Source organism: Hakea prostrata, chromosome 6, assembly GCF_041222555.1.
Source record: "Hakea prostrata isolate BN-2017 chromosome 6, UWA_Hpros_2, whole genome shotgun sequence".
Lineage (NCBI taxonomy): Eukaryota > Viridiplantae > Streptophyta > Magnoliopsida > Proteales > Proteaceae > Hakea > Hakea prostrata.
Genome location: NC_142605.1, coordinates 40469006 through 40585488, shown reverse-complemented (window position 1 = coordinate 40585488; position 116483 = coordinate 40469006). Strand labels below are relative to the sequence as shown.

General features: G+C 37.3%; 10 protein-coding genes across 16 annotated transcripts; 6 read left to right on the top strand and 4 right to left on the bottom strand.

Annotated features, from left to right (window-relative positions):
* Positions 1-5754: 5754 nt before the first annotated feature.
* LOC149014140 (uncharacterized) lies at positions 5755-11505 on the top strand. Its single transcript, XM_089159336.1, has 4 exons — positions 5755-6284; positions 6379-6854; positions 8267-8394; positions 10810-11505. The coding sequence occupies exons 2-4, from the start codon at positions 6464-6466 to the stop codon at positions 11275-11277; spliced, it is 987 nt and encodes a 328-aa protein (XP_089015462.1). The 5' UTR covers positions 5755-6284; positions 6379-6463; the 3' UTR covers positions 11278-11505.
* Positions 11506-18064: 6559 nt separating this feature from the next.
* On the top strand, positions 18065-26015 carry LOC149014139 (uncharacterized). 3 transcript variants are annotated; one of them, XM_089159029.1, is made up of 9 exons: positions 18065-18455; positions 19668-19809; positions 20224-20388; positions 20504-20609; positions 21729-21911; positions 22320-22479; positions 24177-24499; positions 24699-24788; positions 24872-26015. In XM_089159029.1, exons 2-9 carry the CDS (start codon positions 19795-19797, stop codon positions 24913-24915), a joined length of 1086 nt encoding a protein of 361 aa, XP_089015155.1. In that variant the 5' UTR covers positions 18065-18455; positions 19668-19794; the 3' UTR covers positions 24916-26015. The 3 variants fall into 3 exon arrangements, with proteins under 3 accessions (XP_089015155.1, XP_089015152.1, XP_089015154.1); XM_089159026.1 differs by having other exon boundaries at positions 24864-26012; XM_089159028.1 differs by lacking the exon at positions 18065-18455 and adding an exon at positions 18479-19458 and having other exon boundaries at positions 24864-26012.
* A 926-nt stretch (positions 26016-26941) lies between these two features.
* Positions 26942-40403, bottom strand: LOC149014138 (Protein phosphatase 2C family protein). 2 transcript variants are annotated; one of them, XM_089158177.1, is made up of 10 exons: positions 39971-40403; positions 39502-39800; positions 37839-37966; positions 37182-37280; positions 36338-36496; positions 35402-35488; positions 34520-34611; positions 28462-28536; positions 27448-27605; positions 26942-27340 (listed from the first exon to the last, which is right to left on the bottom strand). In XM_089158177.1, the coding sequence occupies exons 2-9, from the start codon at positions 39741-39743 to the stop codon at positions 27468-27470; spliced, it is 1020 nt and encodes a 339-aa protein (XP_089014303.1). In that variant the 5' UTR covers positions 39744-39800; positions 39971-40403; the 3' UTR covers positions 26942-27340; positions 27448-27467. The 2 variants fall into 2 exon arrangements, with proteins under 2 accessions (XP_089014303.1, XP_089014302.1); XM_089158176.1 differs by having other exon boundaries at positions 26942-27605; positions 39971-40402.
* Positions 40404-44654: 4251 nt separating this feature from the next.
* On the top strand, positions 44655-57666 carry LOC149014137 (cyclic nucleotide-gated ion channel 1-like). Of its 4 annotated transcripts, none has more exons than XM_089157852.1 (9): positions 44655-45007; positions 48066-48229; positions 48482-48625; positions 50478-51105; positions 52364-52576; positions 52771-53042; positions 54266-54377; positions 55366-55602; positions 56296-57666. In XM_089157852.1, the coding sequence occupies exons 3-9, from the start codon at positions 48597-48599 to the stop codon at positions 56992-56994; spliced, it is 2190 nt and encodes a 729-aa protein (XP_089013978.1). In that variant the 5' UTR covers positions 44655-45007; positions 48066-48229; positions 48482-48596; the 3' UTR covers positions 56995-57666. The 4 variants fall into 4 exon arrangements, with proteins under 4 accessions (XP_089013978.1, XP_089013981.1, XP_089013977.1 ...); XM_089157855.1 differs by having other exon boundaries at positions 48027-48229; positions 54266-54308; XM_089157851.1 differs by having other exon boundaries at positions 48027-48229.
* Positions 57666-78737, bottom strand: LOC149014136 (pyruvate kinase family protein). Its single transcript, XM_089157776.1, is given in 8 exon segments — positions 57666-58125; positions 59424-60500; positions 60502-60978; positions 60980-61063; positions 61572-61952; positions 61954-62009; positions 62167-62228; positions 78581-78737. Coding segments are annotated over 8 exon segments (2448 nt in total). The 3' UTR covers positions 57666-57971.
* On the top strand, positions 78626-82531 carry LOC149014135 (endoglucanase 6-like). The gene is made up of 9 exons (XM_089158708.1): positions 78626-79099; positions 79280-79492; positions 79758-79958; positions 80185-80274; positions 80362-80526; positions 80615-80899; positions 80996-81344; positions 81429-81482; positions 81566-82531. The coding sequence occupies exons 1-9, from the start codon at positions 78878-78880 to the stop codon at positions 81865-81867; spliced, it is 1881 nt and encodes a 626-aa protein (XP_089014834.1). The 5' UTR covers positions 78626-78877; the 3' UTR covers positions 81868-82531.
* Positions 82532-84272: 1741 nt separating this feature from the next.
* Positions 84273-90055, top strand: LOC149014134 (Leucine-rich repeat (LRR) family protein). The gene is given in 7 exon segments (XM_089157822.1): positions 84273-84658; positions 85313-85467; positions 86390-86607; positions 87643-88258; positions 88376-88720; positions 88723-88899; positions 89000-90055. Coding segments are annotated over 7 exon segments (1800 nt in total). The 5' UTR covers positions 84273-84482; the 3' UTR covers positions 89113-90055.
* Positions 90056-90070: 15 nt separating this feature from the next.
* LOC149014133 (long chain acyl-CoA synthetase 4-like) lies at positions 90071-101558 on the bottom strand. The gene is made up of 19 exons (XM_089157821.1): positions 101170-101558; positions 99600-99663; positions 99414-99503; positions 98017-98073; positions 97679-97727; positions 97398-97474; positions 97021-97060; positions 96848-96942; positions 96288-96455; positions 95956-96066; positions 95774-95861; positions 95566-95632; positions 94177-94252; positions 93928-94045; positions 92189-92434; positions 91936-92075; positions 91564-91746; positions 91329-91448; positions 90071-90692 (listed from the first exon to the last, which is right to left on the bottom strand). The coding sequence occupies exons 1-19, from the start codon at positions 101319-101321 to the stop codon at positions 90657-90659; spliced, it is 1977 nt and encodes a 658-aa protein (XP_089013947.1). The 5' UTR covers positions 101322-101558; the 3' UTR covers positions 90071-90656.
* Positions 101559-107026: 5468 nt separating this feature from the next.
* LOC149014132 (uncharacterized) lies at positions 107027-110580 on the top strand. The gene is given in 4 exon segments (XM_089160035.1): positions 107027-107268; positions 107270-107682; positions 107883-108498; positions 110141-110580. Coding segments are annotated over 4 exon segments (1386 nt in total). The 5' UTR covers positions 107027-107058; the 3' UTR covers positions 110288-110580.
* A 1320-nt stretch (positions 110581-111900) lies between these two features.
* Positions 111901-115239, bottom strand: LOC149014131 (putative RING-H2 finger protein ATL21A). Its single transcript, XM_089159191.1, has 2 exons — positions 114193-115239; positions 111901-112626 (listed from the first exon to the last, which is right to left on the bottom strand). The coding sequence occupies exons 1-2, from the start codon at positions 114914-114916 to the stop codon at positions 112205-112207; spliced, it is 1146 nt and encodes a 381-aa protein (XP_089015317.1). The 5' UTR covers positions 114917-115239; the 3' UTR covers positions 111901-112204.
* Between the last annotated feature and the right edge of the window lie 1244 nt (positions 115240-116483).

Genomic DNA, 116483 nt, shown 5'->3' with positions numbered 1-116483 from the left:
TTACTCATGCATTTAAGGACATTTAATAAATTATTATATATTATTCATGCAATTAATAATATTTAATAAATTATTTATATAATAATTAGAAAACAAAGAAGAAAAAAAAGTGAAAATGCATACCTAGTCCATCAACATTCAACACGAGATATGAAAAACCCATGCAGAGGGACGATCAAATCTCTATTTTTGAGATAAACTCAAAAACCCTAAAATGAAATCTTGTTTGTCAAGTAAAGTAGAAGCAGATCTGCTCATGTGAACTCTTTAAATAATTAATGAGAATTTTCCAATTCCTTATTACAAGATTTCCTTTTTATTTTCTGTGAATTTAAGTAAATCTTTTTTTCTTTTTTTTGGGAAAGTGAATTAAAACACCCACGTTCAGATGATGTGTAACACAGGATTTCCAAATATACTCGTAGGGCCACTCGGTTTGATGACTCAGAAAATCCAGAGAGAATAATTAAAGAGTAAAAATAAAATGAAAAACAGAAAAACAACAAAAGGCTATTTTCGTCTTTGGAGTTTGGAGCTGTAGGTTGGGTCGGTTAAGCTTCTTTTCTGAAGGGGAAAATAACCGTTTTCAAGGTTTACGAGCATGAGAGGTAGCGAGTTTCTCCATTGAACTGCAGAAGAGTTTGAAAACAGAGAACATAGAAAACATTCAAGCCACGGTAATGGCGGATTAAGAATGCCTTACAATGGCTGGATTTTCACTTCGCCAGCGAAATCGTTTCCAGTTGAGAGAAATGAGAGAGAGAGAGAAAAACAATATTTTTCCAAGTCGTTTAAATCTTAACGTTTATCTCAGGAAAATCAACAACATGCATTCAGAAACAATTGCAGAGACTAGAATAAAAATGGACAGATTGACGAAGTTAACCAAATGAAATAAGCAAGAGATCGATTAGAATGAAGGAATTAATCAATTCTCATGCGTTAGAACTTTAAAATCACATTGAATGGAACAGCTAGCAGATTATCAATAAAGAAACAAAACTATAAAACAAAGATTTAGAAAGATGTGCGAAGAAGTTACCGATTTGATCGTTAACACAGCGGCTTCACTCTACAGTGCCTCAGACTTGTCCGCCGAGAAGCCTGAGAACGAGAATAAGCTCGGAAAACTGGAACAGAACCAAGGTGCGAGAGAGAAAGAAAGAGAAAAAAAGATATGAAGAAATGAGGCAGAGAGAAAGAGAAAAGAACCGTAAAACAGACAAAGAAGGCTATTTATAGGTAGGAAGGAAGAAAAAGAGAAGAGAGAGAGAGAGAGAGAGAGAGAGAGAGAAGGTTATGGAAAATGGAAATTTTTATTTTTGGTAACGGGCATGGAAATTTGAAATCTTCCCAATTCTGATTCACGAGATACCTGTTAAAAAAAAATACGAAAAACACTCTTCCCTCTCTTGGCAAAGACTAGGGCTGATATGATATCTTTACATAAGTCCAATGGCTTATTCATAATTTCAACCTGGTCCAACACGTTTGACTTTTGTGAAATAAAATAATTAATTAAAAAAGTTAGATGTGTTCTTGTAAGAAGAATTCAGATCCTCTCCGTCCAAGCGAACTGTCTTTGTCTTCTCATGCCTCTATTTCCACAAAAAGGTATACGAAGATACTCAAATTTGGACCATTGGGTAAAGAAGATCCGCGCATGGTAAGAATATAGTAGGAAACATCCAATGGATGTTTTTCTTATAACATCTTTTACGGTTGTCGTGTTTTTTGCATGATGGCGACAAACTCTTATGCATGAATTTTAATATTAAAAAGTCTTAAAGTCAATCCTTTCATCTATACACATCTTCCTCAACCCTCCCCCCTAAGCTCATGAGCTACTGTTTTTTATGGCTAGGTTGATCAATAAAAACGAATGATATAGTTTGTTTGAGATGCAGGGAAGGTGTAATTTATATACTAAACTTACCCATATAGACTTTAGAACGACGTGTAAAAACCGAAAACTACTAAAGTGATAATACATATGCAATAAAATGACAAATTTGCCTCGAATATATAGTTTGAGAGTTGGTTATACCGTTATAGTAAATTGGTGGCAATATTGTGGTTTCTTAATATTTGTTATACAAAAAAACCTTCTTCTTTTTTCATATTAGTACAAGAAGATTTTTCTTCTTGAACTAGGAAGAAGTTCAAATAGTTTATACAATTTGCATAGTAGTAGTAATGAATATCAAATTTTTTTAGTTGTTGGATTGGTCTCTTTTTTCTCCCGGGTCAAGGGATGTCGGAAATTACATGTCTTCTTCATTTTTCTTTTTCTTTTTTTTTTTCCTCTTTTTTTTTTTGAAGCAATATATATAATATATATGTGAGGACTTTCATTCATGATTTGATTTGGTGTTTATTTTGACATATTTAACTGCTACATTAGTAAATTATTATTATTTCTATTTATCCTTTATAAGTAAATGAAATCAATAAATTATGGTCACTATAAATATATTATTATATTCGCAAACTGAAAAAAGAGAATAAATAATATCTGACCTCTTGAAAGGCTCATGATTAACCAAAGATGATAAGCAAAAGCATATAGAAGTGCATGCTGCATACAATTAGTGTAAATTATTTTCAATGACCGATAAATGATTAATTCATGAAAAGATAATTTATTGCAGTCGTACTAATTCATTTTATGTTAGATTCGTCATACAATCATAATTAATAGTTCAATGATCTCAAACATTGTAATATCGTATTAATGAAATTCATTTACATTGCAATAATAGATTTCTTCGACTTGCCTTTTTCTTTTTAAAGGAAAACTTCCTTATTCTATCAAATCAATTATAGTATCAAGGAAGCACATTCTTGGCCAATAGAATCATGGAGATAAGAAAGGCACCTGATTGTATCACATTGGAACTTACTAAATTTATTTTTTTTTGGGGTTAAAACTTACTAAAAATATTTTAAAAGAAAAATAGTATAAAAAAGGTAATATATTTAACTTATATAATCAAAGAGTAGCTAGAATATATAATAATATAATAAATAAATGATTACGTCAAGCATCAAGGTTGGATGTCCTTTAATGACATATGTTGCATGACATATGTTGCGCTCATAGGAATCAAGGTTGAATGTCTCTTAATGATATATGTTGCATTCATGCTGGTGTTGCAGCTTCAAGCATGTACAGAAACAAAAACAAGCAATAATCATTTACATGCTAGCCATCTTAAATTAGAAAAGATTTTCACTTCTAGTTCTAAAATTGCTTTAGAATAAGATATGAAATATGAAAATATGTACGCTCCTTCGTACAACCTAACATGCACAAAATCTAATCATAGTTTAGTAAGAGGAAAGGGAGGTGAATTTTTTTTCTTCCTCCAACTGCTTATGTTCTTTATTGTATCGTGTAAATATTAACATTTTCATCAGAAAATTACCAACATACATGAAGAGAGGACTCAGAGGTAAAAAAGATTACAGGAATTTCTTTATTGGAATAATGGATTATCAAAAGAACCCAAGCTTATGAAATTATATTCAAAGGAATCAATTTTTTTTTTTTTTTTGGTAATAAAAGGAATCAATTATCATGCATTAGAAGTTGAGAGATGTTAATAATAAAGTAGCATTCGATCAAATCTGTTTACTATTACCACAATAGAATAGTGTATTCTTTTCTTTTTTTTTTATAAAACAATAGTGTAATACCATATGAAAAAATAAATAAATAAATAAAGAAGAAAATAAATGATATCCAATCCCATATCAAAAGGAGAACCAATGAACCTTTTCAGATCTAAGATATCTTGCATAATATAATATAAATTCATCTCAAATTATTTTGTTTAACCTGAACTCATCTCAGTTTTGGTTTAACCAAAAAATAAACCTCAAAATATGGGATGGCATTAGAATTTCATGACACAATTCTTATTTTATTTTAAAATTGGATAATATTTTGGCATCACTTAGGCTGCATTTGTTTGCTGGAATAAAGGTGGTGTGGCATCTCCCGCAGGAAATGACAAACATCCTTAGAGAGGATTGCCAGAGTGTGCTCTAGGATGTTGTTTTGGTTGCCCCGGTAACCCAAAAAAAAAAAAAAAAATTTCAAAAATGTTAAAGAAACAAAAATTTTCATTAAATCTTAAAAGTGTAATTTGTTTGGTTGCTTGATGTGAAAAACTAGAAACAAACAAGCTTTTTAGTGAGGTGGCATGCTAATTTTTTTCACCCGATACATTTTCGAAACCCCACAAAATATGTAGAATTTTGTAAAAAAGTGTGAAAAAACAAAAAGTATGACCACATCAAAGATATTTCCACAAGATCATTTCCTTTCCTTGGAAAATATTTTTGGTAAAAAATGTGCTTTATATAGTGTTAGATAATAATTTAGTAAAATTTACAACCTATAATAGTTATGACCATTTTTATCGTTCTGCAAAATATCACATAGACGATTAAGTAAAGCATCAGCAGAAAAAACAATTTCAGAATCACTGGAAATATATCCGGCTAAGAAGTCCGTAGCAACATGCACTTCCTTCAAATGGTGTATAAAAACACAACTAGAGAAACCATCCTGAAAGTTCCAAATCCCTTCCAGAAGGTCACAAACACGCCAAAGGGCTAATCTTGGATGAAGATTTTGTAAGATTGCTTGCATCAAATCACTATGAATTTCAGCATTTGGGAAGCCTCGGATAAGAGCAGCATGTAGTTCGGTATGGATTGCTAAAAGTTCCATTCGAATGATATTTGATGATGCACAGCCACCCGCCACAGCAAAAAGCACTTCACCAGCGGAGTCACGACCAATGGTGCCATACCCACCACGTTCCCCTTTCCTTGGAAATTGCTTGGGTGACTATCAAGCCGAGATTTCAAACCTACAGATCCAAAATCTCGGTTGAAATTGAATCTTGATCGTTGAATTTCAATGGTCAAAGATCGATATTTCGATTCGACGGCCCATTGTGTGGGGCTTGATGGTCCTGCGCATTTAATGCACAACAGTGCAGCACCCAAACAAGATCCCATTTTCTTCTCTCTCATCCCCATTACACATGGGGTTCACATTTTTTTTTCCCAGCCCACCTTTGCAAACAAAGGTAGCCTTATTCTTTGGACATAGAGATATTGAAATTTTCCATCTTCCCACTGGTCACTCTTGATGTTGTGCAAGTTGTCGTCTGATATGGTGATACCTTTCCCTGCAATAGGTCTACCGTTTTTCGGTAGAAAATGGATTTATTGAAGGGGGCAAGACTGACAAATAGCATCCCGACTACAAAGATCCAGGAGCCATGTAATGGAATTCGATCAAATCATCCTACTTGCCAAGGATGAGGCCTTCCTAGCTAGAGCATCTACTCCAGTATTAACAGCTCTAGAGATGGATTCAATGACAAAAGAATCCGAACCATTAAGGAACACTCTAATATCCTCTAATATTGGAGACACAAGGAAAAAATCCAAATATGGAGGATTACTAATGATTTGCACTAGCTCTTCACAGTCCACTTCTATGCAAATGTTGGACAAGCCCATGCACACTAAGTGCTCCAAGCCCATCTTGATGCCCAGGAATCGCCTTCCAAAATTGATTGGAGCAAACCCATATCATCCGCCCCAAATGATCTCCATGGATCACACCAACCGTTTTACTTTACATAAAAAATTTAAAAGTCGAGCTTTAGTGGAGCCAACCCTGGGTCCCACCCTAATTGTGCGATTGAAAATATTCAGATTTCAGAGAACACATTGTTTTTCCGGACGGAAAACTGATCCGGACTCGTTAACTTGAGTAGTAAGTCGCAAACTTGCCGTTTTTTCTCTTGCAACGCGAAACAATTTGCTTTGACGACGTGCGACCCTCCACTGTCGAGTCTCCAATCCCTGCTTAGATCACATTGAAGTGTTCGATCTCTGTGGGTATTACAAGTTATCAGCTTGACGATTTGATCACAGTTCAGTGCCGGTTCAACTGTGTGTTTTGATCAAGAAAACCCTAGATTTGCAGTCGGTTACGAGTGTTCCAAAGTTTTATTGCGGCAAATCTTCGCGGTGATCAAATTCGTTGTAATATGAGTGAAGAATCTGCAACTGTCTCGATTTTTTTACTCATGGATAGATTGGATCTCTGGTCTCAGCTGAATATCGCGACCGGAATCAACGCTTTCATTTATTGAAAGGATTGAAATCTTAAAGAAATGGCGCGAATTGGCATAATTCCACTAGGTTTCTTATTTTTCTTCGTCATTGTTAATTGCTTTCTTGCTGAAACAGAGGTTAGTAACCGTTTTCCTTCTCCTCCCTTGGTTCGTAGGGTCAAATTTATCTAGATAGACTTGGTTCCTAATCGATTGTAGCTTCTGGACTTAGGTAAATACAACAACTTCGAGTACTGGTGTTGATCCGAAGAGTTCCGTGCCCTCCAACAGTACAGAAAGCTTGGTTCCGGCAAAAAATGGATCCGATTCCGTCGTTGATTCTACGAAAACTGGTCAAGAGAAGAAGGGTGAAGAACAGGATGGAGAATTGCAAGGGAAAAACAAGAACAATCATACGATTGGCGATTCGACAAAGCAGCAGGACTCGAAAGAGGGCCCTAAAATGGGAAAAGAAGAGGATGGTTCTAAGCAAGGAATCTCAAGTAAAGGGGCATGATAAGAAAGCGAGACCGAGTGGACAGCCACAGAACATACCAATCTTGCCTAAAGGCGAAAGCACCGAAGGAGGTGCAGTTCCCTCAAAGCCATCAAGGAAGGAAGGTTTTCGGGGTGAAGAATGTGATTCATCGAATCGCTGCACTGATGCAAAGAAACAATTAGTTGCATGTTTAAGAGTTCCTGGAGATGGTATCCAGTTGCATAACTTAAGTTCAAAACTTTCCACGTTCCTTCTAATTTAGCTGTCAGTACTTCTCTTCCATTGGTTTGCTTTGAGATCACTACATATAATGGACATATGCATAAAGAGTTAGTCAACTGATTCTCTGTACCCCAAGCACTCTCTTTCTGTTAACTTTCATGAGGGCTTGGTTTTGAGAAGCTTAGAGCTTCTGCTTCTACAGTTTTGCTTGTTTGGCATCGTTTTTCCGGTGTTAGAGAAGGGTCATTTTGATCAGCTGGTAAAAGGAATGTCTATCCATGTGTAGAGTTAGCAGAAGTCTTATTTTAAGAAGTTAAACTACATTACCATTAGGCTAGACTAGTATGATACTCATTTGTGTTTGTATATGGCCATTGTGATATTCACCTTTGTCTATATGCAACAGTGGATGGTTAAGCTTGAAACACACTGGGCGCATATTTGAGTATTAGCACCCTTGGTGCGGGTTACAGGATTTCAAGGAATTAACTATGCGGTGGATTACCTTTTCTGGTTAGGATGCTGCATGGTTCTTACATACAAATGTGTGTTTTTTGGTTATAAATTTACCTAAGCCCAATAAGTGCGACACTTCGGGACCTCCATGTGGTTTGGGTTCTTTTTGGCAGATCAATAAGTGTTAGTACTTCAAAGACTACAACCAATGAAAGTGCATTAATTTGAAAGTTTTTTCTGTCATACAGATGAAAAACCAAAACAGACTCTGGCTAGTAACCTTATCTATGAAAGCACTGCCATCTTGCAATGGTTGTCTAGCATGCATGCATACCTGGTTGTTTGAACATACCATTTTGGGGGTGTCATGCTAGTCCTTTTCAAAAGTTTCTTGCTGATTCACTTTAGAAAATTTTTAATTCTGTAGGTGAATTTTTAGAACTAAAACAATTGGACAGTGACAAAAGCATGTCCGTGATTATGCATAACCTTTTTAACCCTAGTCTTTTGGTCATAAAAACACCAAAGGAGGAAAAAATAACATTTTCCCTGGCTATTTCTGGAAAGCATGTAAACTGCTAGAAACAACGGAAGAATTTTTACTTTCAATGAAACATCTTCCTAGTAATATGTTTATGGTGAACAAAAACATGCAATATTGTTATTCATATTGAGAAATTATATCTGTCTGAATAAACCTGTATGTGCTTAAGAGGAAAATTCATACTAATTTATGGAGGACTTGGACTCATTTCATACCCATAATGCAAACATTTTGATTCTTGTATTCTATATGTTATTTCACGTTCAGGTTAAACTATTTGGCTCCCCCATGTTCATTATGATATTTTCTACTATTGGGATGTTCCATTTGGTGACTAGCACCATCTTTATGATGGGTTGCACTAAAATTTTGTATTAACTGGTGGTTTTTGTTTTTCAGACTCTCCAGATCTTTCCCTTTTGATACAGAACAAGGGAAAGGACCTACTTGATGTAAAGATTTCTGCTGCTGACTTTGTTCAACTGGAGAAAACTGCTGTTCAGCTCCAAGGGAATCAAAACAGCAAGGTACCAATGCAAAATTAAAACTCTTCCCATCTAATTTGGGGACTACGCAGTTTTGGTTTGCCATTGAATTCTGTTCAAGGTCATGTTGGTTGTTAACAATATGCCAGCTTTAATATTGTCGTTCCTTTAATTCATCTGATCAATCATGGAAACAAAGCAGTAAGTCATTTACAAAATAAAATACAAAAAGAAATTTTGACTCTATATATCTTTATGAAGCTTATTGACATTCATTACCATAGTTGTCATGACGATGAGGCAATGCAAGGCAGTTTAGGCTTGTTGAAGCGATGAGTCGACAAGGCTCCCTCCAAGGTGCTTTTGAGGCGGTTGAATTAAGTGAAATTTTTAGTATCCATCTCATTCACTCTAATTCATTATAAATCTATCATATCTTATATAATAAAAAAATTAATATTAGCCTACCTCAAGTCATCCAACATACTACAAACCATACATAGTAAGTCCTAAATAAAACATTACGGGGATAAAGGAAGAGAAAGAAGTTGCCTGTCGCTGGCCGCTGCTTGCCAGAGTGTCGTCGCGGGAATGGAAGAGAAGAAGAGAGGAAGAGAGAGAGAGATTAGGGATTAGAGTGAGAGTGAGAGTGAGAGTGTGAGACTCGAGTCAAGAACTTATTCTCTTTTGATTTTGTTTTTTTATTTATTTTTATTTTAACATTTGATGACATGTAGCATCATTATAAATATGCATATAGGTTCAAACAATAGATACTTTACAATTGGAATCTAATAAGTAATTCAATATATGCCTTCGATTAGGCATATTTCATGTGATTTAAAAAAGAAAAGAAAAAAAAAAAAGCAAACGCCTATAAGGCGTCCGAGGCGCTTGAGGCGACGCCTCATACCCCAAGGCAGTCGCCTTATTGCCTGAAAATAAGGCGACACCAATTTGAGGAGCTCTGAAGGTGCTTGGACACCTAGGCGACACCTTAACAACTATGTTCATTACAAATACATATTCCAGACTGAACCAATTCAAGGCCAAGTTGGTGCCTTTTCTGGTTGCTAGATGTGTTGCTGTGTCTTAATATGTGATGGTCTATGTTCAAGTGATTGCTTCAAACCAAGGTCTTTGTGGTGCAGAACATATTAAAAAGAGGGCATGCCTAGTGCAGAAGTCTCCAGTAATGGGTCTGGAAGGGTTTTGTGACTTGAACCCATGACCACTTAGGCCAATGAACTACATTACTGTTGAGCCAAGGTCCTGAACATAATGAGTCCAGTGTTATGAAATTACAGGATCAACATTTGAATTCATGATGCCTTTGCATTTAGGGTATTTTTCATTCTTTCTTTCATTTTCTTTGTGTCAGACATACATACAGTAGTTTCTTGTATTCTTTATATGTAACTGAACTTACATGCTTTGTATGCATGGGTGTGGAAAGCCAGGATGGTCATTCATAATTGAATTGTAGGTTATTAGCTAAATTGACCGGATATGTGAAGTTGATTCTGTTCTCCTTTTTTGATTTTTACTCTTATTATTAATTTTTTTTTTCCTTATGTTTTTTTGTCTGGGGAGGGGAGTAGGGTGTCAGAATTGTTGGTCCATTTCCTCCACTCTGGTTAAGCAACAAAGTGTAACTGTGAAAAGCCATTCTTTTGAAAAAAAAAAGAAAGAAAAAAAAAACTCAACTTGCAGCTGGAGTTGTGAATCATTTGTGGGCACTGCTTGTTTCGGATGTTGAGTCTCTCATTTCCCTGCACCGGAATTTATCAAGGAAGCCTAGGTCCTGTTAGAGCCAGGCTGGCCTTCCTTTCTTTCATCATATCTTAGTGTGGAGATGTTTTGTAATCATACACTTACAGTCAGGTTATTTTCTATTCTTTTGTAAGTGTTCTCCTGAGTTGCCTTTGGTTATCGTCCTTGTTCGTAATATGCATATGTTGTATACTTGCTGCCTTAATGATTAGACTAATCTAATCTAACAGCATGGAACCCTTGGTTCTATGGTGCACAGTGCACTCCTTGTTTGCCTGTTCCCATTTTATGTTAAGAGGAAATAATCAACCCTTGTACATTCACAGGATGTGGTCTCTGGCTTGGAATGGAGCAGTTGTATGTTATCTGGTATCATTTGTTCTGTGTAAAAGTGACTTATATCTGTCTGAAGAGCTAATAGCACTGCATATTTGTGGCTGAGTAATTGTCCTTAACATGGCGCTAGACTGTCTTTTGGAATATATTATTTATTTGGGTAGCCAGTTGAAGTTTGGCCAACCAATTTGCATTCCCTCTCAAACCCTAGAGACACCTAGAATAACAGGCTGGATTAGTAAAACTGTAGGTGCATGCATAAGAACACGCCTGGTTTCTCATTTTTCTGGTCAACCCACCCATAATTATTAACGGAAGAGAAAACTGTTTCAATGTTGTAAATTCCAGGTGAAAGTTGTCATAGCGGATGGAATTAATGACACATCAATCACTTTAACAGCTGGGAGTGGTGACTGCATCCTCAACTTTAGAGACTTGGCCTCTCATAATTTGGTGACAAAAATTGATCATTCCTTCATCTCCAAATACGCTAGACTTCTTACACAGGCACCTTCCGTGGTATACATATCATTTGCTGTATTACTTCTACTACTAGCTTCAGCTTGTGTGTTTATCAGATTCCGTCGTAGGCATCTCCCTAGTGAAGGTCCTAAGTACCAAAAGCTGGAGACTGAGCTCCCAATTTCAGGTGGGGGAAGGACTGTCCCAGAAGAAACTGATGGATGGGATAACAGTTGGGATGACAATTGGGATGATGAGGAGGCAACCATCACAGCATCAAAACCTGTCACGCCAAGCGTTTCATCCAAAGGTCTTGCTTCAAGACGGTTGAACAAAGAAGGGAGGATTGATTGATCCACACTGGGTTGGATACACTAATAGAAACAGTTCAAAGAAGAGAGAAACCAATTTTTTTCTCCCAGTCGGCTTTCAACTCTGCATCAGTTCATTAGTTTTGGGGGATGATACTTCCTACTTAGTCAATGCTTGTCTATGAAATTATTTATCCAGAAACACAAATGGATGGAGCAGAGAGAAAGAAAAATGTAGAACATTCTTACAAATTAAAATTCGTTTTTCACAGGAGAACATGCGTGATGAGGCAGGTGCAATTGATCTTTTGACTAGTTGTAATGGTGTTTAGGGAGCATTTTTTTTTTTGTCTATGTATGGCATCTTGGGTATACGTTTGTTTCATTGTAAAGTTTGTATGGATTCTCTTTGGCTGCAGGGATTTAAAGGAAAAGGAAGGGAAAACTTACAAACATAAAAATTGAACTTTGTAATAATTACAAATTTACAGTATATGTTTTTATAGATTAAATTGAATGTTTTGTCATGTATGGTTATTGTTCAAATGAAATTCTTTGGATGTTATGTGGGTTACTTGAATGATTTGTCATGCATTGTTATTGTAGTAACGAATTTTGATTTCTTTCATAGAAGATGTATGCGAAAGAAAGTCAAAATTTAATAATGAATCGTAAAACGATTTGGGGTTAGTCGCATGAACTCTGCGGAGAAACATTGTTTTGTTTCATTGTCACAATATCGTGCATGCTTGTTCACGGTGTTGTCCATTGAAATTATGTTTGAATTCCAAGAAAATAAGAGAGAACCTTAAAAAAAAAATTAAGAAGAGGGATAAACACATAAATCAATTATAGTTTGCTTCATGCATGCATGGAATGCAGTTGGTATCATCACCGAGTTTTCCTAAACTTTCTTAGGAAGGTAAAATTAAATTAAATATGAAATACTCTTAATTTTTTTTAAATGGAGAATGGAAACCTTTATCACTGAAACATAATATATGCATGAGCACCGAAGCATTAACACCGTTGAAATCGAAGTGAATCTACTCATTATAGCCTAAACACGCCTAGCCTGAACCTTAATGCACTACGTTTGGCTGAAGCAGCAAAACCAGAACGGTTTTGGGCTGGTTTGGACCAGCCCATGTGCAGCCCGCTAGCCCAAACCAAATGGTTCAAACCAGCCCTAAACCGAACTGTAACCCGTTGTAACCCTTTAAGACTTACTCTTTAGACTTCTAATTTATTTTGGATAAAGTTATAACCCATCATAACATTTTGGTTTGGACCAGCCTACTAGCCGGAACCGAATGGTCCAAACCAGCCCGAAACTGAACCACAACCCATTAAGACTTTTTGTAACCCGTTAAGACTTACTCTTTAGACATTCTCTTAGGGTCTGTTTGGTTACATGAGTTTGTAGATTTCAAATCTAGAGATTTTAAATCTGCATAGTCATAATTCTTAAAATTAACTGTTTGGGTTATTCGGAATCGTGGATTTATCATTTCATCCTGAAAATTATTTAGTCGATTTGATTTTTATGAATGCGAAAATGTTTAGCACTTTTATAGTCGGGGTGGATTTTACTCCATACCCAAAAATCTACAGATTCACGTTTTTAGTGTAAAAAGATGAATCTTTATATTTCATGAATCCAGGGATTTTCACAACCAAACGGTTATAAATCTCACATTCATGAATCCATAGACCTGAAATCTCTGGATTCATGTAACCAAATAGGCCCTCGTGAAGTTGTATGTGGTTAATAAAATAGAGCACTTTTGAGAAATTAATCCATGTACAAACCCCCAATTGAACTCAAACTATAAAAAAGGCTAATTTATTTAGTCTGCTTCTAGTTGCAAAATTCAAGCCGTAATGGACAAACAACTAACCAAATATTAATTGATTTTTTTTTTTATAGGAAAAAGAAAAATTGCATTTATGTTACGGTTGATAACAGTTACAGATACTGTGAATTGTTCTATTACAGTTATCCTATAAGGTGGTTGCCATACTGGCATACCCCTCAAAAAACATCTGGAGCACTGGGTTTGGGAAAAGTTTATATTCCGACATTTTTGTCGATGTTGCTAACTCTATCAGAATTGGTAGTTCCTGAAGAGTCCATGTTTGTCTTGAAGGCCAGAATTGGTAGTTCCTGAAGAGTCCATGTTTGTCTTGAAGGCCAGGTAGTAGATCTGCTTAATTGAAGTTGATCAACAGTTTTGATCCTAGATTTAATGTTCTGTTGATGAACTTATAGATTGCTTCTAAATTACACCCACACTCTTGTAAGTCAAATATCTGTTATCTCCAAGCAACATGGAAATTCACTTGGAATGTTATCTAAAATGGAAAACCAATATTTTGACTGGTTCAAGATTAAGAGAGGTGAAACAGAAGCAAAATTATGACGTATTTTATTTCTTGCATACCATAAACAGTTGGCCCAAACCATTAGTTCACCTGGGTCCAAATTGTTAGCTCAAACAGTTAGTCAACTCGAACCCAAACCGCTGAATTAAAACCATTATTTTGCAAATGGGTTATGTTTGGATTGGATTTTTTCAGCTCGAAACTGTTAAACCTGCCCAAAAACCACCTCAAACCGCATTGTTGAGATCACCCCATCAAAATGTACGTCTGTATCTTAAATATTTCAACTATCTTTACAAAAATTCCATTAAAAACTTCCTTTTCTTTTTAAATTTGATTTTGATTTCCCACCAACTTTCACCCCTAACCTGCAATCATGCAAACCTTCTTTCCAGTCTTTGGGTTATGAATTCTTTGGTGTATGACAAAATCCTTTGTCGGTTTGAAAATGGAATGGGAAAGAACTTCTAATTCCCTCACGGATCACTAAAGAGTGAGTAAAATCTACAAGTCGCTTCAAAAATACTATTCTGGGTTAGGTAGATGTCCATTGATTAATATGATTAAAAGTTCAGACAAGCAAAATCCAAAGCATCTCCTTTGAATAAATGACATTTTGACACCTCCCCTGGACCTAAATCCATTAATCCAAAACCTGCGTGCCGCACTTGGTTTTCTTTTGTTCGAATTACCAGTAGATTTCTGGTAATACAATTCAAGATGCCATTCATCCGAAAAAGAGATAAAAAATTAGTCGATGCAAGAACAGTTAGAAATCGATATTAGGAGATACAGATTTGTTCCACATTACTGGCCTGGATTAAAAGAACCAGATTCCAATCCCCACCGCAACTAACGGTCAAAACTTGCGTAATGGGCGAATTCCGTTAGGTAATGAAGAAGAATGCATTAACGTCACCTGCGGGAATTTTCAAATTCGTTCTTTCCCCAAACGACACCAAGTTTGTCTCGCGGGAACCCACTGATGAACGGGTGTTAAGAGGCCACGATTTCAAGCTTTCTCTCGGACACGTGTTTCAACTTCTGTTGGGAGAGGACAGAGCAAGGTTTAAAGTATCTCACAATACTTATGATAATAGCCGATACGTATCCATATTTGACCCAACCAATATGATACATCTTGATACGTCTATCTATTGAATTACACTGAAATACATTAGTGAGAGCGATACAATACTCAATACATGACGATATGTCTCTTAAAATCACATGATCGATATGATAAACCTGGGCATAGAGTAGTTCAATCTAAACCACAAACAATGTAGGGCCCAAAAGTAAAAAAATAATGAAACATTAAAAATATATATATATATATATCATCCTAATTATGTGGCCCTTAGGGGAGACAATTCGGAATCGAGCATGATAATGGTAATTTGTTCTGAGCCTCATTGAGTTATATGATTCAAAATTTCGATCCTAAGAGCGGATTAAAATCAGCTCAAGCGAACCGATCCAATTATCTTATAGGATTTTATTATTATTATTATTATTATTTTCATGCAAGTAGAACATTTGTTTGAGGCCCATAAGGCAATGATTCACTTTGGTCCGTTGCTTCAATCTCGATCATTGAAATTCAAAAGTCGAGATTGAAATCTCATGATTAATTTCGGATATCATGAGGCCTCCCACCTTCAATCTTATTTCCTTTCCATTCCAAGGGCACACATTCTTTGTGATTGGGTTGATTATGAGTATATGACAACAAAATTACACATTTTATCCACTACGGTTCTGACGTCCTGTTGTTTCTTGCAGTTCACCCTTAGATTAATGACAAGTGGATTATGCTGATCTAACACACAATAATTTTTAATCCCTTAACCATTTTTTCTCTCATCGACTTTTTGAAAACCCAAGTTTCTGCTGGCTTCCTTGTTAGCTCCGACGTTTGTTCCCTGCAACACCTTCGGAAATACACAAAGCCAACATTGAGACCCCATTTCCATCGTCTTCAACCCAAAAAAGAAAAGCCCTTCTGCTTTTTTCGTGGCAACCCACACAAAAGATTTTACCGTATTGATTCCACCCATTTTTTTCTGTTGTTGATCTCAATCCACAGAACCCTTGTTCATTTGGATCCAGAAATTTATAGTTACAACGAATTTCGTCTAAATCATTACACCATAAAATCAGAACCCCTGTTCATTTGGACCCGAGATGAAATAATTTGGTTATCTTCCTCTTGTCAGTTCTCTGGTAAGTGAAAAAACAAATGGAAAAACATGAAATTTATTTTCCACTTCAAGAGTTTAGTTGAGAGAGGATTGAGTGATCCATGAGTTGGAAGAAACCGAACTGATGAGAAACAAATCCCGTTGGAGTTGTTTTCTGGGGAGGAGAAGATTGGAGACATGCTAGGGAGAGCTGATTCCGTCAACGGCGTTGGTGACAAAACCGTCATGTTCCGTACGAGTATGAGACATGCCCTTGCCGGAGGTGAAGCCAAGGAAAGATGGTGCCCTTGTTGGAGGCGAAGCCAAGGAGAGACGGTGCCCTTACCGGAGCCAAAGCCAAGGAGAGACGGAAGTTAGGTTTTGAACTTTTGAGAGAAGATGATGGGTTAAATGGGTTAGGGTTAAATGAGAAATAAATAAAAAAAAACATTATAATAGATGATAAATTATTAATCATTAGATCAGCATAATACACTTGTGATTAATCTAAGGATGAATTGCAGGAAACAGCAGCATCAGAACCGGAGCGGATAAAATCCTCGTCCCCCCTCTACAACATGAATTTGGATTATTTATTTAAAGGTGTTTTCTCAATAGTGTCTTTTTTTTTTAGATTTAATGTTCATTTTTTTTTTTCCGGTACAAAGACGGGGCTAAACAACCCAAAGGAACAAACAGAGAACTTAACTTAAACAAGACTCTCTATCCACATGAGAATCCTTCTAACCCATCGGGTCGGGGAGCCCATGGATATAAGGGAAAGTTGCCCCTAGCATCCAATCGCGCTTTGTTGCTTCTCCCGATGACACCTCTCCTTCCTTCGCCGAGGGTTTTTTTTCCTCAATGAGGCGACAATATTCCCTTGTGCTGCCTCGGGTCGGGGGCCGCCCTTAGTCGTTCGCCGCGCCCCCAACTCCGCCCCTAGGCCTTCGTGTCGCTTTTTTTGCTTCAGGGTCGACACGGGCTTCCTTGCCTTCCCTTGCGCCCCTCTTGTCCCACCCCCCCCCCTTGTTCTTCTTTCTATTGGGCTCCACTTGCACTTTATCCGGTCCCTATGGGGCTTTCCACACTCCAAACTTTTGTTCTTCTTGTTTGGCGCATTGATGGCACATTGCCGCGCCCCCGTTCTCACATGTCCTCGTCACTTCAACTCGCACTTGGTCGAACAAACTCCTCTTCATGTATATCACTATTTCTCCAATTCCAAAGAGAATAGGTAGCCAGCGACCAGTTGTCCAACTCCCCATTTTTTGGACATGGACCACAAAGATTAATGGAGAACCATTCTTCCCCCACACTCGCATGTTGCTTTTCCTTGCCCCAACGCTCCTTCCCTTTGCAGGTGCTTTCGCACATGAGACAATCTCCGGTCCGCTCTACAGCTACATGTCATGCTCCATTAGTTTCATTATCATCTTGCGTGCTTATTCAATTCTCACTCGCCCCAATGAAGGGCGTCGTGGGGACCCTCAAGCCCCATCCGTCTTCCAAATATTCTCATCAGGGGCCTTGATTCACCCTACCACCTCCCCGTGTCTCGCCGAGCTACGGAGTTCCCACATTCGTCCGGCTCCATGGCTCTCTCCTCCCCCAGGGGGTCTCATCTCATTTTTCCAAACATCGCATGGGGGAGATTCATGTGCGTCTCTTCTCCACTCGCCATTTCCATCAACATATTGCTCACCGTCTCTTTCCTCATGCTTGGGTTAAGGTTACCATTTACAAGGGAACCCAACGTAACCCCTGGAATCAACTTATGCGCACCTTAACTACATTTTTAGGAATTACCAAAAAAAAAAACTACATTTTGAGTAGAACTTTTACATAATTAATATAGGCGGGGCGATTCAACCTTTGACCTCCTATGTGGAAGCGTTGATCTTTTACCAACTAAGCCAGACCTCGGAGTTAGAAACTTTGACTAGAAAAGATATTTTGAATAAGATAAATCCAATGAATATGTTTGAATTAGAACATTAGATGTAAGTCATTTAACACATTTTTTTGGGAATGAAATACATATAACACCTTACTACCAAAAAAAAATACATATAACACCTTACCACACACCTCCTAGTGAGCCGAGTAGCCGAAGCCGTTGTATAAGCCGGTAGAAGCTGGACCGGAGTCCAAAGTCCCCCACTTACCATAAATGGAAAGGCAATTAAATTTATACAATTTATTTATGATTTATAAATAAAATAAAGGAAAACATTTGACCATTTGCGCGGAAAAGGAAAGGGAAAATCTTATACAGAACAAAGGCATTAGTATTAACCTCAGTTCTCTCTATATAAGGTACAGAATCGTCAATTTTCTCTCATTGCATTACATTGTCGTCTTCTCTGAACAAGCTCAGGAGTTGTAATGTCGCTGAATTCCAATGGCGGAAAAGTAGAACAATTCAACGGCGGAAAAGTAGAACAGCCATGGAGCGTGCCGTTTAAGTTTTTAACTCTTCGAGTTTCATTTTTTGTCTTTCTGCGAATTCGAGTCTCTAGATTGAAGAGCTTGAATTCTGCTGTATATTTGACGAATCGGGAGTTCTTACGAGCTAGGGCTTCAAAACTTGTCGACATAAAGTGTTTTACTGTTGTTTAGTACTCCGGAGACTTTGAGAAGCTCCTTGAAGGTAACTACTTCGCAGATCTAGTGTTGCTTGGCTACTCCTGTTCCTTGAAAGTTCGATTTTCGTCTTTTCTGTGGTAGTTTGTAGTCTGTTTCAATTTTACTTTTCTTTCTCCTTTTCGGGATTGAATTTCTGGAAGCAATGAACTCTCACTGATTTGTGCGAACTCTGGAGTTCGTATGACCTTGAGCACTTTGAGGTTCTGTATCTCGCAAATTAGAATTTTATAGTTTTTGTTGCTTTGTTACTTGACAAGCAACTTTTCCGCCTCCAACACTATCAGGAGTCAGGTACTTCCTTGTGCTGTGCAATTACTTCATGTACACACTTGATACGTTTGATTTATAATTTTGTAACTGGTATCCTGTTTCCGTTGCTGATCTTGAAGTCATTCGCGGTTGATGCAGATTGTATGATTGTTTTACCACTCATCCCTCGTTCGATGTGTTAGGAGATTATCCCTTTATGTTTGGGGGAAAAAAGAACAATTGTTTTTTGTTTTAGAACCTGATCTCATTTCCGTCCGTGTTTCTTGTATGTGGAACAGATCTCTTGTACATGACTACTAGCAGGAATGCAGGGTTAAATCCTCCGGAATATCCCCGTTATTTAATAGTATATCCATTTGGCAGGGTTAAAGCTTTTGAAATATCTCGGTTATATAATATTTCATCCACTGACGTTTCTTTATCATGATTTGCTTTTGTCGCCTCATAAATATTGTTCTTTTGGTTTTATGGATATACTAGTCACTATGACATAGGATGGAGGTTTTCTGGCTAAACAGCCTTTGTGTGTTTTGTAGGAATCTGCTGAGTTTCTCTATTTCTTGGAGAATATAGTAAGAAGAGCTCACGCAGCACTCACAGAATCCTGCACCGAAAACTATCAAAATTTGGCATGCACATAGCTCCAAAAATTTTCAAATGGTCACATTGAACTGTTCACTTTCTCCAGTCTTGGTCCCAATCAATCTCCAAGGACAAATTTGAATCTAAAATAACTAGTGAGGGAAAATAACTTCTTTTCACATGGTATTTCCTAGTGTAGGTCTGTACCATACCTAGAAAGTTGAATCTCTAAATTTTTAGAAGTCCTCAGTACAAATTTATACTTTTTGGATTTATTCAAGCTTCTACATCTCTGGCGAAATATCATAGTTCAAGAAGTCTCCTATCTTCCATATGAGTTGCTAAAATTCTGTCTCCTTTGCAGGTGAAATTGCAGAAATTTTTGACAATATGAGACTTGATTGATAAGTATGTTCTGATCTTGGTAACAACAGTGGCATCAAGATATCTCAACTGATTGTAGAGAATGCTGTCAGCATTTACTGAATGACATGAAGACCATACAGGTAGTAGTTATACATATTTTTACCATGATCTTTTTGGACCAATTAATTTATTCAGCTTTTAAGTCTCTTCTGTTTCTAAACCTTTGCTTGTTAATATTTGAGTTACATGTACAAGGAATAATGCCATATATTCTCAATGAGTGAACTAGCTTCCAGTCCAAATTATATTGGATGCTGATATATAGTTTTAACAATTTTTAAAATTTTTTCAGTCTTGCTAGCTGTAAGCTTTTGCTGCAACAAATAACCTAAATGCTGTCTAATGTTAAAACTAGCTGAAAATTGTAAAATAGAAAAGAAGATGCAAAATTTGAACCTTTGGTTCTTTTGTGACTCGTCTTTTCTCCCTTCTATCTTTTCCCTCTGAACTTTCTTACTTAAGCTCCACACCATAAGTGACGAGAACTTTCACAGGTTTCAGAGAGCACACCAGAAGTACAATCCTCACCGCAAGCATCACATGAGTCACACAGTGATCAACAGAATAACAAAACATCTGAGGCTCCTAAAGCAGAATCAAATTCAATATCCCTTTCTAGCAATGACAGCAGGAAGGTTTCACGTCAACATATTGAATTTGTAAGACAACTTATTCTTATCTCTGTTACTGAATTGTATGCTTGATTGCTGTTAATTTAAAATGGAATTCAACTGGACAATTCCTGCAATAATTCAATTCCTAAATGTTTGGCAGGTCCAGAATTTGATAGAACGGTGCTTACAATTGTATATGAATAGAGATGAGGTGGTTAAAACCCTCTTGCATCGAGCAAAAATAGAGCCGGGATTTACAAACCTGGGTAACTTGGAGTTTTTTCCTAGTCAACTCAACTCAGCTAAGCCTTTTCACTACTAAATGGGGTTGGCTGAGTCACAATAAATTACCATTTCTATATAATGGAGTGGAGACAAATGTATGTAGAATAATCGACATTCATATAGAAATTTATTTCAAAAAAAATGGGGACAATTAAATAATAAAACTACAGAAATTCATCGACTCACTATGTCAACCAGAAGTGAAGTTTTCCTCTTCTAGTTTGCCCATCATTGTTGTTCTCAATGGAAATGCTTTCCAAGGCAAAGCAACAAGCTGTTCTACTTGGTGAGCAAGCTTTAGCTGGCCTAATCTATTACAATTGTCAACTGACCTTCTTAGCTGCAGATAGCTTTACAGACTAAAAGAAATGTCCTTTGCTCTTTTTGGGTGGTCGGGAGGAGGGTGGGACGGGGGAGTAAGTTGAAAGTTGGAATGGCTGAAAATACTTAAGGGTAAATGGCAATTGGAATGGCCACATGTGTCTGAGGTGCTGTGCTGTACATAGAACCCTCAGTATCAAATGCATGTCGGATGGCATCACCTTCTGTGGTTATAGGGTATGAGATGCTGTTCTTCAATAGTAGCAAAGTTGATTTCTTCAACTTGATAAGGCACTCAAGGAAAGCACCATGTGGTGAAGAAATTCTTCCTCTAGTTACTTTTATTTATTAGAAATCAAATGTTGGCTGCGATACCAAGCTTATCACTTGGCCATATGATGTGATTATTAGTTAAGGTGCATCACAAGACTGGTGCATCACAAGACTGTCACAAGGAAGGTGCCAATTGCAGCTAGTAAGGGTCTTGGGTGGTTGTAGCAAGGCCTTGGGATCAAAGCCACCTTTTCATTGGGGGATAGATAGGGGAGGAGTATAGGGATATGAAGCTGATATTTTCCCAAGCCAGACCCCTCCCCCAACCCTCCTAGAAAAAAAGGGCGCAGAAAGTCCAATGTAGCCATATTTTCTTTATTCAGGTAATATACCCTTGAGAGAAGTTAATACTTTTTACGAGCTAAGGATTCAACTTGTTGTTGCACCTCTTCAATCTCAAGACCTTGTATTGATCTCTCTCTCCCCTATCCCTGGTGTTATTTCAGTGTGGCAGAAATTGGAAGAAGAAAATGCTGACTTTTTCAGGGCCTATTACATTAGGCTAAAGCTGAAGAAACAGATCATCTTGTTCAATCATTTACTTGATCATCAGTACCATCTCATGAAGAATCATGTACCTCCTAAAGTTCCATTGGCTCCAATACATAATGGGATTTACCCTATGTCTGGTATGTCATCATTTAATAGTTTCCATTACATTGAAAAGCAGTACTCCCCAAGGGTACTAAGACAGCTTAGCAGCAAACTATTTTCTGAATTACTGGACCATTATAATTATTAAATTTGCTAAATTGTGTCTGAATTATTCCAAAAAGAAAAAACTGGACCTGAAACTGAGAACCATAAGGTGCTTAGTGAATTGTTTTATGGAGTGACTTTTATAGGTTATGAAAACCTGATTTTTATATTGTGATTATGTGATGCAAACTTAGGCATTGGGCCCCTTCAATCTTCTGGTTTTCTAATTTTAGGTACTCTTACCCTGTATGGAATCCCTATGGTAGTCCAACTTCTAAATTTATGAAGTTTACTATATTTTATCATTTTTATTAAATGCCAGTTTGTTTGCAGTGCAGTTAACAACTTACCTATGGGGTATCCAGTTCTACAGCAGCCTGCTATTACAGGAACAGCCCAACCTCATATTGATTCAATTGAGCTATCCAGCTGTGGTGTGGTAAATGGAATTCCTGCCCCAGGAAATCATAATCTTGTTCGAATGAATTCTGGGAACAAGTGAGAAGTCATTTACAACTCCACTTCATTTGATTTTTTCTTCTAAGTAACTTCATTCTGTCTACCTAACTCTTGCCTTATCTATAATGCTGGGAATGAAATATGGTTTTTAGACTCAGACATGGGCTAATGCTGCTAGAATGGGCAAAGGTCCAAACTATGATTCAGGAATTATTGGGTTATGCAACATTTCTCCTACAAAGATTTCCGAAGTTAACTCAAATTAGTATAAATAACAACACTTACCTAAGTTCTACCAAAAAAAAAAACTTACACCTACCTAAGGTGGAATCGAAATTAATTAAAGTTATGCGAACATGTTACTTACGTATATAGTCACATTTATCCGACAATACTGTCCTTCCAATTTTAGCTGTTCCAAAAACTGACAGTTTCACACATTTAAGTATTGGATTATTGAAACCTTGAACAAATGAATCTATGCCTTTAGCCCTTTATTACTACAGGCAATTTTAAAGACGATTCAACAGAAGTGATATAAACAATAGAAGGACAATACTGAAATAAAAAGCAAGAGGTATTATCTTTTGGTTAGGATGGTCTAAACTTTGATGTAAAAATAATTTATTGTAGTGTTGTGGATTAAATGAATTTTGTGGGCAGGCGTGTGTTTCTGCATGCTTTTGGGTACGAAATTCATGAAGTTAATTGAGTTGCTTTGGATATCATGTTTTATTTATGCACAATTTAAGGTCTTTTCATTTTTATCTTATTTTATTATTGTTATTATTCTTTAGATAGTCAGGGGAGGGGAGATGGTAAAGGTTAGGATGTTCGAACTCAAGAACTCCCGGTGAGCATGGGCTTTAGGGGCACCACCATTCACTAACTGCAACAGGCAGTTCTTGTTTAGGATCATCATTATCATAATTCATAACTAATCCTATAAACACCAAGGAAAGTGATCAAATTATTTGAATCAAGGTTGGGGTAGTAATTTTTTAAATTCAAACCCAGAACATGGCATAAGATCAGTGATTTATTTACTTCTGTTTCAAATATTTTCTTTATCTTGTTTTATACTGAATGAACTATAGTCGGGGTAAATGAATGAAAATGTATTCTTTACTGAATTAATAATTCTGGTATGAGCATGTCAGATTTCATGCCTGATTGCAGAATTTTACTACTCAAAAAAATTATAGTTTTGACGCACCCTTGCTGACACAGCTTTTTGCAGGGAACCACCTAGTTCCCTAGTTTTGTATGCTTTGATTGATAATACAGGATCCTGGTTATCAGATCTTATATGATGTTTTTGGTGTAAACCAAAAATAAACAGAACAAGCAACTAAATTCAGTTCTTTGCTATGTTTTTAATTAAAAATTGGGGAAAACCCTTGTTTATTGCACACTGAAAATAGCCCCTGTTCCACTGGGTAGTGTTTGACATGAGAATTAATATATATTTTCACTTGGACAGTTTTAACATTTTATCCTTGTGTATTGCACCACTAGTTGGTGTTTAGCAAGTAAAAATGGCATGTCATCAAGGAGTCCTATATCCAGTAATACTATGAGGGGTGAGGAATGTTTGATAGGACTACAAGGAATGAGATAAAAAGATATTTGACTTGCCATCACCAGAACATTCTGAATAGTGCATTGCTCGTCTATTCTAGTCATTTGTTTGCCCATCTATAGCTTTACTGATGGAACTTTCCTTTGCTTGGAAGTACGGTGGTGGAGAACAGTGCAGCTGAAATCACCCCTGTTACCCCTACCAGTAACGGCATGTTATCCATGTCAGAGATGGCTGTGAGTCCTCCAGTTGCATCCGGTAGTCAATTTCCTTTTGTCCCATCAGAGATATCAGGGATGGGTATTGAGTCATCAGCAATGGACACAGGGTTTACATCCGATGTCACAAATTCAGTAGAGTTACAACTAGGACCAGATGGCGAAGCTGGAAATTCTAGGGATTTTCTTCAATCATTGGCTCAGATTTCTTGGAATTTCAGTCTTTCAGATCTTACAGCAGATTTGTCCAACTTGGGAGGTAATCTTGCAGACTTCTATTTGCATTAGACCAAATACTTGAACGTTTTGGCTTTTAGTGATGAGGTATTGATAAATGGTAGGAAAACACAGTGACTGAAAGAAAAATGTAAATGTGGTGCTGGCCTTTCCGACCACAAAACCCACACCCACTTTTCGTTTTTTTCTTTTGGAATGTCTGATATTTGTATTTTTCATAGATCTTGAGGACCTGGATAACTTTCCCGGCTCCCCTTTATTGCCATCGGATGCAGATATGTTGCTTGATTGTTCAGAGCAAGGTGATATAGGTAATGATATCTTGCTAAATTCTGCGAGTCCTTTTGTGTCAAACCAACCTGATCTAATAGCTACCTTCTTTTCAGTTGAGCAGTTCTTCGTCGATCCTGCCCCTGGGCCATGCTCTCAGTCAGATGAAGAGAAAACTTAAAAGGCTGCTTCAAAGTGATGTTCAGGTCCTCTAAATCAGAGAGTTCAATTCCGGGTCAAGAAGTTAAACTGGTAACCTTGTGATATCTTCTTTCTGGTATGCTTTGTTAACTATGCATATTCATGACTATTGATCAAATTCGCGGCGTGGTTGTCTGCTTTTGGTTTATCAGCTTTCCGTGGGAAATCTGATCACTGTTATAAACATAACTATTTTTTATTGGAAGAGATCGGAGAAGTTAGTTAACAACCAGAAGTTGCTTTCATACTAATTGTTAATTATTATCGACCAATATATGTTTCTTTGATTAATCCTATAACCAGGGTTTCAAAAATTGATGAATTGGACTAGAAACCTGCTGATTCATATTGAAATCGATGATACCAATACTGTTCCCGATTTGGGCCATTTGACACTACTGGTTCCAGTAAGTGAACTTCAGAATCATTTCTGGAATTTTCCTGGTTGTTTTTTAGGCCCATTCAGACCCAACACTAGTCTGAATCAGCATTGAATGTTTTCGTCACTTTCTCCTAGTGTAGAGCCCTGCTTGTAACCTACATATCGTTCTAGGAGAAAGTGACGGAAACATCGTTCCGCTGAAGATGGTTTCTAGTTTCTACATTGTGTGAACAGTCCCCTGAGGTAGGTGGGCAATCCTGTTCAATTATTAACCATAAAAGCCTTCTATTTGTAGTTTTTTTCCAATTTCCTAAAGAAATTGCAGTTGTTAATAGTTATTTGGACTCTTCTCTCTCTCTCTCTCTACATGCGACAGAAACAAATCACCCACTTGGAGGACCACCGAAGTTTCCTTTCTTCTTTTAAACCTTTTGTTTGCACGGCGGAAGTCGATCTTAAGGCGCAGAGATTTTGGTGCCACCACGATCGACTGTGACTGTACTGCTGGCGTTTTCAAGAAAACGGTGCGTCCTCTTAATCCTCTCTCGAGTCTCGACCACAACTTCTTAATTTATTTCGTCGGGACTTCTTATATTTTCTTTTTACCAAAAGAGAAGCTCTCTTTTTTTTCTCTTTTTCCCCTTTTGCTTTATGACCCTAAAATTTGAAGTATAAACCTTTTATTTTGCTTTGTTAGCCACCCCAGAAAATTTCGTTCTTCCCCCTTCTCTCTCTCTCTCTCTCCCCCTCTCGTGAACTTTCTAGTCTCCCACTGTCTCTGAAATATTCGCGTTTGTATCGTTTTCCTATTGGAGGAGCCAATTTGACTCATTGTGGCACTTCCGAAGTGATACCAACCCCAGTGTAATGCGCCCGGATTCGGAATATTCAACCATATGCATTTTCGCCATGTAGTTTCACCTGAGCCCAATCTCGTACTCGTACAGATCCTACCCTATCTGATAGTGAGGTGCCGATTTCCGTGCATGATTTCGAACCCCTGGTGTGCAAGATTCCATATCATCTCAAATTAAAAAAAAAAATTCTGGTAGGCCCCACATTGTATTGAATTTCTTGCACGGTACGGATGAATTTTTCCCCCCCTCGGCAGATACCACTTTGATGAAACAAACGACACCCATTTTTATAAATTGTTCTTTATAAACCAACATGATTCTTCGAGAAATAAAATTAAAATCACTTTTTAAAGTGAAAAAATATTGAGGTAAAAATTAATACCAAATTATATAAAAGAAAAACTAGAATGCTATAATGAATCCATTTCGAACCTTCGTACCGATTTTAAAAGGGACCAATACCTGACCCGATACTCGGCTTGGTTGAATGGAATCCACCCGATACCAACCCCCACCCTGGGCGCCCTCTCTCCCGCCCAAACAAAGGTTAGGTAAGAAACAAAGAAACTCCATTAGTATGATGGTTAAAAACCTCATCTCCCAGTGTAAAAGTGCAGATTGAAACCCTACCCTATTGGCGGCACATATATATATATATATATATATATATATATATAATACTCTCCCCTCCCCATAATATAGAAAGCTCCTTCTCCCACACCCCCCAATAACCAAAAGAAAAAAACTAGTCAGTTATGAAGTATAGCGTAGAGGTTGACAATTCCTTTATTGGATCATTGGCATGGGGGGACGGGATGGGATGCAGCCCCTACATTATATTTTTTTGTCCTCCGTGGAAATCGAAAATAACTCCAGCTTGGTTAAATACAGTTGAAGAATCAACATCGGTTCAGCCAATTCTCTTCCTCTTCCAAGAACGAGGGTACGGTATGCTTAGCCTTTTTTATTGTGGTCCAATTTTCATCAATCCTGACTAATTCAGGCCAGGACCAGATGGTCCAGATCCCATTCCAAGTCAAAAACACCACCACACTGCAAGACCATGGAACAAGTAACAAGATGGCCGCCTTCCAATATGCTGCCGAAGATATAGACGGACACTGAATAAACAGGTCCTAGTAACAAACCGTACCTGTAGTTGTGAAATACTGGCATGTACTATGAACATGGAAAAAATTTCATCTACAATTATCAAATGCAGTAACTAAGATTTAGAATCAAGTCAGTTATTCCCTATACCCTCATTGTTTGGAGAAACCTTATTCTGCATTATCATGGTTGAACCTCACCACAATGCAGGTGATGTTGTCCGCGCTGCCACGATTATAGGCAGTCTCTGTCAACCTCTTCGCTGCCGTCTCTGGTTCTTCCTCGGCTCTTGCAAGGGAAAGAGCATCCTGACATGGATATTTTAAGATTCAAAATGAGTGAACGGTGATACTAATGGATCCACACAATTGACTTCCTACCATAGCCCCTCCCCCCCCCCCCTTTCTATTCAATACAAGGGAACAGAATGCTTACCCTTATCACCCCCACCCCACCCCACCCCACCCACCCCCAAAAAAAAATAATTCAATTGGAGTATTATTTAAAGAAACACGTAGATCAACCTGTATTCCTAGAACAACCAATTGGAGCATCAAGCCGAAAAGCAAACTAAACCCTTAGCACACAAACAAATCAGATATGCAATTCCAACTCGAGTTTGCGCATGTTGACTTATGACATAACCTCTTCTTACTCTGTTTTCCTTTCCCGAAGGAAGCTATATGAAACTTAGATGCAATGTCATGATGAATCCCGCAGCTTTTATTAGAGTGCATCTCGACTCTAGATCACCTCCCCTTGCTAGAAGCAAGACACAATCGTGTGGGGCCCACATCTAAGTATTATTTACATAATTCAAAGGTGGGGGCCTAAGTGGGTCCCACATCAGCCCCACGGTTGTCGACTTGTCGTGAAAAAGCGTGGGGGAAGCAGCTGGGGAGGTGATCCGGACTCATGCATCTTAGGTCCCCATACAAGGAAAAGTCTCTTATGCCCGTGAGCTGATGTGAAGGGAATCCACTGCATACATAGATGGTTCTCACTTCTCGCATGTAAACCTCAGTTTATCTCCTTTCACGATGATATTCAATCTCGGGAATATGCTATTATGCTAATAATTACAGCTAAGAATTGTCAAGATGCGACCTAAATAAATCAGACAACAATCAACGATTTGACATCCAAGATGAGAGGAAAGCTGACCTCATTTGGCACTACATCCCAAAGTCCATCACTGGCCAGCACCAGGCATTCAACTTCATCACCAATTTCTTGTTCCTGAAAAAGTAGGAAATCAACCTTTAAGTTAAAGACCTCCATATATAGTTGGGGAGTGGTACAATTTCCGTATTACTGTATGGTTCCGGTACGGTATTGAAGATGCCTACCTGAAACCGAAACTGTATCATACCGCATAACATCTACTTTTGTGAAACCATTTCTGTACCACTATGATATGAAAATGGTAGTCCAAACAATATGTATACAATATTGCATAGTATTGAACGGCAGAAAATTATATGAAAACGGTTTTACTACTAATTAGTGCAAATAATACAAAATAAAACATCAAATCCCTCATTTATATACTTATTACTTTATTCTAATTAAACCTAAGGATAAACATATTTCTATATATAGAACCCTAAATGATATATAGCAGTGGTATTGAACCAGAAACGTTTTCATACTGTACCGTGCCCAATACTGTTTTAACACTCCAGTGAGATACGGTTTTATGCAGCGGATTATGGTACCAAATTGACACCCTTATAATATAGGTTTGGCAAAACAGCCTAGATCTCAAAACCCAAATTTAAATCGAAAATCAATCAAAGATAGAAAAAATTATTTAGGTCCATCTGTTCCAACAGGGAAACAATAAACAGAAACTTAAGAATATACTGTGTTACACCCCACTCCTATCAGGGACTATCCAAGGCAACTGTTTCTCCCCGTAAGCACCCCTCAGATGCTTCTTTGTACCACATGTCAATATATAGTTTGGTTCATACATTTTGCAGATGGATTTGTCCTTGTCCCCCTTATAACTTCCGAAGTTTCAGGACACATATTCAATGCTGGTCAGAACTGTCACATCAATAACTTGCAGGTGAAAATTCACTATATAGAGGGTCACGCAGTAGATAACAACGAAATTTGACGAGTATATAGAGCCTGTGGTCTATACATATGGTTGAATTGGCTACATTAGCCATCTAGACAGCAGAACCTAGAGCTTCCACCTAAATTCTGGGTGACTGCACCCAATAGCAGAGGAGTTCCCCCAAAATATTGACAATCAAATTGTGGGGGCTAAAATTAATAAATAAATAAATAAATCTGGAAAATTAAGTTGGACAGGCTAGGAAATCTACTTGATCTCCAGATTAGAGGTTCTGGTTTAAAACCCAGGTCTAAATTAGCTTGAGAACAGTACTTGGGTACTAAAAAGATGGGGCTGATCCACTTGATGGTCAGATCTCCCTTAATAGCCAGTATCAATATTAACAGAACCAAGCCCAAAGAGGGGTGTGCTGCCAGGACAAATTTGGATGGATCCTGTGTGTGTTTGATGTGATTTGATTCTCAGCAATATCAGCATATCAAGCACATGAGGCAGGGGATAATCCAGCTCAAAACTTGCACTAAACAATCGAATGAGGCTTGGATAGAAAGTAGAAGCAATACCTACCATTTATCTGAAATGGAGAACTCTGATTGATGAAAAAGTTACCAATGTCATCCCACCCCACCATAAGCACATGAGGACCATAATCTTACTGTTCCCAGGGTGTCGGACACCTCACTGAATCTCACAGCAATCATCCATCAAAGAAGACAAGATGGTTCCCTGGCCATAATAACTATTCAATCTCCAAATAGAAAATTGATAATAAGTGTAACTGTAAAGCCACAATAGGAATGGAAAATAAAAGGTCAAAGAGGACTCCCCCATAGTGGCAGGAGTCCTTATCACAACTGAACTTTAAAATAAAACCAACAGGAAATTAAAAAGTAAATCATCTAGCAAGGAGCCAGCCTTGATTGCAGTTGGAGGTCCTAGCTGCCATCAGTTTTAAACAGTCTACTAGGATCTGTTTGCACAAACTGATTAAAAAGGGCTTTTAAGGCCTGTGGTATTAGGTCTTAAAGTCCCTGCATCAATCCATGCATACAAACAGCACTAGGAACCTTACAATCTATCATTTCGTGGGTCATATCATATTAATATCCTACATAACAAAAATAAGCTGATCAGAATGAGGTAAGTATCTAATCCATCCCTATCCAACCTGAACCTGTCCAAGGAAATCTACAAATCCAGAATAATAACAGCAAACAGATAACAGTGCGGCAGAATAATACCCTCATATGGATCAGGCTGTGCCCTCACTCAATATCCATCAGTAGCAAATGTATGTCAGTGTTCCTCAAAACATACAAATTAAAATTACTTGCAACAGCATGAAGAAAAGCCAAGTGAAAAGCTTTAATCAACCCAGGAGACAGACAATCTTTACTCAATGAGACAACATTGAACAAATCCAATATCCACATTAACTCAAGCTGGGAAGACTGTCAAAATATACTGAAAAACATAACATCCACGAATCCTATTAGCTCATAAATGAATCCCACATGTAAAAAGGCAAATCAATTAAGTGCAGTCCCCAACTAGGGAGATCCCCGGTGGGATTCTTTCCTTCCCGTGTTGGCATCCGCCAAGGTTGCCCCCTTTCTCCTTACCTCTTCTCCCTTGCCTTAGAGGTCCTTTCCCACATCCTCTAGTCCAAAAGTGATCAGCTCCTCATCTCCCCCATTCCCAAGTGCGGGTCCCTTAACCTCACCCATCTTGCTTTTGTTGACGATCTTATGATTTTCTCTAAAGCGGATCACCTATCCATCTCCTCCATCCTCTCAGCTCTCTCGCAATTTGAAGCCCTCTCTGGGCTTCGAGTCAATCTCGATAAGTCCACCATCTTTCTATCTGGTGTCCCTGATCAGCTTCATGCCTCTCTCCTCATCCGGTATGTGCTTCAATCTTCTAATCTCTATTGGTGCAGGATTTTCTCGATCCCCAAATCTACCATCTGTGCCATGGAGTCTTTATTCTGTGCCTTCCTTTGGAAAGGGCATGAAGCCTCATGCTTCATCCACCCAGTCAGTTGGTCCTCCATCTGCCGCCCTACCTTTGAAGGAGGCCTGGGAATCCGCCGGATCTCTGATGTTAATGTTGCATGCCTCCTCAAATTTATTTGGAAGATTGCCACTAAGCATGATTCTATTTGGGTTAGGTGGATCTATTCTTTCCATCTCCATTCTGATTCCCTCTGGACTATCCCTATGCCCTCCAACCCTTCTTGGGTCGGAAGGAAAATTCTCTTGTTGCATTCCTACTCCATCTCCGTTATCTCTACTTCCATCTCCTCTGGTTCCACCACCTCCTTCTGGCTTGATCCGTGGCATCCAATGGGCATTCTCTATAACCTCTTTGGTCCCCACACTGTTTATGGCACCCGTATCCCCAAATCCACCCCCTGTCTACCTTCATATCTAATGGGACCTGAGTCCCTACCCCCCTCCCCATTCTCACACAGACTTGGGAATCCCTCCCCCACTCCCTCTCTCTAACTCCTCTAGAGACCTCACTGTTTGGCTCCCCTTCCCCTCCAAAACCTTCTCCACCTCTTTTGCCTGGAACCTCCTCAAGCCCCATAACCCTAAACCCCCTGGTTTGGTTCAAAGGCTTATTTCCCACCACTCCCTTACTCTCTGGAGAGCCCTTAACCTTGCCCTCCCCACCCAATCCTTCCTTATTGACTGTCATATGCCTGCCAACCCAAATTGCATCCTATGTTCGAACAGTGTGGAGAACCTTGAACACCATTTCTTTTCTAGCCCCTTCTCCAGATCTATCTGGGGAAAAGCCGTAGCTTCCATTTGGCCCCGTTCGAGGCGATCCTATGGGTTCTTTCAAGATTGGTCTTGGATTTTGAGAAACTATTTAGGTACTTCCATTTGCGATCAGATTGGCAAAGCTAGTGTATTGTGCCTTGATCCACCACCTATGGTGGGAGCATAATCTTCGGAGATGGACATCCAAATCCCACTCTATAGATAGAATTTGGAACGCCATCTATTTTGATGTTTCTTCTAGATTGTTAGCTGTTTCCCCATCCCTTGTGGATGATACTCTAAGGAACAGACTTATTGTTGTCTCCTAGGTCTTAATTCTTCTTTTAGGCCTTATGCTTAAAGGCCTTGTTCTCTTGTTTCTTTTCGTTTAATATATTTTTTATTCATCCAAAAAACTAGGGAGATCCACCAAGAGAGCAGCTGGCATCAGGATCACATAAAATAAGAACCAGATTAGGAGAAAACTGAAAAACTCAACCAGAATAATTTTAGCTTATTGTTCTATCTGCAAAATATTATCTAAATCAAATGGATAGCTTTAAGTTACGGAAATTTTCTTATTTAAGGAACTGAAATTTCAAAAATACAGTAAGATTGACGGAATTTCAAAATTCAAACAGCAGCTTATAATTGATTTGATTTAATGAAATAACAACAGAAAAAACTCTTAAAAAAGTCCTCAACTAAAATTTCAAATCAATTAAGAGAATTGCAATGCTAAGAAACCAGCTTGAAATAGGATTAAACTGAAAGAAGAATCTCAAGCAAATTAACAGAGATATCCCAACAATGGTGTTCTAAAAACATATTTGAAAAGTTAGATCCAACTTCAGAGTTTTGAGGGAAACAGATATGCAGGACTCTAATTTGATTAAAACTAAATATATTTCAGAACCTATAATATTCAACAGGTCAGAAGAATCAAGAAGAAAATAACAGTATTATGCACAGGTCAGAGAAAATTATCTAACCTGTTAATTGATTAAAAGGAAAGAAAGATATGAATCAGGAAATCCATTGATCCCCAGTGTGCTAACGAGTGAGTTGTTATTCCACCCTAGCTTAGAATCCCACCAAGGATTTACTGCATTTCACAGTAAAACAGAGCTCTGAATCTCACAGACCCAAATGGCTCAAGCTAATATTTCATTCATTCAATAGCCTCTCAAAAACTTGTATAGAACACTCAAGCCAACAGCTTCCCTTAGGGGAAGATATAGCGACGGCACGACTTGTTGATCAAATATTTTATGGGAGGACCCTGGTGCAATGGTAAGGTTGCTGCATTGTAACCAATTTATCACACATTCATGTCTTTGGAAACAACCTCTCCTCAATGCAGGCTTTAAGGCTGCATACGTTTTACCCCCCAGAGCCCACAGTGCTGGGAGCCTCATGCACTAGGTACACCCCCTTTTAACTAACTAATTTGCTAATACTATAAAAATTAATTTACAAGTGCCATAAGAGGGATCAAGTTAAATATAAAAACCACAGCACAGTATAATACATTCACAGATTCCAGTTCCTATGAAGATGGGAGTTTTTCACTTGGGGCCTATAGTTTTGGTTTTGGTAGTGCAGACCCAAGTTTGCTATCATCCTTAAATAAGTTGATTACTTGTCTAATCAGAACTTTCAAACACAATCTGCGGAATTGGTTGTGGATGTTATATTTCCCACCAATCCCTAAGTTGGACCATGAGAGATCAAGGAGAGAGAAGACTGAGGGATGTTAGGGATAACAGGAGCAAAACAGATGTATATCCTCATGCCCCTTTCCTCTTTCTTCTTTTTCTTATTCCACCACCTTCTTCTTTCTCCACTCACTCTGTTTTCTCTTTGTGCACCCAAGTTTCTCCCCACCTCTCATCCCACATCCTCTTAATTTTCTTCTTCTCTACTCACAAAAAAAAAAAAATTGGGAGGGAAATTGCCGAGTCTGGTTTAAGTTAGCAACACACATCAGGGTTGCTGGCAATGCAAAATAATCTCAGAAACAATAATAAATATTAGGAACGGCCTCAAATAACAAGAAACTTTTAAAAAGAAAGAAATTTATATAGAATTACATTCAAATAAAAATTAACTCAAGAACAGTATAAATTTTCTGATGGAATTTTCCTAACATGTCAATGAAGAAGAAAGCTATTGAGCCTTTTAAAACTTAAGCATCCTTAATCAAGTAACCAGTTCACGTTAAAGAGTCAACTTGGTAGTCAAGTAGATAAATGTCCATGTTTTAGTACACTGACTCAAAAATCTGGTGCAGGGGGAGGGGAGAGAGGTTTGTAGAAATGCTGCTGATCCCTACACCAAATTTAAGTTTAACATTATATACCTGAATGTCAGGTTCTGCTACAACATATTGTTTCAGCAAGCGATTGCCAAATGCACGGGACATTGCCAAGACACCCCCAACCCTCCAAGTACCTGAAAGGCAACAGGAACAAAACAATCAACTTTCCTTGTTAACCAAGAGACTTCATTTATGGTTAATCAGTGTTACCAAATGATGGATAAAGGCTATCAAAGCCAGTGGTCCTACTAGCAAGGCCTAGTACTTCCTTTCCTAGAATTGTCCACCTTCCTTTTAATTTTAGTGGCATACCTCCAAGAGAAAGGTCAATAAGGAAGAAGCCTTCAGGAACATAGCTCACACAACTATGCAAACTAAAGGCATCACTGCAAGATGTTTCTTTCTGTGAACCTAGGATTACTGCCTTCCATTCCCCCCCCCCCCCCAAAAAAAAAAAAAAAAAGAAGAAAAAGAAAGAAAAGGACAAAAAAGAAATAAATGTTGCTCCATGTTAGTGAACATCAGCTTTACCAGCTTACAGTAAGGAAATAAAATTATAACTTGACGCCATAACATGGTTAAGAGATATGCAAATAACGATTTTCCTGTACTCTTTTTTTACAAAATTTTTTTCTTCGATGGGGGTTGGGATATGAATGAAGGAGTAGGCATGTTGCACCAAGACCTGATCTCTATCAAGAACATGCGTATGTTGAGGAAGAGAAAAACAGAAATGGGTGTTTAGCAATATCTACATGGTCCAATACTTGGCATATAACCACAACCAAAAGAAGAAACCATCAAACTGCCGGGCCAACATTAGATGTGCATCTGTTCTATTGCATGTTGTTTTGCTGGTGTACATTGCCAAATGAGTAGTACAACCTCAAAAATCCTATAATATCAAGACAGTAGGAACCTTACCTGCCCACATTACAGTCCCCCCAGCATTTTCAATTCTCTTCCTCTCATCACTTCTGTTTGGTTTGTGATCTTCAGACAGGGGTATTGCTGTTGAGCAGAAAAATGAAGAACCATCTTCAGGGAACAAATCTAAATTAAAAAAAAATAATTTCACTGCATAAGAGATCCCAAGAAGGCTAAGTAATCCAAATTTATTGATGGAAACTTCAGGAGATGAAATGGAAGAAATATGCACATCCAGAAGGATATGCCTTCAATTTTAGACTAATTAACTGGAAATCCGTTTTGAGTATGGGGAAAAAAATAAAGCATCCTTTAATTGTCAACCGTACACTGCAAATTTATCAAATAAAACCCCATTGGACATATCCTAGCATCCAATAGTAGGAAAGAAAACTAGCCAGTCTATAATGTTGAAGTCTTTAACTCCTAAAGAACGACTCATTTCCATAAAATTATTAGAAGCCAGTGAAATTCCGTCATTATTCGTGCTCAAATTTTTTTACATGTTTTGAAAGCTCAAACTTTAGAGGTCGCATTTATGAAACTAACAAAGGGGACTATTACTTACAACTCATCTCAGCCCACTTTTTATGGGGCAACGCTCATATACAATTCTTAGTTATCTTCTGAAGTTACAAACATTCAGGAACACTGATCCTCAAACCAGCATCAGCTATTCCACAACCATTACCCTGACATGGTACACACTGAAAAAGAATGAAAGGCAAAAGATGCCAAGTGTATGATTATCTAGAACTGCCCTTCAACAACGATTACAACCTCTTGTATGCACCATATCGTCGTTTAAATATAGCGTCTAACAATACATGGACATCTACCCACATAAAAATTTTGGTAACATCAAAATCGGGAAACCACTTTCCAGCCCATCAGCAGCAACCAAATGGACTATAAAATACGTGTAAAGAATACCTTTGCCTGCTTTTGATATTACTGCCCGCGAATCCCCAACATTTGCTACATATAGAAGATTACCAACCAAAACAGCTGTTGAAGCAGTAGAACCATCATCACGGTAAGTATTGCTTTCAGCATCCAGGAAGTCCACGTCAGTCCTTTGATAAGTTTCACCTGCAAGATTACCCGATGTTACCAAAACAAAATAAAACAATATCTTGCTTTGAAGTTAGGAAACCGACCAGACATTGCACAATCCAACAATAATTGCCATAATGTGTTTAATCAACCCTGTATAAGATTGTCGTATTTGGGCTACATCTTCATGGATCACAGTGGAACTGAAATTTCAAAATATCAATCATGCACAGTTGTCTAGCCATGGTACTGGAACAAGAGTAGAAGTCTTACCCTCTCAGGCAGAGGAGATTCAGTCCACATAGAACAAAACTCTGTATTTTCCCTAGACGTTGGCCCCATGGCCCATGACTTCTATTCGAGTGGTCCTTGTTTAATCCTCTAGGGAAACGAAATTATCATAGTTTATTGAATGGCCAGCAAACTTAGACCCACAAAGCTAGCCAACTCTGTGAAATGAGGTTGCTTTTCACTGTATCACTTAATGAATGAGAGCTTTTTCCTTCCTTTCCCCCTCCCCCCCAGGAATTGTTAACACAGAAGAGTGAAATGAAAAAATTACAAGATAAGATACTGTTTTCCTGTCAAGTTTCAAATGTTCCAATGCAACAGTTACATCTTTAATTAATTCTAAATATACACAAACGTGTATTATATGCATAAATATATATAGAAATAAGAGATAATGCATTAAGTATAGAGTTGAAAAACTTGAACGTACTAATGGCCAACTTGGTATCCGTCAAAAATTTTGGATGCTTCAAGAGATTCTCAAATAAGTTTTCCTTCAAATATTCAGCTGCACGAGAACCACCATGACCTGTTGCAGCAAATTATGATCATTAAAATCTGAAATCCTACCCTTCAGGAGAAAGCAGAAAAGGGATACAACACTAATTTAAAAGGGAAAGAAAGATTCAAGAATTGGCTGCATGACTTCATCCTATAGCATTTGGCTTTAGCATTTAAATAAAATAATAGTAGGTAGTTAACATGAAACCATAATATCAAAAGTCGTCATCATGTGCACCAAAATTCAAGCTTATCCGGGGAACCCTTCCTCCCTCTTTTCCTTTTTAGGAGTTGGATGAGGTAGCTGGAGAAGGGTTTCTGTATACAAGAACTACAATGGCATCAGAAACTGAAGATGTTGATCAGACTATTGAACTCTATAAAATGTTGATTTCTTGAAGATTAGGGTGCGACCCCTTAAAGCACGGATTTTGAGGTCATTTTGTTCTCCTTTGCTCTTTTTTCCAGTAGAGGGATTGGAGGCCATGACCTCCATTAAGTTTATATCCTACAGAGTATAATAAGACCATATCATACATGAAACTATAAATTGACCAAAATCTATTGGTAAGAAAGAAAATCCAACCATCAAATATTCCGAAGAGACAAACTGCTTGACCATCAATCTTTGACATTTTAACATCATAGAAGTCCTCCATGCTGGCCCTCTTTCCCCTAAAACTTGCATAGCCATAGCTAAGTCTTCCATCTTCACTGAAAACCAGCCAAAAATGCATAAGCCAACATTATAGTCATCTTCCCGACAGCAACTTTTTATTCATGAAAAAAGAATCAAGTAGGACTGATTCTGCCATGTTTATTGGTAGTATCACTTCCAATTAGCCATCCAAAAGAGAAAAGAAATCAATCCAGATTGCATAATCAAATGGACTACAACATCAAAACATTGAACAACTGAAAATGATAGGGTAAAAGTTAAGGAAGAAAGAACAAGAGATGGTTCCTCAGCAGCCATGCAGCCTTGTCCCCCCCCCCCCCGAGTGGGGGGGGGGGTTCTCTTTTTAATTCAATGTGGTGATTTTTTCTGACAGTATTACACATGAAGAAGGTCATAGATTTCCAGCTACCTACCACTCCAAAAATATGAAAATTCCTAAGTATGTTATCCCAAATTATCCAAAACAAGCTTAACCAGAGCAATGACATGAATACATCGATGTGTAGCTCAGGCATTTCTTCAACTTCTAGCATTAACCTCCTAAGGTTAGGTCCAGTATGAGCCCAGGATCAATAAGAACCTGATGTCATAGAAAACCCTAACAAAGTTAATGACCTTTGGCCAGATCCATTTTAAGAGAGGGTGGAACATAAAAAAGCCTCTTGAGAGTTTATGCTGACATTACAGCAACATATTTATAGTAGTTGAAAAATAAACACCGGTACATATTGTAAGTGAACACTGCACATCAGAATCTACAACAAAGATTAAGCCACCTACTCAACAGGAAAACATGTTAACCTCTTGTGGAAAATTTATCAAGACCCAGTGCAGATAACAAATTTAAGGCATGAACAACAATATGAACTCACAAAATATAGTATTTATGAATCCTTAAAATCTTTTAAGAATAATAATCTCATTAAACGTTAAAGCCCAATTATTTGTATCAATATTTAGGTGACCGATTGTTTCACCATGCCGACGAAATCCAGCTGTTAATTCAGAAGCAGACCATTTATTTGACTGATTCAACAACCTTTCAATTGCAACCAAAAAATCAACAGACACTTGTTATAGAGTGACAGCAAACTGTATTTTCCTTAATGATATTGTAGAGCATAGTTTCTATTAGGCATGATAAAGATGATTTTTTCATCTTTATCTCTAATAGTTTCCTTAGGTCACACGCCAGCTGAGTGAAAGAAACTCTCAATAAACTAAACTAGCAAAATCAAAAGCAACGTTAAGAAACTTCTGGACCAATTCACATATCAATGCTCTTCACTCTTTACTTAGTAAAATTCCTTAGCATAAAAAACGTTGACCTGTCTATTTTATAATTCTAGTTTTTAGTCATATGCCCCACCCAATAAAGGCATAAACTTTTAACCGGGAGAATGACTCACATATGATTAAACATACACTAAGAAAAGGACGGCAAACTGTCTATGATCAAACTACCACATCTGCATATCAAAATTCCTTTCCAACAACCGAATAAATCACTAACATAACTTACCAAAATAATGAATGCACAAAAACAACAACAATAATAATCGCAGAGTACCTTCGCCATCCTCCACTAGCATAGCCATTATCTTCCATGTCTTTCTCGGGTAAGAAGTCGACAACGGTTCCCCGTCCAGCACTTGGACCTTCATCAACCATCATCGTCTTGACTGCCCTGAATCTGCAACTCAATGGATACCGCGAACAAAATCTATCCCTCAATGGTACTCTTCCCTTGCAAAAAGCCCCGATATGTCCAGCATGAACGACTATGTTCCTCAAGCTAGCGTTCCATACCATCTAAACAAACAATCCTGGCCTAAATGCCAGAAATTTGAGATCACTGGATCAAATAAACTGCACACAGAAAACAAACAAACAAAAAAACCAATCAAATGCAAGCCACATAGTTCTATGCATTAAAAATAACAGGCCCGCCATATCACAAAGCAAGCTAGAAAGATCGATGGATCATCCTTCGAAGTTCGAAGCTTATGGCCTCTTAAACAGAGAAGAATTCAACTTACGTGAAGATCTGCTTGACTCCACTCGCGTCCAATTTAACAATTGAATCAGATCGCCAACACAAAGAGAAGACAGTGTCTATACAGTTATAGATCTCTCCCTGAAATCCTCGTTTCTACTGGATGAAATGTCGTAGTAATTGAAATAAACATATAATTTTCACTTGTGATTCGAGCATCCGATAGGAGTGTAGCAGATCTCATTTGCTATCTCCCGTTAGAATCAGCCATTGTCTCTTCTGGATTGAGAAAGAGCAACTTGAATCGGATCAAGGCATTCTGAAACCCTAAAGAGAGCTTCGAACGTCACTCCACTGTGAGTAATATTTATCGTCAGGGGAGATATACACACATAGAAACGAACGAACGAACGAGCGAGCAAGAGGAACGCCTGGCTATTGTGGGCTGGCACGAAAAAGGAACAGCAACGTGGCAATCCTCATGCACCCCGTTTGAGATTTTGAATTATTACATCTCTCCATATTTTCATAGACACACTTCGAAATCGGATGAAAGATCGGTCCTGACTCTTAATCAATACCGATCGGAATCGGAATCACCTGGGTCCGCATGTTTCGAATCGGTAGCGAACCGCTTCCAATTCCAACAGAGTTGTCCTGTTTTTCAGCTGTCCAATTTACCGATTCTGCTTGAAACGGAGTCAAAATCCACTTTTAGGTTTATGTTTAAGAAAAAATTTCCCAATTAATAAAACTAGTTAAAATTAACTTTAGATACAAAAAACTAAAGATTTTTAATCTCTTTAAACATTTTTATCCTTAAAATTATTCATACGGACACATTAAAAACTCATGAAAGTTATCATTAAAAAAATAAATAGATAGAGAGATTGGGTCTAAGAAGACAGATGGTTGCCCAATATGTTTGTTAGTCTTAGGGAATAAAATGTCCAAAGGGGATAAAGATTCCCTGTTTTAGTTAATTTTGTAAATCTAAGGTTTTTTCAAATAGTATTGTTAATTGAAACGGTTTTTTTCCCTTTCTTCTTTTTTTTTTTTTTTTTTTCCTTTTTGTATTTTTTTTTTTGTACAGTATGAAGTTATTAAATTTAAATCCACGAGTTTGTGTACACCCTAAATTATCAAACAAAAGACATCAACATAAAAACTCAAGAGGCCAAGAATCACTCTAGAAATTAGATTGAGTTGTTGCTGCTTCGTTAGCCAATGGATCAGCCATCCAATTCCCTTTTTGCAAAGTATGGTTGAAAGAAATGAATTCAATTGATTCTGTTAAACTTTTGTTGTCTTGAATAAGTGTTCTAATTTTCCTACAAAGTTCTCGATATGGATGTTTTTAGAAGATTAGGGTTGTCCAAATTATCTCCTTCGACCATCAGATTTGACAGACCCAATTCCACTGCTCGTAAGAGAGTTCTTTCAAGCGCCAAAGCTTCTGCTACTGTTGATAATTGTTGCCCACAACCTTCGTTAAAACAGAAAAACATCCTACCAAGATTATCTCTAATGATTCCTCCATAACCTACATGAGTAGAAACATCATCTGCTAATTGACATGATCCATCTATATTGATCTTGATACATCTTTCTTGTGGTGGTTCCCATCACACTTTCTTTCTTTCCTTGTAAAATGATGATTCAACCATCGTACCTTCTAAAAACTCTTTTGTTATTGTCTTGCTTGACTTGGTGATTCCCCATAGACTTTGTCAATAACGATTTGTATCACCTTATTGCAATTAATTCATATATTCTATAGATTGTTCAAAAGAGATGCAAGGATTTCCATTCCTCTTTGTTGTTGGCATTATGTATAATTGTATAATTGAGTTGTATCACTTACTCCTTCAGTTAATTGAAACATTGAGGGATTACTTTTGTAAAGGAAAATATAAAAGTAGTTAATCATGTATGGTTTTTTAAATAAATACGTATATATGTAGCTCTCTGAAGGTGATTTTACGTACATATGTAGTTCTCTGAATGTGTCCATAGGAGCCTATAAATAGAGGTTAAGCCCTAGAACAAAGTCCTCACTCGGTTTTGGTGAAAAAACAGAAATTCAAATTCTAGAGTTAGAAAAAATTCCATTTTGTTTTTCTTCATTTATGTGATGTGTATTACCTTCGTATCTCCTTTGTAAGTAGACTCTGTTGGAGTGTTGCCTTCATATCTAGGAGTTGTTGTATGTTGGAGGTGAGAACGTTAAGGTCAAACCCAGTATGCATAAAAGGGGGCGTTCAAATACCTTAAGGAAAAGTACTGTATGTACACCTCAACTCACCCTGTTCGAGTTCATGCTGATTTTCCTTCATTTCTTCTACTACATTCGGATAAGTGATTATGACATAAAGTATACTTTATATATTCCTTTCTCCTTGATTCTGTTATTGGTCTGTCTATATTGAGCCTCTGGTCTTCTGGTTCTAACAAAAAGAAACGGTGCTATACTGTAATTGCTTTTTGAATGATGGGAAAAGTGGAATTGGGTTTGTAGCTAGGGACTAATGTGGAGCAGTGATACATGCAACATCAATCCCAATGGAATTTGATGAGTGTTATGTGGTGAAACATTGGCTGTTAGGGAAGCAATATTATGGGCTTTGGGAGAATGGATTTTCCAAGATACTAGTGTATACGGACTCTATGATTTTGGTTTCAGCTATTGAAGATGATTAGTCAGAAATGTTGTTGGCAATGGAGATAGTAGCATATGATATCCAGGTCTTAGTTTCAGACTTTGTGAATTGTAAGGTTAATTTTATCCGTAAAGAGGGGAATATGTTTGCCCACTCTCTAACTAGGAAGGCCATGTCCATTTCTAGTAGAACAGCTTGGCTGTATTCCACTCCTTGGATCACTGAGCTTCATGCTTAGGATCCGTTATGTTTCACTAGTTCTTTTTAATGAAATTTGGTTTAAAATAAAATAAAATAAAATAAAGTATTTAATAATTTTAAATGGTTGACCAACATACAAGTCAAGGTCCATTATCCAAACATTGGTGTTGATATTTATTAGGTTGCGTACTGCCTAGTGTCCACTTCAAGAATGCATGGCATTTTTTTTCCTCCCATAAAAGTCGAATTACATTGAGAGAAAAATAAATAATTTGAATTTTTTCTTCTACATTGTTACTTAATGCAAAAGTTTATATAAAATTCAGTAAGTCTATATCTTAGCTGTTCTATTGGGCCTGTAGCAATTCTTTTTATTTTCATTAGCAACATTTCTGGCCATTCACTTGCTAGAATTGAACTCTGCTGTCTGGCCGTTAAGTGAGCCAAATGATCTGCCAATGCATTCAGGGTTAGAGTTAAGATTTAAAATATTGAAGAGCCTAAGTACCAATATTTCACACATAATACAATAATTTTTCTACACATTATCTTTGTCATTAACAATTTTCTCCAATCAAGAGTCCAAGTACTAATATTTTGCACATGTAAAGAGGGTTTCAGGAAATAAATGGAGAATTTCAAAAATTGAGAGATGTCAGATGATTTTCACCATAAAGGAGTCTAGAGGGGATTTCAAAGGTTGAAAAGTAAAAACTTAAATTTTAAAAATTTGGGAGGACCTTAGCCCTAATGTAACTCCGCCATTGAATACATTTGTCTCTATGACGGCGTGAAATTTTCCTTTCAATCCATATATGTTGAATGCTTGGCATGTTGATGGACTTTGAATTTGAAAAACAAAAAATTGTATTTTTCATAAATAATTAAAAAAATTGAAAATCAGGAGTACCTTTCAAATAGACCTATAAATGAATAGTTGAATTCCACCTTCAAATTTGCATTCGTATTTGTTTTAGGGTGTATGTAAATATTTGTATCCGTCCAGTAGTAATTGGGTTCTGATTCGGATAATTGTATATCGGATCAGATAATATTTATTTGGATACAGTAAATTATTCAACATTTTTGTCTCTGAAAATGGATGATAATCGGATTAACCGGTAACAAGATAATAAAAAATCAGAAATTATCTGGATTATAGTAAAGTATTAAACATTATTTTCTCTTAAAAATGGTTGATAATCGGATTCAAAAATAGGTAATTAGAAATAAAAAAAATAACAATCACCAATCAATAATCGGATAATTTATTGGATTAAATTATTATCCGGTGAAGCTTTGGATTCGAATTCGGATGTCTTTTCTCAATTTTCACTAGTTTCGAATTTGACTATGGATAAGGGTTAAGTTAATTTCGGATGCCTTTTCTAATTTTTCACTAGATTCGAATTTAACTATGGATTAGGGTTTTGGTAATTAGATTCGGATAAGGTGTATCGGAACTGAATCCGATTCATTTAATGGTCTATTTGAAGTGTGTTATAAGAATATGTTCACCGGTGGCCAATGGAAGGATAGTGCAGTGGTTGAGAACTCACCTCTCAGTGGAGAGATTGTGGGTTCAATCCTTACCGGCGGCATATGTAATTACCCCAACCCCAATTTCCCTATATATAAAAAGCGCCTTTGTTGCAAAAAAAAATATGTTCACCGGTCAACATCGAGTGTCATGGCTGGGTTTTGACTTTTAAATCTCTCGACCGTTGGAAAAGTTCCGCGAAACAGAGTGTGGGCCCAAAGTCAGAACATCCTCGCGGCACTTTTTTTTTTTTTTTTTTTGTAAGCCTCGGGCACTTTCAGTTTCACTGGTCTCCTTGTGGGTACGGATCAGATAAGAGGATTACACACTTTCTTTACGCTTCTCTAATTATCTACTGAGGGCCAGGGATCCACTTCATCTCGGTCTTTCACAAGTGTCGAAAGAATTTTCCCTCCATGATGCTGACTCCACCTTTCTCACCCTTTCACGAAGAAAACGTCACTGGGAAGCTGTAGAGGTTTTGCTGTCATGGAAATCTCGAGGAAACTTCCCCTGTTATGAATCCATCAATCATGAAAATGCTTTTTCAGAGGTCCCAAATCTTGCTTTAGTTTTGTTGAGTTTGTTACAGTCTATATATCCATTTTAAAGAGGACTTCAAAGTTAAAAGACCCTGAAGAAGCACTTGTTTTTCTCACACCCTTTGATGGCTGAACTGGTGAGTTCCATGTTTTCTTCGTTTACGTTGTTGATGCTTGATTCTGTTCTGGCAATCTCTTTATTTATTGCTTTGGTATGTATTTCTGCCAATAGATTGATCTGTTACCGGTGAGCGATATGTTTGAATTTCAGGTTTTTAGGATCAAACGTTCGTTATTTTTGAAAACCCTAAGTAAACGGTTGCAGTTCAAATTTTTAGTAACTTGTAACGAAATCATTTACTATGTTGTATTCATTTTTTCAGTGAAGTACAAATTTTTGACAGATTTTTTCATTTCCCCTGTTCACAGTTCACGTACCACTTTTCCATCTTTTCTATAATTAGAAATATGATTTAGATTTAAGTGTTGTGGTCGGGCATACTTTTGGAAAATCTGTCAGCTTCTCAAGTTAAGGTGGTGATCATGAACATTGTATCGTCCTGTTCTCTGTTCTAAGTCTATTTCTGTGTGGGAGTTGGATAGTGCGTCAATGTTGCATGTTTCAGAAGAGCAAAAAATGAGGTGGCACCCAGAAATTACTAACTACACCTAAGAAGAAATTTTAGTATATCTTGACATTTTCAAGTGGTGTTCCTGCTGAGTTTTCTTTTTTCAAAGCAACTAAAAATAATAGACTTCTGTTCAAGTTGTCAAATGGGTTATGTATGTGACTTGAATTCTTGTACAAGACTTTGAAGATTGATCCACACCAACATATTATGGTGGGCTACCCAAATGCTCCATTTTGTGAGGGTTTTGTGATGGAAAGAGAGGGCCTAGGTACAAACCTACTTGATGGGTTTACCCATTTACCCAATTGATCTCTCTCTCTCTCTCTCTCTCTCTCTCTCTCTCTCTCTCTCCTCTTATATATATATATATATATATATATATATATAGCTTATGTCCCCTTATGGAGTTGTGAGATTTGGAGATTTTCGGCTTAGGGTTTTGCGTAAGAGTTATTTGTAATGCTGTTTTGGCGATTAGTTTTTTTTTTTTGGGGTGAATAAATAAATATATTAAAAACAACAATGCACTTACAACACCGCAGACAAAGAAAAAAGGCTAAAAACACTAACAAACAACAAAGTAGGGCCAATAAAAAGAGGGCCGAACATGGCCGAAGCAACTAATTTGCGGATTTCTTCTTTTTCTTCCTTTTCTTAGAGGACTTGAGGTCCACCAAGAAGTCGTCTCCAAACGGGTTATGCTCTTTAGCGGGGTGATTGTTCCTTCGACACTCAGCACGGTCACGGACATGCGATGGGGGGAGAGAGGGGAGGATCCGAATCGAGATCAGTCGGGATCAAGCTACAGGCTTGAGAGGTGATAGTGCAAGCAGTTTTTGGGGAGTGGGCTTGGAAATTCCGAGAAGGGGAGATGGACGAGATCTGATCGAAGTTAGAATTGGGCTGATTAGGCCCATGGGCCAAGGGGTCCAGAGAGGAGAGAAGAGGCAACTTTTGAAGAGATTCAGGAAAGAAGGACTTTGGGCCCATGGGGTAAGGGGCCCAACAATGAGGATTGAGAGGGGGTTTTGGCGATTAGTTGAGAGACCTCCTTTCATAATCTTCTTCCTACTTAGTGAAAGTTCTTCGTTGTCCATCGACATAGCATATTGTGTTGGTGGGTGAACCATGACAAATCTTTGTGTTGCTTCTAATTTCATTTTTGTTTGTGATTTCTTGGTGTTCGTTCTAATAAGTTAATTAGATATGCAATGTTCCATAAGAAAATTTCTAGTATGTTTTGGGAAGTAAACCCCAAGCACAAACTTCAGTTGAAGTTGTCATATGGATTAAACAAGTTTTTATTGAGTCTTGGCATCACACAAGTGGGATTCCTGCAGTAGCATGAAGTTTTCGTTATGCAACTCTCTAGCACACTCTCTTCAGTTTGTCACACATTTAACCAAGTGTCTCTCCTTTTTCTTTTTCTCTTTAATCTATGCAACCTGCCATTATGACCTTAGGAATGACTTGCTTCACAGTAAAATGCTACCTCTTGTTGGTCTTGTAGTGTTTGTTTAAGAGAAAGGGTTGGCAATCTGATGACCACCTCACCCAGCGAATGCTCAATGAGGCACAGGAAGGGGCGAAATACAGTTTCATTCACAGGGACTTCAAATGTCATGGAAGAGAGGGCGAGAGATACCCACACCACCATGTGGGGATTGTATTCCATCTATATAATTACAAATTACAAAAACATATGATCAACCTTAGCCTGCCTTGCGAAGCATCAGCAAGGCTATATACATTTGCCCCTTCCAAACCCTGCGAAAGCAGGAGCCTCATACGTTTGGTAGCTCATTTAAATGATTATTCTGGTGGGATGTGTCAGTGCCTGTCTAATTCAATGAGTTGATTGCCACTCATGCATATGTATGTTTTGCAAAGGCATGAAGGTTCACAAGCACTAAACACTATTCTTTGGGAAAGATCTTGAGTGCACTTTACCTTTTCTATGGGATCTGATGATCAAATCTTAATGGGGATTTCATTTCCACTTTGGAAGAATTAAGAGCAAAACTGATGATTTTGATTTTGAGATGGAGCATGGCAGAAATGTTCTTAGTTGGAAAATTCAGCCATATGGAAAACAGGGAAGCAATCAGTTTTCATTGCATGGGCCTTGAGGCTTTGAGTTAATTTCTGGGAGTGTAAGAGATGAGTGTTATTCTACTTTCAATTTTTTTTTTTTTTTTTTTGGGTATCAACTTAAGACAATTAGTTGGTATTATGGAGCTTTTTGTTCTTCTGAAAAATCTAGTATTAATAGGCAATTAGGGAAGTTTAGTTGTGTATAATACTACTTCTTGGAAGTAGATCCTGCTTCTTTTTAAATCACATTGTTCCCAAGTTTTTGCGTATTGAATTCTTCTAGAAAGATTCTTGCTGTCAAGGAATGGTGCTTTCCTTTTTTTTGTTGGGGGGGGGGGGACACCGCCCTTTCTTTCTTTATTTATTTTTTACTTTTTTTTGGGTGGTGCTGGGGCTGATACTTGGAATGGTTTATAATAAAATTCTGCAGCCCATAACCTAACCCACCTCTCCTGGTTTTAATAAAAAGAGGTGAAAGCATCCCAAGGAAGTGGCCTTACTAGCTGAGCAAGATATAATATGTGATTCAAGGCTTGAAATTTGGGCGACTGACATACTGTTTCCAAGACTTCATCCCCATGAGGTTTGTTTATCATTCGGCAGCATCAACAGCCACAGCCATTACCCACTAAGGTTAGGCCTTCGAACCCAATCCTATTTTGGTAGTTTGATAATTAATTGAAACAAGTGGAACTACCAATGTCACTTTCCATTGATGCATTCATGTCAACATCATATGATTTGATCCATTGCATTCATTTGCTACCAAATCAAATGCCTGCAGTTCTTGTTTTATTGATTTTAAGGCTTATATCTTTTGCTTAACTTCTTCGTGTCACAACTTGTTGATGATGGAGATTCTAATTTACAGTCGGCCTTTTCCAGGATTTGTATCACAACTTTTGGCTGGTTATCTACAGCAAGGAAAATGACTCCTACTTTCATTTTGTAAACTTATGATTGAGAGTTTGTTCCAATTTATTCCAAGTAAGCTGAAGCTATGAATAACCGTCCACAGAAATTTGTGAGGTTGGTCAACCTGAGTCTTTGCATCTATTCATGCTTTATCATTTCTGTTAAAATATTTCCTGCTTTAAATTACTTTTCCTGTCCTTGGCTTGTAATTTTCCTCTTACATAGCTTTGATTATATTGTCTCAATCAAGGTTGATGATTTTGATCGGGGTTTCAAGCCAATCAAAACATTACCAAAACAATGGGGTATTTTAAAATGTGCCACCAGAACCAATGGTCTTGTATGAGCATAGGTCACTGAACTATCAAAGTGATCGAAATATATTACCAAAGCAATAGGGTATTCTAAGCATTTAAGCATTAGGGTTAGAAAACCTCACGTAACTCCTGAATTGTAGGATGTATATGACCCAAAACAGCCTCTAATATTTAAATAAGCACAAAAGAGACAAGGCAGACATGGACAAAACTCTGGCCAAGTAAGGCTTACAAGGAAATGGAGTAAAACTTTAAAGTTTGAACCAAAACCTACAGTCTGATTTGAGCATATTAGGATATTACTAAAATTGCAACTTACTGAAAAGTTGGAACCATATTTAGAAAATTATTGTAACAGCAACTATTAGATAGAACAGCAAGATTATCAAGTTAAAAACCAAAATAGAAAGTGAGTGAATGGATTTAATAACTAGAGAATCAACATGAAAAGTGAATATAGGAAATAGAAACTACCAAAATAGAATTAGAAACTAGATAACAGTGGTCAAAATTTGTACATTAAGAAGCAGAGCCAAAAGAGAAACTAGAGAAAAAAAATGAGAAAGTCATGTAAACTTAGCAAGTTTTGTGCAAAAACAGTAACTAATAGGAAACCTAGAAACAAGGCTAAGAATGGTGCTGCCTCAAAGTTCAAAATATGGCAGTATACTGCTATCAGTTATAGGAATCAATTGGAGAAAAGAGGAAAGGAAAAGATAAGATAGATGAATGATATGAACTAGGCTTTCCATGTGGAACTTGTCTACCATCTCACCCGTCCACTTAGTATCCTACCAAGGGCTTCATTACATCCCACAAGAGAGGAGTTCCAAATTTCATAGACATCAGCAAGCATAAACTTACAAATCTTTCAAATTGTTGGTGATCTGTATGATCCCTACTCCTTATTTATAATTTTAAGCAACAAAGAAAACCCGTGTATATGGTCCAGAGAATCCCTTGAAACTTAGGTCCTTCACAAAATAGAAACTAGCTTCTTATTCCTGCATGAGACTTGAATACCTATTTTTGGGCTTATAGATTGGCCAAAACAACAGTAAACCCTGAAACCCATATAGCTTGTTGGTCACTAAAAACTAAATATACTATTTCATTCTTTGTCCAATTTGATGGCCTGGTATGCTGCTAGCCTTCTGAAACTTCTCAAAAGTATTTGAACTGAAATATTAGAAATGAATTACTTTTACTTAACCTGCCACTGGAAAACAGAAATGGAATATCTTGATGTTGCAAAAATTTGTTTGGACTTTGTATTTTTTCCATAGCATTTTCATATTGTGCAAATGCTTGAGACTTAGCTATTTGTCCATCTCTACTCTCTATTATTCAGCAGTAATCAAGAGTACGATTATTAGTGTGCTCTTTAGAACTGCTAGGGATTTATGATGCTTACCAGTTGTGAGGAAACATTAATGTCTCATGAAACTTGACCATCCAATCAGTGCTGTAGATCAAGTGGCAACCTAGGAGTTGTTGACAGGGGGTAGGAATAAATTCTTCTTGTGTTTCTAATGTTTTGGATATTTTCTTTGTGAGGGGTTAGTTTAATGATAAGCAGTCTTCTCACCAAAATAAAGTCATAGTCCTGTTTTCCAAGACTGTATTTTTTACTGACTCTGTTTATTCAGGTTTCAGGATGGGAGTCCAGAGATATCTCCAAGCTCTGAGAGGCAATATTCCACTAAAGATCTACTGTATTCAAGAGAAATTAAAATGGCACTAGGCTCAGTTTCAGAAAGGATTCAAAGAGGAATTAAAATGGCACTAGGCTCAGTTTCAGAAAGGATTCAAAGAGGATTTATAAGAACTTCCGGAGGGATTAAGAATATGAAGAAATTATTTAAGGTCCAGCCTCTAGATGATCCATGGGCAAAATACTCTGGGTCCGAGAAGAAAATTCTTGACCCAGAGGGGTCATTTCTTCAGAAATGGAACAAAATATTTCTTTTGTCATGTGTGATTGCAGTGTCATTGGATCCATTTTTCTTTTATGTCCCAGTGGTTGATGGTCATAATAAATGTCTTGGTTTGGACAAGAAGTTGCAGATAACTACCAGTGTTGTTCGTTCTTTCACTGATATTTTTTACATACTTCACATCATCTTTCAATTCCGTACTGGTTTTACTGCTCCTACCTATACTTCTAGAGTATTTGGAAGAGGAGGTGTTTTGGTTGAAGATCCATTGGCCATAGCAAAACGCTATTTGTCATCGTATTTTCTAATTGACATTCTTGCAGTTCTTCCACTACCACAGGTACATAGTCATTCTAGCAGTCAACATAAGATACTGTAGAGCATTTTTTTTTTTGGCAAAGTCATTTAGATATTGTTTGAACTTACTGCTGTTCTCGTTCCATCAGACTGAAATGATAAACCAGACTGCTTAATCACTAGCTTAGGCAGTGCGGGCAACTTTCATTTCCTACATCATTTTGAGGCTCTTGATTTCTGTTTTACAATTCTCTGTCTTATTCAGTTAAATGTTCTTTCCCCTCTCTCTCTTGGACCCAACAACTGAAAGGATTAAAGTCTCATCTCTCTAAAGCTGTTTCATTGTTTGCTTTTACTTCAACGAATATGTATTAAGTTTGTCAATAGTTGGGATGAATTCTTTGTGGATTTTATTCTTATTGTTCACAATTTGATAGCATTATAATCACATTCTTTCTTAATCAATTTCTTTGCAATATTCCACTTTGCTGTTGTGCATATATCACAGACACTCATGCGTGTGTGGAAACTCTTTTTGGAATGTCTTTCATTAGGATCCAGAGAGATGGAAACCTCACATTGAGGTTATGTTTAAAACTATTTTTACAATTAAGGTGGGAATAATTTCTTTCAATTTGAAAATTGACTTACTTTTAGTGATTCTTTCTTCTGGCTGTGTTGTAGAAAGCTTTTATTTTTAGTTCTAAATTAAAATGAGAGACAACAATTCTTTGAGTTTGAGACTTGTTGAGATCATACTAACAAATAAAATTTTTCATAGAGGAAACTTACAAAGGCTGTTTTTCCAGAAATGGTGTGGCCTAGGGTACTGATACCATCCCTACCAAGGAGAAACTTACTCCATATTTTTGGTTTAGTCCTTTTTCTCGTGCTCACATGCCCAACTGCAGTTCTGTTTCATGTACGGCAATGTAAAGATAAAATAGCAAAGAAATAGAATGCAAGTATTTGGTATTATAACTGACACTTGATATTGCATAATTGTATATGTTTATCTTACTGGAAAATGGACCTTTATATTAGCTTAATCTCATTCACAAGTTTGTGGTGAAGGTTTTTACAGAGAAAACAAGAGGAATTGTGCTGTATGGATGCTGCTGTTGTTAAGTTTGAATTTGTCTCCTGTTGTCTTTCTATTCGGACATCTAATTTCTATAAGTTGAGTTTTATATAAAGAAAATCTTCTCTGAGCTATTTTTTCTTTAATTGTTACTGTGGTATGTTCTTGTAGGAGTTGGTGTCACTCATGGGACTGAGGATTGTTTGTCTAATCTGTGCAGGTAGTAATTTTGACTGTCATCCCCAAATTGAAGGGCTCAAAATCTTTAAATACAAAGAACCTGTTGACGTTTGTTGTTCTCTTCCAGTATGTGCCAAGGCTTCTACGAATCTATCCATTATACAAAGAAGTTACTAGAACTTCAGGCATACTTACTGAGACTGCTTGGGGTGGAGCTGCTCTTAATCTTTTTCTTTACATGCTTGCAAGCCATGTAAGTTAACTTGCTCTACATCCTTCTTTTTGTAGTGTTCTTCAACATTTTTCTTTTCCTTGATGGATATTGGCCTTTCCGATTGTTTTAACTATCCAACCATCTAGCTTTTGTGTGATATCTTATCAGGTTTTGATGGTTCACTCTTTTTTCGTAGAATCCTTCTAATCTTTACGTAATTGAATGACAATCAGATACTTGGGGCCTCTTGGTACTTGTTTTCAATTGAACGAGAATATACATGCTGGAGAGATGCTTGTCAGAAGCACCCTGGATGTGATAATATGCACTGTGATGGTGGTAGCATTGACAAGTCATTTCTAGATATTGCTTGTAACCAAACAGATCAGGATCCGCCCTTTAATTTTGGAATATTCCTTGATGCTCTTGAGTCTGGTGTGGTGAATTCAAAAAATTTCCCACAGAAGTTCTTTTACTGCTTTTGGTGGGGCCTGCGCAATCTGAGGTTCGTGTGACACATTTTTTTGTTTTCTCATACCTGTTCTTTGTTTTTAACCAGGGAATAAGGACACTGAACGTGGGAAAGAAAAAACTAAACAATCTGCTGGCGAAAAACTAAGCATGGGATGCAACCCATTCATTGTTGTGCTGCTGGGCAGCAACCCTGGTGGCTTCTGCTAGCCTTAGCCTTTACTTGAGATGGGACTACTCGTGCATCATAGCCTTTCCCTTACTATAAAGAACTTATAAGTCATATAATTATAATTAACTAGCAGTAAGTACATAAGCTATATGGAGTCTTTAAAAGATCCATGACATTTAGTGAACTTTGTAGAATTTGCCAGCTTTTTATCATACAATATGTTAGACTGGTTTTGATAGTAGTCATTGGCATTTGGATGATATTAGGCATTGGGAGGGGGGGGTGGAATCGCCAACAAGGGGTGCCTGAATGCCGGGTCATCATCTAGTGAATGCCTGGCAATTATGCAGGTCTGTGTGCCAGTCCCCTAGGTGTGAATCTCAACTCAAATTGTGCAGGATATGGGTTAAAAACTTTAAATGATGTACAAAGAATTAACGAAAAGGTCACTAATTTAGTGTACTTGGTGTGACTGCAGATTTTTCAACCTGTGAAATGGGGTGGGAGTCCGTTGTAAAACAACCCCTTTAATGTCGAACATGGCATACAAATAAAAACAAGTGAAATTTGCAAGCTTACTAATGGTCATGAATAGTTAACTTTTGCAATTATATGACTAGAGTCACTAGACAATGGTAAAGATAAGTTTCTTCTGGTGCTTGCATTGGTGTGTTGGCCTGCACTGAGGTGACATCTCATTTCCACAACCACCACGACAGCTACTGCCATCCTCTCATGATGTTTTTCTTGACTGATGCTGAATCAATCAAACATGTTTTCTTTATTTTTGGGTGTGATTGAAAGGTAAAATATGGAGGCATTAGGAATCAATTTAGAACAATTCTGTACTAGTTTGGTTGAAATGATTAGATCTTTTTTATTTTCTTGTTGGGTCCATTTCTCCTGGTATTGTGTTTTGAGATTAGCCTATTTAATAACATGGACCCTCCTTATTGTCCTGTCCAGTGGCTTATTCTTTTTAGTTAACAATGATATATTTTAGTTTTCCGGATGTCTTCAATGCTTGTAGCTGCACTAACATTTTGGAGCTTATATGTGATCTTTTGTGCCTGTATTGTTTACAGTTCTCTTGGGCAAAACCTGGAAACAAGTACCTTTGTTTGGGAGGTAGTATTTGCAGTCTTTATTTCCATCTTCGGCTTGGTTCTCTTTGCTTTTCTCATAGGCAATATGCAGGTTACTACATAACTCTTCTTCTTTCAATCTACACTATTTAGCCAGCTTAAAAAAGCCAACATGTTGCATATTAGCAACTTGAGTTTAGGATATATCAGCATATTTTGTTGTTACTTCTAAGATACGATTGGGATAATTAGAGATAAGAGATATATTGTGAAACATAAGACGATGAATTCCTGGCATCCCATGTATGAAATGTTACCCAGTTAAATGCTGCAACTGGTTGACCTGTTTGATTGCTTTTGTCAAAAGATAGACTACACCAAAAGTTTTTAGAAAACTGTTAAGTTGTTGGTTTCCCTTTTTTCAGTTTGCCATCAAACATGTAAGGATAATAATCATGTCAAATTTCCAATCTTCTAGTTGTTTTCCAGTTTTCATTAACCTAGCTATTAATTTGTTGCTAGCAAGAAACAATGTCTTCCCAACTATTGTAATTCCATTCCCAGAAGATAGGATTACATAGTCAACATGGAATAGCAATGCCATTTTTTGCCCCAAAACTAGGATCACTTTCTTGGGAGATTTTGCAGTCATGGCTATTGCTTTAGTTTTGCTTGCATGGCTGATCCTTGGAATTGGTAGATAATTCACATTGATACAGAAGAGAGCTATGTAGTGAGGAAGTAAATCCTTGGAAGAGTTAGCATTGATGAGCCTTATCATTTGAAAGAGTGTGCTGTTCAGATTGGCCTCTTGAAATGAGATTACATTTTTATATATATAATTCCATTTCGAATCATAATGCATTCCAAGATGGTTCATTGACAATTCTTCCAATAAAATCGTTTGTCTGTATAGTTACCATCTCATCAAGTTGTGGTTGTAGACAATGAAATTTCATAGTAGTGAGTGTTGGAATGCTCTGAAATCCAGTATTTCATTTTGCATGACCGTGATTGTGATTAAGGACCTCCAATGTTCTTGTAGTAGTGCCATTCACCCTCTCCTGTTGAGTAGAATTAATATTGTTATGCTATTACAGACATTTCTGCAGTCCTCTATTGTTAGACTAGAAGAGATGAGACTGAAAAGGCGAGATGCAGAACAATGGATGTCCCACCGTTTGCTACCCGATGGCCTGAGGGAACGGATCAGGCGGTATGAACAGTACAGGTGGCAAGAAACAAGAGGTGTTGATGAAGAGAATCTCCTCCGTAACCTTCCCAAGGACCTCAGAAGAGATATAAAAAACCATCTCTGCTTGACTTTAATCAAGGGAGTGAGTATCTTTAATGCATTTTATTCTTTGAACTTTTGTTGTGAATTATTCATTCAAAATCTAACACCCGTCCATTATCTTTTTTATTTTTACTCCCATTCGGATTGTGATTTTGAAGCCTGTGCTGACAGGCTGAAGGCCATCATTCTCAATACATTATTTTTTAGAGTTTTTTCTTGATATTCCACTAAAGATCTCTGAAGAAATTTAGTTGTTGATTATGTCCTTTTGGTTCTTTAGTTAATGTTGTCACAGATTAAAGGATAAAAAAGAAAAAGAAACTCATATCCAGACTAAATATGTATCTTACTTCTTCCTAACTAGTAGTGTTTTCTTGTCATCAAAAAGGTAAAATTTACTGTAAACGATATTGCACTCTAGACTGGGAATATTGAAGTCCTATAAGCTTTCAAAAGGCAAATTTACTGAGCTTTTGAGGGGTGCTTGTAAATGTGATAAGTTAGATTGGGCTTTAGTAATTGTAAATGGAGGATATCAGCTACTACTCACCTCTGTTAATTAGGTAACAAAAAAAAAAATCAATGTCTTATCGAGCCAATATCTAAAAGTCTGAGCAATGATTATCCCATTCTCTTCAGGAACATAACCAGTTCAGTTTCTCTAGTGACTTGAGGCATTCAAATCGAAAATTCATATGCTCTTATTTAGTCCTTAATCCTTCTTCCTCCTCAGGTGCCAATGTTTGAAAAAATGGATGAACAGTTGTTGGATGCATTGTGTGATCGCCTCAAACCAGCACTTTATACAGAGGAAAGTTACATTATCCGGGAGGGGGATCCAGTTGATGAAATGCTCTTCATCATGAGAGGGAGGCTATTGAGTGTGACAACAAATGGCGGAAGGACTGGTTTTTTCAACTCTGACCATCTGAGGGGTGGGGACTTCTGTGGAGAAGAGCTGCTGACATGGGCATTGGATCCCCACTCATCTTCCAACCTCCCCATCTCAACCAGAACAGTGAAGGCCCTGAGAGAGGTTGAAGCCTTTGCTCTCAAGGCAGAGGACTTGAAGTTTGTAGCTTCCCAGTTCCGGAGGCTTCACAGCAAGGAGCTTCGTCACACTTTCAGGTTCTTCTCACCACAGTGGAGGACATGGGCAGCCTGTATCATACAAGCAGCTTGGCACCGGTACTGTAAGAAAAAAGTAGAAGAATCTCTACATGAGGAAGAAGATAGGCTCCAGGATGCATTGGCCAAGGAGGGAGGGAGCACACCGAGCCTCGGTGCCACCATTTATGCTTCACAGTTTGCTGCTAATGTATTACGTGCTATAAGGCGCAATGGCTCACACATAACAAGAGTCCCAGAGAGATTACCACCCTTGTCGCTTCAGAAACCTACAGAGCCTGATTTTACTGTGGAAGATAGCTAGTGAGGAAAGGAAAGGTACTTAAACCTTGGCATGCTATATTTTTGTGTTTAACAAGCCTGAATGATCTGTCTAATGTAATGTATAGCCTGAATACAGGATCTCTTGTATTGTAAATACAATTAGATTGAGAACAAGCTTCTTCGTTTTCTTTTTTGCATGTCTGTAAGCTATAAGTATATTTGCTGTTTACTGTTGAATATACAAGTCAGATGACCATGAAAGCTTTTATATCTATGATGCTTAATGCTTATTGCTAGTCTCTCTCCCACTCTCACTTGTGTCCATACCGCCAGAACATGTCTTACTTTTTAATGGGTGGGAAGGAGGTTCTGAGTCGTAATTTTCCCGAATGGTGCCACAGCTCTAGTTTGGTGTTTGATATCAGGCCAAGCTCCGGCAATCCTTATGTCATGCCCTTCCTCTTCTTTATCAGCAATCACTGGGTTGTCTGGGCTCCTTACATGTTCGGCAACGTTCAATGGTTCTCTGGTGATTCTTAGTATAGTTAGGATCTGCTTCACCGTCCATTAGCCAACAAGATAAGGTTGTCTTGGCAGCCCTAAGCTTCAGTAACGTGATGTAGTGTTTAAGATTCAGAGCAGGACCATTAACATCTCCATACAGGAATTGAGAGGCCCAGGAGGGGTTCTTTATTAAAATTCATATGCTAAAGTTGCAGGCGAACAAGACTTACCATTGGCATGTATAAACATTTCTTTATGTATTATACATATACAAACACTGAGCTTTAGTCTAGTGTGTAACTTAAAAGAGAGAGAGAGAGAGAGAGAGAGAGAGAGAGAAAAAAAAAATTTGAGCTTTTATCTATTGTACCAAGAAACAATTGTATCTACGGCTAGCAATGTTAAAGAAACATCAAAACATGAGAAATCAGCCCTAACAAGCTAACAACATGTGCTATTGTCCAATTAAGAAACTGAATATTGTACATAATGAACAGATCTCATCTAATTGAGCTAATTAAAGAAAACCTGTTCAAAGAGGAGGCTTGATAAGACAAGAGCCTTCAGTTTTGCTTTCACTTTTTTGGAACTGCTGTGCAGAATAGAATCCAACGTTGAAACTGCTTCAGAGATATGTTTGCCTTTGTTCAACATGATGCAGCTAGCCCTGCCAAGCCAAAGCAGGAATACCAATTAAATCCAGTCCAGATCAAGCATGTTTGACTTGTGAGGCTGACCAAAAACAAGAATAGTTATTCAATGGAAGACTTGACAAAAGATGTCACATACAAGTGCATAATGAGGAAAATCATATGCCTTCTTCTACATAGTCCACAACATAACAGAGAAGAAACAATCAGATGAGATGAATATCAAGTTATTGATGCTTTATTTCCAGTTCCTTTTGAGTACAAGTTGAAGTATTGCAATTTTTTATCTTTGAAATCTAAGAGAACTTGCTATTTAGTTCAACTTAAAATGTGGCTAGAAGGTAAATAACCATTCTATGCAGACTTTGGACCAGATAGTAATGGGGGACAGAATGAGTAGAGAGAAGGATAAACAAGAAAGGAGGAAGAAGGAGAAATCTGAGAAGAATCAAGCTTGAAGAAGGAGAAGAAAAGAGGAAAAGAAGAGAGAGAGAGACACAGAGAGGGGGGGCTGCTGCAAACGCACAAAGCTAAAGCTTCAATTCATATATTTTCATTCCATTCCTCAATAAGCTGATTACAAGTGTTTAAATAACAAAACAAACATACTTGATATGAAAACAACTATAATATGACTCTTGGTAATTTAAAACTAACAAAAGACTGATCCTACTAGGACTCTTAGGAATTTAAAACTAACTAAAACTTATCCTAGATATCCTACCCAAATAAAAACTTTGATTACATGATTATCCCAATATAAATAACAAAATTCTAAATTATCTCTAGAACTCCCACAAAAACAGTTCTTATTTTATCTCCTTGCAAGCTGGAGTTTGGGCCCACCAAATTTGAATCTATTTCCATGCAAGCTGGACTTGGGGCCCACCAAATATGAAATTATCATCTAGGTTACTGTTCATACTACTGTAGCGTGAACAATAACTTCTGGTTGTGCTGCATCAGATAGACTTGCATATGTCCATCATTGAAGAGTTGGATTTTGAAACAGTGAGGACATTAATACTGATGAACATCAACATCCAAGCAAACTCTTGAGATTACGCAGCAAGGCTCCAGGGTAATATAGCTATCCCCCTTGTCTCCACCAAATGATGGTAAATTTGTGGAAGTTCATGGTTCTAACGAAGCTGATGTCGAAAAAAATTGGAATTCAGTCAAGAGAATCTGAAGCAATGCAATACATGGAATGCTAACAAAGCCATACCAAAGTTGACAATGCTTAGCCTATTTTTCTACATTTTAATTCTAAGCACACATCATGAAGGCTGAAACAAATCTACGTTCGGCATACCTTCTGCCAGTGGCTGCATCTGTAATCTCAGCTCTACTAGGCACGCCTGATTTGACAAGTGACTCAAGAACCTGGGTTGCCCAAATGACTGGTACATGGGCGGCGCTGCAAATTGACAGAATCTCTTCTTGGATGTCTGCCAAACTTTCCCATCCACACTCCACCGCAAGATCTCCTCTGGCAATCATAACCCCCAAGGGATTTGGAGATTGCATTGCCTGCAGTAACAGGAGAGGTAACTTCTCAAACCCAGTTTGAGTCTCAATCTTCAGCACAATTCCGAAGTTGGGAAGCTTCCGTTTTTCCAGTTATTTCTGAATAATTACAACATCATGGACATCTTGAATGAATGAGATCCCCACAATGTCTGCATGCGCAGCAATGAAGTCAAGGTCCATAAGATCTTTTGAAGTAAGGCCTTCAAAATGGATATCACTCTCAGGGATGTTGATAGATTTTCCTGAACCAAGCTTTGAACCTTTCAGACTAGCATGAATGATTGAGACAATAATCTCTGAAGTACTAGTTCCTCGGATTACTCCCCAGATCTTCCCATCATCAAATGCAATGGGCTCTCCAGGTTTGACAGAATCAAAAAGAAGGCTACAGGAACAAGTTATCCTTGCAGCAACATTTGTAGACAGAACTGAGTCATCCTGTCCAGTGAAGCATGTATCTCGAGATATGCTTAGCAAATCTCCCACTCTCAACTTGATAAATTGCTGTGTGGCAGGTATGCCCTCTACATATCCACCTCCAAGCCTGCCCTTCCTCCTCTTGATACAGAATTTTGTGCCAGATTCAACATATGCAATCCTTGAACACTCGGCCATGCAACCAATGCCAGCAAAGATTGGAATCTTCTGTGAAATTTTTAGCATTCTTTGCTTTCCCCTGGCATCAGTGAATCTCAGAATATCATCCACCTTAAGACTACTAAGAAATTCTTGGTCATTTATGGACAGAACAGCATCAATGCTTAAGTATGCAGGAGCAGGCCCTGATTCTGCATGAGACAACCAGACTTGAGCAGGCAAAATTACATTCCCTCTCACATCCCTTTTTGGCGATATTTTCAACACAGGGACCAGTATTCATATGATCACTGCGGAGTTTTGGTCCAGCCAGATCCATGAGTATCCTACATGGTTTCTCAAGCATCTGGGAGCTTCTTTTAACCCTTCTAATGATATTTCCCCAGACACTAATGTCTCCATGTGCACAGTTGATACGGAAAATGGTGGTCCCTGCCTTAAGGAGGTCACATATAAGTCTTTCATTTCCAATGGCTTCTCCGCCAACTGTTACCATAATGTGGGTGGTTTTTGCATCTTGAAGTTGACCCAGCAATGAATCTCTATGGGTGGCAGCCTTCTTCCTCATTGCACTCATACTGAACTGTGGCTTTTTTCTCCAGCCTGAATCCAACATAGTATGATTGTTCTCTCTCTCATAGTCGTTGCTGTTCATCAGGTTAGCGTTAAGGTTTTCCAACATTTCGATCCCAGCAAAAATACTAGCTTGAACATTTGCATTCATGCTTTCCAGACTCAGAGGAAAGGTCTTCCTTAAATTTCTCAACATCCAGGCATTTTAAAGCCAGAGAGTGTATTAAGTTTGTAGCACTAGCCAAATAAGTTCTGTGAAAACACACCAAACAGAAGTTAGGAATTCCGTCACAAGATTAACAAGTATCAGAAACACATGAATTATCTTCTGTCCCTTACATGTTCATACCATTTACATGGTCCAGCACGAAACTCATGGGACAGAACATGGATGTGGTTGCAAGCAAAGGTTGGCAACTAATTATAGCAGCTATATCCTCATCTATTATTGAGTTACAAGGAACAATTTCTAAGATCTATGAAATAAGAAAAAGAACTATAAAACAAGAGTCTATAGGACAAAGTGTAAAACAAAGTCAACCGACTTGTTTGTAATTAATTTTCTTACCTTGTAGATTTAGGCAATTTCCCCCAAGTTAAAATCCAGAAATACAATTTCTTATTTAGGATTTTATACACTACTGTGAGTTGAATAGTTGGCCATTGGAATTACCAGCTATTACAGGATCCCAGACCACTGATCATCTGTTTCTTTATATCTTTCTGGCAATACAATTGGAACTGTTACTGGATCACATACCTGTGACACAGTTTCACCCAAGAAGAATTCCATTGTTCCATGGCCAACAAATGCAAGCGAATGGTCTTTAACTTGTCAAGAAGATTAACTTGGTTTACTGGATGCTCAAGGATGCCTTGAGTGAGGTTCGAGCTTAAGTGTGGGTCTGATGCAACAGCTACCATATCTGCATCCTCAGGGCTCTTATTCTTTCCAGAGGCTAGCAAGACCGATTGAACCACTTCATCATCAGCTTTAGATTTTGAATACCCTTTTCCATGTTCAAAATTATTGTTTTGAACTGTGAAAACCTTAGGGCATGTGCTCTGGTATTCCTTTTGTTTTGCAATTATCTTAATTAGGTGATGCCCAAATACTGAGCTTGAAAAGTGTTAACTCCACAAGCCTCATGTTTTGCTTGTGAAATGTAAGAACTGGGTGATAGCAGTCATGGAGTGCCTGCAGATCAAAATGATAAAACAAAGGCATTAATTGTTTCCTCCAAAATCGAGAAAAATAGAAGGAAAAAGGGAATATCTAACTGATGCTAAGTAAAGAAATAAAGCGATGCATTTTAAACAAAATTAATTAAGTGGAGAAGAAAAAGAAACCTTACATGCGTTGGAAGTGTAGAGTGATCAATACTAACGTGGACAGAGGGTGAATGCATTATCTTTTCTATTCAGCCCTGTAAGGTTAAAACCTGCACAACACCAAAAGAACCTAGGGATGGCAGAGAGGTGGGGAAGGCATTAATTTTAATGATTTAGTGAAATAAGAGTTATAGAGAGGGAACAATCTGAAAATATGATAAAAGTATCGTCTGATGCAATAAGAGAGGCCTAATTTGTGAATGCTAAAAAGAATCTGTAAGAGCTCAACATCCTTCAGGAGATTACATCAACAATAAAGCAGTGGGGGATCTCATTAGGAAGTTGTAAGTTTTCATCTTCAACGCAGCACATGAAGCAAGGTTTAAGTGGGTGTCAAGCTGTTTCCTAATAGTCACCCAACAAAGGTGAAACAGCTTATGGCTTATTGAAGATGCTGTTGCAGAAGCAAGCACAGAAATAGAGCGTGTAGAAGCTAATGGATAGGTTTTGTGCCACCCAACTCTTATACATAACAGAATAAATTTGGAAAGCACAAAAGTGATTACCTTGGGGGAAGGGCATTCCTTAGGCACAGATATTAAGAGTTACAACAACTACATTGCAGTAGATGCTATATGAATGCGTGTTTGCCTCATTACTGAGTGCCAAGTTCAATCACTCTTCTACTGTAAATTACCATCCCTAACACCATAAACCATCAGTTCAAAAGAAGACCTTGGAGTTATTACACTAACACTTCAGAATGCAACTATAGAAAAGTAACAATTTGTAAATAGGGGGCAGTGGACTTATTAAGCAAAGGTGGTTTTTGTTATTGCTGCAATTTGGGATTCAATATCGTGGTGTAATGTTAAATGATAAATTGTTGGAGACTTTGACACATTGTCTTTATCTCCAACAAAGTGTCCAACATAAATCATAAGCTTCCGTTTTGAACCTGAAGAAGCTTGAATCTATCTATGTACAAGAATTACCAAGAACTTCAGTAGGTTTTCTATTAACATGCAAAATGTAATGCCACGCCTATTCAGATGCAACACCATTTGCTTCAGCACCCAGCAAGTTTCTTTTCTTTCGCATTTACAGAGCAAACAACAGGTAAATTACGCCTTTCACAGAACAAGATTTTCAATCTTTAATTTCAACCACAACGATTGCTTTGCTACCTATTAAAATATTATTTTTTTCTTTTTTCAAAAATTATACAACGCATCTGTTGCATGGATTAAAAAAATTAGATTATGCATATCCAAATCCGTATGATGAGTTATTCTAAAACGAAAAACGTGAAAATGTTAGAAAGATGACGATCAATGCGAAAAACACAAATGAGCTTAGAATCGAAACTTGCTTGATTGATTTATTGATTATTACAAGCTAAAATCTCCATCGTGTCTCGGTTTTAAGCGAACATCTGGCGAAAGGTTCATTCGTTTACCTCTTGAAAGTCTTGCGATGAGGAAGGTGGATAGAACACACTAGCAGAAGCGTTTCTGAGTTCTCTTTTTGACGTTGCTGCGCTCTTCGCTACGAGCTCGCAAGGGACAGGGGACTGAGGGAGAAAGCCACGAAAATCCGTGATTTCCCAATCTAGTCGGGATGTAAATATAAAGCGAAGTGTGGGGAGCGCGTGCCTGATTCTCTTTTTTGTCTTGAAATGTGACTACGTGGCAGATATACCTTCAAATCTTTTGCCTTTTTTAACCAAGATTAAAAAAAATCTTATCAGGAGAAAAATAAAAAGATTAAACGTCAACCCGCGTGATAATCGAATAAAGGTTTAAGTGCGCTGGTTTTGCTGAACTCTTTTTATAACCCATGCCCCAAAACCAAGTCAGCCCAACCCAGCTCGAGGAAGGAATCCCCAAATCAACTCAAGTTTGCATAGCTAAGGCCCAGCCCAAGAAGTCCCGAATTCAGGTGGAGGCAAAGGTTCTTGGGAGCTCCTCAGTGTTTTTCGCGGCTTGAGCCTTCAACCAAGATAAGTTCTCTTCTATTTCTCTTTTGGGGTGTTTGGAAATTAAAAGCGAAGAGTAGAGTTATATACTTTTGAGCTGGGAGAGAAAAATAAGAATTTCCATTGGAAATGTGTCCTTGATTTGTTGACAGGAACTGGCAAGTTGAGTGTGAAACCAACAAACACACCAATGGATTACAAGTGTAAGGTAACTAAATGATGATTCTCCTTGCGGTAGGTGTTTCAATGTTGGTTGGTTGCTTCTTTGCCTTGCGCCGCCTTGTTGTGGCTTGCAATTATGCATAACCCTACCAAATGGCACATGGAATTGGTCAATCACATACTACGTTATTTAAAGTCTTCTCCAAGTAGGGGCATTTGCATGAAGAATAATTGACACACAACTATTGAGGGATATGCCGATGCAGATTGAGTTGGTAATCCTACGTATCAAAGATTAATTACTAGCTTTTGTGTATTTGTATGAGTAAATTTGTATCTCTCGGAGAAGCAAGAAACAAAATGTTGTCATTCATTCTAGTGCAAAAGCATATTACAGGGCAGTGGTGTCTGCAATTAGTGAATTAGTTTGGATTGATGCCCTACTTTAAGAATTGGGGATGAGAAGTTCTAGAAAACCCATGAAATTATTATGTGACAATCTAGCGGATACACATATTGTTTCTAATCCGGTGTTCCATGAAAGAACTAAACATATTGAAGTTAATTGCCATTTTTTTTATAAGAAGGTTTGGGATGGAACTATAAAAACTCATTATTTAAGAAATGAAAATCAGATTGCATATATTTTCACCAAAGCTTGTCAAAGGGACCATTCAAGTTGTATTAAGCAAGTTGACCTCGAAAACACAACTTGAGAGAGAGTGTTATGAATGTAATTTGCTAGTAGAATCATGTTAGAATTAAACTTGATTACCTTGTAAAATTCTTTATCATGTATAATACTTCATATTTTATATTTAAAGATAATGAAATTCCACCCCATAAATAAGTTGATTGGAGGTTTTCTTGTCGTTAGATGTAGATTTTATAATGAATATTGAACTACGTTAATTCTTGAATTATTGTGTGATTAATAAATTTAACAAGCACTATCTAAGTAATAAGTAGTAGAACAACAAATAATATCATAATCTGTGACTTACTACAATAAAAGGTATATAAAATGGTAATTATAACCATCGAATGCTCAGTCGACAATGACAGGCACCATTTAATGAAAAAGTCACAAGTTTGATGCTTCATGTGGTATATGTAATAAATAGTCCCCAAACCCTTAATATAAAGCTACCAATTTCAAAATGATAAAAATAAGTATATACCAACATAAGTAGTAGTCATAGATCAGCTTTAGTTTCTTGCCTCTTATAAACAAACTATAACTAAAATGCAAGTCGAAGGAGAAGCAACAATGAAAGAGGAATTCCGTCCCAAAAAAACAATCAGAGAGAAAGTATTTATATTTATACTTTACCCAAAAAAAAAAAAAAAAGAGAAAGTATTTATACACATCCATAAATAACTTGTGCATTGATAGTCAAAAAAATTAATACAAATTATTTGATTTTCTAAAAGGAAGTTGCCCAAGCTTGTGAATAACATACCCAAACATAGCTTCTTCTCTTTCTTTCTTTCTTTTCTTTATTTTTTATTTATTTATTCGACACCCAAACATAGCTACACAAGGAATTATTTTCTTCTCATAAAATATAAAAGTTATACAAGGAATTAATCTCATGGGCATTGTACTGCTTCCCTCACAGACGGAAATCCTTATCTTTTTTCTTTCCTATTATTTAAAATCTTTTTTTATTCCACCTTCTAGTAATAAAAAAGTCAGCTATCAAATGCCTACCTACTTAGGGTTTGTGCAAAACAACATGAAACTGTCCAGTTGAAAAAGGGTCTACCGAAAAAATAAAAACAGTTGAAAATAGGGTTGCCCAAAAAAAAAAAACCTAATTAAAAAAAAATCAGCACTTCCTAATACGAAGTCAATAGTTTGAATTTTCTTTAGACCAATTTTATTATTATATATTTAAATAATCATGTAGTTATCAACTAAAAATAATATAACAATATAATATTAGTTTAATAATGGTCAACAGCAAACATCAGCCCTCTATGGATAGCAATTAACTCCATGCGAAGGATAATTTTCTCATGAAAACCATCTACAGCCGCAAAGACAATGTTATCAAGTAAATCATTGGCAAGTTTATCATAGCCACCTCGATCCTCAGCAATGCAACCATTATGGTTTACAACAATCCAACCACTAGGTGATTTGTTCCAATGGAGCGCACCCCAATCAGCTCAATATCGTTAGCGGTGAAAAAAAGATTTTTTGCTATTGGAATCACGGATTTAGAGAAGCTCACTAAAGAACTGTAGTCTAGTATCATGAATGATGCGGTGAAGAACCACTGAGGCTCAAATTTTCCAGAGAAGATTCAGGTGTTTCTCTTCATCCACTCTCGGTAAATGAGATTGCAAAAATTGAATCGGTGAATCTTGCCCACCACATTATCCCGATTAAGATGCATTGACGCCCACTTGAATTTCTCCTCCCATCAAGAGCAGTCACTTTAGTGAAACTAGTTCGACTAAAGGAGCTCATTCCAGATGGATTTAGAGAAAGAACAGTTGAAGAAGAGATGATTATGTGTCTCCACATCAGCATTGTAAAGGATACACTAGAGATTATCAGTGATACCCCAAACATCAGGCAGCTTAATCGGAAGGCGTTGATGTGCTGCAAGCCAATCAGTGAAGCTTTAGCAAGAAGGAGTTGCTAAGCGCCACATAATAGACCACCAATTAATAGAAGGTGCATGCTTCATAATCCCTTCGTACACACTCTTCAAATAGTAAGAGTCATTGGTGGCGGCAGTCCAGATCAAGATATCATTCTAATCATTCGCCAAGTTTTGATAGACTTAATTTCTTCTCATTTTTTGACTGCTCAGTCCATCATTTTTTGGATTAATCAAATTACATTGCTATAGAGAAACTTTGTCTAAATAGTTGTGAACAAGTACTTCTAACTATTAACGACCCACAAGAACCAAACAGACCATTCAGTAACCATTGGTCATGCCAAAGCATGGCTTGTTCACCATTCGTAATTAAAAAACGAGTGCAATAACACAAACAAGATAGAAGGTCAAAATAACCCAAACTTTTTGGAATCAGTTTCGAGGGATGAAAATAGTGACCTTACTTTCTTTTCTTTCTTTTTTTTCCTCTCTGTTTTCCTCGGCAAAGTCTACCCTTAATTTGATGAAGGGCTGTAAATAGTGATAGATTCTAGCGGAGGAGAGGAAAACGGATGCAACATTGCAACTATTGCAGCCGACAGCCGACACCTTATTGAGGATTTGAAGTGAACTCAGGAATCAGGATTACCACAAAAAAACAAAAACAAAAAAAAAAACTGTTTCATGAGTTTCCTGCTAGCACGTTAAGCTGAAGTTTAGGCATGCTCAGCGCTAAAGTGTCTCTTTGAAGGGTGTGCCGACTGCCGAGGCCTCATCAGTCTGACACTCTGACCCTAAATTAGGGTTTCCTACTTGTTGGCTGTGAGAAGCACAGGCATGTGACTTTGTGAGAAATGTCAGGAGAGCGACGGATACTAACACGTCCACATGGTGATTTCCTATTGGCCAGTGCGACAAATCTACATGCATTAGTGTGTGTGGCCGTTGTTTCACTAAACTCGAGAACGTGGTGGGACCGTATGTTGTCAGAAGACGATAGCGGCACTCACATGGCCGTAATTTAAACCTTCCTCCACCGGACACGTATTCAAAATTATTTTTACGTATTTCTCGGCCAAAGACCGCCGTCGCCGCTGATTGCGACTTATACCGGTTTTGTCAGGTTTTCTTTTTCTTTTTATTTCTTCTTCTGAGTTATAAACTTATAAGTTATAATAACTAACCTTTGTGGCACGCAGGCACAGATCCCGCTGTCGCCTTTCTCCAAACAAGGCACAAGGGCACGATCCCAAGTTTGAAGAGTCTTGATCACCACCACGTTGGATTTTTTTTTTAAGCGCAATTAGCGTGACTTTAACGGTTGGATCGCACGTTTACGTTCACGATTACAATTGACCCACGATGGTTCAAAACATTTATTAGGCTGAACAAAAATAAAATCATCACCTCCTCGTTAGGAGTGAACAAAATACAGCATGTGACAATATACAACATGTATTCTCATGAGGCATGTTATCCATACAATAGAGATAGACTTTAGCCAACCTATAGCTGTTCTAGTGGTTGAAACCACACATCTTCACCGTATAATGGAGATGAAACTTTAACCAATGTAAAAATGTTCTAGTGTTTGGAACCAACACCACTTAGTAAAAGCCTAAGAGGTTGTGGGTTAGACTCTCGCCTGAAACATATTAATATCCCAATCCCCTGGCTTATAAAGTTTATTTATACAAAAAAACAAAAAATATGAGACTTTAAGTAGGACCTACTAAAAAATTTATTTCTATTTTATTAATATAATAAAGCTAAAATATAGCTGATTGATGTGTGAATAAGTTAGCTAAACGGCTACAAATATTCATCCTCAGATTTGTTAAATTAATTCTGAATCCTGCAATAAAATTTATATTTTTCTCCTATTATTTATGGGTTAGTTAAATTTAATCTGATATTAGTTAAGTTTAATCTAATATCACCGGTTGTCAATTCTCATTGGTAGTAGAATCTCTTTCTCTTATTCTGTTTTTTTTTTAATATAATTATTTTACAGGTTCAACACAAATGATTTTTTAGAGAGACTTAGAACAAAAAAATGATGGTCTTTTTGGAGATTCACTGAACATAAATATATGGGAGTCTCTGTTTAATCTAGTAATGGAACCCACCTTTACATAATGATAAATAAGTTATAACAGAAAGTCTTCCAATAGATCTCACATGAGCCTCAATCCTATTATTAATTTATTATGTAGTGAAAAAATATAAAAGAATCACATATTTTCCTAGTGTAAAGATGATTCAGACTCTTTTTAACACTACAAATGTGAGATTCACATCAGGATTTAAAGATGGATCTTTATCCCAATAGTGCGAAAAAGAAATGTGAGAAAAGCATAGAGTACTATCTTAAGGGAGTGATGATCCATATTCATTCTCAAGCTTCCATCATCTGCATCAGAGATTTCAGTAAACGGGGCGTCAATCCGACGGTCTTAAGAAACAGAAATAAAATGAATCCGACGGTCTTAAGAAACAGAAATGAAATGACTGTTTGCCTCTGAATTGCAGTCGTCTTCCACTGAACGGTCAAAGCGAATTCCTGTCAAGTGTCAACCGAGGCTGATGCAGATTGCTTGATACGGTAAATATGATGGCCATATCGGATCAACCCGAGATCACAGCAGATCAATTAGCCAGCAACTCCCACACTTTTTCTGCTCTGATGAAAACTGACACCTAGACAGGTATAAGTTTAATTTTGAGCCGTTCAAAGACTCCGAACGAGTTGGCCTTTCGAGAATTACTGATTATAATGCAGTGAGTGAGATGCGAATAAGGCGAGGGGATCCGGTTCCGATATAACAGATTCTCTGAAAAACACAGACACCTGACAGTGCAAATAAGACGAGGGATACGATACGATTCTGATTCTGATGCTGACGCCTGACAGAATGGAAGATACGCAAGAGATAAGGGTCGAGTGGCAGATGAAAAGTAAAATCGCATAAAGAGAGTTAAGGGCCTTAAGGCCACCATGCCCTACGACAAGGCTAAAGCTGCCACTCCACAATTTCTTGCGCTTAATGCATTTGGATTCTGATGGCGGCAGCTTTGTTTTTTTTTTTTTTTATTCTTAATTTATTTTTTAATAAATAAATTGGGAATGTACTGATGCAATAATGGACCTCTAGCTAGATAGTTCGGCAATGTTTAAACTTTTGATTTGACCTATGCAAGTATGTGGCTATGCATCTGCTATTAAGGTCCCCCTCTAATTCAAGACCTCCACCTCTACTTATGCAGCACTAGCCCTGCCTATGAATAACGCCATTCTTCTTGTGCTTTGAGATAGCTTCGCTTTGAAGGAGTAGGCTCTGTTGCAATTTTGGTAATCTATGTTAGGTTTTTTATTAAAATTTGTATTATCTATATATTAAGTTTCAAAATTAGTTTTTGCAAGTATTTATTTTATTTAATTGTTTTGTTTGTGTGTGGGACCCATGAGGTGAAGGTGATAATGAGGCACCATGAGTAAAGGAGGCCCTTCATGACCTTGGTTATGAGGCTCTTCATGATATTGGTCATGGGTCTTAATGGTCTTGATCATGGTGGTGTGGTGGAGTTACTTGAAGGGTGGAAGTTACTTCAATTTTAACTCTTGAGTCTTGACCATCAATTCTCATTTCAACTTCATGACCATTCATGGCCATTACCATGAGTGGGGTTGAGGTTATTGAATGGATTAAATCCAATTCATTGCCTTAAGAATCCAAAGGGGTGTAAGGTGAGTTTTTGGCCTATATAAACCCAACTTTTCCTTGCATGTGGTGTGCAATTGTGGTGTGCTATTGTGACTCTCCTCACTCACATTATTTGTTTTACAAAGTTCATTTCTTTCTTGAGTTGTCTAAGTGTTGTGCTCTAGCTTTTGGCTTCTTTAAAGGACTAGAAGAACTACCTCATATTCTAGTTGGAGGTTGCTTTATCTTGGAGGTGGTGGTGCGAAGAACCCTTGGTAGTAGGGTGCATCAATTACCTTAATCTATTATCTTACGCATTCATAAAGACGATTGTCTCTATCCACATTCTACATCCATAAAAACTATGTGAACTTCTAGCGCAAGCATTAGACTTGATGGCGGCTTTTCATACTTATATTTTTCTAGACTACTTTTAAAGCTTTTACATGTTAAAAAAGACCTTTAATCGATTCAAGTTGGCGTTGGTTTGTTTACTCAGGGAACCCTAACACCCCCCCCCCCCCAAAAAAAAAAAAAAGATAAATAAAAATAAAAAGCCCTTTAACCAGAGACGAAGAGAGCAAATCAGAGCCCAAAAGCTCAAAGTAAGCAAAGACTTCCATTGATTCTGGTTTTCCCATAAAGAGTTCTCCTTAGCTTCCATGCCTGTAATTTCTCATTAAAATGAAAAACAAAAATGGGTTGCTGGTGAGTGAGATGGACTGGGTTCTAGTTTGCTCCAAGGTCTACTGGGACTTTTTTTATAAATTTGAAAACTTAAGTGATATTTTCGCTAAAAAAAGTGATACAAAATTTTCTTAGTTAGGTAGGCGTGAAACAAAATTTTGGTGGATAACTAAAGTGAAACAAAATTAGCAAAACCCTTACTAGTTAAGGGGCGTGTCACACAATTGGTATCAGTACGAGCCTTTGGAACTAGGGCATCTACAACATGATTCAAAGTTCATGAAATATGAAGAAGGAAAATAAAATCAACTAAAGCAAATGATAATAAAGAGAACATGAAAGTGCATGAAAAATTTTCAAAATGACAAACATGTGGACATCACGAAACTCATAACTAAATTCGTCAATTAAGATTAGCATTGATCATAATTGATCTTGTTATACTGCGGAGTTTTGACTGAATAAGAAGCATTGAGTTTTCAAATATGATGTCAATTAAGGCTCTTCCGAATTGATAAAACCTATTTGACCCTTCCTCTGATTCTAATTATCTTTTCCAAAATGTATGTTTTTATCGTCTCTGCCACTAGGTCTAAATCAGAAAGACTTCATGTAAAACCCCTTTATGATTCATTCTTAATAATAATAATAATAAAAAATTCCAGATTTTCAAAGATAATATAAAGAATAATCAAAAGGTCACAATATAATAATATATGTTCTCTACATTTTTGTGTGTGCACTGGTCTGCTTTCAATAATAATTACAGAGAAACATATTATTTAAGTGTAGTTAAGAGGACAACGATCTCATTTTCTTTAAACAAGAGACAAAGGAAAGGAGGGTAGTATTGTAATAGTATTGTTCAAATTTAGTTCAGCTCATTAAGAACTTTTTGCTGGAGTTTAACACTTGTGTAATATTTCATATTTCTAGAGCAGACAATGTTTCTGCGGATTTATTAGCTAGAGGTGCTCGTTGTTTGGGTATATCTAAAGTTTGGTGGATGCAACCACCACGAGGCATTGATCATTTGTACTATGTTCTTCCTGTTGAATAAATTTCTTTTTCTGTGTTTGGCAAAAAAAAAGTAAAAAGATCCTCGCTGACAGTGAAAACCTATAAAATTAATGAGAAATTAATATCGATACTAACCCTCATGCCAATACCCCAGAGGACTTGGAAAACTATCTTTCAAAAAATTAATGCTGTTAATATTAATTGAATCTGATAAAAAATATTAAGTTATACAACTGAGGTAGGCATGCAGCAATAAGTAGTGTTCAATCCCATTGCAAAATGCCTCCTCCCTAACCTAACCTGACCTGACCCTAAAATCAAAATTTTTTGGTAAAAACCCAGAAATCGATTTGGGTGGATGTCCAATTAAGGACCACATTGAGGTGCCACTAAGGTTTTCCACTTTACCCACTATCTAATTCATTTTTGTTAATAATAGGTACATTGTCCTTCCACATTTATTATCTATTTATAATTTTATTAAAATAAAAAAGTCTTATTAGTGGATTATATAAATAGTTAATTGATAAACTTTAGGTAGCATGTAGAATTTGCAATAATACTCCTACAAAAACTTATCACCATATCTGACCCATCACTAAGAATGCTCCAAAAGAGATCATAGCTGCATTATTGGGTATGATAAAGCCAAATGTGTCACTCACATTTGCAATTTATTAATAATTATCAAATATAAAAAATATTATTATTATTTATAAATTGCAAAATATGTATATATTAAAAAAAAACCTAATTCATGAGTTTTTACATTGGAGATTGTAACCACTGTAAGTATTAATGTTTATATAAACTCATCTGTATCAAAACGAATATTTTACCTTACACTGTAGTAGTACGAGAAGCATTATTGGATACTAACAATGTAGGTATGTACAAGGTTCAATGTGTCGCCGATATCTCTCCAATACAGGGCGATATATAGCCATGTCGTTGGGGGAGACACGACTCCCCCCAATGAAACAACTAATTCAAAAAATCGCTGTGAAAAGTCGATTTTTCGGCGATATATTACCAAATTCACCATATTTAACATAATTTCATTAGGTTTTTCACCAATTTTTCATTCGATTTTTGCCAAAGTGACGTAGGACTTCTACAAGCTCCAGGGGCGCTGCACCAGCGCCACACCCTCTCTGGTGCAACCTCCTCGGACCCCTTTCAGTTCACCGAAAAGCGGGACCCGTGTCAATCGGCAACAACATATGAAAGATGAGCCATACTCAACATAATTATATAATGAATTGTAGATTTTAGTATTTTTCTTCACTAGGTGTGTATTTGTGTTCTCTTTACATGTTTACATTAGTTTATGAGTTTTTCAAACTTTCAGTTTTGCCTGCATATAGCCAGACATGTGTCAATAAAAAACTGTAGATTAAACGTTGTTTTATACTAAAATAAAGACCGTAAATTAAACGTTGTTTTATACTAAAATAAGGCTCCCAGTGTGTTTATTCGCCTTAAATTATTTTACATAATAAATCCCAAGCGTAAACGCTCGAACCTTGGGTATGTATTAGTTGTTGATAAAACCGATCTGATACCGAAACCTTGGAGAGAGAAAGTGCTTTCTGCCGATATCATTCTACATGTTCATGGTTAAACGATTTGTGGGGCACGAGGGCCTTTGCATCATTAATGGGCTCGTGCTCCATGATTCTCAACTGGGAACATGGAAATATCGTCAAGATTTTCTTGGCCATGTGCACGTGTGACGGTGGCCAGGAAAGTCTCTGGTTGTTTCCGTTTGTTTTGATCTCTTTTTATTTTTATTTTTCTTCCAACTATATTTTAAAAAGAAAAGAAAAACGATACTCAGAAATAAAATTTATAGTACTATTTTCCGAAAATCCAAACAGAGACATTCTATAAATGATCAACTGGTTTCAATCCAAGCAATTCTAATTGGTCCAGGTGTCATTTCTGAGATCACCAGCTTTAGGTTTGTTCATCATATTAACGGTAAAAAGTTTTAAGAGTAGAGTTAATGCAAACCAGCTTACACATGATCCTAAAGTCTTAATCAATATGCTTTTTGGTCTTGTAATTTTTTGGCAATTAGATTGATTGACTAAACTAATGGTATGTTGGTTGGACAGCAAACCAGAGTAAGAAGTCCCTAAAAAATTGCATGTGAAGAAGCCAATCATAATTGACTTGAATGTCAATTCATGAGATGGCTTCGCATGGGCTCCAATTAAAACCCCTAAAGACCAATTCTACCGTTGTTTTTATAAAGTACAAGTCTTGCATGTTCTGATGTTGCTATCTGTCAGGGTAGAAGTTTGTGCTCTTCTTACACTTATTTATTACATATTAAGACGTGGTCATGTGGGGCTCACTAGGTATCTCGCTTCGATTTGTTCGATCAAGCACTTGATATGAGTCGAACCCTAAACTTCGAAGTATGAGTTTTTACCATTCTATCAACCTTGCATTGGCGAAAAAGCACTGATTTTCACCCGTCATCTACACTCTTGTAGTAAGATTGAATTAACTATAGATTTTAAACTTATTTTTCATGGGTTAACAAATTTGTCACATCTATATCCCAGCTGCACTCCAACCTTGTGAGTGAACGAGGGAACTTTTGGAGTTGATGGTCTCTCTAGTCAAAGAAGAAAAGTACATTGCCATAAGATAAAGAGAATCAATGAACAGACAATAAGAAATGCTGAAAGTAGAAATGCTAAAAGGGAAAAGAGAGATTCGAAATGGATGGAAAAGTGGACTGGATTGGAGTATCTCAAATCCAAATGCACTTTATGAAATTTTGATTTAACAAACTATTTAAGTATCAATTAAGCTTAACAACGCTTTAAGACTTTCTAGTTTTCCAACCAAATACTTTAGTTGATATAGGTTGGTTTGTGTCTTCTTCCTGGATAACCATTCTTAGACATTATTAACAAGGAGAGAGTTCGGACAAGCCAGTGGCGGCTGTTGTGTGAACATTGATCTCAAACATCAAGAAATAATGAATTGAAACACAAACAAAATGAAAATGTATAGAGATTTGATGTGATTCGTACACTAATGCAATGTACTACGTTCATGAATGAAGAAGAACAATCCTCCATGTACAAAAAAAAAAAAATAGAACAGAGATCTCTCAACTGACTCTCTGCTTCCATCACAAAACTTCATAATCGAATAATTTGTCTTCAAAGTTAAGTACAAGAACTGGGGTCACGACATAACAAAATTTACAATGAACTTTAAATGAATAAAGGACCATTCTTTTCTTTTTATTCATATATTGGAACTGCATTTTTATATTAGGACTTGGGGTACACAAGTAATGTTAAATTCATGACTTCTACACTAAGAGGTGCCGATCATTATCGATTGAACAACTGTTTGACAGCAATCCCAGCCAATATTGGTCCAAATATGGAGTTTTCTAAATAATAATACAAATCCAGATTCGAATTCATTAAATCGGTCAAGATCAAACTCGGAGGAGTCATTGATTCAATCGATCCGATTCCAAATTTGATTTTTCTAGCAATGCTTCCTTTCTCTCTCCTTATAAATTAGAAAGAGGAGCGCCGTTGTCCGATTATCCAAAATTTAAAAAAAAGGTCTTAAAAGTTTCCTCTAACTCCAGATAATGCCGTTGATTGCGGTTGGAAACCATAAGTGGGGGGAATAAAGGAAGTTAATGCGGTGCAGGTGGGGAAGTTTGTTCGCGTTCGCACTTTCGTACCTCTCTTTTTGACTTTGTAGATTTCATATTTCACTTTCAACCCCTCTTGTACAATATTCTATTCAGTAAATCCCCTCTTCAAAGTTAAAACACAAAATATTAAACTAATTTCAGACCTTTTTTCCCTCCAAATTACAAGGCACGTAGAGCCACTGAGGACAAAGCACAAGTCGGTGGATTTACTTTAATAGGAAATCTTGGAATTTTTTAAATAGCAAAAAAAAAAAGAAAAAAGGAAAATTGAATAAGGTGGGGCTGACAAGTGACAAGCGAGTGTTGTTTGTCGGGTTTTCGGGTTCTGGAGTCGGACCACCGCAAGCCATCGGATATCTCATTTCACTGAGTTGAGTTGTGAAGTTGTGATTGGAGAATCGAATCGGAATCGGCCAGGCTGATCCAGTTAGGTGGTGTTAATTAATTTGATTAAAAGCTGCTTAATTAGGTTTAAGAGAAGGGCTTGTTCGGCGCTGAAAGCGGAGATGATTCCTGACGGAAATTTCCTCAGTAGAGCGGGTCCAAAGCAGAAACACGTTTAAATTTGAAGGGTAGCGTTGACGACAAGGATGGAATCGTCAGATCGGCGAGACTTGTGGAGGCTATTTAGTATTTATCCGAGACTGACTTACACTGACTGATCTACTAATTCATGTAAATTTGTGTCGGTGGAGTGGACAGGTTGTGCAGCTAGCTGTGTCCATGCCTTCTATTCTAACTACAAGTAGTCATCCCTTCAGTTAGGTAAACACATGGGAAAACAAGACTTAGAAGGAGAAAGTTACCCGATCAAGGTTGGGTGAATGTGATTATGGCACAATGGTGGCAGCTTCGTACCGGATCTTTCTCTTTTCTCGGGCCTGTGGGTTCTCAGTCAGAATCTGGATCCTCACCCCGTCGGGTTCCTGACCACACAAAACGTGGGGCCCACGGATAAAATTTAAATTTTTTTTTTTTTGTTTTTCCAAAAAGTGTTTTTCACCGTGGGCCCCACTGCTTTGTGTGGTCAGAAACCGTCGGGGGAGTTGATCCGGACTCTCTCAGTCACTATGATTGTTTGATGACGACGACAATAACAACAAAAGAAAAAGAAAAAAAATCATTCATACAAAATACAATGATTTTTCTACTTAAGTCTACAAGAAAATAGAGAAAATTTTGAAAAATTAAAGAGGCCAAGTTGTTATTTTACATATGAAAAAACAGTCCGAAGTAAAACTTCAAGTAATTGTCAATGTAGTGTTGGTTGAGTGGTAAAGATCCATGCTTTTTAGTGGAGAGGTCTTGGGTTCGACCCTTGTGGACCGCATTACATTTCCAGTATTAAAAAACAACACTATAAAAAAACAAAAAACCTTCAACTAATTGAAAAAAAATGGAAAAAAAAAAAAAAAAAAAAAAAGTGGGCTCATAGCCTGAGATAGCTCTTCCCTTCCCTTGTAATTAGTTAAGAAGGTACACAAAATGTCTCATTTGAAACACTAGGAGTGATCTTTCTTTTTCCTTTGCCTCCAATTGAGATAACTAATTAAGCTAAAATGATAATAATGATAATAGTAGAATGATCAAACGTAAGGATTGTCCATATCAGCTTGTAACGTTCTTTTGTGCATATGCACTTTTTGTCTCTCCTTTATGTGCTCAAATTGCGTTGCATGTTGAGTGGCTTTGTACATTTGAGAACAATTCAAGAATAAAAAGTATAAAAGGCAAAAAGCATGAGAAGGGAGCTTGGATCACTTATTCTTTTGGATAGAGAAAGAACAGCGTAGTGTTGTGGTGCAAAATCAGTATAAGTTTTTTTAGGTAAAAAATCACTATCAATTAATGCTTGAATTCTGTATAAATTAACATGAAAATTTTTGGCAGAAAACCAGTATCAAATAACGCTTGAATTGTGTATGAATTAATGCTTGAATTATGATTAAGACTCTTCATTTCATGGGATTTGGGGTTACTTTGTTTCCCAAGGCAAGACTGATTTTCTTGAATGGTATGCAAAATTAATTCTTCGTTTCATGGGATTTGGGGGTTATTTTGTTTTCCAAGGCAACACTGATTTTCTTGAATGCTATAAAAATTAAAAAATAAAATTTCAAGGACTACCAATGATAATTAGCGGAAAACACAAATACTTCAAAAGTATGTCTAATTAGCCGTTACCTTTTTGATTACAGGAAATAACAAATATACTCGATTGTTCTAACTTCTAATGTAATACAATAACATTATAAGAGATTAAATGCAATTTAAAAATTATGAGATTTTCTAATAATGGATTAACAAAATTTGCTAGTAAGACCAACTGCTGCTCGAATTTAAGAAAAACATGTAAATTTGCTAATGAGTTGCAGTAAATTCAAAAGGAAGACCTAAAAACAACACACCGACCCTTTTCAGCAAATGCAGAAACGGCCACATGACTCTGTTCTCACCTTCTCAACCGTTTTCGGCCCTTCGGAAAGGGAAATGCATAAGAAAATAATTGAGTTTCAAATATATTTATGGGGAAAAACATCACATTAATTAATCTTTGCAAAGTACTTGAGCTGGACCATCTTCCCTCCTCCATATATAGAGGGTTGAGTTCTTCACATTTCTCCACCCACACTCCCCAGTTTCTCTCCCAGAAACACTGCTCCTCTTCTTCCTCAGTGGGTTTATCAGAAATTTTAGCTGATAAACCAGACAACATTGCCATTTATTGCACGAATGTGTTTGTCTTGGGACCTATAAATTCCTTCTCTATTTTCTAGTTCCTTTTTATTGCAGAGCAGATCTCTTTTCCAAAAATTTTCCCCTTTGTTTGCTAAGCAGATCAGGTTGCTTCTGCATTTGGGTATGGATTATCTCGGGAGGTATCTGAGACTTACTTACATGGCTCCTCTGCTTCTGCAAGTACTACTTGTTTTGCTTCCATGTGCTCTTGCTGGCCATGACTATAGTCAGGCTTTGAGTAAAAGCATTCTCTTCTTTGAAGCTCAGAGATCTGGGTACCTTCCCAGTGACCAGAGAGTTACATGGAGAGGTCATTCTGGTCTGAGCGATGGGAAGATCAATGGGGTAGGTTCATGTTCATCCCAGACTTGTTTCAGTTCTGCATTTTCTGCAAACCCATCTGGAAATTCGGTTCGACTGAATTTTCATTGTAGACCAAATTACTTCTCATTATTGTATTTTAATGCTACTTTTTCTGTTACTGATCAATTTAATCACCTCCACACCATTTCTTGTATTTTTCAGGTGGATCTGGTTGGAGGGTACTATGATGCAGGGGACAATGTGAAGTTTGGTCTTCCCATGGCCTTCACCATAACAATGATGTCCTGGAGCATAGTAGATTACAGGAAGCAAATGGCTGCAAATGGAGAGCTTGGTCATGCCATGGAAGCTGTCAAATGGGGAACCGATTACCTCATTAAAGCTCACCCACAACCAAATGTTTTGTACGGAGAGGTGGGTTTTTGCATCTCTTAAAGTATTGTTCATGGCATTTCAAAATTTTCAATTCTAAGAAAATTATACCCAGAAAATCTACAAGGGCAAATTTAGTTCAGCTTCTCCTACCAAAATTACCATTATTTTATTATAAGCCCCAGTAGCTATTTCTCCAGTTGATGTCCTTTTCTTCACTGTAACACATTAGTTTTTAGTTTCAGAGTTGTTGAGAATATAGCTGATGTTGACGGTGATTGTGTTCATTTTTTTACAATTTTTACAGGTAGGAGATGGGAACACTGACCATTACTGCTGGCAACGGCCGGAGGATATGACGACAAGTCGCCAAGCATACAAGATCGACGTTAACAACCCTGGATCTGATCTCGCCGGAGAAACTGCAGCGGCAATGGCTGCTGCTTCACTCGTCTTCAGCCATTCTGATCCCTCTTACGCCAATGAACTCCTCACCCACGCCAAGCAGGTTCGATACCCTTTCTCCACTACTCCATGAATTCAGTATCCATTTTCTGCCGTCGAAGTGGTTTCCGACAAAACCGCCGGGAAATCGGGGTGGTGCCTCTGTCTCACCCGGTTCTCACGGAGTCTCTGAATCGTCCAGATCCGTTATTTGAATTGAGTTTCTGGATCGTCAAATCGTGTAGTTACCGAAATATCCTCACAGTGATTTGTTTTAAATTTAAATGCAGCTTTTCGAATTTGCGGATAAATACAGGGGAAAATACGACAGCAGCATTCGAGTGGCACAGAAATACTACCAATCCTACAGTGGCTACGACGTATGTACCGTTCATTTAGAATATCTCTGATCTATTCTTCGTTTGGACTCTACGATTTGATTATTGATGAAACGGATGCTTGTGCAGGATGAGTTGCTATGGGCTGCCGCATGGCTGTATCAGGCCACCAACGAGGAGTATTACTTGGACTACTTGGGCCAAAACGGTGACTCATTGGGTGGAACCGGTTGGTCCATGACCGAGTTCGGATGGGATGTGAAATACGCCGGTGTACAAGTTCTTGTTTCCAAGGTAAATTCGATTTCTCAGATTTTCTCTTTTCCTCCCATTTCTATTCATACAATCAGAGTCTTATTAACAGCATGTGAGTACTATGTAGTTCCTGATGGAAGGGAAGGGACAAAAGTATGCTTCGGTGTTCGAGAAATACCAGCAGAAAGCAGAGTACTTCATGTGTTCCTGCCTTGGGAAGGGAAGCCGGAATGCGCAGCGAACACCGGGAGGTCTCCTTTACCGGCAAAGATGGAACAATATGCAATTCGTCACTAGCGCTTCTTTCCTTCTCAGCGTTTACTCCGATTACATCTCCTCTGCTCGTAAAACCGTTTCCTGTTCTGCTGGCTCTGCTTCAGCTTCTGACCTTCTAAACTTTGCCAAATCTCAGGTAAATTTCAGAGATTTTCTTCTGTCCAATTTCGTAACTATGCTCTGGGTATTCTGAAATTAATGGCCTATTCTTCCTCCGATGTTGAAATTGCAGGTAGATTACATACTTGGAGACAATCCAAGAGCCACAAGTTACATGGTTGGCTACGGGAACACCTATCCCCAACAGGTTCACCACAGGGCATCATCCATTGTCTCCATTAAAGAGGATTCAAGCTTCGTTAGCTGCCGTGGAGGTTATGCTACATGGTTCAGTCGTAAAGCCAGTGACCCAAACCTCTTGGCTGGTGCCATCGTCGGCGGCCCCGATGCCTATGACGACTTCGCTGATCAAAGAGACAACTACGAGCAAACAGAGCCTGCTACATACAACAATGCTCCCCTTCTTGGAGTCTTGGCTCGACTCGGTGCTGGCTATGGCGGTTACGATCAGCAGTTACCAGGTAGCTTCATTTTTCCATCTTCGCCTTCGTCTTCTTTGCTAATTTTTGTTCTGGGTTTTCATGGTTTCGCTTCCTTCTTCACAGTTTCTCCTCCAGCTAAAACTGTCGGTAGCAAGCCAAACCCAACACCTACTCCAGGTAAATTTTCTTAACTACGCCTTAACATACTCTGTTCTTCTTCTGAAGAAATGAGATTTTGAATTTCTGTTTGTTCTTTACAGTTAAATCTTCCGCTCCATTCACAATCGAGCAGAAGGCAACATCTTCATGGAACGCAAAGGGAAAAACATACTATAGATACTCAACAGTGGTGACAAATGTTTCTGGAAAGACTGTGAAAGACCTGAAGATTTCTGTATCGAAGCTCTACGGTCCGATTTGGGGTGTCTCCAAATCCACCGAATCTCTTTACGAATTTCCGTCCTGGATCAAATCTTTGGATGCAGGAAAAAGCCTAGAATTCGTTTACATCCATTCAACCTCTGCAGCTGATGTTTCAGTCTCAAGTTACACATTGCTTTAGAGAGAAGAAAAAAATTCACAAATTCACAAGGAGCATTTTTTTTTTTACAGAACCAAGAAATTGCGAAGGTAGAGCATGATAGAAATAGTGTGAGTCCACAAAGGGTGGCTTTCTTTTTCTCTTTTCTGTTTATAGCTTGTTCATCCCTGCTTTGATGTGGGGATTTTCGTTAGGAGCCTTAGCTGAAGCTTTTAGTATCTTCAATAAGAGTGAGATGCAGAAGGGGAGAAAGCAGTGATGGGACAGAAAAAGAAGTGCTCATCCTCTTTCTCCTGCAGCTCATTACTTTAGGGAGAGATTGAAGAGATCTCAGTCTCAAATACTCAATTCTCAAACCAAATTTCTTGGTGTCTTTGTTGTTTACTTGTACTTAAAACAAGTTCGCGTCTGTTTACTGGTTGTAAGCTTTGCAACTTTCTCATTCCCAAATGAATCGGATAAATACAGTTTGTTTTGTGCCATGAAGCTTTGAGAAGTCTTTCTTTCTTTCTCTTCCAGTGACACCACTGTATTACATCACAATATCCTGAATTAACTGAGGAATTGGATTGCAATTCCATTATTTGCAATCCTTCTTATTTGTATTTTAATTATTTGTGAAGAACAAATTCATACTCCATAAATACAGTTCTCTGAAACACCATAAATCAGGACAAGTAGATTTGAGCACCACCCAGAAATAACAGTGGAGCATTTTGCTTCAAACTTGGGTGCTGATGAAGCCCTAGCTTTGGTGCAGCAGGAAGGATAGCCATCCATTGACCATTTTCTTGAGGCTCCTTCTCATTCGTAATCATCTGGCATACCAAGTATTTTCGTATGACTCCCTCCAATGAAAAGAATACATTTTTTCACCGACTCGAGCTCTAGGCATCAAAGCAGTATGAAAGAAAGATGGGATGAATGAAAATTAAGGAAAAAGAAAATCAACATTATTTCATCAATACAAAATGTAATCAAGATTTTTTTTTGTAAAAAATGACAGATTACAAACTCCTCTATTTATTACTTGGGGGATTTTGCTGAGTCACAAGGCAAGATGTTTAGAGGGATTTTGCTGGGTCTTGCTTCGGGAGGACTCCTCTAGTTATTGCTTAGGGGGATTTTGCTGAGTCACAAGGCAAGATGTTTAGAGGGATTTTGCTGGGTCTTGCTTTGGTAGGACTGTCAAGCCATGCATTGGAACGGTTGGATCGAAATTTTGATCTCGGCCGAGATTTTAAATCTGACTGCAGAAATCTCAGCTTGATAGTCATGAGCATTTAGGATTTGCTGGAGTGCTACGTAATTAATGCACAACACCTGCAACGAAATCCCGATCGTCCATTTTTGAAAAGTGTGTTTTCACTCTTTTTGATAATTGACGATCGACATCGAAATCTCGGTTGAGATTTCCATCTCGACTATTCGCGCTATAGTGTTTCACAATAACTGAAGTCAAGCGGAGTTTAGAGCTTCAGCTAGAAGCTAGGATAGTCAAAAAGAAAAAAGAGTGTTCAAAGGGTCAAGGAGTCAACTATTATGTCCCCTACAGATAAGAAAGAATTCAGATCCTTTTGAGTAGAGGACTCTCCTTTTTTGACACCTTTCCATGACATATGAATCCGGATAACTTCTTAGTTGAGGTGCTTGCTTTATTACCATATATATTGTGTGGGCCATATAAGATTTACTGACGATCTTAGTTTTGAATTTTCTTTTCATATTTAAATATATATGTGGGAAAAAAGAGTCAGGAAATGCAAGTGATCCAAACTCCCCGCTTTTGAGTACTGACAAGGTAGAAGTATGTGAGGGGAGCATGAGTCCAAATCACTTCTCATGAGATTTTTTGACCACATAAATAAAAATGTAGTCCACTAGGTTTTTAATTTTTTATTATTAATTTTTAATATCTATCCAGCCTGCCTTATCTCTATTTATGTTGTAAAAAAACTATCAGTTATGCTCCCCATTAGAGGAGATGATTCCTCTACCCTAGCGACTGGTTTTTTTCTTAATGAACTTTTAATTACCATATTTTGTATGTCAAATTAATCATCATCGTCTTGACAAGATAGTTCTGCATAATTAATGCGCAACATCATACAACGTACGATCAAGAATGAAACAAAGTCAGGATTTCAATCTCAATTACTTGATTACCACAAGTTTTGAAACAACTTTTGTGAAACGAACAATTTATATCAAAATTTCGATCTTAGTTTTGATCTCAACCGTACACAGTATTGCATATCTAATGCAGAACACGCAAGCAATTTCCTCTTTTCTACTGCTATAAAAAATATAAAAAGTTACAACGTGTCGTGCATCCTTGCACAGCACGGGATTGTAGTCAAGGTTTCAAAAATGCTTATCCTTTCAAGGAAAAGTAAAACAAAAACAAAAACAAAAATAAATAAAAACCAAAAAACAAAGAGGGGAAAGGTTTCAATAATACGCATCTCTAATACGTTAGCATCAGAGTCTACGCCGGCCGATTTCCAAGTTTCAATGTCTTTCAATCGACTTTGGCTGTCTTCCACAACAGAGTTAAGTCAACAGGAACTGAGATCGGGGAAGCTCTGTTCTGTCTGACGTACTGCGAGAAAACCCTAGAAACGGTGAATCAAGCGATGGAGATCGAGAGCGGTCTCGTTCGTTACTGCATCGAAGCTGCTACCGAAAGCAGGGAAGCTGTAGAGAAATGGCGGAGGCAGCGCAGGACTCTCGAAAAAATGCCCGCTCAGCTTGCTGAAGCTCTTCTACGTCGCCTTCTTCATCGCCGACTTCTATTTCCTTCCTTGCTTGAGTAAGTACCGATTTCAGTATACAATTGTGTTGCCTCCCCATCCCTTCTTTTAAACCTCTTTATCGTAGCTGGAATTGAGTTTTTGGACTTTCTCGGGGCAAGTCATTGGAGAAACTGTGCTGTTTCACAGGGAACTAGAGCGAAAGTTGGTCAATTTGTTGATCATTTAAATCCTAGAAAGTCAATATTCCTAATCATAATTGATAGAATTTGGTTCGTCATTCTCAATTCTTAATCGTAGTTTTTTCTGATGTTTCCATGATTCTAGATCTTAAAATAATTTCCACACTACCAACTTCCAGTCGTGGGTCGTAAGTGCTGTTCAACGTTATTTTGTGAGAAATAAATTCAATAGTATCCTGAGAAGCTAGGTACTACCAGATTACAACTTCAAGTCTATAAATCAATCTATTGTAAATTTGATAGAATCAGGTTCTGGAAACTATTCTCAACTTCCTGTCATTTATAAAGATAACATTCATATTCCTCTTACATTAATGGTGCCAGTAGCTGTTTAGTCTAACTTTCATCTTTGTGTTAACATTTTGTCTGGTAATAATGGGATTTTTAGAAACCAACCCACAGAAAATGCTTTTGGAGTTTTGGTATTTTGTTCTATATTGGTCTTCTAACTATCAGAGTTTTCCTTCCTAGAGTTTTCAAGTACTCTATAGTGGATATGGATCTAAAGGGTGAGAGCTCTGTCAATGCGGAATGGATGGCATACTTGGGCGCGTTCCGATACCTGCGTACATTGAACCTTGCAGATTGCCAGCGTATCAGTAATTCCGCTCTTTGGGCCCTTACTGGTATGTATTCCTCGTCATTTGCTTTAGCAGGTTGAATAAAGAGTTGCCTTCCTCAGCTTTTTAGGGCCTTTTTTTAGCCATAGCTTGTATGCAGGATATAGCAACAACATCATAACAACACAACAAGCCTTGTCCCAACTAAATGGGGTTGGCTACATGGATTCTTGCCATCCACTCAGCTCTGTTTGAGGCCATGCTAGAAAATTTGTGAAAAGTTTAGAGAAATGATAGTCTTATTTAATTCCTATATATAACATTGCCATCTGAACAGGAAACATAGTATAGATACCTTGGAGAAGTCATTTTCTTGTTATGACAATAAGCTATTTTTCAAACAACTAGCTAAAGGATTCCATACTTTATGTTGTTTGCTTCTTCTGTAATTGGATTTCCGGGGACAAAACTGGACTGTAATTTGTTAAAGCCCCTTTCCCAATATTTGGGCTGTTGCTGCATGAAAAGTGTTGCATGGTGTTCTATGGAGCATCAATGGTGTTAGATCTACTCTCTACTACCCATACAGAGGGTTCAGCTAACTACCAATTGGTTTTGACACCTGAGCTTTTTAGTCGGTTGGCCATTATTTAAATGGGAATGGCTCAACAAGGATCTAGTCTGTCTTCTAAATTCTAAGTCATCGACGACCACCAATCAGGTCAACTACTAAGAAGAAGGTTTCATTGATGATTCGGTACGTGCCTGCCTTGGGTTTTCTTAAATGCAGCCTGCTCATTTGACCAGTTTTTGTCTAAGGTTTCACATATAATGTTGGATGCATGGGACTTACTTTAACAACTTTGGTGGGGGGGGGGGGGGGGGAGGATTATGTTCCTGGATGTAAATGTCAAACTGTACAGTTTGAGATGGGTTTGTGATGCGCAGAGAAAATTACTTATTCTGAAATTTTAATCTCTTGTCCCAGGAATGGATAGCTTAGAGGAGTTGGAGCTTTCTGGATGCAAGCTGGTTACTGATGCTGGGATTCGGCATCTTCTGTCTATTGCAAACTTGAAGAAATTATGTATTTCACGAACACGTCTGTCTGCAGAAGGGGTTAAACAGCTATCTTCTCTTAAAAATCTGACTGTTTTGGACTTGGGAGGGCTGCCCGTCTCTGATCTTGCACTATGCTCTCTACAGGTTTTGGTCTTTTACTTTTTCCTGTTCCTCTGGGTTCAATTCTCTTATATTTTTTTATAGATTGATATATTTGGATGTTCTTTTCCACCTTTCTCTTAATTAGCAAGGTTTTGTTAGGAATGGCCTTTGAACTAATTGTGAGCCATGTAGACCTCGGGTATTGAATATAATAATTATTACCTTTCTAAATCAACTAGTAGAAGTTTAGTGTATCTCAAAAGATTAGCTCAAAATTGACCATTTTATTGATCCTGTCTAACAGGTTTCTAATGTCAGAATCAACTGGGTTAGAAAACCCTAATTACTGTCAGCAACAGACTTTTCTGTACTGTACCTTTCCATGTATTCTTACTGACGAAAAGAACATGGTAGAGTGGATGTTCGCATACACCTGGTACGTTCGAATTTCAACATAGGAAACTTCCTAAGTGGAGCCCATGGAGATGTTCTTGATGCCAATGCAGAATGTAAACCTATTTGTTCTGTGTGCATTCAAATTAAGGTTAAATGTTTGACTTATTGATGGGTATCAGATTACCTTTTTCAATATCTCCTATGTCTCTTCATAGGTTGATCTCTTTCCACTAGAACTGCAGGATGCTTAGATTTGGTTTCCTCCTGTTACTGAGGAAATTGCTTCATATTTGATTTATTCTTATTAGGCACTTACCAAACAGGATATGTAGGTCTAACACAAAATGTGCAACTTACTACCAATACATCCTTGTTCTGTTTCTAGAATCCATGTTAACAGCCAAAAATCCAGTTAACGATAACACTTGTTAAATCCTTATTTACTTTTTCCAGGTATTAAATTCATTAATTTCATTTTCACACCCGGACTTTGCTTGTGCAGAAGCCTTTGGCTCCAAGTTTACCCTTGATTTTCATTTTTACACACAAAAAAAGTTATTATTTTCTTCATCTCCTTCTCTGCATCTCTCTACACGTTTGTGTTTACTGTGAATTTCTCCAACTGGTTTTGTGATTGTAATACTTATCCAGGTTTTATTATTTTTCCCCCCTTCTTATCAGGTACTCACAAAACTGGAACACTTGGATTTGTGGGGAAGTAAAATTTCCAATGAAGGTGCTTCTCTGCTTAAACTATTCAGCAAGCTAAGTTCCCTCAATCTAGCTTGGACCAATGTTACCAAGTTGCCAAATCTTCCCTCTCTCAAATGCTTAAACATGAGTAACTGCACCATCTCTTCAGTATTGGGAGGAGCAGATAATGGAGTCAAGGTGGCTCTGCACAAGCTTCTTTTGCTTGGGGCTACAATCCTAGACGTGCATGAAGTGTTCCTAAATATTGATGCAAGTTGCTTGGCCTTTCTTGATCTATCCCATTCTTCCCTCCATAATTTCGACTTCTTGGCTAATATGGATTGTTTGGCACACTTGGATGTCAGCTCTACTGGTATGGAGGATGATTCTGTTGCACTAATTGCACATATTGGAACAAATTTGAAATATCTAAATCTCAGCAATACAAGGCTCACTTCTGGTGGAATAAAGATTTTAGCTGGGCATGTTCCAAATCTTGAAACTCTTTCATTATCTCACACAGCCATTGATGATGACGCTCTCTCATATGTCAGCATGATGCCCTCTCTGAGGGTTATCAACCTAAGTAACACAGCTATTAGAGGTATATTGAAGCATGCACCAAGTTCTTTGGTATCAAATTTAAGTACATTTTTTAAGTCCTGTTTCAACTACTCCAGTTGCATGATGGCTTTTTGTCATGTTTTTGCTGAAATTGCAGGATTCACTTACCACATTGGTGATGTTCCAGATCAGGTTCCCTCACTGACAGCGTTGCAGAATCTCAACCATTTAGAAAGGTTGGACTTGGAAGACGCCCAACTTGGGGATGAAGCCATAACTCCTCTATCCAGTTTACAAGAATTGAACCATTTGTCTCTCAAGGGAGTAAACATTTCAGATGTCTCATTGGAGCTGATGGCATCTATCAAAAAGCTAAAAATTTTAAGGATTTGTGATGGGGTTTTGACCAATGCAGGACTGCATGCATTCAGACCGCCAGCAATGTTGGAGATGCTGGATCTGAGGGGCTGTTGGCTTTTGACTGAGGATGCCCTTTTTTGTTTCACAAGAATCATCCTCATATGAAGATGAAGCATGAACTTACTGAAGACCTCTTTGCAGATCAAGTTGCATGTGAGCATCCATCTTCAGTGCGAGGATCTTCTGGTTCTTTGCATTTGAAGCCCAAGAAGGGGAAAATTTCTAAGGCCCCCAGTCAGTTCTTGGTGGAGAGTTTTGTAGGTACTAAAAAAATTCTGAGCAATGATTTATGGGTAGCTTTCTTTGTTGATCTCCTCTTCCCTCTGCCGCATTTAATTCTTAGTTCTTTTGTTCTTCATAGATGAAAGGTTGAAGTACAGCAGAGAGGAACTACTGGAGTTGCAGGCCTCACCTCAATCTCGTGCTTCTCCCCTTGGAAGTGGTGCTATGATACCAAAGGGACTGACAGAGTAATAGTCTATTGTATTTCTGTATTAACAGTTTGAAAGCTATCATGAAAATGCTGAGAGCTTCACGCATTCATGTCGTTGTGCTGAATCTGCTGATATCTGTATTTCGAGTGTGAGATTCTATGATGATTGCTGCGTGGAACATATTGTTGTCAGGAATTAGATCTAAAACAGAAGGATTGGTCGATTCCGAGTTGTTATCCACCATTGGGTGCTGTACGCCTGTACCATATTTGTAGATACTTGTCCTGTGCTGAGTCTGTTGACAATTTCTTAAGTTTGAATTGCAGCAGTTAAATAGTCCATGCCGGAATTTCTTCAAATTTCTTGTGTTTGACTTGGGCATCTTCAATCTTTGGATCAAATATGATTCAGTGCCTTGGACTCTTAAAGATCTTCGATAGATGCTCCAACTCCATGAAAGGTATCTCATTAAGGTAAATGGATCTGAACTTTGCTTCACAAGATAATTTTCCATGCTGAAACAGCCATTATTTTTTTAATTTTTTATTGGGAAGAAGAAATAGCCCTTGTACTTTCCTAGCCTACCTTTAAACTGTGCTTGGTTGTGTGGTGCTGTCATTCTTTGGGCTTCGTTTTTTGGATGCCTATTCAAGCAAACCCTAAGGCTACGTTTGTTTGTTAGAATAAAGGTGGAGTGGGAAAAAAAGATTGGAAAAATTCATGAAAAAAATGTAGATTTCTTACTTTTCCCCTTAATCCTAAATGGTAGATTGTTTAGTTGTTTGGGGTGAGAAAGTGATAGATAAAACTTGTCTGGTGATGTGGTACTCCAACTTTTCCATCCCAAGTCATTTTAAAACTCAACAAATTTGGTGGGATTTTATAAGAAAGTTTGGAAAAGTAAAAAATGGGACTCACCATTATCACATTTTTCACAAAATTCTTTCTTTCTTCCTCACTCTTATTACACATGGGATCTACATGTTTTTTTTTCCCACTTTTTCCACTCAACCTTTGTAAACAAACTCAACCTAACCCTTTGAAGGCCATGAGTCAACCTTGACAATCTCACGTTTAGAAAGTGAAGGAAAATTATTGTGACATATACAAATATCAGCCTTTGTAGTAAGCTCCTTGCTATACATGGCCATGCCGAAAGCCTAAGCCTTACCTAGCAGATGAAAATGATAACTTAAGACACTCCGGACTGCTACATTCGGAGCTAATCTTCATATCACGATGCAATCACTGAATACTCATTTTGGCCAAATGCCATCAGCAATTTCTTAATCAGTATTGATGGGCCACGCAGCAATTGCAACTGGTAAGGGTATTAGAGCGATGAAGTAACTACTTAGGGAATGAGCAACTGACATTGACATTGTTAACGACATATTCGTTCACAAGTAGGCTTTAATTACAGACCCAAAAGAAGAAAAAGAAGGCCTTATATATAACCATTTGACCTGAATGATTGACATATATTATAGTCGGATGGGAAGGTACAATAAGACCTGGGCAAAGACTTGGAAGGCCAATGTTAGGTATTTGATCAGGTCTCGACCCCCTGCAGTGCTCAAATCCTTACTTTGTTGCTTTGTACAAGTTGTCAATGGCTCTCTGTAATTAAATGCAGTCAGCAGCAGCATACATAGTCACAAAATGGGGGTGAATAATAATAAAATTTCACTGATTCCCTCTTGGAGATGAACCAGAAAGTAGCTACAGAGCATTAGACAGCAAATTAGCTTTGGCCAAAAAAAAAAAAGACAGAAAACTAGCAAAGATCGTGCAGCATACAATAACCACACACTGACGCTTCAAGCTTCAATAAGAAAAACCCGCCAAGTCATGTACCAATTTTTAAGATCTGAATCTCCAAGCGTAAGTTTTATTTACTTTATTTATTTATATTTTATGACTTACTGTATGAAAAATTCTGTGTTCAAATTCTTATAAGCATTGTACCATAATCAATAAGTAAACAATATACTTCACCAGTGCCCAAAGCCAAATCTGTGCATTCTTTCATGTAAAAATCATGTAGAAGTGCATTCTTTTCACTTGGAAATAGATGAAGCCTTACATAGAATTTTCCAATATGTTGGTATTTTAGGTTTCACAAGATTACCAAAGTAACATTATATAGATAGAAAAGATGTCTGAAGTAATCAAAGAATAATTGAGTTGATATTAATATTTAGAGATATATCCATGGTATGCTCCAAGGTTACACTGAAAGGACGAGAAGCTCACCTGATAGTATTTCAGCAACTGAGGCCTCTTCTTCTTGTAGGTAGGGGTCACAAGATCACGCTCCATGTCAAATGGCACTGGGTCAAGATGGACAGCCTTGATAATCTCAAAACCTTTTAACTGCCAAGACCATTAATAAGTTAGGACAATTTTTTTGGAGGTTCTTGCGAGATCACAAAGAATATTTTCCTAATGAGATCACATTAATCGACAACCATGATCTGAGGGGATAAACCTTCTTTTCCTTTCCAATCTTGGTGAGCTCCCCAATAATGAATTCTTTAGCCTTGGGATTCTCACAGAGTGAATTGAAATCCCCTGTTATTCCATTTGCTTCAGCCCACCGCTCCAGGGCACGTTGATTGGGGTTGACTACAGCAACCAGGAAGGATTCAAAGCTGTTCCCATAAACCCATATCTGAAATGGAAATAACTTGGATCGGAACAGGTAATGAAAAATTGAGATAAATGAAAAAAAAAATCCAATTACAGAATAAATTCATTGGATCAGAAAAAGAACAGATGTTAGACTAGGCATCAAGACAAGCTAAAGTGCAACAGGAGTTTTGTGGCAAGAGTTATCGAATCAATATAATAAGAGACATACTGAGTCAACAGCAGAAGCAAGACCATAAATATTTTCAAGGTTCTCAACCGCAACGTATTCTCCTTGAGAAAGTTTGAAAATGTTCTTCTTGCGGTCAATAATCTTCATTGTTCCATCTGGTTGCCACTCACCAATGTCTCCTGCTCAAAGGTCATCAGAACAAGTGTATTAAATTGGGGGGGGGGGGGGGGAGGAGAACTTTGCAAATAGAGGAACCTGAAAAATTGAAGAATAGTTCCTGAGATGGACAAACCTGTGTGAAACCATCCATCAATCAATACCTCTCTGGTGAGGTCTTCACGTTTGAAGTATCCTGAAAACAGGGTTCCTCCCCTTACACAAATTTCTCCCCGTGGAGTACTTGAAAGGGCATCATATCCCATTTCCGGGACGGACTCCAAACATACATCTACATTTGGAACAGGAGGTCCTACTGTACCAAGCATCGACAGTTCATTTGGTAGGGAGACAAATGTCCCCGCACATGTTTCTGTCAAGCCTATAATAATAGATGAAGGCCATCAGAATTCAGGAGAGATGGATGTCACCTTAGTCCTACGGAGGCTAGAGCAAAAATGTTGGTGCACAGGGTCTGACAAAACTGAGTGACCAGACAAGTGTAATGATCCATTGAGGGACCTCAATGATTTAGCAACAGCACACACCTTTCCACAGATTGCCCAATAGAATAATAGACTCTATGGCTATAATATTTTCAGGAATCTGTGACTAAATATAAGGGTTTTCTCATAGTTCAGCGAATTCTGTTCAGTTAAATTAACAGCAAATTAGGCACTAGTTGATGCCATACCAATAAAATCAGGGTTTGAAAATCATATCAGGATCAGTTAATTGGACTTGTAAATTGTAGTCAACTGGTGCCGATACTAATGAACCTTGATTCCTAGCAGGCCAAGTTTCACTAACTCTGATGAATCTGATCAATTCTGAGTCAATTCCAGCCCATTCTAAGGTGATCTAAATCAGAATCAACAATAGATCAATCCCTTAACCCCTTCCGAGATTCTAGGCCTTGACAGAAAGGAACTGCATAAAATTATATTCTGTATTCAAAGCATTTCAGATGTCAAATATAACTTATTCATCTGTTTGGTACTGCTACATGGTTCATAACACAAGTTGCCATAGGAAGAAGGTGACAAGGTGCAGCTCTACGTCCAAAATAAATTTGTTATCCTAATACTATAAACACATATATAGACGAATGCAATTAATTCCTAGCAAACTAAACATTTTCTATTCATGCATGACTTTCCAAGACATCAATGATAGATAAAGTAGACTGGTAGAACAGAATTTTTAAATAGTTCACCTCATACTCAGCAGTACACTTGAGTTGGCCTATTGCTGTTCTCCAAAATATTACAAGGACATTAAAAATATAAGGAAGTTGACATGAAGATTGATCATAAGTAGAGATGTAGATGGTATACATAAACTTAATTTGAAAACTTCTTAGCATTTTAATCTTAGAGTATTCGATCTCTTAAAAAGTTGTGATGCCCTTTGAGTTCCCTACACATGAAGTGAATTTTGTACAAATGACACTTGGTCATCAATGTGAAGCATAAAAAAGAATCTTCCAGGGAATAATCATATGCACTATGCTCACAGAACTGACATTTATCATAGAAGATAAGAGTCCTGATGTAGTACCTAATCCTCCTACATTTAGACACTGACATGTAAAAGATGAAAAATTAAAATGATAAAAAAATTGTGAACCACAGGTCAATTATACAAAAGAGAATGCAACAGTTACCCAACACTACATCCATCCCTAGATAAACCCCACTACAAATAATACTAAATTCTCAACCTGTAAAGGACCAGAAAGCATCAAGTTTTAGGAGATAACACCACAAACATGGTAATTGAAACCAGCAAAATAAGTTAGAACTTTAAAAGCGGTGGGGGGGGGGGGGGGGGAGAACAGGTTTCAACAACACGAGTTTTCAAATTACTGCATACCATATCCTTGTAGGACATGCGCACATGACACCACACGCAGAAAAGCTTCGACATGATTTGCAAGAGGAGCAGCACCAGATAAAATGAGTCGTACGTTCCCTCCCAAACCTTGCTTTACCTGACTACTTATTAACATTATCAAGACTGCCATGTGAACATAGAAAGCTCTTTGGCAAAAGTAACAAGAAAATTGAAAAAAAAAAATCTTAATAAAAGGCACACACATACACAGTTTTGCACTTCCAATACCTTGCTGAAAACAATTTTGTCACAAAGCCAAGAGGCCTCTTCATGTTTACACCCTCTCTTCATCTTATTCAGTTTGCTGCAACAATTGTATGTTGAAGGTTAAAAGCCAGAAACGAAGAGGTACACACAAACATTGCACGAGAAATCAAGAAGTGCATGTCATCTGAAAACTGGTTTATAGAATAGATGCAAAAACATTGAAGTGAATAATAAATCAACCTCAAACAACTGATTATAACCAACCCCAAAAACAATTAAAAGAAATTTGAGGTACATACTGAACTGCAAATGCAGCAATTTTCTTGAGTGAAGTACCAAGGCAGCCACAAAGACCACCAAATTCAATACTCAACTATGCTTTATCACCACTACTTTGGGATGGAACCTGTATCGCTAGAGTTGCATGAGCTTCAATAAGAGAAGTTGGGACTGAAGAAAGTAGATAAAAGGATAGAAGAAGTTTCTAATTTGGAAGATGCAGAAATGTTGGTCCCAAAATAGAAATTCTGGCCATGCATCAGGATTATTGACAAAAAAAACTACAAGGATCCAATAATTGGTTGTCTTTGACAATTTAATATGCAGACGGTTTTCTGGAACATTTGCAGAAATTTTTCTACTCTAACAGAAGATAAAAATTTTAAGCTTGAAACCATCTGATAGCATAACACTTTAGCCATGCAGATCTGTTAGATGGAACCAATTAATTGCTAGTTATGAATCAGAAGGTGGTTTATGGCTGATAGAAAAAGCGGCAAAGCAAAATACAAGGTGGTTCACAAAGTTGAAACCATAAAACTGAAATATGGCCAGTCCAAATGGGTATCTATTCAAAAGCCGGAATGGATTCCACATGGCTCAAATCAAGGGTTACTAGCAGAACTTGGCCAGATTTAAGGGCTAGGATTGAAATCAGTCATGATGAGGTCAGGTCCAATCTCCTAGATAGCAAGCACTAGCCTGGACTTTATAGTTAAACCTCCTCTATGCCTATTTAAGCATGGGATTTTAAATGTGGCGACTGAACTGCATAAAATAGTTTTAATAACGTTATGCCATGACTTCCTCCTTCTGCATTGCAAATTTATCTCAAAAACCTTCTGCCATATGGAAAAGAGAGACCTGCTTTGTCATCCTATTTGAATGACAATAGCTGTATCCTGTATGGGCTGTTTTGGTAAAAGAAAAATGCAACAGGAGTGGTGGCCTGGACCTTACTAGGAATAAGGGTTATCATATACATATAATCCAGAAAGCACCGAAACCAATAGATAGACTAGATTTCCATTAGATTCACCAGCTTGGTAGAAAACTGCCACAAGGGGCTTCAAAGAATGTGGTGGAGAATAGAGCCACTATACCGAAAATTGAAACAATGAGAGAACTTACTATGAATATGCAATGTTAAACAATGTGCTCTTTAAGAAACCCCCAGAGGAAACCTTCTCTGTTAGACCTGGAGAGCAACAAAAAAAATCATCTGATGTAACAAAAGAGTGATCAACAAAGAGTTGAACAGTGAAGCCACTGAACAAAAGAATGTCTACTTCTTCCATATAATCAATGGATAATTCTGACTTGTATTTTTCCAAACTACCTGAATATATCCTATCCAACACACGTGGAACAGCGCAGAAAATAGTTGGTTTTAGGTCCCCAAGGTCTTCAATCATCAATTTGACATCCTGAAGATGAAAACAATAATTACTTTTAAAAATTGGATCATTCTTGGCAGGATTGTATCTTCTCCAGCTATACTATATGATGCAACTAACTTACCCCACGCCAAAATCCTATTGAGGCACCATGATGAATAAACAGCTCCTCAATTACTCGATCAAAGATATGAGCCAGAGGAAGGTAGGACATATAAACATCATCTGTGGTCAACTGTGATACTTAAGAAAAAGGGAGTCCATGAGAAATTGATATGATTCAATAACCATTTGTATATACACAAGACCATTGTGTTATCAAGGCACAAAGCTAATAAAGGAAGTCGAGAGGTGGCAAAACCTAAGGCAACACCAACCAAGGTGTCTATGCCATACCAACCAAGGGAACCCTAGATAAACCACCTGGAGACTAATACTACATTGACTTTGACTTACCTGTTCATTCACACTCACTAGCATCCGTTCTATACCCGCTATAAGAGCAACGATAGCATTGTTGGAAATTAGTACTCCCTTGGGGTCACCAGTTGTTCCACTAGTATACATAATTGTAGAAATGTCTGACTTCTTTTTTACTGGAAGATCAAATTGTTCACCTTCTCCCTGGAGATAAAACAGAGTACGGAATGAAATAAATGATTAGCAAGTTCCTATGTTTAGGAAACAAAATGGGAGGTTTAACCATAAACCTTTTGTATCAAATTGAGAAAGTTCAACCCAAGCTTAACCCAACTCTACCCCATGTTGGAAATAGCAAACTCAAACCCAGAAATAAGGCAGCTAAGCAAATCCTGTTTAACTAATAATTTTTTGAAGCACTGATCTTTTCTCAATTCTTTGGATTAGATTAGATTAGACAAAGTAACAAGTAAAAAAGGACATGCAACAGAAAATATAAAAATAATTGTTACAGAAAATTTCTTCGAGGAAAATGACCATGATTTTATGAAACATTTGCAAATGAGAAGATTTATATTTTAAACCAATGAACCTACCAGTTGCAAAAATTCGCCCCATGAATATATTGCCAAACCAAACTTCTCAACCTCTTCTCTTAGTTCAGGTGCAACCTTGCCAAAACTTACAATTGCTACAAAAGAGGAGGAAACAAAGTACCGATAGTCATACCGTAAAATCCATGAAAAATAAATGACCAGACCTAACTTACTTTTCAAATATTCTGTCGCCTTTGGGAATGTTTTCAGCAGCTGAAAAGAGGGAAATGTCAACTTAGAATTGTGAACTACATAGCTAGCATATACAAATGGAAACTGCATTCAAGCATGTATTGATGCTTCTCAAACTAATAAATATTTGTTTCAAAACAACTGTAGGAATGATGCTCCTTTGAATGGTAAATGAACTTTGGTTTAAATAGAACCAAATTCCTGTAGCTAATTATTTGTAAATTTGGCTAACATTTACAGTGTTAGTAAACATATAAAATGAATAGATGTAAGAGAGGAGATATCCCCCCTCTGAACTGAAATCTTTTCACAACCAACTTATTCCAGAACTAAAATTCTAATGTAGAACAACATCTACCTCTGAAATCTTCTTTTCTTCTGCAAAAGCAATAGAAACCTCAGCATGGCATATAATATATTCCACAGCACCAGCACCTAATCATAACAGTAAATAATCAAATTTTCATCAAATACAGTTTTGGCAGACCCAAATTTCAAGATCCATGAAGCTTCAGGTCAGTAGCTATTTTTAACAATATTACTTCCAGCAAACTACTGAAAGCAAATTTATGTAAGTGCACTTCATCTTTAGAAATACCCTTCTATATAAGTATCACAGAAAATGCTCAAAATGCATACCTAGAGTATCATATAAAGGAACACAGTAAAGTGAATGAGCATTGCAAGCCTGCAAGATATATGTAGCATTAGAATTAATCTCACAAAGGTAAAGGAACCAAAAATATCAACACTATAGAGCTAGAAGTGCTTACTCCATGTAAGCAGAATGATCATGAAAAAGAGAGAGAAAGACAAAAGAAGGGGGGGGGGGGGGGAAGATGAAACCATGATGATTAAGGAGGAGAAAGAAATGTGATAGGAGAAGAACTGCTTTAACTTATACCCAAAACTCCAATTGAGAAGACAACATCAGTCACTAGAAACATATATCAAAAGTATGGGAAACAAATGGACACCTGCATGCTTATCATCCACTCTGGACAATTGACACCATATATACCACATCTTCCTCCCTGGGAAAACAAAAATAAAAATACTAAGTTGAACACATTTTATACATAAAAGGATATCAAACAGATAGCAGCAATAGCAACAGATGATGACAAGAACTAATCACTTGAAAACAGAGGAGACACAATTGTCAAATTTCCCATTTACATGAAACCTATGGAGAGAATCATGATTAAGGAACCTTAAATATAGGAAATGTTGAATGTTAATCACTGGAAAACCCAAAATCGGGAAGAAGACATGTTTATCTAAGAAACAACATGAAAAGCCATTAAGGCCAGAATAATATAATAAAATGGAGGCAAAATAATTGAACATAAGGCAGTTAAGACATAAATTACCATCCTATCAGTAGGAAGTATAGATAATGCTTGATCATCTTTCCATGTATTAAATAGCCACAGGCTTTGATCAATGCAAGATGTTTAAAGGTCTCAATGTTTTCAGATGTACCAACTAATGCAGTAGAACAAAACTGTCAGTTTATGCTCCATGCAGGTGTCAACTACAAGTGCAGATGAAATTTTTAAGAAAAAAGACCTACAGTGCAGAAAGATTATGGATCAATAGACAGTTATGAAACCTCATCTGAGGATTTGTAGCTTCCCACACATAGCTTTCATTAAGAGACATTTTTAGAGTTGAAAGCCTTATCCGATAGTCCATGACGAACTCTAAAACATGTTCATCCAGCATGATTTAAATCTCCTACTCGTTCAATAGTTTGTTCTTAGATCTGATTTAGGTTTCCATTTTGTGAACTCCAGCTTTAGAGTTGAGGTATCAATTTTGCTCAGAAATTGATAAAATATGGGCATATTAACTAAATAGAGCAGTACCCATCCTAACATTCTGGTCCACAGGACTTCATTAAGAAATTTGTTCTGCACCTTTACCTTAACTTCCATGAAGGCATGTCATTTAGTTTACTGGAGTTATAAAATACTAAGGAAATGAAATTTTAAGCTACAAACCAATAAAGTTTGCTTTTAATTCTAAATAAGGTTTTAGCAGATTGGATTGATCTTCTTTTCCTGTCCTTCATGCTTGCGGCATTTGTGGGGCAGGTCCAAACTGAAAACACAGACAAGTGAAGATGTGATACGTGCTTCTGCAAAGTATGTCACTCACAGAGTGTTCCCCTGTGGTAGGCATAGGACTTGGCACTTCATGATTAGAAAGATCTGACAGCCTAACATAAAGAATTTTTTTTCTAAGAGTTTACTGTATCCCCTGAGGGGTGGCTTGCGGTCTTGTTGAACTAAACACAAAGTATTAATGAACCTGTAACTTCAAGCCATTGTGTGCAACAAAAGAATTATATGCAACATTAGCAACTTACTGGCTCAACACCACAGCTACGGATGGAATTTCCAACTTTCATGACAATATCATACACTTCCTTGTAAGTTTGCCACACATATTTTCCAGCCTGTAAATAACAAAAGCAACACTTGTAACAGTTATAAAAATTGAAAAGCAGATTCTGTGAAGAAGCACTAATAATGAAATCATAATGAAGATGTACCTTCCCATCCACTATCTCTCGACGACCAAGCATTCGATTTGCAGGATACTTTTCAACAGATAACCTAGAAAGGAACACAACAAGCGTTAGTTATATTTATCAGCACGAAAATCAAACAAGAAGACAGTCATCATTGAGCTCTCAAGACAACTTGTATATGCATCAGTACTTTTGAATTGAAATGCCATAAAGAAACTCTACATACTGAGCTTGGGCATATGTAACAGGACTAATGCAGGTAAGAGTCACAGTTTCAGCATTAGGAAGCACACAGAAATGCATATCATGCTTTACATCATTTGCATGGTGACACTGCACATCATGTTTTTTAATGATTTATGTAGCTAGTTAATTATGTCACAAACCAAAATCTAAAATGCATAAATTACTGGGATCTGAAATTTTAACATAAATATTTCAGAAGCATTATACAATGATTAGCAATAGTTGGGGGGAAAATCAGCAAATTTAAACTGTCAGGCTGCATTTCAAGAGGATACCTGTAGATTCAAGTTGTTTCGATGGAAATCCACGCATGCACATTTACAGGATATAGCCAATTGGGTTTGCATAACATGGATACGCATTATACAATACAGATCTGGAAAGTCATAGCAGGATTGGCAATTGGTATCCTGGTATTATTATCAGTATCGGTAACCTATTGGTGTATCTGCAGATACATGTGTTATTGGAGGCAATGCTGCTGGCATCTATTGAGGATATTTTGGTCCAAGATTTTTTTTTTCTTCCTTTTTTACTCCACATCTGAGGGGAAGATGGTCTGATCCCGTGCAAAACAGCCAAGACCAATGCAGTTATCGGCACAGTGATTTAAATCCTTGCTTGCTATAATAAAAACTGGATCTTAAATTTCTAATCAGACTCAGCAGTTCTAAGGTGAAGCTGGCTGGATATTGAGCTCAATTTACGGTTGATAATTGATAGTCGGTGAAAACTAGTGTAGAAGCTCTGGTTCTTTGTCATGGATAAAGTGAAGGTTAAATAAGTTGTTGCAGCCCAATTACTTACGAAAACAACCTAGAAGATTTCAGTTAATTGTGAATTGCAATTCACGGATGATAATTCCATAAAGAAAGGGACAGAGAGAAGAAACATTAGGGGCCATATTTTGTAATCCAACCATTTGTTTCCATTCAAAGAATCAAAGATGAAGTCATTCCAACCCTTGAAAAGTTGAAAAATACTACAATCCACTTGGATTGTACACAGTAAGGCAAGCAATACTCAAATCAATCTGTCTGTATTGAAAAGAGACGCATGTAATTCAACCATAACCAAGAACCAATGATTAAGTCATTCTGTCATCGCTAAAAAGAACAGATAAAGAATACTGTGATCATCTTAAAGCACGGAAATAAATAAACTTAAAGAAACTCAGCATAGAAGATGAAGCATATCACCAGAACTTGAAAGACTGCACAAGAATGCGAATTAACGATCTAAAAGAAACCAAAATTCCATGGAAATAAAGCTCAGAAGTAGAGAGATTTTCATATAAAAACTGAAAGGAAAACTTACCGGATATTAGACTGAAAAGAAAACTTACCGGAAAATATCCCAACAGCTCTCCAGTCCTGGAGTTGGCTGCGGAAATCCGTCTTTAGCGAAGACGCTTCTATAAACTGGTCCGACAGAAGGCCTTCCATGCGTCGCTTCTTTTGCCTCTTCAACTTGAACAATATACTTATTCTGCGCCATTATTGGCAAACAAAGCTTAAGAGCTTGAGTTTTCCCTCACAATCTTCTCTGTCTTCGTCTCTCCTGCTGCTGCTGATCCAGTTCTCAGAGTGTCGACGACGCTTTTTAACTTAGTTTTTGGTGACTATGGACCCTCTCAAGACTCCCTCTTCACCGTCGACTAGAAGAATCTGAGTATAATATTTTTATTTCTAATAATGCTATGGATTTTTCTTGTTGGCATTGACAACCTGTGGATCACTTTGATTTAACTTTCGTTTGGTTGACAAGAAAGGACGAGATGATTGAAGAAATTCTCATTAATTTACCTTATTTTGTGTTTGATTGTTCACCAAAAACCATCAGCTAAGACTTTTCTTAAACTACAAGGCGAAACCGGCTGCGGACTCTTCTAGTGGGAGTTGCGACTTGCGCGCACTGCAATGTATGATCGAGATCATCGAAATAAATCTCCACCGTAAACTGTTTTCTCAATTTTATTTTATTTTCCAAAAAGTATATGAAATTTTTGACCGTCCAATACTTTGACTTTTCCTGAAAATAGACGTCGTGATTTGATTATGGAGAGTAGATGAAAAGACGTCAATACACAATAGAGGGTGACGTAGATATGAATGATAGAGACTGTTAACTGCGGATTGGTCGAACGCTATATCACTGCGACAATCAAAAGGTGGCGGGCAAAAAGGGAATACAATGAGGAAGACATAAAGTCATAGATTTTAGGTTTTGGCCCAAAAGCCCATTTACGGGGGAAAACGATGTGCTCTCCCATGCTCTCCCACCACATAAGTAAATGTAGACAAAAACTAAGAAGTGGAATTTCAATAGGCCCTACCCAGGGTCCCACATTTTTTGTATGGTTCAAAAAGGTCAGGGGCCATGGTGTTCTCCCGCACGGGTAGTTGATCAAGACTCATTTATAGACTCTATCGGTCAATTTTAGTCCATTAAATGTCCGGACCTAATTACCTAAAATGACTTGTATTAATTGTTACCCGAAAGGAACTTGGACCCGTCACCTATGGTTCTAGAAATCAGCTTATTAATTTGAATCATAATTAGATCAGCAAAATTTACTAGACTTGTAATTCATCTCCCTAGAATTCCCTCATAGGATTGTGCCATGTGGCATTTAAGTAATCTAACGATTATCTAATTTAAACTAAATTTGAATTTTATTTAAACCCACCCATAAATTTGAATTTTATTTAAACTCTAGTTGTTGGGTAACCTTTAGATGTCAATCCTTGTTATCTCCAGTTGACCCAACTTGAACCGACTAGTACAATTCTTATGGACCCCCTGGGTTCTTACTGGGTAGGCCAGACATTGACCCATTGGCTAAGCACACAAATTAGATATCCAAATTAGCACTGCACTAGATTTTGATGGATGCAGCCGATAAGTGCCCTTGTATGGTAATGTGTGCAATATTAAACTACGAATGGTGAGAATGAAAACTCGAACACCCTTTTTTGGGCTTTTTAACTTTTTGCACTAGATCGACTAAAACCAGAAAGAAAAGAAAAAAGCAAAACAACGATCTCAACTACCGCTTTGAATTTTGACCTGCATCAATTGTGTACTACACATTAATTGCACAACATTGAAGTTGTGGCCATTTGTATGGAATGACTATGGACCCACTAACTCGATGGTATCCACCCACAATTTACTTCCTCAGGGGGAAGCTTTATATTAATGCAGAGTGGGTGCGAACCCATGACCTCCCTTAGGAAAGTTGAGTCTTTAACCACTTTAACATACCACCTTTGGCTAAATTGGAGTGTTGTATAACCTCTTAATTTCCACTTGTAGGCATGCATGCGATTCTCATGCAAATCAGAAGGTGTGGGGAAAACGTAAATTACATTCACAAGTTTTGTATGTAAAACAATCTGCATTGGTGTATGAATGCATGAATCCAAAATTAAGGGCAAGGTGGAGAGTTCCTTGATTTTCTCACCCTTACCAATGACAATGCAAGCGTGAAATTTATTTTCCGCTCCATGATAGGTAGCTAGCATTAGTCTTGTTATCGATATTGTATTACTAATGTATAGATTTTGTACCTTATTGATATCAATATCATAGGGGGGTCAACAGTTCGGTTAGGCCGGTTTTAGGTTGAAAAACACTCAATCCAAACACGACCCATTAAGAAAATAATGGTTTCGGACTGATGTGGTTTGGGCTGACTAACGGTTTAGAATTGGGTTTACTAACGGTATGTTTTGAGTACCTTATTGATGTGTGAAACTTTATCAAAAGTGTCTAAATACATAAAAACATTAAGTTCTCTCAAAGTCTCTTGTGTTGGGTGTTCAAAACCAAAAACTTTTTTTTTTACAATGAAATAAAAATTATAGAACTAATATACAAAAGAAAACTGGCATATTGATGAATTTTAGTGGATTGTCTCTACTAATTCTCCTCCCCCTTCTTAACACTTATAAAAATGGATAAAAATATAGCATTAAAAGATTTTCAAATGATAATACACTTGCTAAATATTTACTTAGCCCATCTTTCAAATGAGAAAGGCTTTGGATCAAAATATAGCATTAAAAGATTTTCAAATGATAATCCACTTGCTAAATATTTACTTAGCCCATCTTTCAAATGAGAAAGGCTTTACAGGCTTATTGTTTGCATATTCCAAAGCAAAAAAATTAAGGAAAACAAATAGATACTTGAGGGTTTTCTTGTATTTTACATTTAAATTTATTATATTCTATTTATTTATAATGGGTTTAACCAGCTGATTTCGGGTCAAATGGTTTGGGCTAGCGGGTCACACACGGGCTGGCCCAGTCCAGCCCGAACCAGTGTGGGCTGAGATTGTTCAGCCCAAACACAGCCCATTAAGCTTTGGTTTAATGGGTATTAAAATGGGCCTCAGCTTCTCAACCAAAAAAAAAAAAAACAGAAATGGGCCTTTGCTCGTCCCACGAAAACACTCAACCATAAGAAAACCAACCCATTTATAAGAAAACTCAATTTCAACTCGGATCTCTAACCGATATTGGACTGAACCAGGTTGGGTCCAAATATTTAGTGCAAATTGAACCCAAACAAATGACTTACGAACGTCTGATCATACTCACTTTCTTGCAATTGGTCGTCTATGAATGTTGTCGGATCCAACAACAATTTTCCAGCAAATATGTGTAGGAAATAATACTCACTTTCTTGCAATCGGTTCTTGTGGGCTTTTAGCTGATTCAAAGATTCGTAGAGCTGCATGTAATAGTGAAGTCAAAAAGAAGAAAGAAGAAGAATTTACCAAAGGAAAAAAAAAAAGAAAGGATTTAATGGAAAAGTTTCAAAATATGGGTTCCGCTGTTCTTTATATTTCATAGTTTTTCGCAAAGGACTTTAAAAAGGGATGGGATGAAGAAAGTAAAATGCCACGTTAGTAAACAAACGGTCCACTTTTTTGCCCCATTGAACCAAATAACCCATGCTTTGAGATTTTAAGAAAATTTTTTTTCCTACTTCATTTCAGACTCAACAAACAAGTGGTGCCAAAGTCAATGGGACTTCGTTAAAAAGTGAGGAATATGATAACCGTGGGACTCACATTTATGACTTTTTTATAAAATTCTTTCATTTCATTTTTTACTCCCTTGTCCCACTACATAGAATACTTAGTTTTTCTACTTCTTTTTAGCTAACAAATAATTGATCTGGTTTATTTGTTAGGATTCTCCTTGGTAGAACATCTATGTTTATACAATACATCCTACAGGGAAAGCTTTTACTCCCACTAGATTTCTCTCACTATTTTCATTCAATTTATAAGTTGGCGCTAATGAAGGAACATAAAGGGGTGAAGATTAAAACAAAAAAAGGGGTGAAGATCAGTTATGTTTTAAAAGAGTCGTGGAATCAACATGCAAACTTTCGCTAATATTTTAGGTTTCGGTGGTTGCCAAAACCACTGACGCCTAAAAATATCGCTGATACTTTCAGGGGCAGTTTTGGTGATTCGTTTTTTTCTCTCTTTCGGTAGTGGTTCCAATGATTTCCATTGCTCATACTTTAGCGACTTTGATGACGTTTATCCTCTTATGTTATGAGAGGACTAGCTGGAATGGACTTGGTACTCTTAGAGAATCCAATCTTCTTCGGAAAAGTTGTTTCATAGTAGAAATTAGATGTTCAGTAGGGTTTGCTAGAGTATTCGAAGATTTGATTTTTTTTGTAGAAGTTGCTGATGTAACGCTTCATCAGCGCTGATGATCCGTTTGGATCTAGCCATCTCGTCCTTTACAACTTTAGCACAAATACCACATATCCATTGACCTTGATGCACAAATGCCTCATATCCATCGACCTTGATGCACTCTAGCTATGTAGGCGAGTGCTTGGTAAATTCAACAAAAAAATACAGAGAAACCCATCGAAAAATACAAAGAAACGACAACTTTCACCTACATTTCACTCATCTGCAATTTTCCAACGACTTTTGGTAAACATTGTTTCAGAGGCTAGTTTTGTATCACCATATAGCAAAAACCGCAAAATATTGCCAAGTTTCCTACCTTGTTAGGAATTGAAAAAGTGGAAAAATTAAAGAAATTGATAAGACAATAAGGTGGATTTTAATTATTAGTTAGAGAACAAGTGTGTCTAATTAACTTTGAAAATTTATTTTTCTTTAATTTTGGCACGAGAATCGTTTTATTTTTCATTGGAAGGGAAAGAGTTAGGATGATATAGATTTTTTTATAGACAATTTAGAGGTGTATCTAATATTTGTTGGTAATTTAATCTATGCTTTTTTGTTGTAATTTAAATTCAAATCTTATCATTCAAAAAAATAGGGTAAGCTCAGGGGTCCATGTCATTTTAGTTATTGGATTCAGATGGGTTAGAATTTTATGACCAAATACCATTTATATCTATATTTTACATCATATCTTCACATTAAAAAAAAAAATTCGATTTTGATATCTCCGTCTCATCATTAATTCATCGGCAATTCTTCCTCTTCAATGGTCACAATCTTGAATAATATCCTTTATTTTGTTTTGCAACTTTCCTCTTCTCAGCAACTTGTCTCATCTTTCTTCCTCCTCTTCTCTCTGAATTTTCTTCCAAATCTAAATGAATTCGAGAAGTTTTAGAAAGAGAGGCAGAGAGTTATTTTTTTGAATAGATTATTCTAAATGACAATGAACATGGATTGAATACAAATTCTTGTCTACTTAGAACATCTTTACCACTTTATTTGTGAGGGTTATGTTTGAAATTTAAGAATTTAATAAATTTGGTAGTTATTTTAACAGAGTATCTAAAAAAATATTCATATACTTCAAGTAAAAAACATGTAAAAAAATTAAAAAAATTCAAATAAATGACTTAATAGGATAATTTTATCCAACGAATAATAATTAGATAGAAAGGATGTAGCATAAATTACAACTTGCCTTAATGAGTGGTTACCGGGGGGCATTTGCACCCTTGGCGCCCTCAGTGCCAAATAAAACGTTTCGAGTTCAATTAGTAAATATCAATTAACAAAAATTATTATATTATTTATGAATAGTATTTAATTATATTTAAAGTGTTAAATTACCGTCTTGCACATAATTAATTAAACCTTTTTGTCAAAATTTGAGGATATTTTAGGGAGGGAAAATATAACGATTCTCTATAAATGAGCAAGGCAAGAACATTCACCCTCACAATTCAGACTTGTTTCTTGAGCTAGCGAAACCACTCGTCGATGGCGATCTATCAGCTATTCGTAAGGCTCTTAGATGGAAGATCTGTCAACCTAAAATTCCCGTTCCCGACAATCTCAGGCGAAACCCTAAAGTCTCAACTCCACGAACTAACTGGAATTCCTCCACAGCACCAACGATTGTGCACCGGTTGTCGAGATATAAGCGAGAAAACCCTAATTGTATCTTCCGAGGATGGCTTTTTCCCCTCTGGTCAATCTCTTGCTTCGTCTTCTTGGTGGAAAAGGAGGGTTTGGTTCTTTACTCCGAGGCGCTGCAACAAAAGCTGGTCAAAAGAAAACGAATAACTTCGACGCGTGCAGAGATATGAGCGGCAGAAGGCTTCGGCATGTTAATGCGGAGAAGAGATTGGAGGAGTGGAAAGCCGAGGCTGAGGAGCGGAAATTGGAGAAGATCGCCGAAGAGTTTCTTAAGAAGCAGGCCAAAGCGGCTAAGAAATCAGGATCGGGTGAATCTGAGAAATATATTGAGAAATACAGGAAAGATTCTGCCAAGTGCAGGGAAGAGGTTGAAGCAGCAGTGAGGCAAGCGTTCAGTCTTCATGAGAGCTCCAAGCGTAAGATCCCCGCTGATAATGAGCCCGCGTCGAAGCGCTTAAAGATATGGTAAGAATTTAGGTTAACACATCCATCTCGTTTTTTCCTTTCTAGGGTTTTTTTTTTTTTTTATTTCGCTCGGATTTTGACGGGTTTTTTCTTCTTCTTTTAGGATGGGTAAGAATTTAGGTTAACAAATCCTTCTCGTTTTTTCCGTTCTAGGGTTTTTTTTATTTCGCTCGGATTTTGACGGGTTTTTTTTCTTGTAGGATGGGTAAGCAGAAGTTTGATGAGAGCGACAGTGATGAAGAGGGTGAGTTTGAAAGTGAAGATGAAAAGTCAGTTATCTTGAATGATAGAAGTTCCTCCGGAGACAGTAAGGAGGGGGGTGGGAATTCGAGTTCGGGTTCTGTTTCTGATGGGCAACCAGAAGGGGAGTCCTCTGGTGGGGATTGTCCAGAAAGCAACATGGAGGAAGATAACGACGTTGCTGCTGAGAGTAAGGGTTTTGAATTAGATGAAGCTCCTGGAAGTGAAACAATTCATGCTGCAGAAGAGGTCTCAACAGAGATAGAATTTCGGAATTCTAAGGAGACAATTGTTCCACGCCCTGATGTCTCTGATTTTGAGGCGGCAGCAGTTTCTGGAAGTGAAGCAGTTCATGCTGGAGGCACTGATTCAGTTGAACCAGATACTGGGAATGGTGAAGTAATTAGTCAAGCTACAGGGATAACCGTTTTGGGGGAGGGCAGAGATTCTGAAGGTGGAGCTGTTGCTGCTGAACTGAAACCAGAAATTCATGAAATAGCGGTTGAGAATGCAAGCATTTCTGATGTGGAGAAGCCATTGGATTTTGCGGAATTCAACTCGGCTGCGGATATGGAGGTATTTTTACCCTTTTTCCATATTTATTTTGTTTCTATTGAATTTCTTGCTGTTTTCAGATGTTAATTTCTTTTTGGTGTGTGTCTAATGCTTCATGCTCAGTCATAATTATATTTGAAATTTTTACAGATGAAAATTCCTTTTTCCAACTGAAAACCTTAGGATTCGAAAGAATGTTGTCAATTTGAATTTAGACTGAACAATCGAAAAGGTTTTTGCTTTTGTCTTCCCAGCACATGATGTAATGTTGGGTTGATTGCACAATTGAAGCTTCTAAAGGGTTGGTAGGAGGAGAGGGGAGAGGACAGGAAGTGGCTTGAGCGTGTAGATTATGAAGTTAAAGAGTTTACTGGGGACAACAGGCATATGATTATAGGAAATATTGTAGAAAGGGTTAAAAATATTGTTGGATTAAAATTTATTGTTTAAGAGGAACTTTTTGATGTCTCCATCGTACAGGTCCATACCTCCTCAACATCCTTGTACCTTCTCATGAATCAGAGCTACTACAAATGAACTCCAACATGACCATTCCTTGTGCTATATAAATTCAAAATAGAACTCAATCAGACTATTAGGTAATCTTAATCTAACACTCTTTATGGGTTGCCCATTACAATTAAGCTCCAAAATATTGAAGGTCCAACAAATAATTTTTTACCAAAAGGTTAAGTTGAGCCCATTCCTCATAGCCCATCCCTTTCCATACAGGGTTAATGTCTGATGCAACTGCATCAGATGTGCTCAGCGTGGATTGATGAGTGAATACTCTTGCTCCATGATGGATTTCTTTGCCTTAATATCCTAGGCACAGCTAATCCCTTCTCATTATCTTTATAACAACTTGATGCAACAAAGTGGATATAGCTTCAACATTCATGTTGTTTCCTGGGCCTTGGAGCCATTATTTCCTTTGAAACTTAGCATTTCTAACCAGGAGGTTTGACTGAGAGCTTTCAAATTCCATGATTGGGAACTTGAGAGAGGGGGAGGGAGGGAGGGGGGGGGGGGAGAGAGAGAGAGAGAGAGAGAGAGTGTGTGTGTGTGTGTGTTTAGGGATGTGACATGTTTGAAGGGTGAAGTATGATGTATGATACTTGTTGGGGTCTGTCCAATGAAAGTACCAGATGATGAGGAGAATGTTTTCAAGATTGCTACACAGCAGTCCAGATTAAAAGAAATATTTGAGAATGGATTGTTTTGATAATATGCTACAGTTTTGAAACCTTCTACTCTAAAATAAAAGATAGAAACAATAAAAAAGAAAATTCACATAGTGTCTGCAACTGGAGTGATAGCAATTGTTTATATCATACCTGTGGGCTGGGGGACAGCATATATATGAGTGTTACTATTGTGCTACATATGGAAGGAACTGGAAATGTTCGTCCTCCTAACATAATTTAAAAGGACATGTTCTCCAATTAGGTTATGGATGTGACATGTCTACTGACTCTGGGTTTCACCAAGGAGTGTTTACACTATAGTTCATACATAGTGAAATGATGAAAGATGACTATTTATTAGTTCATACATATTTATGGTGAACTGGTTCATTCTGTAATTGCATTTTATAGTTTTCCATTGTTGTCTGTTATTGTTCTTTCTTTGCATGTTCTGACATACATTCTCTTGTCATCAGGTTCTTGGCATGGAAAGGCTGAAGGTGGAGTTGCAAAAACATGGATTGAAATGTGGGGGTACTTTGCAGGAGCGTGCTGCTAGGCTTTTCCTACTCAAAACAACACCTGTGGAGATGCTTCCAAAGAAGCTTCTTGCCAAGAAATAAACATATTATGTTTGTTAATTTGTAGAACTGAGCTTCTTCTGTATGTGTACTCTGAACTTGTAACATGGGAATTTTTTTCTTCTTTTTGGTGAATGGGTACAGAGGAAAGTTTTACCCATTGAATCACTGTAATTACGCCAGGATGTATCGGCACTTTTGTGAACAAGCCTTAATGTTAATGATTATGTTGACTTTTGGATCTGTACGTCTTTGAAGGTTCGTAACATTTTTTTTTTGGGTGAAAGAAGGTTCTAGCATTCAAATGATAAGTAATTACTATTGTAGCATTTTTAGCCAATGCAGGGTCGACTGTCCTCAATTCGACCTTTTGTGTATATATATATTTTTAATATTATGACAGTTTTTGTTGATCATTGTTAACCCTACTATTCTTCTTGCATTCTTTGTAATCTCAGTTTCTGTTCTGGCAGAAAGAGTGATTAGCAGAACTCCTTCCAAGACATGTAAACTGATCAGATTCGATTTGGATACACTAGTTTCAGGCATCCGAATTTAAATCTGAAACTTTATCGGATATTCAATAATAGTCTAATTTGTAAACCAATTTGATTGGTGATTGTCATTTTTTTTTAATTTCTGATTTATAATTTTTGTTTACCGATTACCAGTTTTCTATTTTTTAAGAGAAAAATGTTTAATATTTTACTTTATTCGGATAATTTTCATTTTTTAATTATCCAATTTTTGAACTCAATTATTATCCATTTTCAAAAAAAAATTTGTTGAATACTTTATTCTATTCAGATAAATTTTTATTTCGATATTATCTTATTCAATAAGCAATTATTCGAATCCGAATCGGGTTGCTTAGTAGATGGATACAAATATTTTTTGGTAATAAAAATTGTAGATATGAACACCCTTAAAAGAATACGAATGCAAATTCAAAGGCGGATTTCGGTTCTCCATTCACAGGTCTATCCAGAACTATGTCAGAGTACAGTTTCTTGATTGAAACTAGGGCTTTTATAGGAAATCATAAACTAGAAGTTACTTTTCCAAACTCTGCAATTGAGTAAACCAGTTACCAAGTCTAGTTTCCCATCACTGCCATAACCAGTGCCTTGAGCTGGTCCTTCATGGGTGCCTATCCATGGACTGTTGAGGGAATTTTAGCATGCAAGCTAATAGATAATGAACTCGCCTTATAAGACTCTCAAGTTAGTTTTAAACTTTGAAGGGACTTTCCACAAACATCTGAGGTCAACATGGAGATGTGCTATCCGTAAAGATTAGTGATATGACAACAATTGTGGATCCTTCGCTTCAGAATTCCTAATTAATTTCTTAATCATCTAAGAAAAAATAGAAAACTTGAGAGTTCATGTTTAACTGGATTCATTTCTTGTCAAGCAATGACTAATATAGATGGCTTTACTTAAGTTGTGACATGGTCATGGTTACATATTACCTAAAAAAAAAAAAGACATAGTAATGGCTATAGACTTGTGCAGTTAAATGTGCACAAAAACGGGATAAGCCAAACACTAAAAACTATAACCTCTAAATGCACCAAAATTTCATTCATATCCTGACACTGCCCAAGGCTCTAATTTGATGAAGATTGTAAGCCATTTTCTAGTATAGCCAGCTGGTATATTGCTCTCAAAATTGTATACAAATGCACTGTTGCACAAAAATTGTGAAGATACAAAAAATGGCTAAAAAGAATTACAGAGATTAATCTAGGAAAGGCATTAAAAGAAGAAATGAGATGAGAGACCATGGTGGTGAATTCTGGGGGCCCGAGCCATCATTGAGATACCACTCTAGAAGAGCTAGAATTCTAACCTTGTAACAAGACTTACGGGTCAAGAGACAGTCTCAGGTAGACAGTTTCTATAGGGCGTAGGCCTCCCAAAAGGTAACGGGGGCATGCAAAGATTTCCTTAGGCCCTAAGGCTGTGGCTCTGGAGAAGTCCGGCACAGGGGGCAGGTCACATTCGTTCTAAGCCATTCATCAATACAATCAGCATGGAAACAGTGTTGGCACTGTGGTATAGTTCTGAGTGTCTCCTTGGGCTGGTACTCTGCCAAGCAGATGGAACATGTATTGTCATTAGGTTTTGGCAACCGGCAGCTCTCGCCGAGTACTACCATGGGATATGATTCTATGGTAATGTTGTCGAGGCCAACCATGACGCGGTTCGGCTGGTTATTTATGGCTGAGGAGGAGAAGCCAGCCTCTGCTACATGGGTATTTCGTCTCCTGTATCTCCTGACCTTGCTACCCACATAGCAAACAACCCCCATACAACATAAGAGTGCAGGTATGCCAGCGCCTAGGATCACTGCATAGCTCACGCTCCTTGGTATTCCTGCATGTTTTCCCCCAAAATACACAAAGAAAGAAACTTTCAGCTTTCATATCTTCCTTACAAGGATATATGAGTTTTTCAAGTATAACAGTTTTCATGAAACTTGCAAAGATGAAGTAATTACATTTGTGCATTCATGTAAAGACTAGGCTTCAATCACTCCAGACCAAGTTGCTAGGAATTCCCAGATCCATAGTAGGATGCAGGAACAGAATCTCAGTCTGATACAATATGTGGCTCTAATAGAAGTACAAGTGAGTATATAAAATTTTTTTAAAAATCAAAAAAAAAAAATCAGTTAACATGAGTTGGTATAACAGTTACAACCATTTATATCTGAAAACCTTTCTAACACCATTACTAACTAAGGTGATGAGAGTGGTTGGGCAAAAAATTCTTAATTGAAACCCTAAGCTAGTCTTGGATTACATGGCTAACTTCATCCTAATTTGATTTAGTTATGCCTTAGAGATAGCAGTTCAGCATGTTGGTTACCAAATCAATAAATAATTAACTTTTAATTCCAAGTAGGTTAGCAACATTTTAGTTATTAAATGAGAGAGGACTAACTGTGCTGACAGTGTAGGTGCCCACAGAAATTTTTTGCCCAAGGAAATTCTTTTAGAGTAAACTCCGAAGTTTACATTTTGAAGGTCAATAAATGTGGGGGGCAGGGAAACCAGCTTATGCGAGAACACGATGGAATCTAAGTCATAGCTTAGCAGTTTAACATGGCTTATTTGAGCACATTCAAGAGTTTGGCTAACAGGTTGACTACTTAGATGATGCATATTAACATAGGTGCACTGCTACCACTCAATTTCTAGGAGGTGTGGTCCTTATTTTTGTTCTTTTTGTTCTTTTTGGACCAACAATGGCTGTTCTTATGCTTCTTGTTACATGGGTCTTGCATTCCCTAATGCAGACCTTAAATCTTAGAAGGAAAAAAAAAAAAAAAAAAAAAAAAACAAAACAAAAAACGGAGAAGAAAGAAAGCTATAAGAAAAAAGAAGAAGGACATAAGAAAAAATACATAAACTCAAATACACTAACAGTAGGATATATCATACAATGGACAATTTTCTATTTAGTCACTATGAGGATTACGGATATTTTCTAGGATAGATCATGCAAAGGGAAATTTTCTATTAACTCACTGGGAGTTAGGCATGAGTGTTTATAAATTCAGCTATATAATCCAACTAGCATTTTTCAATTCAATCACAAGGAGTTGACATGAGAACAATATCAATTTGAGACCAAAACAGAGACATTTTAGAACTTTGTTTTTCGATCAAAATTTATAACTGACTTGCTAAAACACAGAATCCCCCTGAATTAGTTCAGGGTTTAGCCATTTATGATCGTTTCAATTGACACCCCAAGGTGATGAACCCTGTTCAGATTTCAGAGATCATATAGTTTCTGTTTGGGTTTTTTGGGTCAGCTTAATACCTTTTGTAAAACTATGAACTTCATCACCAATGGTTAACTCATCCATTTTCAGTCATTGACGAGACGTAATTAAGTAAAACAAAAAGAAAAAAAATGGAGATTAGAGTTCACCTTGTCGAGTTCGCGAACCATCGAGACAACCGACTTCAGGATCAGAGTTGCTCTGCAACCACCCACACCTTCCTCCTTTCGCCTCACAATCTGCGCAATTGGGTTCATCCCAAGTAAGCACAAGATCTTGTCTGTCCCCATCATACGAGCTTTGATCATCTTTCTCATAGAAACCAGACCAAGGAACAGGAACCGACATAGTTGCAATCGACTCGCAATTAATGGAAAGCATCATCACTGCATCTGTCTCTGAAGCTGTAACCCAAATCTCATAACTCGAATTACTCATACAGTTTATGGGTTTAGAAGAACGAGGAGGCACCATATTCAATTTCGTCGAACACTTAAGCATCCTGTAGTTCTCGTAGTAAATCCCCCTGAAAGGTGAACCAGAGAGATTCAGAGATTTTAATTTCCCCCAAAGACAATCATCTGGATCGACCATAACTATCTGCTGTTTGATATAATCGATCTGTTGTAACCAAAATCTTCCTGAATATGGGAGCTCCAGAATCGTATTCTCCTGTTTACTGCACTTGAGGTCGAATTTTGGGTACCCACATGTCTTCTGCTGAAACCTTTCTATCCAGAAAGGGAATCTGATCGCAGGTCCAGAATCGCTGCAGCTGTTAGTTTGGCAGCTATTCTGACCTGTTACTCTGCAACTAAGTTTGAATAAGAAGATGAAGAGGAAGAAGGAAAGGAAGAAAGAGGAGGAGCCCATGGTGGTAAAGCTTTAAAGCAGAATATCATTCATCAGAAACATTTAATAGTTAAAATTTACAAGGTTTTTGAAAGACAAAGTTGCAAACCCAGAAATTATTAAAATGGAACTTTCTTCTTTCTTACTTATTATGCACACCTTATGGGCATCAGCCGCACTGAGGGAAAAAGAAGTGATGAATAGAGAGAGACTAAATATCTGATTACCCAGAGAAAAAAGAGAAACTAAATATCTCTTTCCTTGAACCTGTTTTCAGTCATGGTCAAAAACTTGAAACGAGGTTCTGATATGTTTTAAGTAACGCAGTATTGAATAGTTTTGGATTGGCCAGGAAGTCATGAACTAACCAGGTTAAGGTGATCTCATGAAATTGGTCAGAGTTAGACTAGAAGGATGGAGAAAAAGATTTTTTGGGTTTTCATATAATTTTTGGATTAAGAGTTTTCCTGAGTCCAGATCATTTCCCTATCACATCACAGGGGAAGGTACGTGATCCTTGACATTTTTCACCTTATAATAAGGGTATGGTCACGTTAAATGCATTTGAGGTTTTATCTATGATTTATTTGGCCAATATTCAGATATAAACTACACTTTTATTATGTAGAAGAAAAGCATCAGGAAATACATACATCTCCCTTAAAGGGGTGTTTTCCGTCGCTCATGGTAATCAGAATATCACAACAATATATGAATGAGTACAAGAAAGCATTTTGGGAGATACAACCTTATAAAGATTCAATTAATTTTAAATGGTTGTTGCTTATGTTCCTCGCATAATGTCATCACACATTAAGGTAAAATAATAGGTATAAATGTTATTCTTAATTAAAAACTAATTCATCAATCCCTATTTATTCTCACATTTTTTATTTTTCACATATTTTCTTCCCATTTATTCTATTCTCTTTGTATAAACATGGGTTAAATTTTTGAAAAAAAATCTTATTAGAAATTCAAAATGTCATTTCTGATTATAAACTAACTCCTCAATCTTTATTATTCTCTCACATCTCTCCTCTCTCCTATTTTCTTTCTATTTATTCTCTTCCGTTTCTTTATTTGTAATTATTCTTCTTCCCTTTCGATATCCTATGGTTAAGGAAAATTTGGAAAAAAATCATCTCCACAATTAGGTTTTTTTTTCTTTCTCAATTTATTTATTATTTATCATTTTTTTTTTTTGTTATTCTTTATTTGATTTTATATTCTTTAGCTTTTTTTTTTATTTCTTCTGCAATTTTTGTTATTTGATTTTATATTGTAAATAAAATGTCTACAACTAGTAAGTAAGGTAAGTGATTCCCATTGGTTTGCATTTCTTATCTAAAATTTTTTTGCTTTGCATCGGACTGACTTTTTAAGGTTGGAGTCATGTGCTTTTGTTTTTTTTTGGGTACTCATGCTTTAATTTACCTATATCTTGTTGGGAAAAAAAATATCATTATCAATAATTTTACCTTTTTTTTCCAAATATGGCTTTTCTTAATATAATAAAATAATTCTGTGGCCCCTGGGTCTTGGGCTTCCGTGTGTGGCGTATGGTGTTTCTCCAATCTAGACTTCC

What these genes read in the sequence shown, in the direction of transcription:
- LOC149014140 (XM_089159336.1), top strand. Translation starts at nt 6,464, where the DNA reads ATGGATCCGATTCCGTCGTTGATTCTACGAAAACTGGTCAAGAGAAGA. An exon ending in TTTAAGAGTTCCTGGAGATG is followed by an intron (nt 6,855 to 8,266) that starts GTATCCAGTTGC and finishes TTTGTTTTTCAG; the next exon opens with ACTCTCCAGATCTTTCCCTT. An exon ending in AAGGGAATCAAAACAGCAAG is followed by an intron (nt 8,395 to 10,809) that starts GTACCAATGCAA and finishes TGTAAATTCCAG; the next exon opens with GTGAAAGTTGTCATAGCGGA.
- LOC149014139 (XM_089159026.1), top strand. An exon ending in TGGGATTTACCCTATGTCTG is followed by an intron (nt 21,912 to 22,319) that starts GTATGTCATCAT and finishes TTTGCAGTGCAG; the next exon opens with TTAACAACTTACCTATGGGG. An exon ending in CGAATGAATTCTGGGAACAA is followed by an intron (nt 22,480 to 24,176) that starts GTGAGAAGTCAT and finishes TTTGCTTGGAAG; the next exon opens with TACGGTGGTGGAGAACAGTG.
- LOC149014138 (XM_089158177.1), bottom strand. Translation starts at nt 39,743, where the DNA reads ATGGTATGGAACGCTAGCTTGAGGAACATAGTCGTTCATGCTGGACAT. An exon ending in GGATACCAAGTTGGCCATTA is followed by an intron (nt 36,497 to 37,181) that starts GTACGTTCAAGT and finishes GTAATCTTGCAG; the next exon opens with GTGAAACTTATCAAAGGACT. An exon ending in GGGATGTAGTGCCAAATGAG is followed by an intron (nt 27,606 to 28,461) that starts GTCAGCTTTCCT and finishes TATCCATGTCAG; the next exon opens with GATGCTCTTTCCCTTGCAAG.
- LOC149014137 (XM_089157854.1), top strand. Translation starts at nt 48,597, where the DNA reads ATGAATAACCGTCCACAGAAATTTGTGAG. An exon ending in CAGTTCTTCCACTACCACAG is followed by an intron (nt 51,106 to 52,363) that starts GTACATAGTCAT and finishes TAATCTGTGCAG; the next exon opens with GTAGTAATTTTGACTGTCAT. An exon ending in TGGGGCCTGCGCAATCTGAG is followed by an intron (nt 53,043 to 54,265) that starts GTTCGTGTGACA and finishes TATTGTTTACAG; the next exon opens with TTCTCTTGGGCAAAACCTGG.
- LOC149014135 (XM_089158708.1), top strand. Translation starts at nt 78,878, where the DNA reads ATGGATTATCTCGGGAGGTATCTGAGACTTACTTACATGGCTCCTCTG. An exon ending in TCCTCACCCACGCCAAGCAG is followed by an intron (nt 79,959 to 80,184) that starts GTTCGATACCCT and finishes ATTTAAATGCAG; the next exon opens with CTTTTCGAATTTGCGGATAA. An exon ending in AAACCCAACACCTACTCCAG is followed by an intron (nt 81,483 to 81,565) that starts GTAAATTTTCTT and finishes TGTTCTTTACAG; the next exon opens with TTAAATCTTCCGCTCCATTC.
- LOC149014133 (XM_089157821.1), bottom strand. Translation starts at nt 101,321, where the DNA reads ATGGCGCAGAATAAGTATATTGTTCAAGTTGAAGAGGCAAAAGAAGCG. An exon ending in TCCTTTATATGATACTCTAG is followed by an intron (nt 97,475 to 97,678) that starts GTATGCATTTTG and finishes TGTTATGATTAG; the next exon opens with GTGCTGGTGCTGTGGAATAT. An exon ending in GTTGGATAGGATATATTCAG is followed by an intron (nt 95,633 to 95,773) that starts GTAGTTTGGAAA and finishes GTTGCTCTCCAG; the next exon opens with GTCTAACAGAGAAGGTTTCC.
- LOC149014131 (XM_089159191.1), bottom strand. Translation starts at nt 114,916, where the DNA reads ATGGGCTCCTCCTCTTTCTTCCTTTCCTTCTTCCTCTTCATCTTCTTA. An exon ending in TGGTTCGCGAACTCGACAAG is followed by an intron (nt 112,627 to 114,192) that starts GTGAACTCTAAT and finishes GAAAACATGCAG; the next exon opens with GAATACCAAGGAGCGTGAGC.